The sequence below is a fragment of the Sus scrofa genome, chromosome 8, assembly GCF_054392235.1.
Source record: "Sus scrofa isolate SSC_HxYL_T2T_F1_AM1 chromosome 8, Sscrofa_HxYL_maternal_Yorkshire_Landrace_v2.0, whole genome shotgun sequence".
In the NCBI taxonomy this organism is placed as follows: Eukaryota; Metazoa; Chordata; class Mammalia; order Artiodactyla; family Suidae; genus Sus; species Sus scrofa.
In genome coordinates, this window is record NC_139390.1 from 137,649,870 (window position 1) to 137,794,048 (window position 144,179).

The 144,179-nt window shown below is 41.3% G+C and overlaps 2 protein-coding genes and 1 long non-coding RNA gene across 10 annotated transcripts; all 3 read right to left on the minus strand.

Annotated features, from left to right (window-relative positions):
- Positions 1 to 23,084: 23,084 nt before the first annotated feature.
- LOC106504772 (uncharacterized) lies at positions 23,085 to 51,903 on the minus strand. Of its 2 annotated transcripts, XR_014813425.1 has the most exons (7): positions 51,837 to 51,903; positions 51,144 to 51,248; positions 48,939 to 48,998; positions 45,219 to 45,337; positions 28,185 to 28,417; positions 24,337 to 25,717; positions 23,085 to 23,394 (listed from the first exon to the last, which is right to left on the minus strand). It is a non-coding gene; the product is annotated as an uncharacterized LOC106504772 (long non-coding RNA). The 2 variants fall into 2 exon arrangements; XR_001298539.3 differs by lacking the exons at positions 45,219 to 45,337; positions 48,939 to 48,998; positions 51,144 to 51,248; positions 51,837 to 51,903 and adding an exon at positions 31,949 to 35,562 and having other exon boundaries at positions 28,185 to 28,529.
- Positions 51,904 to 59,548: 7,645 nt separating this feature from the next.
- DMP1 (dentin matrix acidic phosphoprotein 1) lies at positions 59,549 to 91,034 on the minus strand. 5 transcript variants are annotated; one of them, XM_084971055.1, is made up of 9 exons: positions 90,900 to 91,034; positions 87,720 to 87,891; positions 87,330 to 87,528; positions 74,077 to 74,240; positions 68,277 to 68,351; positions 67,754 to 67,801; positions 64,954 to 64,986; positions 64,717 to 64,764; positions 59,549 to 62,055 (listed from the first exon to the last, which is right to left on the minus strand). In XM_084971055.1, exons 5-9 carry the CDS (start codon positions 68,328 to 68,330, stop codon positions 60,706 to 60,708), a joined length of 1,533 nt encoding a protein of 510 aa, XP_084827181.1. In that variant the 5' UTR covers positions 68,331 to 68,351; positions 74,077 to 74,240; positions 87,330 to 87,528; positions 87,720 to 87,891; positions 90,900 to 91,034; the 3' UTR covers positions 59,549 to 60,705.
- Positions 91,035 to 92,626: 1,592 nt separating this feature from the next.
- Positions 92,627 to 112,638, minus strand: DSPP (dentin sialophosphoprotein). Of its 3 annotated transcripts, XM_021100403.2 has the most exons (6): positions 112,412 to 112,638; positions 102,440 to 102,545; positions 99,365 to 99,445; positions 98,239 to 98,325; positions 97,094 to 98,104; positions 94,419 to 96,425 (listed from the first exon to the last, which is right to left on the minus strand). In XM_021100403.2, the coding sequence occupies exons 3-6, from the start codon at positions 99,413 to 99,415 to the stop codon at positions 94,503 to 94,505; spliced, it is 3,072 nt and encodes a 1,023-aa protein (XP_020956062.1). In that variant the 5' UTR covers positions 99,416 to 99,445; positions 102,440 to 102,545; positions 112,412 to 112,638; the 3' UTR covers positions 94,419 to 94,502. The 3 variants fall into 3 exon arrangements, with proteins under 3 accessions (NP_001431620.1, XP_020956062.1, XP_020956065.1); NM_001444691.1 differs by lacking the exon at positions 112,412 to 112,638 and having other exon boundaries at positions 92,627 to 96,425; positions 102,440 to 102,519; XM_021100406.2 differs by lacking the exon at positions 112,412 to 112,638 and having other exon boundaries at positions 99,365 to 99,440; positions 102,440 to 102,544.
- Between the last annotated feature and the right edge of the window lie 31,541 nt (positions 112,639 to 144,179).

A 144,179-nucleotide genomic window follows, 5' to 3' on the forward strand; every position in this document is an offset into this window, starting at 1 on the left:
TGATCCCTGGCTCAGCGCGGTGGGTTAAGGATCTGGTGTTTCTGTAGCTGCTGGCATAGGTCACAACTGTGGCTTGGATCTGATCCCTGGCCAGAGGAACTCCAAATGCTGTGGGGGTAGCCAAAACAAGAAGGAAAAAAAAAAAGAAAGTATTGTTTATTTTTTAGGTATAAAGACATCATTATTAGGTTTTAAAAGGAATTCTCATCTTTGAGAAGTTCAATCTAAAATATTTATGGATGAATCAGATATCTTGGGGTGGGAAAAAAAAGTTGAAACAAAGTTGGCCATAAACTGACAATCATCAAATTGGTGGTAAGTTGATGGAGATTCATGATATTGTGCTTTTCACTTTTGCACATGTTTGAAATGGTCTACATGTAATTTTAATTTTTTAATGGAAATGATTGAACTCAGTGATCTCTAAGACTCTTCCCCTTTCTAATATTCTGTAATCTCTTATTTTTAGTAAGTTATTTTAGCCTAATATATCCTTTTTAACAGCCCTCTAGCGAATCTAAATTTATTAGATTAATTCATGCATGCTTATTGGAACAGTCTTTCTAAGAAGCAGTACTAGAGAAAAAAAATCACAGATCCTTACTGCTTTTTAAAAATAATCAGGGCTTTCCCAACAACACTTTTTTGTTGCAATTTCATTATCGTAATGGTCTTTATGCAAACAGGTTGCTATGAATCGATTCTCTTAGACGGCGTAGGAACACACGTTCATCTCATCAATGCCAAAGCCAAGTTGCATATGTGATGAGTCATATCTGGACACACCCCACACTCATTGTGATGCATCCTTCCTTCTTACCTGCCACATTTACCCTCTTGTGGAATCCCATGAACACCACCTTCACGGTTGAAGTCCAACCTTCTTCCTCTTTTTTTCGTTGCCCCTGCCTTTGTTCAAGTCCCTGTTACTTCTTGCCAGGTTATAGTAGCAATATTCTAACTGTAGGCATGTGGCCTATTTTCCCTTCCCCCAAATTCTGTGACCCCAGGATTTAGAATCAAAGATTGAGGTGAGGTCCTGGTGTGGTCTCTTGCTAGCTTTTCACCTTGGGTGAGACTTTCTCAGCCTAAAAAGTCTACCCCCAACTTCCCTTTCCAATTTCATTTATTATTTCTTGCCTGCTAGAATATATTTCAAGATGCTCTATATATAGACTTTTTGTGTGTGTGTCTTTTTTGTCTTTTTAGGGCTCCACGTATGGAGGTTCCCAGGCTAGGGGTCGAATCAGAGCTGTTGCTGCCAGCCTACACCAGAGCCACAGCAATGCCAGATCCGAGCCACATCTTCGACCTACACCACAGCTCACAGCAACACCAGATCCTTAACCCATTGAGTGAGGCCAGGGATCGAACCTGCAATCTCAAGGTTCCTAGCTGGATTTGTTTCCACTGCGCCACCACGGGAACTCCATATATACAGACTTTTGAATAGCCGATTCTAAGAGGTAGATAAATACTCTTAAAACATATTTTCATGTGAAGTCTCTTTGCAGGTCTTAATTGAAATCTTAATAAGCTACAGTTTTGGGAGTAAATAACAAAACAACTTCTTCCCTATCAGAAAAATGCTAAAAATCCTAGCTACACCAACCTTCTATTTATTACTAAAGCCTTCTACTGTCTCTTCCATAGCTTCCTTATCCATTCTTCTGCTCTGAAACCAAAAGGTTGAATGTAGTTTGGGTACCAGCCCTCACGTCTATAGCGTTCTTCTCCTGAGCCATCTCACCATCAGCCTGGTTGCTCTTTGATGCTTCATCACTGCCCATTTCTACGCAGGCGCAGGTGTCATACCCCTTTAACCCTTCAATTTCCAGCACGCATTGAGCCTTGCATCCAAGTGTACTTGTTCAACCTTGGCCTCGTTTTCCTCTCAATAACTCTCCGGGTCTAGGACTTCCTATACGCCATCAATTGCTGTTGCTTAGTGAGTTCTTGTAAGCCTGGGTGGCGGGGGTCACAAGAGACAGGGTTGTGTTTTTTTTTTCCTTAGAGTTTATAATTCAGTCAAGATCTCTCTCCCCAGTTCCCTCCCAGACCCCCCCTCGTTTATGTGAAAGTCAAGAAATGCTTCTTGTAACCTGCCCAATTTCCCAGCAAAACTCTCATGCATTCCATAGTCAGAAAACACAAATACCAAATGTGTACCTAATATAAATTCCTATTTGAGACCCATCCTGTTCTCTTCCTATAATATTGTGCCCTCGTGTGGGAGCGGTGGTGGTGACATGTGTGTCCATGTCATCTGTTTTTTATTGTGAGCTTCTAGGCGGCAAGGACTGTATCCATTTCAGTTGCTATATACAGAGTCAGGAAAACCACATCTGTGGTTATTTACGCGAGACTGGACGTTCTCCATTCTGACATCCGCTGGACATTAATGAGATGGATCAATTGATTCCTGGCTCCCTGTAAAAGAGAAGGCCAAGGTTAGCACACAGCACTATAGCCGACAGTAGCCGAAGGCAGAGGACGTCTAGACTGTTCTCTGTGATGTGGTTCTTTGTCGCCAAAGGAAAGGTTCTGAATCTGTTTCCTTCCAAATCTTCTTTTTTCAAGATTTAGGAGAAGGGATGAAGGTTAAATCTGATGGGACCTCTCGACAGCCTTCCCAGGTACCTTCTCTAATTTACCGTCTACGTCTCCCTATTGGCTCTCTTTCATTGGAATTTAATTTTCGAGACTTTTTCATTGAAAAAAAAGAAAGAAAGAAAGAAAGAAAACCGTTTTTCATCCATACACATTCCCACCCAGCTACTCACATATTTCTCTCTTCCTCGTCACAGTCAAGTTTCTTGAGAGTTGTTGCCACTTAGTGACCTGGTTTCTTCACCTTCGACTTGTTTCTCAGCCCCCATGACTCTTGGCCCCCATGACTCTGTAGGTGTGCGCTTCTCACTCACTTTCCTGGCTACTGCAGTTTCCTCCTCTTTCAAAAGTCATAGGACCTCTCTGCCACAGGCAGGGTAATGCCTTCTCTGGTTAACTCTTCTTTCTGCCTGCTATTTTTTTTTTCCTTGTCTTTTTGTCTCTTCTAGGGCTGCACTTGCAGCATATGGAGGTTCCCAGGCTAGGGGTTGAATCAGAGCTGCACCTGCCAGCCTACACCACAGCCACAGCAACGTGGGATCCGAGCCTCGTCTGAAACCTACGCCATAGCTCACGGCAATGCCGGATCCTCAACCCACTGAGCGAGGCCAGGGAGCGAACCCACAACCTCACAGTTCCTAGTCGGATTCGTCTCTATTGCACCACGATGGGAATTCCAGATCTCGTTTTTTATTTAATGATTTTCTTTAACCCTCTTTGTGTTTTCGGCTAGAAACAAATTTTTAGTTACCAAAGAACAGGTTTCATGCTCTTACATTACATTGTGAAAAATCCGAGTGTTTCCTTTGTGATGTTAAAATGCTTAATGTTTTATCAAATCAGCACATTCTTTAGTGAAGAACTGAGAAATGTTCTCAGAAATCATCATCTCAAGGATTGCACAATTGACAAACACAGCCCTTTCGTTACCAGCTGGGGTTCTATTTTTGGTGTGCCTTAGGCTTTCCATGGCCTCGGACCTTCTGCAATGACCTGCAATAATGACAGTTTGTGATTCCGCAAAAAACAAATCACTGCCAGTCTTTAGTTGTGGTCTTGTATAATTTTGTACGATATGGCTCATTCCATTGCATCAACCGTAAAGATTACAACACTCGCTGGACATCCAAGGCCAGCTGGGCACTTAGTGGACATTTATTGGGATTTACTTGGGTATTTTCTGCTTGTCCAGTGTGGGTTCCTAGGGATCCTTCTGGCCTAGTGCCTAGCAAGCTTCTCCCTTTTGGAAGAATAATCTCTCTACATATACACCTCATTCTGTAGCTGAATTTTCCCCCCATCTGGGGTTTCATCTAAATCCTTTGCCCTGAAATTTTTTAGGTTTAGGGTTTATTTTATCTTTTTCTTTTGATATTTTCTAGTTAAATCATTGTTTTTCTCTATTCCCAAAACCTCTCTGTATTGCTGTCATGGTGCTAGAAAGAATTTACCAGATATTAAGTGACTGACTGACTGAATGACTGATTTTCTTATATGTGATCCTGTTGCTAAGGATGAAATCTTTCTATTATACCAGAATTTGAGCTAAGGATATATAAGTTCTTTCCTCCTCTTCATCCCATGCACTACCCTAAAGAATAAATTAGCAGTTATTTAGATTCAAAATTTAAATGCATACGAAATGCATATCTTCGAAAGATTTCAAGCTCAACATGGTTGTTTTCCAGGCAGAGCTACCTGCAGAAGCAAAGGATAAGATGACATGTCTCTTCTCAATTTTTTTTTTTGTATGGCTGCACCTGTGGCATACAGAAGTTCCCAGGCTAGGAGCTAAGTTGGAGCTACAGCCGCTGGCCTTAGGCCACAGCCACAGCAATGCCACATCTGAGTCATGTCTGTGACCTATACCACAGCTCACAGCAACATCAGATTCTGAACTCACTGAGTGAGGCCAGGGATTGAACTTGCATCCTCATGGCTACTAGTCAGGTTCATTGTCACTGAGCCACCAGGAACTCTCTCCTCAATTTTTAAACTCTAAAAATATTGGCCAACGGGGACCTGCTGCATAGTACAAAGACCTCCACTCAATATTCTGTGATGATATACATGGCAAAAGAAAGTGAAAGAGAAGGAATGTGTGTATATAAATAACTGAATCACTTTGGTGTATGGCAGACCATATCACAACCTGGTAAATCCACCATACTTCAGTAAAACTTTTAAAAAATGAAAAAAGTTGATAAAATTAAAAAAATGAAATCTAAAAAAATCAAATGTATGGTAATATCAGAGGGAATAAAGTGATAAGTTAAATAGTAATAGGCCAAGTCACAAATAAACTAACTCAGACTAAGCAAAAATGTGAACAATTTTGGAAAATATGGTCTTTGGTCACTGTCATCACCATGGCCATCAAAAATGTTGAAATGCCTGACGTCTGGCAAAGTCTTTCTTTTGGAGAAAAAAATCTCTGTATGTACACAACGTGGGGATTTGGCATTTTTTGGATAGAACGATCTAAAAACCTAGAAGTAGTTATTCCTTGATGGGACTAAAAAGTTAAATAACAGCCCAAACAGGCCAGATTCAATACCCCTAATAGCAAAGAGGCAAGAGTGAGTAGAGGCCTGAGATGGTAGACCAGAGAGCCCACGAAAATTCAAGTTTTGTGATCTAATTCTACCAAGGTAGAACGCTTTTAAAATACATGGGGCCTTCTTATGTTCCTTTCAATCTGATGAGCTGGCATCCGGGGATAATGTCCTCCCTTGGTCTTGTGGCTTTGATGCCTGGGGAGGGGGGTCGAGGGGTTTGCCTGCAATTTCAGGCGGATTCAAAACCAGAGTCAAGTCCTCCTTGTAATTATGTTTTCCTGTAATAGCTCATGAGCTCCCGCTCCACGCTGAAGTTCATGCTTTATTAAGGTAGATGGGCAGAGTCTTTGCTTCTGCTGGTGTTACTACATCAGACAGCCGCCACCCAGGAGAGACCAGAATTGGTCTCCGTGGTGGAAGCAGCGGTGGCCACCAGGAGAGACAGATGAGCCCTATGGAATTCGATATTTTAAATGCGGTGGTAGACTCCATTCAGGACCGGGGAGGGGGGTTTCGCAAAAGAATAGATTTCTTGAGAACCGGCAAATCTAAAGGACTGCAGAGAAGGAAGCAAATGAGGCACTGGATTTGCCAAGGGACCACTGTCCAGCTCAGGAACCTGTGGCAAAGTTACAAGTGTAGCAGCAGCCATGACTAAGGTAGCAGGTGTGGGGGTGGGAAGTGGGTCAGAGAGAGCGGCAGAAAAAGATGGATCTCATAGAGAAACTAAACACTTTGTAAGAAAGGCACAGAAAATACAGGACTTGGCAAAGGTCTTCCATGACACTGCTGGGAGAATTTTTTTTTTTTTTTGCTTCATTTTTTTCCCTAAAATAAAATTACTATTTCAAGAGAGAGTTGGATTAATACAATCTAGCCATTTGTCCCAAAATTTGAAAAACGATTATAATTTTCTAATACATACTCTTGCTAAGCAATACTATTCCATACAGCAAAAGGCTATATAGAATTATCTTCTTAATGGCGGCAAGATACCTGCTGAGTTGGAGATTGTCAGCCTCTTAATTTCAGTTTTTTCATGAGGTTCAAACTATGTCTATGAGTCAGTAGTAATAGAAGCCAGTTTTCTCTCTTTTTCTCTCTCTCCCTCCTTTTTTTTTTTTTTTTTTTTTTTTTTGTCTTTTTGGGGCCACACCCGCAGCATATGGAAGTTCCCAGGCTTCGGGTCCAGTCGGAGCTGTAGCTGCTGGCCTCTTCCCCAGCCACAGCAAGGCTGGATCCAAGCCCCGTCTACAACCTATACCACAGCTCACAGGGACGCCAGAACCTTAACCCACTGAGCAAAGCCAGGGATTGAACCTGCAACTTCATGGTTCCTAGTCAGATTCGTTAACCACTGAGCCACGACGGGAACGCCACAAACTTGTTTTTTTAAAAAATCAAAGTATAAATACATATAGTAAACCTCATAGACCTTAAAAGCACAGTTCATTAAGTTTTGATGTCCGTTTATACCCAAATCAATGCAAAGAGCATTTCCTGTGCTCCCCAATTCCCTCATATTCTTTCTTTTCTTTTTTTTTTTTTTAGGGCAGCAGGCGCAGCATATGGACATTCCCAGACAAGGAGTTGAATCGGAGCTGCAGGTGCCAGCCACAGCCACAGCAATGCAGGATCTGAGCTGTGTCTGTGACCTACACTGCAGCATACAGCAAGGCTGGATCTGTATGTAACCCACTGAGCAAGGCCAGGGATAGAACCTGCATCCCACGGATACTAGTTTGGGTTTGTTTCCTCTGAGCCACAGTGGGAACTCCCTCCTCATATTCTTTTCTGGGCTATTCCCTCTGTCTGCCTGAGGTAACTACTGTTCTGACTTTCATGCCATAGATTTTGCCATCTCACGAAGTTCTGAAAAATGGAATTGTACACTGACTTCTTTCATTGAGTCAATGCCTTTGACATCCATTCATTTTGATCATGTATCAGTAGTTGATCGTTTTTATTGATAAAGAGTATCCTGTTACATATAAACCACAACTCAATTATTCATATTCCTGTTGATGGACATTTGGTTGGTTTCCAACTTCTGCTGTCATGAGGAAAGTTACAGTAAACATTGGCGTACCCATATTTTTATGGACATATGACATGTTTACTCTTAAATTTAAGCTCTAAGGAAGTTAGAGCATTAAGACTTAAACTTTAATTAAGTAGCTACCTTGAGTAAAACCAGAGTATGAAGGATATGGACAAGGGCCAGGACAATGCATTTAGTAGCGTCTGTAACCACGGGACCCCACAACACACCAAGGCTTCCACACCGAGCTACTCTCTCATCAGCTCTGAGCACTTCAGCCCGTCTGTGTTGGGAGTGGTCATAATAATAAGTAGATAAGGAGTTCCTGTTGCCGTGAAGCAGAAAAAAACCTGACGGTATCCGTGAGGACGCAGGTTCCATCCCTGCCCTCACTCAGTGGGTTAAGGATCTGGCATTGCCATGAGCTGTGGTGTAGGTTACCGATGTGGTGTAGGCTCGGATCCCACATAGCTGTGGCTATAGTGTAGGCTGGCAGCTGTAGCTCTGATTTGATCTCTAGCCTGGGAACTTGCATATGACATGGGTGCAACCCTAAAAAGCAAAAAAAAAAAAAAAAAAAAAGATTAAGTCGATAGACATCAGAGTTGTAGAGTGAAAAGACATAATTAGAGACAGACCTACCTGGGTTAAGTTCTGTATCAGTAACTTAAGACAGATGAATTGACCACTCAGAACCTCAATCATTCTCCACTATAATGTAAAATCATTCTCAATGTGATAGGTATAAAAATGAAATGAGGAGTTCCAGTCGTGGCGCAGTGGCTAACGAGTCCGACTAGGAACCATGAGGTTCCAGGTTTGATCCCTGGCCTTGCTCAGTGGGTTAAGGACCCAGCACTGCCGTGAGCTGTGGTGTAGATCACAGATGGGGCTCAGATCCAGCGTTGTTGTGGCTGTGGTGTAGGCCGGTGGCTACAGCTCCAATTAGACTCCTAGCCTGGGAACCTCCATATGCTGTGAGTGCAGCCCTAGAAAAGACAAAAAAAAAAAAAAAAAAAAAAAAAGAAATGAGATGTATTATTTAAGGTCACAGCAAATTTAATTTGTATAAACTATAATCAGAGATAGCTAAATTTATGTATCAGAATGAGACAAAGTCTATTGAGGTTGTAATTTGAGTACTAGCTCATATCCTATAGATAGCGGGGTGATTGAAATTTTTAAAAAATTTTGTAGGATGTTAACTAGGCTTATTGTGGTGAACATTTCACAATTTACATTGATGTCAAATCATTATGTTGTACACCTGAAACTGTATAATGTATGTCAATTATACCTCAATTAAAAAAAAAGAAAAAGTTTTAAGTAGGTGATTCTATGGTTGAGTTTACATAAGGCAAATTGACGCAACAAATGACACATATACTGATGGATAAACCCCCTAACATTAGTGAGTTAGTAACATTTCATTTGGGGATCCTTCTCTTAAATTTTGCAAATTGTTCAATGTTGATGTTCTCTATCATTGAAACTGATTTCAAAGGGGCGTCTGTTAATGAAATGAGACTTTACATATTTCACCTTTGAAAATGTCTTTTCAGACAGATAGTTCCAGCCACATACTGATATCCGTCCATAAGCAGGCGATTTTAGTTGGACCTATTCATCACTTGGAAGGCATTTATAGAATTCTATTGGATTTATCTCTTGGTATTTGTCTTTTAGCCTGTTATTACATTGCAAATTAATTATTTTCAATTGAAGTTAAATGGAAGCTCCCCAATTTCAGTAATTAAATGAATTTTTTGTTGTTAAATAAATGTTGACATATGAAAATTTCCTTCATATGTCCATGGAGTTCCAAAAAATGCTACTAGGAGTACAGTTTGAGTTTGAAAAATATATCTGCCACAGATTTTTGTGAGAATGGAGATCTCACTGCTTCTTTGAACATTTGACAGCCTGGGAAATGTGTAAAGCATTGCAGGTGTAACCAAGAATTATTGGTTCCTATTGCAATGATTATTTCATAATGCCCACAAATATCAAATCATTGTGCAGTACATCTGAAACTCACATAATGTTGTATATCAACTGTATTTCTTTTTTCTTTTTTTCTGTCTTTTAGGGCCACACTCGCGGCATATGGAAGTTCCCAGGCCAGGGGCCAAATTGGAGCTGCAGTTGCTGGCCTACACCACAGCACAGCAACACCAGATCTGAGCCATGTCTTCAACCTACACTACAGCTCACGGCAACGCTGGATCCTTAATCCACTGAGCGAGGCCAGGGATCAAACCTGCATCCTCATGGATCCTAGTTGGGTTTGTTACCCCTGAGCCATGATGGGAACGCCTGTATTTCAATTTTAAAAATTATTGGTCCCTAATAAATTAACATTTGCATTTACTTTGGTGGCCAAATCTTACTAATAATTGAAATCTTGTATTAAATATAGTAAAACCCAACACTATTTGCAAATTAATATGTTTCATTATTTTTATCTATGACCCAATTTACTGAATGCCTCTATGAAATATTTTCTCTTGTATATTATTTGTCATACAATTCTTTACTATTTTTATAGTTCAGTGGAATGTATTACCTTTTCCATTGTTTTCCTGATTCTAGTACCTTTTTCTTTCAGCCTCCGTTAACTCTCAGGTTCGGCTTTTCTATTAGGGATTTTGGAAACCAAAATGGACTAGAGCACATCAGTGTTGTCCTTCAAAATATCGTGTCACCAATTTTTACTATATTGTCACTTTTAAATAATGTCAGAAAAAATATCAAATTTTGTAGTTATTGACCTAAGCATTCATCTTCATTTGAATTAAAGTTCATTTTAGCTTCTCCTAGCCTCAGTTTGCCTATTTTATTTATTTATTTATTTATTGTTTTTTTGTCTTTTTAGGGCTGCACCAGCGGCATAGGGAAGTTCCCAGGCTAGGGGTCGAATCAGAGCTGTAGCTGCTGGCCTGAGCCAGAGCCACAGCAACGCCAGATCCAAGCTGTACCTGAGACCTACACCACAGCTCACGGCAACGCCAGATCCTTAACCCACTGAGGGAAGCCAGGGATCAAACCGGCAACCTCATGGTTCCTAGTCGGATGTTGGGTTCATTTCCACTGCGCTGCAACAGGAACTCCCAGTTCCCATATTTTTAATATGAGGATCATGACACCTGTTTTAAAGTCCTTATAAGCAATAACACCCTTTAAGGAGTGTCTGCTATTGTGGATTTTCAATGCATTTCATTTCTTAGATCTCAAATTACTTAAATGTAACATTAAATATTCCTTTAATAAGTCTTGAATACATAGATTCCTTTTATCTCGAAGCATCTCAAAAAATTTTGTTGTTCGTGTCAGTTCACTTTCATCATACTCCAGGAAAATAGCAGTATAGTTTTCTGAATTGCATTGCATGAATTTAAAGAATCCTTGAAATATAAGAGTTCCCATGGGGTAACAAACCCACTAGCATCCACAAGGATGTGTGTTTGATCCCTGGCCTCGCTCAGTGGGTTAAGGATCCGGTGTTGCTGGGAGCTCTGGTGTAGGTCGCAGATACGGCTTGATCTGGCATTGCTGTGGCTGAGGTGCAGGCCAGCAGCTGCAGCTTTGACTGGATCCCTAGCCTGGGAGCTTCCATATGCCACAGGTGTGGCCCTAAAAGGACAAAAATAAAAATAAAAATAAAAAAATAAAGTATCCCTAAAATATGTATATATATGTGTGGGTGTATCTAAACATATCATGTTGTACATATATTTAAAAGTCTTTCCTCTACTGTTTTATTATATCTATAAATACTTTGCCTTTTCACTAATTAAACATTGTAGTGAGAAAATTAGGGAGGAAAACGAAAGGAAAATATCAGCAACCATTCCTTGAGGGATATCATTCCCGGACCATAGCAAAAGAACCAAAGGGTTTGTGAACCACTGTAGCTTGAAACCAACCATTAGCAAACCAATGCTTTTCAAATGCAGAGGCTCACGGGGAACACGCTCGGGACCTAAGCTGCCTTTTCCAAGGATCTCAAGAGCAACACCCCATGCAGAAATGTTTTCTTTGGTTGCATCTTGTTAACTTATGAACCACAAAGTTTTGTGCTTAAACTGTGGTTTAAATTTTAAGCAGAAAGCTGTAAATGAGTAGCTTAGTGTCTTAAAACCATATATTTAGCCAGATGAAGGTGTGGCCCCATGATGTTTCTCTTCAGATGCCCGAGCTTTGAAGAGCAAAGGGTCAGATCACTTTCAGGCATTTCTTGCATGTATGTTGAGGCTTCTTTCCTCTTATTTTCCCCCCAAATATTATTTTCATAGCGTGCTGAAATGGGTGTCACTTTTTAACATTTGCCACGTTTGAATGTGAAGACCGTGGTGATGGTTTTAATAACTCAGGAGCCTTCAGCGTGTTTCCAGCCTGGAAAGCTTCTAAAGAGAAACCACAGTTCCAGAAATAAGCAAAGCAAACAAAATGGAAAACTAATGCGATGTCCTTTAGATGGCAGGTAGTAAGGTTACTGGTAAAACAATGTTTGGCTCTGCAAATATATTTTCGCCTGCCTTTAAGCTGTAAATATAATCAGATATTTCGGCTCATCTTTATTTTGAAACCCTCCGAATGTCAATGCCAGGTCAGAAGGGGAGAAGGAACGAGCGTCCTGGAGAGCTGGAAGACCTCGCCTGCCCGCCTCCTGTTCTGGTCTCAGGAGTGCCTCACTCTGTTGACCCATTCTCCTTGTCCTCCTTTGAATTTTGGAGGAAAAAAGGGCCAGTATTTCCTTCATTTGGGCTCCCCCCTGTCTCACTTCCTATCCTTTCTGAGAGTCCAAAGACTCTAGAGCTCCTTGCTGTAACCAGCTTTCTGAATTTTAATAAAGAGTGAGGTATTTGTTCATTTGTTTATTCATGCAAAGCAAGTCTAGAGATCATCTACTATGAATATGTGATCAAAGAGGTTGAGGCTAGACATTCGAGGACCTCAAAAGAAATGAAGGATAACTCTCTGGAACTTGCGGTCCGGTGAGAAAATGATAAAAAGAAAAGTTACATGACAACGCACATGCATACGTTAGTGGAGAAAGCGATGGCCAGTGGCAACCATCTGGTCCAGCGGGGTGGACTGGGGCACGGTCAGTAGGGCAGATGCAGAAACCAATGTGTCTGGAAGGTAGGTCCCTATTTTGGGAAGCATCGTTTGTTTTCAAGAAACAATCTCTCTCACGCTACCTCAAAAAGAGAGCTATAGAGCAACACAGCAAACCTCCAAGTGGTCGCGCCTCTCTGGTCAGTTCTGCAAAATTCTTGGTTTCTGCTCTTCTTTAACCTCAGCTTGGACACACCTTGCTGGCCGAGCACCCAACTCCAATCCCAGCACTGGAAATGTGCTAACATAGACTCAAGAGTTGTAACGACACCAGTCTATGACGTTGTGTTACTTTCACCAGAAGTATTCAAACCCAGATGTAGGGACGGAGAAGCCAGATAGTCCAAGTGGATGTAGGATGGCAGGATATAGGATGACTCTGATGAAGGCAAAAGGAATAATGGACATCACAAGTACGGAAAGAAAGAATTTTAACTACTGAATTCAAAACTATATTAGAGGAGTTTCCGTTTTAGATCAGTGGGTTAAGGACCCAACATTGTCTCTGTGAGGATGTGGGTTTGATCCCTGGCCTTGCTCAGTGGGTTCAGGATCCAATGTTGCTGTGGTGTTAGCCACGCCTATGGCTCCAATTTGACCCCTGGCCAGGGAATTTCCACATGCTGCAGGTGTGGCTCTAAAAAGAAAAAAGAAACTGTATTAGAAAGTAGAAAGAAACAAAAACATTAGGAAAAAGGAAAGTTCAGGGACCTGGACTGGAGATATTGGATCAATAAATGGTATTTAGTTTTCCACTTGCACTAGATTTCCCTTTAGGATTAATTTATACGAGTGACTTTTTCTTGCTGAGAGAGTTACTGTAGTAAGTTGACGAGTAACAAAGAATTTTCCGGGGAAATCCTCTACATCTGAGACAATGGAGTCCAGCAGGAGGTAGGACGTGTCACGAGGGCGGTTGTAGTGCCTGTGTGGGAGTAGAGGGTTTATTTTAAGTTAAGGCAGTGGTGGGAGGGGATGCTGTCCCCTTGGCTTGGAGGTGAGTACCTCTGAAGGTACTATTCTGAGAGCAAATGGTCCTTTATCCTGGGCTGCTGGTTTGAGAATGGTGAGCTAAGGACATTGCCTTTTAGTCTAGTGGGTAGAAAAGAGCTTGTGAATTCACGTGTGGACTCCAGTCTCGCATTGGATAAACGGAGGTGTCTGTTAAACTGGAATATGTCAATTCTGTGTATACATTTCTACAGCTGCAGCAGGGCGTTTATACCCTAGTGCGGCAGGAATGTGGTCACTTCGAGCAAGCGTCCTTGGCCATGGATATGTGCGTGAACCCTCTCTCTCTCTCTTTCATACACACACACACACACACACACACACACACACACACACACACACACCCTCTGAGGTCTGTCCTTATTCCCAGAGGGATGGTCTTTCTGGATGTGTGATCAGCAGGAATGCCAGGACATAAATCCTGAATTATAAGACTCAAAGGCCAGGGAAGCTGCTTCCGGGTTTAGGACCGTTTGATGTGGCTTTTCAGACAAGAAGAGTGAGGAGTTTATATCCCCGAAGGACCCAGACTCCTGGAATACCGAGGACCTACCAGCTGAATACATAAATGTTGCAGACATGGTTGCATCTCTTTTAGGGACTAGCCCACAGTTTGTGCCAATGGTGAGCCATATCTTTGGAAGATTGAAAACCCTGAGTTTCAAAGGTAAACTAGAAAAATATAATTAAAGTAGGTGATCTCACTCTGTCCTCACGTGTTTAGAATAAGCTTCCAGGTGGCTGGGACTTGAGCTAAGCTTGGGAATAGCACGGAGAATGTATTTGTCTGCAACATTTTTCATGCCTTTTTAAAACTGAAGAGAGGCTTACTCTACGCAGAACTAACGATTTAAAATTTTGCAATTCGGTAGCATTTCGTGTATTCACAATATTGCGCAACCACCACCTTTATGCAGTTCCAATACATTTTCATCACCACGGATGGAAACCCGACACTATTAAGCACTTCATGGCCTTTCTGCCGTCATACTATGTCCACCTTCTTAAAGATGCTCCCGTTTTGTAGAAACTGAAACCTGCTTATGCTGGAACTGAAAAAAGGGTCAGGAAGAGGAAATGAGGCAGGAGCAAGGCTGGGGCTGGGACCAGGAGCTGGGATTGAACCTACGTCCTCATGGATGCTAGTCAGATTTGTCTCCACTGAGCCACTACGGGAACTCCGAGGAAAATCATATTTTAAAAAGAGAATATATATATATATATATATATATATATATATATATGACTGAGTCACATTGCTGTACAGCAGAAATTGGCACAACATTGTAAATCCACTATATTTTAATTAAAAATACAAAAAAGATTTTGATGGGAACCTCTTTCAGTATCTATTTCTAATGTCACTAGATCATGGTAACCAAATATAAGCTATGAAATCCTTAAGTCTTTGGGCTTTAAAATTTTCTTTGTAACTAAGCACACAGTGGACTTTTGTCAGTGCTCCATAGACAAATAGAACAATGTACCTCTCTGCTAGCAGATACTCCATTTCTCCAGGTCTTTGTTTAATGTTTTTGGCCATAGCAACCAACCTATTCCAGAGAAGGGTATTAAAGTCTTTAACTATAATCATATTTGACCATGTTTCCCTTGTTTTCTAATACTTCGAATTGATATATTTGCTTTCTATATTGCTTTCTAAATAGCATCTTTCTTCTCCAACTAAGCCGAACAAGTTGAGAACTAAAAGTTAGTGGGTGGTATATACACAACTGGCTCCCTCATTTGAGGGCTCAGTGCAAAATGAAACTATGAACCTCCTTCAATAATCATGAAGAATTTCAAGACAGGGACAACGGAGCCCTAAACCAAGTCCGGAGACTTCTAAGCACAAGGCCCTTGTAAGCGTGGACCCCTGTGCACCTGCCCAGGTAGGAAGACATGAAGCCCGCCTTGGGTGTATGGACATCTAGGTTCCTGTTTGGTTACTAATGGCGATGACATAGGAGACTGCGTGAGAGTTAAATGGGCCTGCTGACTCAGATGTGCCTTACTGATGACTGATACCTATTTTCCTGCCAATGGTCCAACTTTGCAAATGTTCAAAAAGTTCATCATTTACAAATTTGGTAGCACATAAAACTATGTTAAGTGATGACATATAGATAATTATGCGTCATAAAAGAAAGTTCTAAGTAATGTCATTAAGTCTTTTCTCACCTGCTTTTTTTCTTATGGCCACACTCACAGCCTATGGAAGTTCCCTGGGGCCAGGGATGAAATCTGAACCACAGCTGTGGTCTACACAGAAGCTGCAGCAACACGGATCCTTTAACACACTGCACAGGGCCAGGGGTTCAGATCCATGCCTCCTGCAGTCAGATGCTTCACCCACTGCACCATAGTGGGAACTCCTTCTCTCATTTACTTTTTTGCTTTTTCTCCTTTCTCTTATCTTTTGCAAAAAGATTTGCTGCTGAGTCATAGAAGCTGTATGTGCTGGGAGGTGATCTTGCCTTCCTTCTGCACATGCTGTGATTGGCACAGGCAGACACTAGCCACGAGCATTTATCCCACAGCAAGCAGGGCTGGCCTTCAACCCTGTAGTACAGAGGCCACCCCAGGAATGAGAAGGAGGCTTGTCCTTCCCTTCATGGCAATTTCTTTCTTGGCTTTTCTTCTGAGAAGACACAAGGGAAGGACACAATTAGTGTCAACAACGATGTGCTGTGTTTATTTTTCATGGGGTGGACTCCCAACTTCTGAGACCAGTTCTGAGGTCAGTACTCTAGGGGCCACCCAATGGGTTCTTTCTTTCTGGTCTTTGTTGTCCTGGAGGAGTGAAAGCTAAAAAAGAAGGATCACGACATGCTAGACACATGGCAAGTTCCAAAGAGTAAAATACAGCTGTGTGAGACACCAATTGCTCACATGAATTGCAGTTCCTCACACCGAATCAACGGTTGGTAGCAGCTATGCTGTGCATGGGTTCAGACATAGATTCAAATTCAGAGATTTGCAGAATTTACTTAGATATTCTGGCATTGTTAAGGGATGTGTGCGCCAACAAATCAGGGGAAAAGGAGAGAATTATGGATTCTGCCAACAATTTTTAGCCAGTGGATAGGAAAACATTTACATATCTTAAGAGCAAAGTAATTACAAACTTCGGCTAAGGGCATAGCCCCTGACTGAGGATTACAGACTAACTTTGCTTGCAAATTGGGAATAGGAGTTCTCACTGTGGCTCAGTGGGTTAAGAACCTCACTAGTATCCGGGATGCAGGTTTGATCCCTGGCCTCGCTCAGTGGGTTAAGGATCTGGCGTTGCTGTGAGCTGTGGTGTAGGTCAAAGATGTGGCTTGGATCCCCAGTTGCTGTGGCTGTGGTATCGGCCTGCAGCTGCAGCTCTGATTCAGCCCCTAGCCTGGGAACTTCCATGTGCTGTAGGTGAGGCCCTAAAAAAGAAATTGGGGAATAAAATAATGCAAATCTTAGAATAAGTCTATACCCCACTTTTCCTTTATGTTTGCAGTCATTGATAAAACAACTAAAAAGCGGTTCACTGTGTCCCTTCCGTGTCTTAAACAAGGATCTAGTGGAATCCTGATTGGTACTTAAAACACAGACTATATATCAGCCTGCTGAGATAGAAGCCCACCGATGCTTTCATAGGAAAAAACATTTCAAATTAGTTGGAGTGTCATAATTGTTTTCTTAGTACATGAATTCTAAAACTTGGAAAATTTAATATTAAGTATAGAAATTATAAAGACAAACATATTATTCAAGTTTTGAGTTGAAGAATTAGAATATTTGGCATTCTAGATGTTTATCGAATTGAAGAGACTTTTCTCAACCAAAAGCCAGCTTTCTAATTTAATATAAAAAAAAAATTTTTGGTAGTTAATCAGCAGTACCTTGTATTTGCTTTCTATTTCATTGATTTATGTGCTTATCTTTATTATTTCCTTCTTTCTGTATTCTTTAGATTTAATATTATATTCATTTTCCTTTTTCTTTCCATTTATTTATTTTTATTTTTTTGGCTGCCCCTGTGGCATGTGGAAGTTCCTACGCCAGGGATCAAACCTAAGCCGCAGCAGTAAACCAGACCACAGCAGTGACAACACTGAATCCTTAACTCTCTGAGCCATCAGGGAACTCCCATTTTCCACTTTCTTGAGTGAATAATTAGATAATTAATTTTCAGCCTTTCTTGTTTTCTATCATATATACTTAAGGCTACACATTTTTCTCTAAGCACAGCTTTTGCTGTATCTCATAAGTTTAAATAAATAGTATTTTCACTATTTTGCAGTTAACATTTTTTTTCTGATTTATTATATTTTTTATTGATTGATGCATTATTTAGAAGTATATTGCTTAATTTTCAAACATACGGATATTTAAAATTTTTTGTTATATCTAGTTAATTTCTACCATGATCAGAAATTGTATTCTGATTTCAATCATTTGAAATTTGTTAAGAATTGCTGCTTCATGTCCCAAATTTGGTTGCTTTAATAAATAATCCATGTGTACTTGATAAACTCATGTCTTTTAGAATTATTGGGTATAATGCTTTATATGTAGGTCAGTTAGGCCAAGTTTGTTTAACATGCTACTCAAATATTCTCAATTATATTTTGTTGTTGTTGTTTTCTATTTCTTCTATCAGGTACTGAGAGAATGGGGTTAAAAATTTCCTACTAAGGAGTTCCTATTGTGACTCAGCAGGTTAAGAACTCGACATAGGGGAGTTCCCGTCGTGGCTCAGTGGTTAACGAATCCGACTAGGAACCATGGGGTTGCGGTTCGATCTTTGGGCCTTGCTCAGTGGGTTAAAGATCCCGCATTGCCGTGAGCCGTGGTGTAGGTCACAGATGTGGCTTGGATCTGGCGTTGCTGTGGCTGTGGTGTAGGCTGGCAGCTCCTAGCCTGGGAACCTCCATGTGCCGAGGGAGCAGCCCTAGAAAAGGCAGAAAGACCAAAAAAAAAAAAAAAAAAGAACCCGACCTAGTCTCCTTGGTGATATTGGTTTGATCCATGGCCTCACTCAGGGGGTTAAGGATCCGGCGTTGCTGAAAGCTGCAGCACAGGTCACAGATGTGACTCAGATCTGACGTTGCTATGGCTGTGGTGTAGGCCAGCAGCTGCAGCTCTGCTTTGACTCCGAGTCTAGGAACTTCCATATGCTGTAAGTGCAGCCATAAAAAGAAAAAGAAAAAAAAATCCTGCTGATAAAATGAATTCATTTATATCTAAGTACTGTCATTTTAAAATTTGTAGTATTTCAAGTTCAGTCACTAGGTCCAAACTTTTAACTACAGTTTAATTATTTTTAAGGTGTCATGTCCCTTCCTAATTTAGATTAGAGAAATGACATTATATTGACTTATGGCTTAGGCCAGTAGCCGTCCTTTAAAAGCTGTTTGGATGTTAGGAAAAATTTTTAGAAAAATCGCTCAAAAATATTTGAAGCGAGCAATGTAAATGCCATAAGAATGCAAAGATTCAAATTCTAAGTTAATTAAGAATCTGAATATCTTCTTTTCACTAACTGTTAGTGACATTTTGTAAATTTGTCCTCACTGGTATAGAATTCCTTCACAAAATCAAATAATTAAGAACATGCTACTTATATAATGAAAAAATAATGTATATAGGTACACCTGAGTCACTTTGCTGTACAGCAGAAATTGGCACAGCATTGTAAATCAACTATACTTTAATTTAAAAAGATATAGAGGAAAACAAGTACTATGCAACTTAGCATCTCTTTCTAGTTCTCAGAAAAAATTTATAGAATACTAGAATATCAGTTTCCACCCACTTTATACTAAAGTTCGTTTATTTTGGAAAGAAAGAGTACAGAGCGTCTTGTATACATTTTGTGCCCGCCTTTAATTAAGCAAATTCATTTTGCTGTACTAGCGCATAGTGACATGGGAAGTCAAAGCATTATCCACTGAAGTTTAGCATCAGAACATTGACTGGTGAGCTAAAGGCTTCCAAAGAAGCTAGGTTATATTCTAAGACCTATATTATTCTCTTAACCTTATTCCCTTAGATGTCTTCATTAGGTACCCATATAAGTAATTACAATTTCTTTAATTTAGTTTCTCATTGTTAACAACCAATTAAATCCCAAGCTCTGAAGTGTAACTTCACCACAGATACTTCCCTAAGTGTAAAATACGCATGTGCTTAACTATACTTTTTCTTTTCTTTTCTTTTTTTTTTTTTTTGCTCTGCTTTTTAGGGTCACATCTGTGGCTTATGGAAGTTTCCAGGCTGGGGGGTCAAAGCGGAAATAAATCTGATTAGGAACCATGAGGTTGCAGGTTTGATCCCTGACCTCGCTCAGTGGGTTAAGGATCTGATGTTGCCATGAGGTATGGTGTAGGTTGCAGACGTGGCTCCGATCCCACGTGGTTGTGGCTGTGGTCGCTCCAATTTGACCCCTAGCCTAGGAACCTTCATATGCCTCGGGTGTGGCCCTAAAAAGATGGAAAAATAAAAGATTTAGGAGGGAAAATGATCAGGACTTGAAATATCAAGTTGGACTAAGGAGATGAAATTTATGAACTGATGAAAGAGTGGACCTTATGATTCCGACTTGGATTCTTAGGTGGCTGGCAATGCTACCCACTGGGAGAGCATGAGCACAGGAGTAAGAGGATGGCAAGCTGCATCCGATGTGACTGCGGGACATCCAAGTGAAGTCCTGTGGATTTGGAAGTCGGCATCTCGTTTGAGAGTGAGCTCACCTGCGTGTGGGTGGTCACCCATGAGACCAGATTCCTGAGAGAGCACAGCGTGTGAAAAATGTGATTCACCAAAAATGTAATTCCTCAAAATTCTCTGAGGAAACTTCAGTATGTAATACGTTGGTCAGGTAAGGGAAACCCATAAAGAGAAGGGAAAAAAACCCCAAATATTCTTTTTGGAATATCAGGACATCCTCAAAAGAAACACAATTCAGGAGTTTCCGCTGTGGCGAAACGGGATTGGCAGTGTCTCTGCAGCTCCGGGCCACGGGTTCAGTCTCTGACCCCGCATAGTGAGTTAAGGCTCTGGTGCTGCCGCAGATGAGGTGTAGGTTGCAGCTCGGATCTGATGCCTGGCCTGGGAATTCCATGTGCTCTGGGTCAGTCAAAAAAAGAAAAGAAGTAAAATGATTTAAAACTTTCTATGTAAGTCTGACTCAAAAGCCACATAAACCTGAATTTGAAGGAGGTCACGGGACAAAGGTGTAAGTTTTAACAATATCCACAGCTCACTATAGTCTGTCTGCCAGCCAGCTGTACCATGACCATTTGGGAAGCTTGCTTCTTATACTTTTTTACTTTTTTTTAATTTGGCTGTGGGGAAGCTCTGGGGCCAGGGATGGAACCCATGCCACAGCAGTGACAATGCCAGATCCTTCTCCTGATGAGCCACCAGGAAACTCCTCTGGGAAGCTTTTTAAAGACAAACATTCCAAGACCCTGGCCTGGGCTTTCTGATTTAGGGGGTGTTTCTTGAGATTCAGGACTCAACGTCTTTAAAAGCCTCCTCAATCTAACATTCCACCAGCTTTGGAAACTTATTCTTCCTAACACCTTCACCCTTCACCACCCCAGGTTGCATAGTTTAGGGTTTTTTTCTTACAGAAGAAAATAAGGTTTCAGTGTATTAACGTGGAGATACATGGCTGAAGACAGACAGTACCTTCCTGGTTGTCACGAACTTTTGTGACTAAGAGAAACATATAATTGCCAAGCACAGAAACACCTGGAAATGAAAGAGGTGGTTATTATAAAAATAAGCACCTGTAGACAGTATTTATTTTTTTTGAAAAAATAATGGTTTAGAGGAAAAATCTGAGCTATAATAAAATTAATTATTGTTCTTCAAGCCATCCTAAAGGAGGGTTTCCAATGAAAGGATTCAATGTCACCCTTCAGCTATGCATGGCTGCCAGGGAGCGAACTGCTGGGGCTGCTCTTGGACCTGCATTGTGTGACAATCCAGGGAGTTCCAAATAGGTTCACCCATCCAGGAAGCCTCAGGACACTGGTGTTCCTCAAGACATAACTAGGTGGGAGTTCCCATCGTGGCTCAGCAGTCATCAAATCTGACTAGCATCCATGAGGACGTGGGTTCGATCCCTGGCCTTGCTCAGTGGGTTAAAGATCTGGTGTTGCGTGAGCTGTGGTGCAGGTCACAGACACAACTTGGATCTGGCATTGCTGCTGTGGCTGTGGTGTAGGCCGGCAGCTGCAGCCCCAATTCAACCCCTAGCCTGGGAACTTCCATATGTAGTGGGTGTGGCCCTAAAAAGCCAAAAAAAAAAAAAAAGAAAGATCTTACTAGGTGGGCCACAAAGTAATTATTATTCGCCATATAATATTTATTTTTTTAAGTGAACCTTTTAAAAATTATTTATTTGTTTATTTATTTGCTTTTTAGAGCTGCACCCGCAGCGTATGGAGGTTCCCAGGTTAGGGGTCAAATCAGAGCCACAGCTACCGGCCTATGTCACAGCCACAGCAACACCAGATCCAAGCCACATCAATGACCTATACCACAGCTGGTGGCAATGCCAGATCCTTAACCCACTGAGCAAGGCCAGGAATCCAACCCACAACCTCATGGTTCCCAGTCCAGTTGGTTTCCGCTGGGCCATGATCATATCATTTTTAAAACTGCTGTTTACACGATCCTGTTTTGGAGTTTCACAGTGAATATTCGCCTACTACAGGCCCTGAATAGTCCTACCATCAAGAGCCCTTTTAATTTTATTTATTCCATTGGTTCCCAAGTTTATTTGACTTTTTATATAAAGCTTGACTTTTGATATAAAGCAATGTTATGGCAAATTTGATTATTCCAATGAGATCAAGAAAAAGTAAATTGGTGATTATCAATGAGCAAAGATGAGCAAAGCCTTAGGATAATTTTGAATACCACTTGATTGTTAATCTTGATAATACACAGTGAAGATAGACTATGTAAGCACATTACTAACAAAAATGACAATTCAAAGGCAATTGAATATAAGGCAATTTAAGGCAATCTATTAACTTTAAGTCTTACAGCTATATTCAGCTTTTTAAAATTATTGGAATAATTTAAAATACTGTTACCTACTCATGAATGTAATTCTTAGGGGCTCAGATTCAATCACTGGCCGAGACCTTCCATATGCTGTGGGCGCGGCCATAAATACAAAACAAAACGAAACTCCAGACACAAATGCAACTGGACTGCAGAAACAAAGAAGCCCGGAACTCACTGTTAAAATTCTCTCTCTCTCTTTTCTCTCCATCTCTGTAGGTAGCCTCATCAATCTTAACCTCATCCAGCTCTGTTTCCCAATCTCCACACACTCACACACACACACACACACACGCCAGTGACAGCTTTGAGTTTTACAAAAGTTATAGGTCCAATCACCTCTCTTTTACTTTTGCAGCTGCTGAGGAAGAGACAGGCCCAGGTAGGGTCACACGACCTTCAAGAAACCAATCAGCTATGACCACGAATCACAGTGTGGGAATGGGATGGTAACCCGGTGAATGGAAAGAGGAAGGTAGGAGGTGATTCTTGGAAACGAAATGCTGAGCAGACAAAGTAATGTGTACCCAGATGTTGCGCTGTTGCCATGACGTCGTAGCCGGGGTCAGGAGAACAGGCAGAGGAATCTTACGTAGATTCAGCCTCCATTTAAGTGGTGCTTTCAACAGTGGTGTAACTTGTTAACAGGTATTTAGAATAGTGGTAGCAGGCAGACATGGTAACTCACAGATATTTATTTAATGAATTGAAAAATAAACAAGTCAAGGTCTCTATCAATTCAGTAGCAGAAATTAATTTTAAAGCATTCTAATTAGGTGTACTAAAAAAACGACTTAGTTGTCAGACGCAGGAGGGATCGTGAGAATTTGCTCAGAATTTCATTCAACCCAGAAACTGCAGATTTGGTTTGGATGCCAACATGTGGGAATTCAGTTGGGAAACTGGCATAGGCATTGCTTGTCATATCCATGGAATGCGATGTACCTGTTGTCTTCTTGCTCCGTCCGGCTCAGTCTTAACACATCCCTGCAAAGGAGGATCGCGCTCAGGACTGACACAGCTGTTGTTTCTCTAAGAAAATTAGGGAATTTATAGATTTCATAAGATGTATTAAGAACCTGGAGTTCCCACTGTGGCTTAGTGCGTTAAAGACCCAATGTGGTCTCTGTGAGGATGCAGGTTTGATCCCTGGCCTGGCTCAGTGGGTTAAGGATTGCCGTGAGCTGTGGTGTAGGTGGCAGATGCAGCTGGGATCCCAAGTTGCTGTGGCTGAGGTGTGGGCCGGCAGCTACAGCTCCGATTCAACCCCTAGCCTGGGAACTTCCATATGCCGTGGGTGCGGCCCTAAAAAGACAAAACAAAACAAAGCAAAACAGGATAGTTTTGAAATATCTCGCCTGTTAGGACACTTGGTTAAGGGAACTGATTCTCAGCATAGATGGTGACTTCAGGAATTCTCCTGTATGTAGCTCTTCAAAGTGAAACTGCTGCTCAATCAGACTAGAATTCAGCTGGAGCTCTGGGACCTAGCGCCCAGCTTGGCTCGACGGTCCTTTTACCTGATGGTACAGTGACACTGTCTATGGGATTACCTGCCATTAAGGAGAGACCTTTTAAAAGGAAAGAGGAGAGGATAAATTCTACATCATTGTTCCTCAACTCTTTAATTATTTACTTTTGGAAAAAAAATATTCTCCAATGTGCAGAGAAGTTGCAAGAATGGTGCAAGAAAGACTTTTATCCTGAACCATTTGATAGTAAGTTGCCCCAATGCCCCACCACCCCGAAATACTTGGGTGTATGATTGCTACCAGCAGGGATGCTCTGTGTAACCCCAACATGCCTTTAACATGAGGAAATCAACACTGACATTTCATGCCCTCTACCTCCCCAGACTCCTTTCAAGTTTTCCAATCATCCCGATAATGTTGTTTATGGGAAAAGGTAGGCAGTCCAGAATCACCTTACCCTTTGTTGGTCTCGCTCTTCAGATATCTTCAGTCTAGACCAGTTCTTCAGTCTTTCCTTGACTGTCACGACCTTGACACTTTTAAAAGTTCACAGAGCAGGTTACACACTGCAGAAGGCCGTTCAAGTGGAGCTCGCCTGATATTCCTTCGGCATTAGTGTCGGTTCATGCTTCCCTGGCAGTGCTACCCCGGAAGTGATGCTCCGTTCTCACGGGGTCTACCAGGCAGGACGTGGTTTAACTTGTCTCATGACTGGTCATGTTAACTTTGACCACTAGATTCACTGGAAAGGTCCTCTTTTCCCCTTGGAAGCTAATAAGCATTTTGTAAGAAGGTATGTCGAAACCATAGAAATACGACACCCCTCCACAAAATTTCAGTGCACTCATTTATTCATTTATAGCCATAGATTCATTTTCTTTTTTGGCTTCTCGGGGTAGGTCAGTTATCAGCATTCTGCAGCAGAACCATCTGCTCATCACCCAGGAATCCTCTGCTTCCCATACGCGGCAAGGCCACGCTCTCCTGGGCGTTCTCAGGAGCCTGCCCTGGCTCAGGGAGAGCCAGAAGAACTGGGGAGTTTATGTTCCCGAGGGCAGGTCTCCATCAATGAAGGATGGAAGTCCACAGATCCATGCCCCGGCCTCCACGATCTGAGATTGAACAACTCAGGACTCAGAGCCTCAGGACTCAGAGCCACTGAGCCCAGTTACCTGCATCAGTACGTTGCCCAATAATACACCCTTTATTGCTGGCTCTCTTCCCTTCTTGTCTAAATTTCCCACCTTCCAAGAACCTCTGCTTCCTGCTGTCAGCTTCCAAGAAGCTACTTGCACTCAAATCCTTCTCTCAAGATCTGCCTCTGGGGCACTCATCCTAAGATTCCTGCCATTCCCACATGAGGAAAACTTTAAAGAAATTCTTTTCCATATTTGCAACAAATGTGTGATCTGACTGGTTATTATTCAGTGGTCCTTTCCAGACTTTGCTTTTCTCTATCTAAAGGAAGGGGGTCCTTCCTCGGGATACCAATCTCCCCACCGAAGTGTGAAGTCAAAGAGATGGACAGGATGAGTCACTTATCTTCAAATGTTCCCTGAGTCTTTTCAGCCTTAGGAAACAAGGCCAACCTATGTTCAAAAAGCGCTGTTGAAAGTTTGCCGAAACAAGGTGCGTCCATGTCATCTGGCCAATCAGCTCCTTGAAGTTGAGGTTTATGTCATTGCTTTCTTGTTCTTTTGCATTTCCATGGTGTCGTATCCTGGGATCTGACCAAAGCATCTGTTTCCCATCCTCCACAGTGTCCTTCTACCGGGAATTGCCATTTTTACTTCATAAAAGCAAATGCATACGGTGCATGGCATTTCTTGAAGACAGGGCTGAAAATAATAATAATGTACTTGTACTTACTATTCTTAACCCCTCCAAAAAAACCACTCAGTACAAACAACTGCTAGACCAGCTCTGTCTGGGAAGAGCAGATTTAGAAAGAAGGGAGGCACTATAGACAGTACCACATATGAGAAAGAAAATATAACGTTTCAGCCTGATACACTGCGGGATGCTGCAGGACGCTGACTCACTTTGCAACTATTGTCCATCCTGGAATGTAGAAAATAACCGAAATCGTCTTTTATGCAATGAATTCAGCTCAAAAAATGACTCCTGACCCTGCCTTGCTACAGGACTAAATGTCGCCAATGTTATTATCTGTATTGGACACTCTGCGTAATTACTTTTCCAAAGGAGCAGACCAAATGATTTCCCAAGTAGAGAAAACTGTCTGTACACACAGTATTCTCCTGTCCAAGCAGCAGGGATAGTTGGACAAACGAAAGGAAGCAAGTCATATTGATGACATTTTAAGAATAAACACACAGTTCCTCCCTAAAAAAGAATGTATTTGCAAATAGCACAACCTGCTAAATCTTGCTGGTCTCGAGGATAGATCCAAACATCCCTCCAAGGGAACTCCGAGTTTTCACAAAGAAAGATTCCATAATTATAAATAAATGGCCCAAACATCTCTATAATTATTGCTACTTTTAAAGTATTACTTGCGTGGAAATCCATTTTATCTAAAGCATATTTTACAACTGATCAATAGTAAGGAATTTAGTCCAAGAAAGGCATGTTTTCCCTTTAGGTAGAAAACGTTATATAAACACACCTCCCCTTCTGCAGTGTGGAATCATTTTTCCCCAGTTCTACCTCTCATCAGAGCCATTGGAGGCTGACATATAAGATCATGGATCAGCAAATGACCTCTAGGCCATCCACCTCTCTGCGAAATCTAGAATTAAAGGACCCTTCCCACTCAAACCAAAGTGCCTTCCACAAAGAAGCTGGTTGGAGGGAACTAACACCCAAATCTTTTCTTTCAACTCCTAGTTTTTGGCCTCAAGAAGATGTACTTAGTTCCAAGGACAGAGTCCAGGGAGAAAAGGGAAGAGGCCCTTTTGATTTGTTTGTTTTATGGTCTTTGAATAGCCTGGAAACTTCTACAGACATTTGCTGAGGAGCTCAAAGTGTGAATCATTGGTTTTCCTGGACTTGATGGTCCGGGACAAACTGCCAGTTCTGATGATGTGTCTTTGTGAAAACATCCTCTCCCACTGATATCTTCTTTCATAGCATTAAAAGTGAGTGTGTGGAATGATTGAATCAAATCTCTTAAAGAAAAGAAAAGCATAAGGATGGCTTTTTAAGATAACATAGTCAGAATGGCTAACATCAAAAAGAACACAAGTAACATAGGTTGGGGAGGAGGTGGAAGAAAGGCAGCATTTGTACACTGTTGGTGGGAATATAAATTGTTGCATCCACTGTGGAAAATAGTACAGTGGTTTCTCAAAAAACTAAAGATAGAACCACCATAAGACCCAGCAATTCCACTCTTGGGTAGATACCCTAAAGAGACAAAACACAAATTTGAAAAGATGCATGCACTTTGAGGTTCATAGCAGCCTTGTTTACAATTACCAAGCTATGGAAGAAACCTAAACATCCATCAGGCGATGAATGGATAAAGAAGATGAGGTACATACATATAGTGAAACACTACTCAGCCATAAAAAAGAATGAAATTTTGCCATTTGCAACAACTCGGATGGACTTGAGGACATTGTGCCAAGTGAAGTAAGTCAGACAGAGAAAGACAAATATTGCAGGACATCAGGTATAGGTGTAATCTAAAAACAAAAACAAACAAAAAAAACCCCTAGTGAATAAAACAAAAAAGAAGCAGACACAGATTAGAAAACAAACTAGTGGTTACCAGTGGGGGGCAACAGGGTGGGGAATGGGAGGTACTAACTATCGGGTATAGGATAGGCCCAAGAATGCATTGTATAACATGGGGAATATAGGCCATATTTTGTAATAACTATAAATGGAAAGTGACTTTTCAAAATTGTATAAATTGGGCTCCAATTTGAGTACTCGTTACGTACGACTGTCCCCAAATCCATTTGTGGACAAAGGATCTTTGAGACTTGAAGCCTGTTACTCATTGCTCCACAAGAAGGCTTTTCGGAATTAAGGCGAAGATCCCATTAGAGGTAATGAGGTTGTGATGACAGAGAACTCACAGCAGCAACGTTTTATCGAGTGCCCATCGCGTATTAGCAACCAGGCTAAGTGTCAAATAAGAATTACTGTGCTAAATCCCAATGAAAATGCGTGTGCTAAAAGAAACAATGGGGACTGAGATTTGGGTTTTTTCACAGGGATCCTCTTGGAAGAAAATGTATCTGGGCCTCAGGAAAGCCAGTCACTGGGAACACAGTGCAAGTCAGAAGAGGGAGTTCCGAGGCAGTGAAAAGGCATGCAGATTCCAGGGCTTACCTGACAATCGAGTCCAGGATACAGCAGTTAAAAGGTCATGTCAGATCTGATCCAGGCAGGTCTCTGTACCTGGAACTCCAGTCCTGCAGACAGCGAAGAGCAACGTCCAGGCAGCAGGCACCACTCAAAGCCAGACAGATGGTGGCGCTGTGATTCTTAGCAGAAGCCTTTCATGACAGCAGAAAGCATTATACAGCCTTCTTGGGGAAGGAATCTGGCAAGGGTTAGGCAATCTATAAGGAACCGTATCGTGAATTAGGGCAAGAATGACAAAATTTCCTTCTTTCATACAATTTCTTTTCTTTTCTTTTCTTTTTTTTTTTTTTTGCATTTTTAGGGCTGAACCTGCAGCATATGGAATTTCCCAGGCTAGGGGTCCAATCAGAGCTGTAGCTGCCAGCCTACACCACAGCTCACAGCAACACCAGATCCTTAACCCACTGAGCAGGGCCAGGAATTAAACCCGATTGCTCATGTATACTAGTTGAGTTCGTTTCCGCTGAGCCACAATGGGAACTCCTCATACAATGTCTGAGCAAGCAAATGGTTGTCTAAGTCATGATCAATTAGTGATGTCTGCCATGAGCACTAGGGGAAGAAGGAGAAACAGACCAGTTATGACTCTCGGGTTCAATAGATGAATCAGGGCTGACTTGAAGCAAAAAGAAGAGGGACCATTATTAAGGGACCCTTTAGGGGATACAGGAAAGGAAAGAAGTTGACTTGGGACCCATCAGTCCAGCTGAGAACTGACCAGAGGGAATGTGCCTGTGGCAATTACGTGCACCTTCATTCATTCCCCAGTCTGTGGTTTTCTTAAGAATTGACTGGAATGTTCCAGTACCCCAGCTTCCTATGTTTCTGCCAAATAAAGACTTAGAGTTTGGTGCCCCATGTTTCCAATTTGCTGTTTATAAAGATCCATGAGTTTCTCAGAGAAAAAAAAAATATTCAGTATGTGCTCTCAGAAAATAATGATATTGAAAAAACATTGATAGAGGCAGACAAAAAGAAGTTAAAACCACTAATTTTTATTATTTTGTCACAAAATTTGGTGGTGCTATTGTTTTGAAACACATCAAAAGAATTTTGTATTTTGCTAAGGGCTCTCTTTGAGAGCTATATTTACATTTCAATATATTTATATTTATCTATTTAAATAAGAAAACACAACTGCCAGCAAAAAAGACGAAAGCATTTCAAAAGCCAGCATATAGTGAACGATTCTTTTTTCTAGTGAGAAACAGGGAGGTGGGTATTTGAAGATTTTTTTTTTTCTCCTTGAAACCACATTCCTGTGGCATTACTCAAATTAAATCCTGCAGTCATTGAAAGTGGAAAGAGAAAATGACTATATTAAAACCAAACAGAAGATGAATCTGGAGCTTTTTATTACATTTTTCTAGGCCTGTAACTTCCCAACCTGTTCTGTTTGTGAAAATAGACAAATATAACTCTCCACAAGAAGAAACATGCTGTCAGTCTCATAAGCCCTGTTTCTTAAAGCAGACTTTGTTTTGAGACACCCAGAGTAAGGTGACTATATGTAGAAATGCCTATTTGAAAATCTTTGTTCTATTTGTGTGGTAACCTCCCAGCTTCTGTCTTACTGGAGGAGAGAGAAAGCTAAGCCACCTATGAAACATTTTTCAAACATGCTTTTTGAGAAAAGAAAGTCATGTCCAAAAAGAAAGCAGTATAGTTTGAAGGACTGCATAGCTTTTTTCCTTGTGCCTTTTTCTCCCTAAAAGAAACTAGATTATTTTTTCCTAGCTTCATTGAAATATAATTGACACATAACATCATGTAAGTTTAGGGTGTATGTACAATGTGATGATTTGACATGTGCATATACGTTGTAAAATGTTTATCAAATTAGGTTAGATAAACATTCTCCACTTCACATAGTTATTTTATTGTAATTATGGATGGTGAGAATATTAAAGCTCTATTGTCTTAGAAACTTTCAAGCATACAATAAAGTATGGTTAAATATATGTCACTATCTACAAAGTGAACCTACAAATAGAAGGTAACGAAGATGTAAAAGCAAAGCAAGATTTCTTTCTTTGTCTTCTGTGCATGCAAATACAGAGAGTTCATTTTTTTTTCTCCCTTCGTGCATTTATGCATTCATTTAAAAAGCATTTTTAGGAGTTCCCACTGTGGCTCGGCAGGTTAAGAACATGATATAGTCTCCATGAGGAGGCAAGTTCAATCCTTGGCCTCACTTGGTGAGTTAAGGATCCAGCGTTGCCACGAGCTGCAGTATAGGTTCGCAGATGCTGTTCAGACCCGGTGTTGCTGTGACTGAGGCGTAGGCCTGTAGATGCAGCTCCAATTTGAGTTCTCGCCCGGGAACTTCCATATGCTGCAGGTGCAACTGTAAGGGGAAAAAAAAATAGCATTTTTAGTGGGTTGAATTGTGTCCCCTCCCACAAAAGATAGGTCCACCCAGAACTTAGGAATGTAGACTTATTTGGAAAAAAGGTCTTTGCAGATGTGGTTAAGCTAAGGATCTTGAGAAGAGATCATCCTGGATTACCTGGGTGGGTCCCAAATCCAATGACAAGGTCCTTTTAAAAGACAGAAGAGAGGAGACACTCTCAGAGAAGAGCAGCCATGTGAAGATGGAGGCAGAGATTGGGGTTATGGAGACACAAACCAAGGAACTCCAGGAGGCACTAGAAGCTCGAAGAAACAAACTAGGATTCTCCCCTAGAGCCTTCAGAAGCAGTGCCTTGAGTTCAGAGTTCCAGCCTCCAAAACAGTGAGAGAATAAATTTCTGTCATTGTCCCCAGCTCATGGTAATTTGTCAGCAGAAATCTAACACAGCATCTCTGAGCACATTTCTTGTGCCATGTATATTGTTAGGCAAGTATCCATCTGTGAATAAGATGTCATCTTGCCCTGCAGAAATCACAACCTGGAGCATGAAACAGACATTTAACAATGTGGGGTTTGGGGTTTGGTTTGGTTTTTGGGGGGTTTTTTTGTTTTGTTTTGTTTTTTCCTTTTTAGGGCCACACCCGTGGCTTATGGAAGTTCCCAGGCTAGGGGTCGAATTGGAGCTGCAGCTGCCAGCCTACGCCACAGCCACAGCCACAGCCACAGCCAAATGGATCCAGACCTACATCACAGCTTAGGGCAACGCCAGATCCTTAACCTACTGAGTGAGGCCAGGGATCAATCTGGCATCCTCATGGATACTAGTCAGGTTTGTTACCACTGAACCATGATGGGAACTCCAACAATGTGTGTTCTAAGTGAAGTCTAGACCAAAGGTCGGGGGCTCAGTTACTGAGAGCCTTCCACTGCCCATGAGCACACCACAGAGGCTTGGTACCCAACAATTACCCCAAGGTTCCAGGGAGGCTTAGGGAACCTGCCTAGAGAAAACAGCATTTTAGCCAGTCTTGAAGAACTCATGGTGAAAGGTTGGAAAGCAGGCTGTAGAGGAGATACCAAACTGAAGGAATGGAAAGTATGAAAGGCACAAAAATGTGTCAAGGAGAGAGGTGTCCACTTGGCACAGACGAGTCTGCAAATGCATTTGTTGGATCTGAATTGCAAGAGGCATGTGCCCTGCTGAGGAGTTATGGTAGTGAGTGAAGGCAGATTAGGATGTTTTGGGGGGTGGGGGGGTGAGGGAAGGCGAAGCAAGAAGACAGTGGAGAATTATAATCAGTGAAAGGACAGGATCAGAGTTGATTTTAGAAAAATAACCCTAGAGGAGTTTTTTTTCTTCTTCTTAGAGACATACCTGAAGCATATGGAAATTCCCAGGCTAGGGGTCAAATCAGACCTGTAGCTGCTGGCCTATACCACAGCCACAGCAACTTGGGATTTGAGCCACACCTGTGGTCTATACCCCAGCTTGCAGCATGGCCGGATCCCTAACCCACTGAGCAAGGCCAGGAATCGAACCCACATCCTCATGGATACTAGTCGGGCTCTTAACCCACTGAGCCACAATGAGAACTCCTCTGCGGGATTTTTATTTCAATTATTAATTCACGTTTTTACCCATAAGTATCCCTTTTCTCATTCCCCATCAGGTAGTCGTAGGTTCACATCTTCCTTGCCTTGAGGAAGGTTTGAGGCTTCTGTTTTCAAAAGCTTAAATCCATTGAGACGATGGGGTTTGAGGAGGGTGCCTCTTAGAGAAGGAGAAAGAAAGAGATAGAAGAGAGATTTTTCCTAGGCTGAAAAGCAGTTTCGCTCCCAGATTGGAGACCAGATGAGGCTGAGGGTTTGAAAGCAGTGTAGACCAAATGGCCATATGTTACACCTGAGATGCTGGGCTCTGGGTTCGGGGCTCCAGCTTCACTGGATACTGTGAGCCAGGAGAGGCAAGGCGCAGCACAGCAAAACATCAGACTGAAGGCTCCCCACCTGCTGGGGCATCAGTTTCTGCAGAAACCTGTGTGGTCTCATCACTGACAACTGGAGGGGTACCCAAGCTTTGGCTCTCGGCACAAACCCCGTCAGGGAAGTGCATGCTAAAAATGAGTGAGGTCGAATTTTCCACAAATGCAACCAAATGGAGTCTTGGCATCTAATTCAAATAAAGACTAAAATGAAATATTATACTGAGTCTCTGGACAAAGATTTATAGCCCTTAATCAGCAAGAGTGTTATGGGGGAGATTACTAACTGTATCTAATATCTCCCCTTCTCCTTTTTCTTAGAGTAATAGAACTCCAGAGTGTAGCTAGGTTCACAGGCACCCAGAATCAAGTCCAGTGAGCCCTGCAGTGGGCACCTGACTAAGCTCTGGGGTTTGAGGCATGTGTGCTGCTTCCTGAGCACACCTTTAAAAGGGCAGGGGTGTTATCTTCCCTCCCCACAAATTAGAGTCAGGGAAGACATCTCAGATGATGCTGACAGCGATAATCCAAAGGGTTGTAGACATACAAGAAGGACTCCGGACCTCTGGCAACTTTGCAGAATGGAGTTCCCGCACGAGCCGGGAATTTACATGAAATAAACTTCTGTCTTGTAGACCACTGTTGTTCAGACCCTAATCGAATAAGGTGAACCTCCATTCTTACTAACACCCGTGGGGAAGAGGAATTGGAACAGGGAGCGATCACTGGTGGGGAAACGGTAGTGAGCGGAGTTGACGGCGGTGTGGGAGGGAGAAGAGAGCTGGACTGAAGACCAGCTCCACAGGACGTGGTGATCAGTTATCCGCAGAGGGCAAAAAAGAGAAAGAACATGTGATGGTAGTTTCCACATGAGATTGGTATTAATGGTGATAATGTCTATTGAGACAGAAAATAATTGAGGAGTAAGGCTCAGGAAGAAGAGGCATAAAATAGTAAGACAAAACAAGAAGCTATTGGGCCCAACAGGGACGTCTATGTTCTGCTGGTTCCCTTCTTACCAATGAAGAAAGTTACTGGAAGCGACAGCACATTGTAGTAACAGTAATAGGGTCTGTCACTGACAACTTATTCAATATTCAGTGAGTGTTTCCATGCAGTTTCCTCGGTTTTCAGATAGCCTCTGCCATAGACGGCAGTGACTGTCACGATTTTGCTCAATTATTGAGTTTCCACAATGCTCTCAGGGTAAGGTCAAAGTAAGCCATCTATGAGCTTGAGCACAATCAGGATACTATAATGATAGATACATGTTATTACACAATTGTTGAACTCACAGAATGTGCCACACAAACAATAAACCCAAATGTAAACTTTATAATAATGATGTATCAATGTTGGTTCATCAACTGCAACAGATGTGCCACTGTGATGCAGGATATTGATGGTGGGGAGGCTGCTTGTGTGGCAGGAAGAGGGGATGAAGGGAACTCTTATTAACTTAAAATTGCTCTAAAAAATAAAGTCTATTAATTTTTAAAAAACACATGTGTGGGCTTTTTTGACAAATAATAAACAGCCCTGATCTTCCTTTCTATTCCAGTTTAAGGAAATCAAATTATTTTCCTTTAAAAGAAAATCAAATGCAGGAGTTTCAGTTTCCCTATTCTCCAATATTTGCAGGTATATATAAAGATAGTTTTGTTGTGAGCCACACAGGAAGAATCGGGAGCTTGGGCTTATCAGACACAACTTAGAATAGATTTACAAGGAGATCCTGCTGAATAGCATTGAGAACTATGTCTAGATACTCATGTTGCAACAGAAGAAAGGGTGGGGGGAAAAATGTAATTGTAATGTATACATGTAAGGATAACCTGACCCCCTTGCTGTACAGTGGGAAAATAAAAAAATATATTAAAAAAAAGATAGTTTTGGACGATTATGCACATCTGTTCGGCATTTCAAAGGTAGTGAGCCCATACAGATTGCTGTATTTTCCTTTGTGGAAAGTAAATAAACATTTTTTTATTGAAAGAACAACCGTGGTTATATAAGTTTATTTAGGAGTAGAATAATCAAGCCAGCATGGTCTTTAAGAGTTTGGCTCCAGAGTTCTCACCTTGTCGATTCCTGGCTTTATCAACCATCAGATATGGTTCTTGGGCAAGTTTTTGTTACATCCTAAATTTTATTTTATCTCTAAAGTGGAGTTAATAGGAATACCCATGCTTCATTGATTTATTGGCAAGACAGTGAGAAAATGTATGTAAAGCACCTAGTATAAGGTGTGGCACAAAAAACGACTCAATAAATTCATGTTTCGTGATTGTAGGATATTTTCCAGTCACCAAATAACTAATGTCTTAGAGGACAGTCAATCATTTACTGAGCAAGAACAGAACTGAGTCCTGAAAACCCTGACTTCCAACACTAGCCATGATTGAAGGAACAGGTATTGGACTTAATCTCCTATGATTAACAACTACGACATGGGGCGAAAACTACAACAACCAAAAAACAAAACCAAAAACAACACGTGAAGCATCTCTTCCCGGGCTTTAGTTAACAGGCAGCTCAGGGCTGAGATCTTTGAGAGACACGAAGCTCCAGTGAACACCAAGTTCACTCTGATTTACTGAGGGCAATTTCCAACCTGGGGCCCAAGGAAACTGAGCCTGAACAGGGAGCAGCAGGCTTGCTTGTCCATATAACACAGAGATTGAAGTTTGGGACCGCCAAAGCAGCTGGAATTTGCATCTCAGGGCACCAGAAATAAGGGAGCTTCGCAGAGAAGGCCCCAGGAGTCTCCATGGTTGTCCTTTTGAGTCTTTGACTGGGTGCTTGTGGGTACATGGGGTCCAACTCAGAGAGGTCTAGGAAGGACGGTAAGCCCAGAGAATGGAAACCCCAGAGAAGGATGTGGGAGACAAGGGAGGGAATGCCAACAAGCCATGGCTGAGACCCCAGGAGAGTCATGGTTTAGGAAGAGGACCTCTCCAGCCCTAGCGTTAGGGCTGCTCTGGCTCCACCCTAACACAGCTTCGCCCTCAGGAAAAATGTGCTGAGCTGCCAGTAAACTAATTCTCTACCAGAATAACACCCACCATGCTTTACAGGAAGACAAATCCACAATCTCTACAGTATAGCACTCCATTGTCCAGCAAGAAAATTTAAAACTTACGAGGCGTATGAAGAATCAGAAGAGTATGACAAAAATAGGAGGGAAAGAAGGCAGTAGAAACAGACCCAGAGGTGAGACATGTGGGAATTAACAGACAAGCCTTCAGGAAACTATTATTAAAAATAGCCAAAAATCTAAAGACAAAGATAAATGAGTGAACGCATGTGGGATCTCAGTAAATAATGGAAACTAAAAGAGAGCCTGGAAAGCAAAGGAAAATTGCAATACAAGAATTAACCAAAATGTAAAGATTTTTGCTGAATTTGGCTTAATAGCAGTTTGGATACTACAAAAGAAAAGATTTTGAAGATAGCAGATAGAAACGATGCAAACTGAAACACATACAACAAAGATTGCACCACCCCCCCAAAAGAAAGGTGCTTCAGTGACGCGTGGAGTAATATCAAGTCGTCTAACATCTGTGGAGTAGAAGTCCCGGAAGAGAAGAGAGCTTTTGTCAGGGGGAAAAAAATAATGTTAAAGAAATAATAGTAAAAGAAATCTCCAAATTTAATAAAAAATAAAAACCACAGAGAACATTGTCTATCACCAAATAACTAATGTCCCCGAGGACATCTATTCCTGTCCTCAGCAAGAACTGAACGTTTTTAAAAAATTAATCACATTTTATTGAACCCAGTATAATATCATTTCAACATATGATCCGTTTAAAAATCATTTTATTAAAGTGTGATTGATTTACAATATTGGCTCAATTTCTGCTGTGTGGCAAAGCGACCCAGTCATGCATATCCATACATTCTTTTTCTCATATTATCTTCCATCATGAAGAACTGAATATTTTCAAACTTAGTTTTAAGAATTCCAACTTCTCATTCTGGTTATGATGGAGGAATAAACCACAAACAGGATAAACACAAAGAAAACCACATCTAGGCATATTGTACTGCAATTGCTTTAAACCAAATTAAAAATAAAATTTTCAAAACATTCAGAAGAAAAAGATGTATTACCTACAGGACAGCAACAATAGAATAACCAATACTTTTTCATCAGAAATAATACAAGCCTAAAAAGAAATATACATCAAAATGTAAAAAAAATAAAATAAACATTCATGTACAAACAAAAAAAAAAAAAAAGAAAAGAAATAATACAAGCCTGAAAACAATGGAAATGGCAGTTTTCAAATACAAAATAAGAAAGAAATTAGGAATTTAGACATTAAGCAAAAATTTTCATCAAAACTTAAATCCAATGAAGATATTTACAGATAACCAAAGTGATAAATTGCACTACAGGATGTTGAATAAACTTACTCAGGTTAAAGGAAAATTATGCCAGACTGAAACTCAAGTCTACATGGGTGAATAAAGAATACCAAAACTTTTTCTGCTTTCTTAATTTCGTTAAAAAGAAATGAATTCTTTGAAACATGAGTAATACTGTGTTGTGGAATTTGTAACGTGTAGAAGCAATATATATGACAAATAGCACAAAGAAGAGAAAAGGGAAATGGAAAAGTATATTTATATATGTTTTTTATGTCATATGTGAAATGTTATACTGTCAATTCGAGGTGCACTGTCCTAGGTCAAGGATGTCTATTGTAATCCCTAAAGGAACCATTAAAGAAATAAAACAGTGAGACCACAGGTCAAAAGGGGAGATAAAAGTGGAAGAAATAATGAAAAAGTAAGAAATGATGAAAAAGAAGGGAGGACAGAATGGCTATCATTAATAAGTCTGCAAATAACAAATGCTAGAGAGGGTGTGGATAAAAGGGAACCCTCCTTCACTCTTGGTGGGAATGTAAATGAATACAACAACTATAGAAAACAGTATGAGGTTCCTCAGGAAACTAAATATAGAATTACCATATAATCCAGCAATCCCACTCCTACACATATATCTGGATAAAACTTTCATTCAAAAAGATACATGCACCCCCATGTTCATTGCATCACTATTCACAATAGCTTAGACATGGAAACAACCTAAATGTCCACCAACAGACGAATGGATTAAGAAAATGTGGTATATATACACAATGGAATACTACTCTACCATAAAAAAGAACAAAATAATGCCATTTGCAGCAACGTGGATGCAACTAGATTCTCGCACTAGGTGAGGTAAGTCAGAAAGAGAAAGACAAAACCATATGATATCATTTATATGTGGAATCCAAAATATGGCACAGATGAAACTGCTACAGAACAGAATCATACACACGGACATGGAGAACAGACTTGTAGTTGCGGGGAGACTTGTAGTTGTGGGATGGACTGGCAGTGCAGGGTTAGTAGATGCAAACTATTACATTTAGAATGGGGAAGCAATGGGGTCCTGCTGTATAGCACAGGGAACTATAGCCAATCACTTGTGATAGAACGTGATAGAAGATAATATGAGAAAAAGAATGTGTATATATATGAGGTTACTTTGCTATACAGCAGAAATTGGCATAACATTGTAAATGAACTATACTTTAATAAAATTTTTTAAAAGACAGGAAAAGAGAGGAGAAAAAGAGAAAAGATAGATGAGGAAATAGAAAACAAACAAATACTAAAATGGTAGACTTAACTCTAACTGTATAAATCGTTTTATTAAATGTAGAGGCACTAGACAACCAGTTAAAAACCAGAGAAGCAAGATCCAACTATATGCTGTCCACAAGGGCATCTCTTCAAATAGAAAGTCATAGGTTGAAAGTAAAAGGATGGAAAAAAGATATACCATGAAACGCCACGCATAAGAAGGCTGGAAAGGCTATATTAATATCGGACAAAGTGTACCATTTATAATTGCATCAAAAATAATAAAATGCTTGGGAGTAAATTTAACCAAGGAGGTGAAAGACCTATACACTTAAAACCAGAAGACACTGGTAAAAAAGGCAAGACAGACACAAATGGAAGATACTCTGTGCTCATGGATTGAAAGAATTAATAGTTAAAATATCCATACTACTTAAAGTAATATACAGATTCAAGGAGATTTCTATCAAAGTCCCTATGGCATTTTTCACAAAAATAGAACAAAGAATCCTTTTGTGGTTTGTATGGAACTGCAAAAGACCCCACATAGCCAAAGCAATCCTGAGAAAGAAAAGCAAAGCCAGAGGCATCATACTTCCTAATTTCAAACTGTGTTATAAAGATATAGCAATCAAAACCATATAGTTTTGGGATAAAAACAGGCACATAGACCAGCGGAATAGAACAAAGAGCCTAGAAATAAACCCATGCATATACGAGCAAGTAATTTTTGGGCAAGAGCAACAAGAACACATGATGGGGAAAGGACAGTCTCTTCAATAAATCGTGCTGGAAAACCTGGATATTTACACTAGTCACAAAAATTAACTCAAAATGGATTAAAAACTTACATGTAAGACCTGAAACAATAAAACTCCTGGAAGAAATGAGTAGTCTCCTTGACCTCAGTCTTAGCAATGACATCCTGGATAAGACCTCAAAAGCAACAGCAACAAAAGCTAAAATAAACAAGTAGGACTATGTGAAACTAGAGAGCCTCTGAACAGCAAAGGTCAATAAATTAAAAGGACAACGTACAGAATGAGATGAGATATTTTAACCATATCTCTGATAAGGGGTTAATATCCAAAACATACATAAAACTTACACAGCTCAACAGCAAAGTGAGAATAAGTTTGCCAGAGTTTTTATTCTACATTGTTTTATGTTCAGTATTTTTATATTATGCCTGGGTAGGATAACTTCAATGTTTTATGTAATGTCACAAATATTGAAGCATTGGATGCTAAAACAAAACGCAATTCTTGAATTTCCCAATTGATCTATCCTTTCACAGCCATCACCTCATTTGGTTATAGGTGTAAAGCAGTCTTTATAAAGCAGAGGTACAAAGCGGAAAAATATGAAAGAGGAGTTCAGCTTCTCTGCATCTGCCTGAGACTCCTGGCTACCCCAGACATACATTTTCTCTTTCATCTTTTCCAAATTAATCTTCCTCTCCACCTCATCAAAATGTATCAGTCAAGGTTAAAGGGAAGCAGCATGGGTCTATATTTAGATGAGAGACTTAAAGAGGTACTTGCAATAAGCTATTATAACTACTATTGTTACAAGTGGTTTTGTTGGATTACAGAGGGAGTCCTTGAAGTGTTTTCCAAACATAAATCAACTTCAAAACATGTTTTTCCCCCAACTAGTATATCTCGACTCCCTTAAACACAGGAGAATGTGAAACCTTCAAGTTGCTTTATATTCATTTATGCTCGTCAAAAAAAATTTTTTTTTCAAGTAATGACTTATAGGCAAATGTTCTTCTGAGCCTTCCCCCTGAAGGAAATGCAAGGTTAAAAAGGGCAATGGTGAGTGGACTTTTTAATTTAGAGGTGTATCTTGATCAAATCTCATTTTAAAATATATTTTCCCTAGAGCTCCAGGCCTTTCTCCCACCTCTGCATTCTGTATCACCTTTATTGATTATATTAATCGGCCACTAGAGCAGATTTTTAACAAAAACATTTTAATAGACATTGCTGAGAATACAAACACGTTTAGAAATTTGAGAGTGTGCCTAAAATATGACCCACATCATAGTTGTATGTAAAGCGTGTATAATATGTTTATTGGACGTTTTTGCCTTAGCAAAGCGTGTATAATATGTTTATTGGACGTTTTTGCCTTAGCAAAGCATTTCAGGCCGTCACAGTCCCCATTTCTTTTCACCTGGACATAGAAGAGAGCTGAGTTGCCCATAAGGGACGGTCTTCACGTCATCCTTGCCACTAACCATCTGGTTTTGGCCAAAGGGAAGGACCCTACCAGGAGGTCAGATGGTGAGAGGACAAAGAGGTCAGGGCACCCCTCCGCCCCCTCCCGCCCTGCCCAGCTGTGGTTTGGACAGTGGCTGCCAAAACCCATCAGACAGCCTCTCCTCCCAAACTCAGTCTCTTCCCAGGCTTGGCAACGTTATTTCGTCCTCTTGACCCCTCAGATACATGGGTGCTGACAACTTCTCATTGTTGCAAAACCCCAGCAGCCTCCCCCTCTCTGGTTGTATTTTCTCCCTGCCCACACCTCTTCAGTGGCCTCTTTTTAAGGTGCCATCTCTTTCCTCCTTGAACGCTGACTGACAGTGATCACTACTGAGCAGGACCCCAGGAAACAGACCTTCAGTGTAGATTCTGGGTTGGTTGCCATGAGCCCCAGGTAATCTCCTTCCCCGGTGGAAATATGCCCTGGTTAAGCTGTAGCATGCAAAGGCAGTCTGTGAATTCACATTGTCACCTACAGGAGCATGAGGTAGAGTCCAAGCAGAGACCAAGGCTTGGACACTTATTGCTGTTGCTTCAATGATAATGGCAAACCTATGGGGATGACAGAGCTCCTTCTAACTGCCTTGGGAATCCTTAAACAGAGATAAACCCTAAAACATCCAAATCAAGGTCTGGGGAAATCAAAATGCCTCTATGATGTCCTTAAAGAAAATCTGTCTCACTTAGCCGTAAGAAAGACATAGCTAAGGATCTTATCCAAGACCTGATGGTATAGATGGCAGAGTTTGGAAAACCAGGTAAATAAGCCTTATCAAGCTACACTAAGGTCAAGGCTTTGGTTGGGAGAAAATGGAACTCTGACACAGTACGGGGAGTATTTGGGCAGGAACGGGCCATGCCGAGAACGCTAAAACCATAATTCTCTCAGAATCTTCCTTGCCAACTAAATCAGCTCTTCACGTTCTCTGAGAGAAGAGAATTTCCCTACACGAAATCATTTCAAAAACTTCTTTGAAATTCTTTTCTTTTCCTTCAAGATGTGGTACTGATTCTTCTTAGGATCCACCCCGCACCCCTTTGCTTCCAGGTCCATGGGAGATCCCAGCCTAATCTGGAGAGAGGTCTGCTCCAGGAGGAGACAGCCTGGGCACTGAAGACACTGCAGGGTCTTACTAATTCGTAGTGATGATTCTGGAGACTATGCATGGATGTGGAGTGGGATGGACGAGGAATCTGGGGTTGGTAGATGCAAACTATTACATTTAGAATGGGTGAGCAATAAGGTCCTGCTGTATAGCATAGGGAACTATATCCAAACTCTTGAAACAGAACATGATGGAAGACAGTATGAGAAAAAGAATGTGTGTGTGTGTGTGTGTGTGTGTGTGTGTGTGTGTGTGTGTGTGTGTGTGTGTGTGTGACTGGGTCATTTTTCTGTACAGCAGAAATTGGCATAACACTGCAAATCAACTATACTTTTAAAAATACCAAGGAGAATGAACTGTACATTGGATTGGGCCAAACCAACGGGGTGCACATCCCTGTGACTTGACTTAAGGTGTTGCTTCAAGCACTTGGAAATGGTGCCAAGAATTCATCGAATCGTTAAGTGAGGCCTCGACTCCGTGGTAACTTACAGCCGATACAGCTGAGAAATTCTGGCACCCCATAGAGAAAGGAGAGCAAGGCTTCCGGATGTGGACTTTGGGAAGCCTTTTACGTTTAATCTGCTCACCCACTCCCTAACGCCACCCTCCAGAGCGACTGGTGGACGCTTCTTCCTCAAGACATTCATTTGTGACAACAGCTGCTGAAAAACAGGTTCTGGCGTGCTCCTAGAACTAGAGGTTGGAATGCCTTAGCCTGGCACGGCAAGCCACTCTGTAAACGGAGCTTCCCATCATAAACTGATGTCATCTGTTTCATAAATCACAAAGGCGAGTTTGGATATTATCTTTCTATTATTACCTGGAAATGGTGTGTGAGGCCAGGTGTAAGCAAGTTCATAAAGAACAAAGAAATTACACAGGCAGATGGTGGCTCATTAGGCTCTGGTGACAAAATTCTCTTCCTTGGAAACTATAAACCTTAGAGTGACAAATACGTTCCACTATTGCTAATCCCTGGATACCTCAGCATTCCTAGGGGGCCGTTAGCCCTGCCCATATCTCTGTAGGTAATCCCTGCACTATGTTTTTGTTCAGTTAAAACTCTTTTGAGTAAACTAGCTATTTGCTACCTGCTGGAACCCACACTGATTCACTGTGCAAAATAGATACTCAGGAGTTCCCATCACGGCTTAGCAGAAATGAATCTGACTAGCATCCATGAGGACACAGGTTCGATCCCTGGCCTCGCTTGGAGGGGTAAAGATACAGCATTGCCTATGTTGCTGTGGCTGTGGTGTAGGCTGGCAGCTGTAGCTCCGATTAGACCCCTTGCCTGGGAACCTCCATATGCCATGGGTGTGGCCCTAAAAAAAAGACCAAAAAAAAAAAAAAAACCTTAAAAAAATACATACCCACACGTGAGCATACACACACACACACACACACACGCTATCCCCATCATCCCAGGATTATGCCAAGAGGAGAAAAGAAACCCGAGTGAGTCAAGAGAAACAGTGTGCTGTTGTGGAAAGGACATGATCTCTGTAATTACATAACCTGTAATGTAATAACAAAAGCCATTATTCTTTGGTTGATGGGTTAAAGAAAGTAAATTCCTTTCCCCTTTGAACCTCCATTTCTTTTTTAATTTTTTTAAAATTATACTTGATTTACAGTGTTCCGTCAATTTCTGCTGTACAGCAAAGTGACCCAGTCATACTTTTCTCATATTATCTTCTACCATGTTCCCAAATCCCAGGAGACTGGATATAGTTCCCTATGCTGTACTGAAACTCAACTTCTGAATCTTTTATAAAGAAACTAATGACTCTCTGATTAACTGTGATGATTGAATTAAAACTGTAATGACACGTAAAGCATCTAAAATACTCCATGTACAATCAATGCTATTTCATTACTTGTAGAAGTAGAGGAGCATTTATCCAGGCATATAAATACTGGAAGCATCCAAACTGTACAGCATTTTTGTCAAAGCATTTGCTTGAAGAGCATTCATGTCTTTAACCATCACAACAGTCTAGTAACTGAATAACAGGTTGCTATGGTACATCTCCATGGTAACAGTAACTTTCTACCAGACGGCAAAGGGCCATCCAGTGTTACAATCCACACGGCTGGGTGGAAATCACAGTGGGTGAACCCAGTGACACCTTGGTGACTTCACTGTACAGTGTGACTTGTGAGAGAGTGTATAGAGAACGTGGCCTTACTTGACATGCTTTACCAAGACATTTTATGATCATTCTTCTTGAAGGTACAATATCAAATTTCTGGGAATAATTCATTGAGAATAGTTTGGGTCCTTGACACTCCAGACAAACAAATTTCTACTCCACAAGCTTTGCAACTGCAGGCTGCTGATAAAATGTATACTTACCTGGAAGTCTGTAAGGGATTATTTTTCCCCTAAAAGAACCATGATGCCCAGTGAGATAATTGTGGTTTTTTTTTTTTTTTTTTTTTTTTTTTTTTTTTTTTTTGTCTTTTGTCTTTTTGTTGTTGTTGTTGTTGCTATCTCTTGGGCCGCTCCCGCGGCATATGGAGGTTCCCAGTCTAGGGGTTGAATCGGAGCTGTAGCCACCGGCCTACGCCAGAGCCACAGCAACACAAGATCCGAGCCGCATCTGCAACCTACACCACAGCTCACGGCAACACCGGATCCTTAACCCACTGAGCAAGGTCAGGGATTGAACCCGCGACCTCATGGTTCCTAGTCGGATTCGTTAACCACTGCGCCACGACGGGAACTCCGATAATTGTGTTTTTATTTAATTTAGTTTAGCCCTGTCTTGTTACTGTAAGAGGAATTGCAACAGCTTACAAAAATACACAAATGGGAAAAAACTAAATAGATGAGCAAATCTGAGTGAAGGGGAAATAAGGATAGGAAAATAAAATACAGCTAACGGAAAGTTAGCACATAAAAAATTCATCATAAATTATTATACACTTATTAAAGTTGGACCACAAGTATGTCTCTAAACTTTCTGGTAGCTGAAAAGGAGGAAAAACATTATTGGTTACAGGATTAACAGAGTAGATGAGTTTCAAATAAATCAGCTACCCAAGAGAGACTGCATTTCCCAGTAATACAAATCTCGAGCAATTTCTCTATGGATCAACATAAAGGGGACCACGGGAGGTTATATCCTTTACAACACTATCTACAATAAATATAATAGTGCGTGTCATCTCAGATAACCATTTCATGTAACTTTCTTAAATGCACTCAGTAGAAGTTATTCTATGAGGGTCAAACAGTCTAATCAAAGTTTATAGGGTACTTGAGAAGAGAATAAAAGTAGAATACTTAGGAAAAAATTTATGAACTACTGACCAATTGTTAAGAATTAGTGGCGAATTCAAGTTGATAGTCTTATGATCTAACCTAATAACTTGGAAGGTAGAGATTTAATGTTGCTGAACGAAAGACAGCTCCATATAATTTGATCATCAATTAAGTGGGGGAAGATAGGTTTACCCATATCCAAGAAAGTTAAGAGACCACCTGAGACCCATGCTGGCCAACTGACCATTCTACTTTATAAGAGTTCGACTGAGGATTTACAAGAACAATGATTTAACATAAGAAATCCTGTGATTAAACAACTGCTAAAATATTTGGTTGCTCTTTTCCATTTATTTCCAGTTTATACCTTTTAATAAGCCTTCTGAGTAGAGACTGAACTGGCATATTAGGTTTCCAAAGTATGCGGTGTTTCTTTTCTTCTTTCTTTCCTCCGACATTAATTGAGCTGCTATTATAGATCAGGCACTGTGTTGAGTAGTGGAGACATAATGGTAAGGAAGACATTATTATTGCACTAAAAGCCCAGAAGGATGGACAGAAGTTCCACTAGAGTTTATAGGAGTAAACAGAAAGAACCCTTCAGCTCTCCTTGAAAAAGAAATTCAGGAACACTTCACACAAGAAGAGATGACTAAGATGAATTTTGAAAGATGGGTGAGGGTTTGCTGAGGGACAAGGAGGAGGAAGCGTGCATCAAGTACAGAAAACATCCCCCGGAAAAGCACAAAGTGAGGAACAGTGATTCGAGTGCAGAGCATAGCTTATAGAAAGGCTCAAAATTGAGACATGTGGCAAATCTGGGCAACAGTAGGCAATTTAGCAAAAACGATGTACAAGGGAGTGGAAGGCAGAGGCTTTGTAGGCCATGCAAGTTGAGCCATTCAAAGATGTTTAAGTAAGAAAACACTGCCGTCAGACTTGGCTTTTAGAAGGACCTCTCTGGCAGGGGCTGGGAGGCCAGTGCACAAGAAAGAGTTTGACCACTGCATAGTTTGAACATCATTGCAATGGTGGTGTGACATATTATATAATATTGAGAGTATAAAACTGGTGTGACTATGTGATCAATAAGGTTTGATAGGGTGTGGTAAGAAAAAAAATGTCATTGAGAATAGTCTCCAGGTTTCCAGCTTGGACTACTGTGTGAAGGATGATGTTATCCACAAAGATAAGAGAAAATAAAGAAAAGCAAGTCTCTCTTTTTTTTTTTTCTTTTCCTTTTTATGGCTGCACTTGTGGCATATGGAGGTTCCCAGGCTAGGGGTCGAACTGGAGCCACAGCTGCCAGCCACAGCCACAGCCACAGCAACGAGGGATCCGAGCTGCGCCTGTGACCTACACCACAGCTTATGGCAACACTGGATCCTTAACCCACTGAGCAAGGTCAGGGATGGAACCCTCATCCTCATGGATCCTAGTTGGGTTCATTAGCTACTAAGCCACAAAGGGAACTCCAGAAAAGTGAGTCTTAATCAATGTGTTCAGGTTTGGGTTTATTGTGGATGAAATGCTTGCAGAAGATCCAAGAAATATGGAGTGTCTTATAGGACACAAGAGAAATAGCAAGGCTGAAGAGATCTAATGATAGCTGAAGTACAAGTGTGTGGATAAGACAGTGAAAAAAGAGTACACAGAATCAAGGATAACACTGGGGCACACCCATATTTTAGAGGAATAAGAACCCATAAGAGAAACCAGTGAGGACTGGTTAGGCAAGAAGAGAACCAGTTACTAAAAGGGGGAAATATCATAAAAGAGGAAAAGGTCTGTAGCTTTAAGTGACAGGTAATAAAATGAAAAATACAATGGGTCCATTGGCTTTGGAAATTAGATTTTTGGTGACCATGTTTAATACCATGCATTCAAAATCCATTTAATGAACACCTTACCACCTGAGATACTCTCTTAGGAGCTAGGAGCATAGCAATGAGGAAAGCAAAGTCCTTTTCATCTGAAGCTTACACTCTAAGCAGTACACAGATGTATTAGCTGAGTAAAAAGAAAAATTTGATGTAACCTAGAAGGTAAAAAATAAAATAGGGTAAAAAAGTAGGGATGACAGGAGGACACAGAAAAGGATAGTCTGGTTAGGTCTCCTTGAGGAGGTGACACTTAAGAAGACACTTGAAAGAAATGAGGTTGTGAGCCAGGAAGACCTCTGGGGAAGGGCATTTCGGCCAGAGGAATAGCTTGTAGAATGGCTCCAAACATGCCTGGCATCCTTGAGAAGTAACGAGGAAGCCAGCAAGGCTGGAGTAACAGGAGTGGAGAGAAAGCACTGGGAGATGAAGGCAAATGTTCAGGTCTTCTAAGAACTCGCACGCTCCTGTAAGGACTTTGACTTGACACAAAACGGCGGCCTGCTGGAGGGTTTCGAGAAAAGGAATGGCGTGATCTGATTCTTGTTTAAGTGTTTTCTCTGGCTGCTGTGAGAAAAGACTTAGGGTGAGGGAGCAGACGCAGGAGCGAGGGAAGGAAGGAAGGACGGTAGTTAGGAAGCCAAGCCAATCATCCAGGTCAGGGTGCTTGCTGGTCTTCAGCCTGGTGGCAGAGTGGTGAGGAGTGAGCGGCTTCTAGATATTTTCTCAAGATGATGCCAACAGGATTTTCTGTTGGGTCAGAAGACGGTTTGGAAGAAAGAGAGGAGCCAACATTTTTGGCCTGAGGAACTGGAACCAAGGAGAACCCATCAACTGAGGTGGGGAGAAGGTGGGTAGAACAAGTTCGGGAGGGGCAGAAATCAGGAGTTCAGGTCTGATAGGCGGTTATCTGTCCAAGTGGAGGTGGAGAATAGGCAGTCGGGTGTACAAATATAGATCCAGAGGACAGATCGGGACTAGAGCTGTAAATGCAAAAGCCATGGTCACATCCGTGGTATGTAAAGCCATGAGACAAGCTCATCAAGCGAGTGAGTGAGGAGGTGGAGGCGAGGAAGGCTGAGCCCTGGACCTCCAAAGTTAGAGGCTGAGGGGAAGAGGAGGAGCCAACAAAAGCACCTGGAGAAAGTGGTCATGAGGTAGGAAAAAAAAAAAATGAGTGTGGTATCCTTCCAATCAAGTGAGGAAAATGTAGCAAGAGGGAGCGGGTGATGGGCCCTGTCAAACGCCACCTTCAAGTTCAGCAGGCTGAGGAAAGAGAACTGACGGCTGGGTTTCATGACGTCACCAGTGCCTTCGACAAGAGCTTTCAGTGTCAGGGGCAGTACCCTGTTGAGGGCGAGTTTAAGAGAGAATTTTGCAATAGGGAGCAGTTTTGTTGCAAAGAGGAGCAAAGAAACGATTCGTTGGCAGAGTGCATAGACGTAGGAGACTAATTTGCTGTTGTTAAAGATGGGAGATGCACACGGATCAGACTGTCGTGGGTTGAAGAGTGAATGGAAGTTGACAAAAGTGAGGACAGAGAAAATAATGATGGTTTCAAAAAGCTTGGGTATAAAGGGATGGGGTAATGGGGCACGAGCCAAGGGGTTACTCAGGGTAGAGGAAAAGTCTACGTGAGATGTTTTAAAACATGCATGTGTCTGTGCTCAGAGGAAAGAGCCAAGGAAGACGGGGACGGGGAGAGGTGTGGGAATGTGGTTCCCGAGAAGCTGGAAGGGATAGGGCGCAGGCAGAGGGCTGAGACCTGGACAAATCATGGGGAGACTGAATCAGAGGGGTGATGAAAAGAATAAAGATGGGCGTAGGTAAAAGTGCTTGTAGATGAGTGAGTGATGACGGAGAGTTTGCTGGATGGTTTCTATTTTCTTTGCAGAGTAGAAGCAGACGTCATCTCATAAGAGTGAGGGGAGGGGGCAGAGGTGTGGGATGGAAAGAGAGACAAAGGCGTAAAATTTGGAGTGTTTGTTCCATGCTCTCTATTGCCTGCTGAATACAGCTTGCTTTTCCCTACCTAAGCACACAAATGTATACACCTATGGGCACAAAAATACAAATATGCAACTTTCTCCCTAAACATGATTTTTCAAATAGCCTTTTAAAATTGTAACCTCCTTTATTCCTAGTGGTTAGGTAGCATGTGCTAGGTGTAGGGCAGAATTCTAAGATTCTGCCCCACTGAACCTTACCTTCTGATATTCATGGCCTCCTATGATCCTCTCCCTGGAGTGTGAACTGGAACAAGTAGCCTGCTTTCAACAAACAGATGACAGCAAAAGTCACGGGAATATGACTTCTGAGATTAAGATATAAAGACTGTGACGTGTTCACTCTTTCCTGCTCGCTCTCTCTGATGGAAACCAACTGCCAGTCTATGAACTGCCCTCTGGAGAAGCCCACATGGCAAGGAACTGAGGGTGACTTCCAGCCAACAGCCAGTGAGGAGCCCAGGCTCCCAAGTGCAAAAACCTGCGAGGGATTGAAAACTACCAACACCCACATGAAACAGACGGCGCTTGAAACAGATCCTTCCCTGGCTGAGACTTGAGACAATCACGCCATGCCTTTAAGGGTAAGTAGCCAGTGAGAGCCCCCAGATAGAGGTCCCAGGTAAGCCGAGCCAAGGGTCATGACCCATAGAAACGGTTAGATGATACCTAGTCTGTTGTAAATCACTACATTCGGGGGGTTCCTTGACAATGGATAACTAAGACACTCAGAGATTTCAAAGTTCTGCTTCTAAAATCTAGAGACACCTTCAAGTAATTAAAAATTACCCCTGCCCTCCCAAGTATTTACTATGGCAACAACAAAATAAGTACACTGCATAGAATGGGCTGGGGTAGGGCGGAAAGGAGAAGAGATTCAAGGAAAAGCCAGGGAACAGAGGGAGGTGTAAATCAGTAATCTCACCTCCGAACGAACCCTCCCCAACGTGCTAGGGACTTCGTGCTTATTGAAGGACGGGCTGAATGAGGAACCCCTGCCAGATATCAGCCGAGATTTTACAAGGTACATACTGTTCGATCTTGCAGACTGTGAAACAGGAAATTGTGATGGAGAGGCAAGGCAATTGCTCAAGGCAGCTCGGTGCCCTTCTGGTGGAATAGAGCATTGGACTAAGTTCCTCAAAACGTACTGCCTTTGCTCTGCTGACCTACGAGATTTCTCAGTGCAGCAGGGACAACTCATCTGTTTTTTTGAACTTCGGGAGAATATATGGAACATGATGGGGTGTCTACACATCCTGTCCTGTTATGATCCTTTTCTATCTCTCACTGGTTGTCTGTATCAGTAACGTAAGTCATGTTTCTTAAATAAATTGAAATAAATACAAAGGGTCGAGAGAAGTGACTAGTTCAGTGGAACCAAATTGGACTTGAACCAAGAACTCAGTTAGGTCCTGCACACTGTCTGTATTTATACAAGGAAAAAGGTAGAATGTTTGGACTGAATCCTGACTTCATTATATTTTCAATATTTAAAGGGACCACATTAGTATCTCCTACGAGTGTCAGATATCTTTATGATTCAGGTTGTGGTTTGTGAATTTAGGCACAGGGAAAATTGCATGTCAGAAATAGAACCAATCCTCCTAGAAAGAAAATTGCTTCTTAGGATCTTTTTTAGGTTCTGAGATTCACTATGTGCTTCTGCCAAGAGAAGGAAGCCAGTTTGGAGCTAGCTCTCGGAAAATGAAGTTTCAAAATGTAAAGCAATTCACTGAGGTATTAACTTGAGGTTGTAAAATCTAAATTAAAACCTTTCCTGTGCCAAGGGGGAGGGGGAGGTGCCAAGGGGGAGGGAGAGGGAGTGGGGTGGTTGGGGAGCTTGGGGTTAATAGGTACAAACTACTGCCTTTGAATGGATTAGCAATGAGATCCTGCTGTGTAGCACTGGAAACTGTCTAGTCACTTATGATGGAGCCTGATAATGTGTGAAAATAGAATGTGTCCATGCATGTATAACTGGGTCACCATGCTGTGCAGAGGAAAAAAAAATTGTATTGGGGAAACAACTATTAAAAAAAAAAAAAAAAACACCTTTCCTGACCTGTATTCTCAACTGCCACAAAGATCCTAGTGGACTTTCCATGCCCATTCAAATGGACCTACATCATCAAGTCAACCCATCATACTCATCATCTTCCTCCATAGCCCCAACTCCTCTGTTTTTTCCATTTTGATTTATTGTACTTGGAGGTGTTGGATGCTTTCTTTCACCTTCTATCTCATTATCTCCGTGTCCTACGGGTTATTTCCCCCAAAGCTTCCTTATCTATGCCCCCGTGTCATTCATTCTTCCCACAATGTTATCCTGACACTCTGTCCCATTTCCTGTGCCTGGGCCTCATTATGTAGCGCTAGACACACCCTCATCTTCCAGAAACTGACCTGTTTCTCCTGGCTGCATGGTTAGGGCACATCAACTTCATTCAGCCTCATCCTGTTCCATGGGGTACAGGTGATTGGTCCAAACAACACTTGTCAAATCTTTCCCTGGGACGAAAAGTTAATTACTATGGTGGAAGAAGATGGAGGGTTAGGCCGTGCGCCTCCCCCATGCGCTAAAGAACAAGAGTGCACCCATCTTCACAGAAGGAGAGAGAGAATCAGATACACAGGTAGGAGCAGAGACAAAAGTCAGAGGCAAAAGTCTAGTCGTAGCCACCTTCCTAGTTTTGTTGCTCCTTAGGTCTACTGAATTCCAATTCTCTGCTTTTCTTGTGGTGAATTCCTTTTTGATTTCATCAACAATTTAAAAGGTCCTAATTTAAATTGTGGGAATCTCCTAATTGCTCTCCTTGCTTCCTGTCTTTTCCTGTTCTTATCTATCCCGCATGCCACTGACAGATGCTACATGGGCATTGGCAAGTGAAGTCTCTTAATTTTCAGATTTAGATTTTTTTCAATAATCAAAGGGAACCCATGTGCAGTTGCAGAAGAGATGACATGGGGGAGAGTTAAGTTTTTTCAAAGCTAATTGCAGTGTAAAAATAGTCTGGACAGTTATGAGTGCTGAGCAGGGGACTGCATCTCTCTGATGCCCGAGCTGCCTGCATGTCAGTCCAAGGTTAATCCATCCACCTGTGCTCTGCATTCCAGACTCTTCCGGCTTCTCTGGGACCACAACAGCGAGCAACACTGCCACCTGCTGGGAGTTAGAGAAGGTACAAGGCTGGATTACCCAAATATTCTTCAATGTCAGGACTTGAAGATGTATTAAAGAAGCTTGCTCTTAAAAAAAAAAAAAAAGTAGGAGCTCGTTGGTGGCACAGTGGGTTAAGGATCTGGCATCACTGCAGTGGCTTGAGTTGTGGCTGTGGTGTGAGTTTGATTCCTGGTCCAGGAAAAAAATACATAAACGATAATTCTTATCTTTTAAGTCATAACACTATTAAATTATAACTCTTACAGTTGAACTCTGTAAAGCAGAGGAGTTGCTCTTCTCTTTGAGTAATTTGCATTTTTACTCTAGTTGGTGCCATTAAATTATCAACGTGAAATCAAGCAATTACAGCTTAGCTGAAAGTGTGTTGCAGTAGAGGGAGGTTAAAAAGATACATAATTCTCCATTCAAACTGAATGAACAGTACATGTAGTTAAATTAGAAAGCCTCCTGCCAGAGGGAAACATTTTTCATTCCTGCTCTTGTTAACGAGTGATCTTTTCTTGACTGAATTTAGAGTAGATCATCAATCTAAGGTTACTAAGTAGCAAAAGATATTTGCATAAAGGCTTTCTTTGCTTTATTTCAAACAGTAAAAGGAAAAAAGAAGAAAGATATGATAATTTGAAATTGTAAAACATAACAAATACACATTAAGTGACAAAACGAAATTCACTGTAATTGCAACTATGGAAAAGATATGTGTGCTTACAGAGTGGTGGCCAGAGAGTCCACCTCTATGTCGCTGATGAAACTTCATGTTAAATCATGTTGAGGTGACCTTCTCGAGTGTGGGCAACACTTACATTTTCTCTATAGATCCCCTGCTCTGTATCAGGCTCTGACCCTCATGACCCTAGTTTTGGTCAGAGTTCAAAGCATCCTGTCTCATTCTCCTGTATAGGACTTTCCCTGGGTCTCTGACCTTGTGTGGACCAGATTTCACTTTTTGCCATAATAGACTTGTGACCCCTCCCCCTTTCCTTCCTGTTTGAAAAGTCAGGAAGGTATGGTCCCCTCCCAGAAAGAAAATATTAACATTACCCCTTCAAGCACACACACAATTTCTTTTTTTTTTCTTTTTTTTTTTTTTTTTGTCTTTTTGCTATTTCTTGGGCCGCTCCCGAGGCATATGGAGGTTCCCAGGCTAGGGGTCGAATCGGAGCTATAGCCACTGGCCTACGCCAGAGCCACAGCAACGCGTGATCCAAGCCGCGTCTGCAACCTACACCACAGCTCATGGCAACGCCGGATCAATAACCCACTGAGCAAGGGCAGGGACTGAACCTGCAACCTCATGGTTGCTAGTCGGATTCGTTAACCACTGCGCCACAACAGGAACTCCCACACACACAATTTCTAAAGGACAGTGCAAACACTTCTTTACTTTGATGCTCAAGACATTTATCAACCTGTATGGAATCCGACTCCCATGGGCACACGGGGGGCTCTTCTCTCTGGTCTCCATGCCCTGTCTTTCTCCTCTCCTTTTACCCTCTCCATTATTTCAATCCTTTCTCATCCCTTGGGGTCACTTGACTTCTTCAAGTTTTCCCCTGAGCAAAGCTGGAACAGAGAAGAGTGGAGCGAGTAATTCCTATCTACCAAGTCTTGAATAAGGCAAGTTAAAGGACAGTGCACTTTGAGGTCCATCCTCAGAGGGGAACATCTATTGGACAAACAAAGCATTCTCTTAACTAATATTTTCACCTTTTTAAAGCAAAGCAAAGTGTGCCTTTTTTCCACCTCTGTAAACTCCCTGTTTATTGCATAGCTTGGTACTGACTGCGGAGGGGAGACAAGAAGAGGGTGTGGAAACACCCACCCCAGGAAGCAGATGAGACAGCTTTGAAATTCTGCTTGGGGTGGGGGTGGATGTGGGCCCAACAAAAATGTTCCAGACAGACTTCCTGCACCGTCCCTTTCTGCTGGGTCCCTTCTTCCCCATGGGGGACTTCCAGACAATCTGCTAGACGTACAATTCATAAAGAATGGCTTGTGCTACATCAAAGGATGGTAACGGCCTCTTTCCTATCAGTTACACAATAAGGTCTCTAACCAAACACTATATTTATATTCAGTTGCTTAAAATAATAGCTATGATCTGTGCCAGAAAGGGAAGGCCAGGCTGTTTTGTGGGTCTGCCCACGAGACCTAGAGTCTGTAGATGTTTCTTCTGCTGTAATCGCTCCCATTTGTTGTGTTATGGTGCAAGGACAGAGGGAAACCATTCATGAGCTTAAGTGAGATGTGTTTTGATGACAGTTCAGACGCTGATAGAAAGCCAATGAAAGTAAAACTCAGAAATAATATATTCTGACCTTGGGGGTAGGCCATCTACCCAAGAGCAAAAATAGCCTGACTTTTTTTCTGATGACTGATTATGCCTTAACTAGTCACTGTCCGGGGGATGATGAGAGCTAAATGCTGCAGTCCCTCAAATGTTGGGCTTTGCTGTGTGTTGGCAGAGGGGGCAGACAAAGCTGTGTGTAACTGACACCAGAATTCAACACATTGTATTAAATTGGTTAGTGTTTTACTTCCAACATTAGACCTATATATGTTTGGGACCCAAGAATGGCCAAAAGTTTTCAGAACTAACTATGCTATCATAGCAGTAGTTCTCAATGGAATTATCCAGGACTTAAAAAAAAAAAATACCGGTGCTGAATCCTAAGTGCAGACCAATTAAATCAGATTCTCTGGGATGGAGGCTGGGCAAAGATTTTTCAAAAAAAAAACATGAAAAAAACTCCCCAGTTGATGTGGGCCATGGCTGAGAACAGTGCTGTTAGATAGTTTACAGTGGAATAAATGCAAGTTTACAGCTTTACCTCATTTCACTATATTCATTCATAACCAGATTTGCAAACTGCACTCGAATAATCAATGTGTCAGCTCAAATTCTGACCAATAATTTTAAACCTTGATGAAGAAATTTACTAGGCGTTCCTGTTGTGGCTCAGCAGTTTAAGAACCTGACTAGTATCCACGAGGACACGGGTTTGATCCCTGGCCTCACTCAGTGTGTTAAAGGATCCAGTGTTGCCTTAAGGTGTGGTGTAGGTCACAGCGTGGCTCAGATCTGGCATTTCTGTGGCTGTGGCTGTGGCGAAGGCCGGCAGCTGTAGCTCTGATTTGACCCCTAGACAAGGGAACTTCCATATGCTTCGGGTGCAGCCTTTAAAAAAAAAAAAAAAAAAGATACAGGCATTGTTAATGCTGTGGCTCAGGTCACTGCTGTGGCATGGGTTTGATCCCTGGTCTGGAAACTTTCACATGTTCTCATTAAATATATATGTGTGTGTGTGTGTGTGTGTGTGTGTGCATATATATATATATACGTGTGTGTATATACATATATATATAAATATATATACAAATATTATATCAATGAATTAGCAAATAATTTTACGGGGCTTATAGATACCTTCCCCCATGAAGCATCAATGGCTTGACTATCCCTCCATCTCCCACAGAAGCCTGAGAAAGAATAAAATCACTAATCCCTCTCTCTGGGAGCCACCAGTGGAATTCCTGGAGTTTGGGCCCAAGGACAACACCTAGCATAGGGCCTAGAGCATGGCAATGCTCACTAGTGTGGGTTCCCTTGTTTTCAAGGCCCCCCGCCCTCTGTAAGAGGCGCTTGGTGCCCGATGCCTCCCCTTGCTCTTAGTGCTACTCTTCCCATCTTCACCATCATGGTCACAACCAGACCACTGGTCATTCCTGTGACAGTGGTGCTGCTCCTGCTTTTGCCATGGACATGGATTCTTCCTATCAATGGGCCGTCTTTCAATGTTTTTGCTCCCCTGGCATCGGAACCTCCTTCTTACATGTGGTACATATATCACTTCCTTATATGTTTAGGTGAGGGACACAATTCACCTTGTGATATAGAAGATGAAAATGCAAGATATTTTCTTTCTAGGGCCCCTTGTAACTAGTGCATGGGTGCTTAGTATAGGCCCTGACAGCTTTATGCATCTACCACAAACTTTGAATGAGAACTGGTGATACAGTGAAGCAGGGCCGTGGAGAATGGTCTTTGGCAGCAGTGCCAGCTGGAATCAGCAGTACCAGTGCTATTGTAATACCAATGTTACTGGCATCATCTAGAGTTATTACCAGTGGGATCAGCAGTACAAGCCACAGTGTCTAGTGCTTTGTGGCTGAATCAGTGGCTTGCAGGCTGAATGAGTTCTGCTCTGCATCAAGCCATGCTTACTAAAGACTTCAGCATAAGCTTTCCCTGCTTGGGCATCAATGTTGCTAGCTTCTCCAACATCACTGTGGTATCTCTTCTTACAAAACCCTCAATAGCAATCTTCACTGTGTTATATTTCTCCATGGGGAACTTTGAGGGAAGTAAGAACGTATTTCTCCACTAAAAGGGGCTCTTTCAAAACAACAAATCTGGGAAAAGAAGCCATTAAGAAAATGACAGAGGCTCCTGGGTTCTTTACACATGGAGAACAAGCAGAGAACATAGCATTTCCTGTGCTTAATATATTTCAAGCCGATAAGGCCATATTCATACATTCATGAATGCTATTCCACTGCCTAAAGCTTTCAGTGGCTCATCATCAAACTGATATGGAATCAGGCTCTGTCATTTTTTTTTTATTTTAAACTAAAATAATCAAATTTTCTGTGCTTCATTTCCTCTCCTTTATGTTTTATGTACTTTTAAAGGGGTAGAGAGTTTGTAATATCTATCTTAAAGATATTTGTGATAAGTCTGATACAGAATACAGGAAATCCTGATGCTAGGAAGGCACTCTGTAAAAATAAAGTTTATTCTCCTTATCTGGCAACCCAGAGGGATTCACCTTACATCCAACCCACCTTCCCAATCTCTTATCATATGATGGCCCTTCCCTCTTCTCTTCCAAATGCTTTGGTGATACCAGGTTTTTTAAATCATAGCTTAACATGCCACAAACGAGTCTATGCATTTACTTCTCTGTTCCCTCTGCTTGGAATGGGCTTCTCCCCTGCTTTCTTTTTTTTAGATTTTTATTTTTCTCTATTCTAGCTGATTTGGTTTCTTATTCGCTCTCCAAGGTCGACGAGGTTGTCCCAGTCCTTCCTCCTCTCCCTAAACACATTGCTTACTCCCTCCCCTGTGAGCCCACAGAACTCTCATTAGAAGCCTATCACTGCTTTAACCGTCTATCCCCGTGAGTCCGCTTTTGATTCTGCCATAGATGATGAGCTTTTTAAGGGCAGAAATCACATTGCATTCATCCTTATATATCCCTGATGCCCGGATCCTAAGATATGCTCCATAAATGTTTGAAGGAGTCAATAGATAAGTAAGAGTGAGAAACCACCAAACTGCATTTAACTGGGGACCACAGAACTAAGAGGAGTAAAATGAGATTGCTGTTAAGGAACAAAATTTTAAGGTCTATGAATACGCAAACATCTCCCAGAGAAGACAGAATGGCTCCCCTTCTATGCAAAGAAAGTATGAGCCACTTGTAGAAAAGGAGATTAGCCATAATAAGCTTAGAAAAATAAGGGTCCCTGAGGCAGGAATTGATGTGGCTCTTTTGAGTACTTTCCAGGAAAGAGGGAATCTGGTTTTCTAGTGTTTGAGTGCCAAGTGTAAGATTTCCCAGGGAGCGTTATAGGTTGATCATCTTATTTTAGCCCAATACTGTGAAGCATTCATGCCCCACAGCTGCTTCTGTTTTCTTTTATGGTCACCTTATAGCCTTTCACTTCTTATTCTACACATTATACATTAAACATTGGTTTCTGACTATGATTTGGCTTCCCAAGGGGACCCATCCACGGCAGACTTCGATGGGGAACTCCCTGACAAAACTTCTACATCTTCAAAGCTAAAGGCCAAGTCCAGCCAGCTGTCCTTTGAACAGTATTTCTAGACCACTTTCAACTGTAAGATGGGCCAGTGTCCACCCCAAGTCCCACACAATGAGTGGATGGAAACTTAAAAGAAAACTCTCCTAATCTGCTGGATTTCTATCATGACTTTAGCTGAAACCCTTATCATTTTACTCCCTTCTGGAGGTCCCGTGAATTAACTTGGTAAAGGGGTTACACAACCTTGGAACACTGGTCAGCTGAACATCTAATTTCCTGAGTCTGAGTTCTCTAAGCTTTTAACAGAGCCTGTTAGGGAGCCTCAGAAAGGTGGGTATATGTAAGGATACAAGCGGCACTTAAGAAGAGAGGATGTCACAGGGGCCCAAGAAGAGACAGGAGGAGAGTCAAGACCCAAGTGGTGGGCCAGAGGAGTACAATTTTGCTCCTCAGCATCAGGAGCTCCGTCATTTCCTGCTTTCTGCTCCACTGCAAATGATCTTAAGCTCTCTCCCTATTTCCGCCTTGAATTTTCCCTTCTATTTCTGCTCAGACCACTTTCTCACATCTCTCTCCCGAAACATCCCAATTTCCAGAGAGGGAAAATCAGATTGGACCTCAAGCCACCACCGTTCATGCTCAGGCAGAGCAGAGTCTTTGTGACACGCCTCCTCTGAGGCTGCTGGCTGACACCCCGGGGTCGGGCACTCCCCCCACACTATCTACAGGGGCGAGGCGGGGCACCTGAGGGCTTGTTAGAACCTCTTCGCCTGAGTCTCAGGCACCCGAGAGGTCTGCGCATGGGCAGTTATCCTCAGAAGCAGCTGGGAATTGCTGGGAACCTGTAGGTTAATAAAGCCAGAAAACAAATCCACAGAGTCAGAAAACCCACATGTAGGTATGTGCAGATGGGCTCTTCAGAATCTTCTGGAATCCTTTCTAAAAGACTGAACTTGTGATTTCATTCCAGATCTGCAGAATAAAATCTCAAGGGGGAGGATTAGGAAAAATATATATATTTTATCTCCCCAGGTGGTCACAGCTTCGACATTGTGAGGGGACAGAGCTATGTTGGAATGAGAGGCTCAGGTCGAAGTCTCGTGAGTCTCTCTCTAAATGAACTTGTAGGGAATTCTGAGCTACTCCAGCGACAGTGTGCGAAAGAAAACACATTTGAAAAGTGGAAGGGCTTTTCACTTCAAAAAGCTTAGGGGCGGTAGTTTCCTTCAAAGCAGTAAAACACAAAGAAGGTGTATTCATGTAGCTCCCAGAGTTTACACAAATGACAGTGTGAGACCAGCAGAGAACTCAGGTTAAACCCAAACACCAGGAAATTTTGGCACAACTTAATACAAAAGCTGAGAGTTTTCTTCCCTTTTTACCTTATCTGTAACAGGTTTATTGAGTAAAAGATCATAAGTAACATACAAAATAATTTTATCACAATGCTACCTGAATTATAAATACAATTAAAATTTCAAGGCATTCCTGTCGTGGCTCAGCAGCAGAGAACCCGACTAGTATCCATGAGGATGCGGGTTCGATTCCTGGCCTTGCTCAGTGGGTTAAGGATCCAGCATTGCTGTGATCTGTGGCATTGGTCACAGATGTGGCTCAGATCTGGCACTGCTGTGGCTGTGGTGTAGGCTGGCAGCTGTAGCTCTGATTGAACCCCTAGCCTGGGAACTTCCACATGCTGCAGATGCAGCCCTAAAAAGCCAAAAAAAAAAAAAAAAAAAAAAGAAGAAGAAGAAGAGGAAGATGAAGAAAAGAAAAAAAGAAAAAATTCAGGAAATTATTTAAGAAAATCTTCTGTTTAATGGGAGGAAAGTTAATACACTATTTTGCAATGTTTTAAAGGAAGAGTTGTTTAATATAAATATATCCTAATAATCAACATCACTATAAAAATAAGCACATATGTCCTCTGGATATTATTATCTTTATTACAAAACAAATATTTTATGTTGAGGTAACATTTCAAAGGGTATTTGACAAAAATCAACTGAATTCTATACACACACTTTTGCTACATGCAACACAGGCAAAGGACTCAGAGAATAGGTTTTCTGGCATTGCACATAGACGGATTCTAGAAAAAAATTAGGCTGAACGCTGTCTATTTACAGAGGAACTTCCTTTTCCACCCTTCCCCACCCAGTCCTCCACATCTCACCAGTGGTCTGGGAGTCAGTGTTCGTGGGAGTTCCGCAAAAATATTGACAATGATAAATTAGTTGGAAAAAAGTTCTGCTAATCCAACACACCTCACTGTGCCATGAATTCAAAGTGCTTTCGCAAACTACATATTTATTCATATAGGACTTTTTATGGCTTATGCTGAGAATGAATAAGACTGTCTTGCCCTAAATGGAAAAATTCAATGCAATGCTCCGGCTCCAGTAGCTCTTCCGCTGCGAAGCCCCCCTCTGATCCTCCAAGGCCAAGGTGGTCCCTCCTCTGTCCTCCCATGTGTTTCGGTCACACCTGTGGGGTAGCATTCACCTCCCTGGATTGTACTAATCCTGTTCCCATCATCTGTGTCCCTCTTTAGCTCTTTAGCTTTATTTATCCCTCCATAAGCTCCTCGGGAGCAAGAAACAAGTCTTGAACTTCCTTATGTTCCCAGAACTGAGCAGTGCCTGGTACGAAACAGAACCTCAGTAACTGTTGGTTAAGGACTTAGGAACTATTTCAGCTGTGAAGCCATAATACACAGCTCGCCTTGCTTCTAGTCTCACCATGTGTATTCTAGTGAAATTCCCCATTACTTAACCTCTGTGGTTTGGTGACGCTCTAGAAACAAGTATGATGTCCAGCGTTTCTATTCAGGAAGAAGTAGCCTCTGATTTTCCTTCTGATAAAAACATCAGTAAATTCCAGTTGCAATGGCTTCCCTACTCTCCGACCCTCAAGACGCCTGTGGGTGAGGGCCACTCGGGAAGGCGGAGCCTAGTAGCCGTCCTGGCAGTCATTGTCATCCTGATCCCCCATGGGTCTGTTGTGATAAGCGTCGACTGTTAATTTTCTGCTCTCTATCTCCGTGGCTTTTGCCTGGCCCTCCTCCTCGCTGCTGGACGTGCTCTCGGTGGAGTTGCTCTCTTTTGATTTGCTGCTGTCTTGGGAATCACTGGCATCGTCTTCCTCAGATGGGCTGTCCTGCTCAGACTGGCTTTCCTGGCTCTGGGTCTCTGCTGAGGGGCTGTGGGCCTGGAGGCCCTCCTCCTGGCTGGAGCTGTTCTCCTCTTCCGTGGACTCTGGGCTTTCCTCCGAGGACAGGAGGCTCTCTTTGGATTCGGCGTCTGCCGGATCCTCTCTGGATTGGCTCTCTGAATTGGAGGGTTTGTCCAAGCTCTCCTCACTGGAGTCACTCTCTTCCAGATCTTCTTTAGAGTGACTGGTGATGTTATCTGGGTTGTCACCCCGGGGCTCACCCACTCCCTCTTCCTGAGATTCGCTGCTGTTTTCTTGAGAAGGCAGGTCAACCTCCTGGCTAGACTCACTGCTGAGGTCTTGAACATGTTGACCTTCTTCTGGGGATTCATTCTCCTCGCTCTCCTGCTGAGACTCCCTCCTGCGGTGTTCCCAGGACTGGCTGAGGTGAGCTTCTGCGGAGTCACTCTTGACTTCCATCATATTTTCATCTTCAAGCTCACCTCTGCCACCTTCCTCAGAAATGCGAGACTTTCTGAAGAATTTCCTACTGGCATACCCCACTGATCGGCTTTCACCTGAATCCTGAGTGCTTGCTTTCTCCTCATCTTTCCCTTTGGATTCTTTTGACTTGAGGTTGACAGTGCTTATTCTGGAGTTGCTTCCCTCACTCCTGAAGGTGCCTGGGTCATCATTCTGCATCCCTTCATCGTCAAACTCAGAGCCATCCCCGTGGCTACCTTCCCCCTCACTGCCGCCCCCCACCCAGGGCTCCTCACTCTCGCTGTCTGCAGTGGAGTCACCTCCCTCAGGCCTGCTGTCCACCTCATCCTCGTTGTCCAGGCCCCTGCTCTCACTGGTGGTATCTTGGGCACTGACTTCCCCTTGGGGGGCACTGTCTTCCCTGGATTGTGTGGTGTCAGCAGAGTCCTCACCGCTTCTGAGTCTGGAGTTGCTCTCTTCAGGTCCTGGGCCACTGTCATCATCGCCCAAGGTGTCATCTCCACTCTCGTCTTCATCATCATCTTTATCTTCACCTTCTTTTCCTCCACTCACAGCAAGCCCACCAGCTGGTCTGTGACTATACTGATGACCATCAAGGCCCATGTGCTCTTCGGATTCAGTGCTGTCACTGGGGTCTTCATGTGCCTGGAGTTTGGGGTTAACAGACATGGTCAGTGCTCTAGAAACAGCTGCAGAAGGCACTACCTAAGGCCCATCTAGGCTCTTTTTGCTTTCTTCTTCCTGTCTCCCTCATCTAAGCCATGGTCAATTTATGGTTCAAAAGTATCTCAGCCAGGAGTTCCTTTGGTGACACAGCAGAAATGAATCCGACTGGTATCCCTGAGGATGTGGGTTCGAACCCTGCCCTTGCTCAGTGGGTCGGGGGTCCAGCGTTGCTGTGAGCTGAGGTGTAGGTTGAAGGCATGGCTCAGATCCTTCGTTGCTGTGGCTGTAGCGTAGGCCAGCACTATCGCTCCAACTGGACCTCTAGCCTGGGAACCTCCATATGTTGTGGGTACGGCCCTAAGAGAAGAAAAAAATATATTATATACATCATATATATATATATATACACACACACACACACATATATCACACGTGATATATATATATACACACATATATCACACGTGATATATATATATACACACATATATCACACATGATATATATATATATATACATATATGTGTGTATATATATATATATCTCTCTCACACACACACATATATATCGACCAGACATTTAAAAGAAAGGACGAGAAGGTGAGAGTCAAGTCATTCCATTTTACATAGGTCACTCAATACCGCTGATTTTCTCAAAAAGTTTTATAGAAACCAGGAGTTCCCACTGTGGTTTAATGATATAGCTCGTCTCTGTGGTGTTGCTGGTTTGCCAGGCACTGTAGGTTAAGGATCTGGTGTTGTTGCAACTGCAGATGTGACTTGGATTCAATCCCTGACCCGGGAACTTCCATAGACCACAAGCGTCGCCAAAAAGTTTTATAGAAATCACGTTTATGAAACTCAAATCACCTTCTAAGTTTGATTCCTTAAAGGAAACTTTCAGAACTTTTTGTAAATTAAAGAATTGGTTTATAACACTCACTCATCAAGTTGTTTGGCTTAAAACTGAGCTTTTTAAAATATTCAAAATGACTCAAATATTTTTTTTCTAATCGACTCTGAGAAAAAAATGTATGAGTTCAGGTGGATGAAACCTTTAGCTAGAATGAAAGTATAACATCGTATGAGGTGTAAACTGCACGGAAACCACGTTTCTACCTCATTTGCAAGGCAGTGTTGCCTGTAGAACAGCTGAGTGTAACCGCCAAGGCAGCTTAGTTCTAAGTGGGAGCTCAGAGAGCTGATCCCCAAAGTAAAGCAATTGGATGCTCTACTCAGAGAAGGGAGGGCAGTGAGTCCTCATTCATCACCCCATTCATCAGGCTCTGGAAAAATCTGCTCTGGCTACAAACCTTTTAACAGAACATTGTTGCCATTTATTGACTCTTTCCCCACATGTCCCTACTCATCACTGTCTGAATTTCCCATGGAGCGGACAAGGTCAGGACACCTGTTCCCATCCCTAGGATTTACTCTGATCCTCTGGACCCGAGTGTCTCGTTAGCGCTGCACACCTCCAGAGGCACGGATGGCACCCTTCCCAAGCTCTCGCCTCACCTGAGAGCTCCGAGAACACCCCTGTGAAAGGGCATTTCCCGATTCCGTGTAATCAACATGGACAAAGTGTTCCTCTGGCAAAGCTTCAGTAAACGGTGCTAAAACACCGAGTAACCTATCTTCCGATTCCGATTAGGTGTAAAATGCAACAGGGGTCAGATTTTCAGGGAGAACCTGCTTTCTGGGACGTCTGGAGCCCCACAGGGTTCAGTTGGGCCCAGATGCCAGGACAGCTACAAAAGCAGTGACACTCAGTCTTCGAAAAATGAAACGAAGGTGGAGGAAGAGAAGGGAAGGAGAAGAAGAAAAAGGAGGAGGAGGGGAAGAGTGGGACGGGGAGGATGAAGAGAGGAAAGACGGAAGCCAGCCAGCTTCTCATTAAAAGGATATAAGCTGTCAGGTTGGCTGTCTCCCAGGGCCACGGGTGAGACTATTTGAAAGAAGTCATTACTAAAGCAACTGTGCTTTAAAGCAGTGAGGTCCTACTGCACAGCACAGGAGACTACACCCCGTCTCTTGGGGTGGAATACGATGGAAGAGAGCGTGAGAAAAAGAATATACATATATGATGACTGGGTCACCACGGTGTACAGCAGAAATTGACACGACACCGTAAATCAACTATTCTCTACTAAAAATAAATGAATAAAGGTTCCCCAGGGCTCACCTATTCTCTCCTCCAAAAGGATCTTGGGCAGGGACGAGGTCTCCAAGCCCAGCAGGTATTTCACATTAACTAGGACACTTCGCTCTGCCTGGTCTGCACTGCTCCATTGTCAAAGCAACATTTGAGATTTATGAGTGAGCTATTACCTGTCTAACAGCATCTATGACTCTGTGTGTGTGTGTGTGTGTGTGTGTGTGTGTGTGTTCTTTTTAACTAGAGGAACATTTAGGGCCACGATGTCTATAGTCTGGCCCCAGAGGTAAATATGGAATGAACAGCATGTCCATCTAAATTCTCCCACTCATGTTTCCCTTCTTATTGTACAAGACTATTTAGCCAGCATAAGCAAAGGTTAGAAAATGTTATACTTAGACCTGTTGCCGGGGAATCTAATCTAGCATCACTTCCTTCCATTCCTCAGTAGCCTGGAGAGTTCCGAAAGGTCGGCTTAATTACCTGTTCCTCTGAGCTAAGTTTACTTTCTTCTGATGACTCACTGCTCTCCTAAAAAGAAAAAAAAAATACTGTTTATTTTAATGTTAGTAATTCCTGAGGAAAGGGAAAAAAAAAATGTGACATACATCAATCACTTGTGGTTTGGATGTACTACTTTCTAAATGGCCTAAGAGGCTGAGAAGTGTGTCAAAGTTATTTCGTGACATGTTTATGACAACATATAAATAAGGTAGTTACCAAAGGTGGTGCTGGTGTCTGAGCCAACTGACCCTGTGAAAAGGAAGGAAAAAGAAGTTACTCCTTCATGGATTGATCATGTCATCGCAAATATTTAGAATAAGTTTAGGGGGTTTTTTGTTTGTTTGTTTGTTTGTTTTTTAGTTTGTTGATATGTTTTATATTTACATGAGTGATGATGGTATTTTTTTATCATTTATTTATATATATATTTTTTTCTACTGTACAGCATGGTGACCCAAATCTCTAAAATATACAAACAACTGATACAACTCAACAGCAAAAAAGCCAACAACCCAACTGAAAAATGGGCAAAGGACCTGAAGAAACATTTCTCCAAGGACGATATACAGATGGCCAACGAACACTTGAAACACTGCTCAACATCACTGATTATTAGAGAAATGCAAATCAATACTACCATGAGATACCGCCTCACACCAGTCAGAATGGCCATCATTAATAAGTCCACAGATAATGGTATTTTTTAATAAACAGCTAAAAAAATGAAGGTGAGATGACCAATCGCCTGTAAAGATCTTGTGATATTAAAAAACCTAGAAGGTTTTTGTATTTCCAATACCTAGAGAAAAAAATACTTTCTTTGAAGAAAAATATACAATCTAGAGGAAATGTATAATAGGAAAAACAGCATTAGAATTCATAAAACCCAGATTTAAGTCTCACTTGGCCACTTGGATTGGGTTTTAGCCCTAAAAACTGTCTTGATGTTAGCACTGAAATTCATGTGTTCCAGGAAACACTTAAGTCTAGGAGACTGTGACGGTTGGTCACTCTGTGTGAATTCAGACAATTCACTTCACCTATCTGATGTCAGTTTTCATATTCATACATTAAGAATATCGGCAACCAATTTGCAGCACATGGATGGACCTAGAGGTTTATCATACTAAGTGAAGTAAGTCAGACAGAGAAAGACAAATACTATATGAGATTATTAATACTTGGAATCTAATTTTAGAAAGATACAAAAGAACTTATTCACAAAAGAGAAACAGATGCAAAAAATTTGAAACCAGACTTCTGGTTACCAAAGGGGAAACATGGGGGGTGGGGGGATAAATTAGGAGATTGGGATTAACATATACACACTACAACGCATAAAATAGGTAAGTAACAAGGACCTGCTGTATAGCACAGGGAAATCTACTCAACACCCTGTAATAACCTATGTGGAAAGAGAATCTAGAAAGAAATGGATATGTACATACGTACAACTGACTCACTTTGCCCCTGAAACTAACACAACATTATAAGTCTACTATACTCGAATAAAATTTAACAAACAAGCCTAGTACCAAAAGGCAAATGAACCACTAGAATCACCTACCTATAATTTCTTTTTTTTTTCTTTTTTTGTCTTTTCTAGGACTGCTCCCGCGGCATATGGAGGTTCCCAGGCTAGGGGTCTAATTGGAGCTATAGCCACCAGCCATAGCCACAGCCACAGCAACGCGGGATCCGAGCCGCGTCTGTGACCTACACCACAGCTCATGACAACGCAGGATCCTTAACCCACTGAGCAAGGCCAGGGATCGAACCCGAAACCTCATGGTTCCTAGTCGGGTTCGTTAACCCCAGCGCCACGACGGGAACTCCACCTACCTATGATTTCTTAAGTGAGATAACTAAATGTCTTTTTTGTATTTAAAGAATATTGGCAATCACTGTGCTTATTTCACATGGCTGCTGTGAGGATGAAACTGGCTAATGCCTACAGAAGCATCTTGAGAACAATTCAATAGGATATAAGCTAAATAAATGACCAATTTTGAGAACACCTACTTAATAAAATTCAGTAGTAGACAAAACTGAATTGCAAAAGCCATTAAACCTTTCCCGAGTCACAGAAGATCACCAAAATAACGAATGCTAACTCAGAAGCTTAATTAGTCCTTGTTCTGATTTATTTAATCTTATAAGATTTCTTCAATTTTATAAGAACTCTAAGAATTGCTGCACCATCTCTGGTGCCCTCTCCCCATTTACTCTCTCCCTGCCGCCTGAGCATGACAAAATCCCCTAGTCCCATGGATCAAAGCCACTGAGGGGTGGGCATGAAGACCCACGGTACAAAGTAGAACAGAGAGGAGCTGCTGGCAGCAGGTTGTCAACAAGCCTCTCAGCAATGCTGGGCTGGGGTGTCTCCTCGAGGAAGGAGCTAGTGTCACTTTAGGTCTCTGCCCTGCGGCACTTCAGCAGGCACCATGGCAGACCCTCCTCCAGACTGGACACAGTTCCCTGGGCTGTACAGTAGGATCTTATTGTCTACCCATTCTAGACGTAATAGTTTGCATTGACTAGCCCCAAACTCCCCATCCCTCCCACTCCAACCCCCTTCCCCAATGGCAGCCGCAGGTCTGTCCTCCATGTCTGTGAGTCCATTTCTGTTTTGCAGATAGGTTCATTCATTCCGCCATATTTTCGATATCACATATAAGTGACATCTAGTCCTAATCTTTCAAGGGCAATCTTGGTTCACTGTCATCTTTCCCCTTGTGCTATTATATGGACTCATCACAAAAACAAAGAAAAATAAAGGAAAAACAAAGGAAAAAATGCTTCCTCACCAAATCATACTATTAAGTTGGCATTGAAGCAGTACCTGAACTCCATTTTCTTATAGGAACTAGACATCACATCCCTTACTACCTGCAGCTAAGGTTACTGATGTGTTCATGAAATCATTAGTAGTTTCAACATTTGCAGTGAAGCCAGTGTAGTTATAGTAATAGCATATGAAAATACAAATATTTCAAAAAATCTTATTTCTACTTACCTTCCGTTCTTCAGAGCTCTTGGATTCAGTATTTTGATACCTGGCTACCTAGAAAATTTAGTACACATGGTTAGCCCACAGAAATTTCCCAGGCAGCAGCTATTAACACTTAACATCCTTAGAAGTGGTAGCCGTCACGTTTAGCACTCGTCAGCATCACCCGGAGGCCTTGATAAACCACAGTTTGCTGTGCCCCATCCCTAGAGAGTCTGGTTCTGTAGGTCTGAGGTTGGACCTAAGAATTTACATTTCTAACAAGCTCTTAGTTGATGCCGATGCTACCGGTCTGGGGATGAAGGGACAACTACTCATGAGGAAGAAAAATGAGCGTTATAGCTCTATGAATGGCAACTGAACAGAATAAGGAATAACTAGGATGATATTTTCAAGAAAAGCATGTCCTAAGAGGCTACTGTTTTCATCTGACTGGAATATTCACAGCCACTTTGGCTCCTAGCCAATGAAAACCGTGGCGGGTTAGGTAGGAATAGTTCTTTTCATCTCTCCCCACCCTGATACTTACTGGGAGAGCACAGGACAACCCCCACAGGAGCATCAGCAGGATGCTGGTCTTCATAGCTGGATACGTCACCTCTACCTGTGGGGAAAGGCAGAAGATGCTTTCCATGCTAAAGAAACATAGGAGCTTCAACTTTTTAACCCTTCTTTTCTACTAAAAAAAATAAACTCATCCAAAAGTCCGTCAACTGATGAATGGATAAATAAATTGTACCGTATCCATACAATGGAATATTATTCAGCCATAAAAAAGAGTGGAGTACTGACACATGCTGTAAAGTAGAGTAACTTTGAAAACATTATAGTGGGTGAGAGAAGCAAGATACAAAAGACCACATATTGCATGATTCACTTATTTGAAAAGTCCAAAATAGGCAAATCTATAAAGGCTGGCAGAGATGAGGGGCTGGGGTGACAGCTAAGGGGTGAATTTTGGAGGTAATGAAAATATTCTAAAATTAATTTTGGTGAAGGTTGTACAGCTGTGAATATATTGAAAACCACTGGATGCTATACGTCAAAAGGGTGATGTATACCTCAATAAAGCTGTTTTTAAGAAACCTTACTCCTAACAGGTAAATTGAAAACTTTTCAATGATGAGCTGTATAAACACTTCTTTATTACGCATAAACTGGTAAATGGAGGAAAAGTAAAGAAAACTGAATAGAGAAATTTCTGACCATTCACTTTTTTTTTTCTTTTTAGGGCCACACCAGTGGCATATGGAAGTTCCCAGTCTAGGGGTCGAATTGGAGCTGCAGCTGAATGTCTACACCACAACCGCAGGCCTACGCCACAGCCACAGCAAAGTGGGATCCGAGCCGTGTCTGCAACCTCTTCTGCAGCTTGAGGCAACACTGGATTCTTAACCCACTGAGCAAGGCCAGGGTCAAACCCACATCCTCACAGAGACAATGTCAGCTCCTTAACCTGCTGAGCCACAATGGGGATTCCTGACTTTTATAATAATTATGCAGCCTGGGGTGGCAGAACAAACTGGCAAATATCTTTCCACCAAAAAACTACGTTTATTGATACAATTGACAGGTGGTGCGCATTTGTTTTCACACAGACACACACAGACGTACACACAACAGCTTCTCAATCACGTTTATAACCTCATAATAATGTCTAGAGAAAATAGATTGCTTTTGCTTTTTTTTTTTCTTCATCTGCAGGAGATGCATCATGGCAGGCTTCATATTACAGCTCCAGAAAGCACTTAATATCTACTCTGCTACTCTTGGTCATACATTATACATGATCAGGTTAAATTCTTTTAAGTGTCATTCACAGTAGTGAGGGAGCCAGGCAAGATGAGAGGTTTGGGATGCACTTGTGAATCACACAGAAATAAACCTGCCAGATCAAACTGTATTTTCCTTGAGGGTGGCTTCATTTCACACTTCAAGAGCTGGTGGTTTGGAAAACAATTTGCTCTATATCTAAAAATAGATGTCCTAGATTCTAATGTAAAAAGTTACTGAAATGACTTAAAAGGAATATAATTTGCCCCCCACTTGTGAGCCCTGGAGCTGCCCTAACAGACTTGTCACATGGACTTTCCTACACTGTGGGGAAGGCCCTACAGGCTGATTCCAGACTTCACTTTTGATGATCTGCGTCTTTAATAAATGTTAAATACACACTAAGCTGGTGACAAACGATCAAAGTCAGAGATTCCCTGTACATTAGGCTGTATATCAGCACCACCTGGGGAGATTTAAAGCCATGCACGCAGTCCACCACAGAGTAAGAAACCAGTTCACTGGGGGTGGGAGCAGGCATGGGTTTGTCTTTAAGGTATTCCAATGATTTTAACCTGCGATCTAAGAAATAAAACACCTTGCTCAATCATGTCTGAATACACTGAATAATGTCTGAAATACCGGGCCCAAGAAGTCATCTAGTCTTATTTTTTATTTAATTTATTTAAGAAACCATAAGTTCCCATCGTGGCTCAGTGGAAACGAATCTGACTAGCATCCATGAGGACACAGGTTCAATCCCTGGCCTCGCTCAGTGGGTTAAGGATCCAGCGTTGCCTTGAGCTGTGGTGTAGGTCACAGATGCGGCTCAGATCCCAAGTTGCTGTGGCTGTGGTGTAGGCTGGCAGCTGCAGCTCTGATTGGACCCCTAGCCTGGGAACCTCCATATGCCATGGGTGTGGCCCTAAAAAAAAAAAAAAAAAGAAAGCAGGAAAACAACATAAATCTCAAGATAAGGAGAATTGGGATCTTCCTCATTCCTACCTTCAAGCAGCTCAAATGGTCCCACAGAGTCTCCTGCTTTCTCTTGAGCATTACTGCTCGTCGACACAGCTGTTCTTAGTTCGTGCTATTTTCTTTATTCTAATTCAGCCTACTTCATATCAGCCCTTGTGCTTTGAAATAATTTTTATCTTTTTCAAATCCTTTGCCTATTATCAACAGAGAAACCATACGAAAATGTTCAACTGCCCCTAAAACACCCTAATTCAGTCGATATCACTTCTGAAGGAAACCAGAATATCTCATCCCCAGACGTGCCCCTTTGACGCAGAAATGGTTTTGAGGAAGAGCAGGTGCAAGAAGGGTGTGCCGAGCCTCCCTTTTCTTCCTGGAAGCGGGAGATAAATCCTGTGGGAAGACGCCCTCCCTGTACCTGAAGGGAAGACGGCCTCATCGCCAGTGACGGAGAATCAAGGCTGAAGGAAAGCTGTGCTAACAGTTCTTGTGAAACAAACTGGGCCTTCCTGGTCCCTTCTCCACCGTTTACTGCCCCCACCCCCCCAGCGCCCCCCCCACCCCCCCCGGTCTTATCAATTCTTCACAAAGGTATGGTTTCTTTGTCTAAATGGTGTAAAAGCTTCCCTTTCTGGTCACTTCTTCAAATCCTCATTCTCTTAGGAAGGCACCCACATACATGCGACAATTTTAATAAACGTTGTATGCTTTCCTCTTGTTATTTTTTATCAAACTATAGTTGATTTACAATGTTATGCTTTACTTTTTATCTTATTATTTTTTAAATTTTTTCTCTTGTTAATCTCTTATGTCAGTTTAATTCCGAGGCCCAGTCAGAGACCCTAAGAGGGTAGAGGAAAATTTTTCCTCCCTACTCTTCCCTTTAGTTCCCATAATCAAAATATTTTTCTAAGCTCTTAGGTTCATTTCCTAAGGAAAGTTTCGCCCAAATATGACACTCTCAAAATAACTGTGTGCCCATGGTTTTGGCTTCACAGGTCAAATGATAATTAGGTGGCTCACCACTCTAACTTTCACAGGGAAATCTGAATACTATGATAATCATGTGCTCTGTAAACCAGCGAATATTCCAGCCTTGATAAAAAGCTAACAGATATTGAGTTCTCCTCCTATGTTTTCTTTCGCTTCTCTCTAATACAAACGACCAAAAAAAATTGAGGATATACTCTACAGCAATGTATGTCATGTGTTTTATGGAGAAAATATTCAGTCTCTCAGGGATGGAATATTACAAAATCTAAGGAAGATGTCATAACCTGCTCATGCTTCTAGAAATACCATTTAGCACCTTGATTCAAGGTCACGATTTTCCAAACTGAAGTCTGATAAACAAAAATAAAATGCACCCTGGGGTCCTGAGTTACCTTCCCTAGAATGTAGTATTCATTTAAGCATTTAAGAAAGTCAGATCTTAAATTATTAGGTTTTCAATTAGCATTTTTGATGCTAATTGAAAATAATTCTACTTTGGCTAAGTGTTTTAGCCTACACCACAAAAAGAGTGGAAGCAGACAGGCAGATAATGTCCGCTTAATAATAAGCAGATAGCCTTATTCTGAGTAATACATTAGCAAAGTAGCTACGATCCTGAAAGATGAGTCCAGAACCCTTAGTTCTTCAGTGATTGATAAATGTCATTTCTACACCATACCTGTTGTCATTCTGCAGTGAGAGCCTGTAACAAAAGCAAATCAACAACTGCAATTGGAGTTCCACCCGTTTGTAAGGTAGTGTGTGCATCAGAGGCTTTCAACCTTTAGGAAGTGCTTTCGTGTAGCAGAAAAGATCTGGAGAAGGGAACTGCATTCCCGCCTCTCTGGCCGCCCTCAAGTGTGGCCAGAATTTCTCTGTGCTCCCAAGTAAGGAAACTTGTTCTGCAATTTCCTCCAAGTTAACATGCACTTGTTAAGTATATACCTTCTTTCATGTAAACTAAAGTGAAAGAGATAGACTAAAGAAATAACTAAAAACTTGAAAAATCATAGGCTCAATTTGCCATGCTTAAGTTGCATATTTTGGACTTAATGTTGTCATTCTTCATAACACTAACGAACAATTATCTCCATTTAATAGCAGTCCATAAATACCTATGGGTGCTGGAGTATATAGCACTAGGTAATAATGATAATAAGCTGGTTGTACAGAAGTAAAATTGCCCACTAACCACAACTTCCTTTAGCTAGAACTTGTTTCATGATGACTTTCTGAAAATCAAGTAGAATTGGACCAGGAAAAGAATTCTACCAGAAGTTCAGAAAAGCAAACACGAGTCAATGAACATTTCCACTAATTCCAATTACTGAGGTCAGCTACAATCGGTCCCATGTTAAACGCTTTGGACCGTAGTAAAGTAACTCCTAGGCGTCCTAAAGTTAAACATAGATGTGAAAGGCTCCTCAGCATCTGAAGCACACTGCTCCACATCGCCACTTTGGGGCTGGTAAGTGGACTAGTACCTATTAGAAAACGGTTGGTTTGTTTACATATTTTCATCAACCAGAGCAAAGGAGCATGGTCTACGTGGACCCCAGTTACACACAAAATATTGGTCGCCAGAAGTTCTAGCTCCTGAAGAAGACAAGTTGCTTGAAGTGTTGCTATTACACGTGGGATCTTCTAGATGTCACACACAAAGCAGTGCCTGACCACAGCTCCCGCTGTTTGCTGTGGAAGACACACTTCTGATATAGACGAAGAAGTGGAATAAATGCAGCAAAGAAAAATAGAGGTGGACAGGAGCATATATACTCCTAAGACTGCCACCCTAGGAACGGTTTCCAAACGACAGTTATAGTCAACATTTATTGAATTCTGATGGTATGCAGGGCATCGTGCTGACACAGATGCCCAGCTAAACCACAGAAAAGCTGTATAATTATCACACCCTTGGTTTATTTCAGTGGTCTTAGCATCTCCTTTCAGCTACTCAGTTCATAATGGATATTACTGGATTCTGTCTAGATGAATAGCATTAAATGACTTTCAATTTAAAAGGCTACATTTTGGAGTTCCTTGCTGGTGCAGCAGATGAAGTATCCTGCATTGCCACTGCTGTGGCACAGGTTTGATCCCTGGCCTGGGAGCTTCCGCATGCCACCAGTGCAGCCAGAAAGAAAATAAAAAGACTATGTTTTGAAAATCCTGCCACTCTAGTTTAGATTTTTTAATAATGTCATGTAGGCCATGAAAAAACTATATCCATAAAACCTAAATGTAAAAGATTTTTTTGTTTTGCTAATTAAAGCAAAACTTCAAAATGACCTTCCATCTGCCTCCTATTTAGTAAACTTTCTCTTTCAGATGCACCATGCAGAGATCTAATTAACATATTACTGAGCAGAGCACCTGGCTCTACTGAAGTCACATGTCATTTTAATATCATTACTGACTGTGGCATAAACCACAGGCACAAAATGGAATCATTTTTTTACCCCAGGCACATTTCTCCTCATCTTGCCCTGCGTGGCATAATGCCTCTCAACATGTATACAATTAATATTTTCCAAACCACACAGCAGAAGTCATTAAAAAAAAATTAAACAATGAAAATGTCTTACCCTCTTCAGTTCAAAAAGACTTTCCCCCAAAAGTCTCCACAATCAGGCTGAGGTTCTCACAGAGGAAATCTGTGACAATGAAGCCACTCTCGTGTGGATGTTGTGAACACTTCTCTGATGGTGCAGGAATTTAAACTCTGCTTCAGCTCCTCAGAGCCAATCAGCTGCAGACGGGGGGTAACTGACATCACAAGGTGTGACCGGGACTCCAGGACACCCACACTTCCTCCAGCTTGCAGAAGCAGATTTTCCCTAAAAAGCTCTTGTGGTTCCCAAATGACTAGACTAGTTTCCATTAAATTGAAGATCTTCCTAAAGCTTTATTTTGGTTTCTAAATATATGTCATTCACATCCATGTAGGCCTATGAGCATTATAAACAATGACAAGGTCTTCCACCCACTGGCAGATCCCAGCAGACATAAGGATGAGGAGAGGAGAGTCAGGAAGTGGGTAGTAAGTTTCCTGTTAATGTACATTTCCAGGTTGTACCTGAAGAACCTACTGAAATGCTAGATTGGTCTAGGTTGTTGGTGTTGAGAAGATGGGCTTTTACTCTTTGCTCTTTTCATCTTTTAACACCCTCCACTCCTCATTTCCTTCCTCTCATCTCCCGGCCCCCATCTACATACAAAGGGTCCAAAATTCTTCTTCTTTTTTAGGGTTGCATTTATGGCATATGGAAGTTTGCAGGCTAGGGGTCAAATCAGAGCTGTAGCTGCTGGCCACACCTACAGCCACAGCAACTGCCGGATACTGAATCCACTGAGCAAGGCCAGGGGTCGAACACACATCCTCATGGATACTAGTCAGGTTTGTTACCACTAAGCCACAATGGAAATTCCCAAATTCTTACTAATCTAACAAAGTATCCCCTTGCAGAATTAATTATGTGGTGATTGGAAACATTAAGGCACTACCCTAAGTAACTTTCATTTTACAGCGAAAACAATTTAAATCCTTGGACCTCCCTGGTGGCTCCATGGGCTTAGGATCTGGCACTGTCACTGCTGTGGCTCAGGTCACTGCAGCAGTGTGGCTTGGATCCCTGGTCCAGGAAATTCTGCATGCCACAAATGCAGCAAAAAAAAAAAAAAAAAAAAAAAAAAAAAAGGAAGGAAAGAAAGAAAGAAAGAAAGAAAAAGAAAGAAAGAAAGGAAGGAAGAAAGAAAGGGAAAGGAAAGCAAAGGAAAGAATTTAAAACCAACATTTCATTACTCCCTGCTAGTGCTTGCCACATTTGGTTTTTAATGCTAGTGAAATTAGAATTGGATTAAGATAAATCCACAAATAACAAGTGCTGGAGGGGCTGTGGAGAAAAGGGAACCCTCCTGCACTGTTGGTGGGAATGTCAACTGGTACAGCCACTATGGAGAACAGTTTGGAGATACCTTAGAAATCTATACATAGAACTTCCATATGACCCCGCAATCCCACTCTTGGGCATCTATCCGGACAAAACTCTACTATCCGGACAAAACTCTACTTAAAAGAGACACATGCACCCGCATGTTCATTGCAGCACTATTCACAATAGCCAGGACATGGAAACAACCCAAATGTCCATCGACAGATGATTGGATTCGGAAGAGGTGGTATATATACACAATGGAATACTACTCAGCCATAAAAAAGAATGACATCATGCCATTTGCAGCAACATGGATGGAGCTAGAGAATCTCATCCTGAGAGAAATGAGCCAGAAAGACAAAGACAAATACCATATGCTATCACTTATAACTGGAATCTAATATCCAGCACAAATGAACATCTCCTCAGAAAAGAAAATCATGGACTTGGAGAAGAGACTTGTGGCTGCCTGATGGGAGGGGGGGGGAGTGGGAGGGATCGGGAGCTTGGACTTATCAGACACAACTTAGAATAGATTTACAAGGAGATCCTGCTGAGTAGCATTGAGAACTTTGTCTAGATACTCATGTTGCAACAGAAGAAAGGCTGGGGGAAAATGTAATTGTAATGTATACATGTAAGGATAACCTGACCCCCTTGCTGTACACTGGGAAAAAAAAAAAAAAAAAAAAAAAAAGAATTGGATTAAGAGAAAAACTGGTTGGGTAGCATCCAGAGAAACCAGTTCCCAAGTGACTTTCTGCCATCCCTGTAACCTTCATGAGATGAATAAAATGGTATTGATCAGGACTCTTCCGGGAGTATCCTGCAGGTTGTGTGGGGAGGTGGAAATGAGGTGGGCATCTCCCAAGGAGCATGCTCAAGCAACAGTAGAAAGATCACTGAACAAACATTTAAAGAGTATTTAACTTCCCCAAGAGTGGGGATGTTCGCTTGGTTTACTGGTGTACATTGTCCTAATATCTAGGTTCCTGCATCATAATAAACACTCAATAGACCCTTTTATAAATGGCTGAATGAACTCGTTTAAAAGGGCCCAATTAGGGGAGTTCCTATTATGGCTCAGTGGTTAACGAATCCGACTAGGAACCATGAGGTTGCAGGTTCGATCCCTGGCCTTGTTCAGTGGGTTGAGGATCCGGCGTTGCTGTGAGCTGTGGTGTAGGTCGCAGACATGGCTCTGATCTGGCATTGCTGTGGCTGTGGCATAGGCCGGTGGCTACAGCTCCAGTTGGACCCCTAGCCTGGGAACCTCCATATGCCACGAGAGCAGCCCTAGAAAAAGGCAAAAAGACAAAAAAATAAAAAAATAAATTAAAATAAATAAATAAATAAAAGGGTCCAATTATTGGCTTGCCTGTAGTACCCACATGATTGAGTCTTTTTTTGAAAGTATTATGATTGTTGGAAATTTTTTTTGGTCTTTTTTTTAAAGGCCATATCCATGGCATATGGAAGTTCCCAGGCTAGGGGTCCAATCAGAGCTGGAGCTGCCAGCCTACGCCACAGCCACAGCAACAAGGGATCTGAGCCACATCTGTGACCTACACTGCAGCTCACAGCAACACCAGATCCTTAACCCACTGAGCAAGGCCAGGGATCAAACCTGAGTCCTCATGGGTACTGGTCGGGTTTGTTAACCACTGAGTCATGATGGGAACTCCCTGATTGGTGGAAATTTTAGTTGATGCTCCTACCTACCTGGTTCTGGAGAATTGGGGTACACAATGTTATCCAGGAAACTATCAAACTATCTAACTACCAATTTCATGGATTTTTAACTTTTTCACTGTGAACTCATGCAATGAGGTTGGGGCTAGAAAATGAAGAGGGGAGAGTTTATTAAAAGACCACAGTTCACAAGTGGAAGCTATAAATTCCCTATGTTCTGTTCTCGTTCTGAATTACACTCCCTGGTGGTTTCATAGGTCTTGACTGAGGTCTGCCCTAGGAGAAACTTATAATCTTATGTCAGAGCGGATTCTGGGAAGATTTTGGCAAGGGGTGTTACAGGACATTGTTTTAGAATCTCTCCAAATCCCCACATAAAAACAGACAGAGCAACGAGATAACAGAACTGAAAACCATGGATGACATGTACAACAAAACTAAATATTTTGGTCCTATTTCTGCATTAAAAACCACTTCCACACTTTGTATCTTAAAAAAACAAAACAAAACAAAACAAAAACACACAACTCTTTTACAATCTGGTGTAGCTAGGGCTGCAGTCACCTAGGGACTCAACTGGAACATAATATTCAAAACCGCTCTCAGATGGTTGTTGTCTGGGAGTTGGAACTGTTAGTCTGAGCACTTTAGCTCCCCTTTCCATGGCCTCTCCTGGTGATGTGACTCTTTCGCATGGTGGCTAGGTCCAAGAGCTGCTCCAAATGGTGCTTTCTTCACATTCTATTGGCCAAATCAATCACAGGGCCATCCCAGATCCAGGAGAAATAGTCGCTACCTTTTGTGAGGAGCAGAGTGAATGAACAGGGAGCAGAGGAAATGCCAAGGCCATTTTGGAGATGGGTGACCACACGACATGACAGGTTATAGCCGCAAACTCCACACAAAGTGCCTGAGGACAAACTACCAACGTCCACAATTCCAGTATCATCTGTGCAGGACCACGCAGAAGGAAACAACAGGCTATCTGATGGATACGAGAACAGGAAACCCCAACAGAGTCAATAATTACTGTTGGTAGATGCCAATGGTATATAATAAAATCTGAAGGATCTGGAGCAGTCTAGCCCGTAAGAATTCTCAAAGCAGCCACCATGGCTGCCTTCCAGGAGAGACCCGCATTACAGGAGAAACCACTTGGACTGGCATATAAACTGCACAAAATAGGTAAAGCAGAGAAGGCATAAATAAATGTGGGAGAGGAGAATGCATACAGCAAGTCTTAGAATATAAGCTGCTATATTTTTTAACAGAATGTAAAAAAAACAGAAGAAGATGAAAACTACCCTGAGCTCTGCTTCTTTATAGAAGTTCAGGAAAATCAATTTCATATAAAAAAAATAATAAAAAGCTATGGAGTTTAGATAAGAGCAGAAAACAAACAAACTTATAGACAATGAAAGCATACTGAGAATATATCAAAACCAAAATATTTTAAAAATAGCAAATAAAGAAAATAAATTAAGAAAATGGCACAATAGCTGAAAGACAACATAAATAAAATTAGAATAACTCAGATACGAAGTATTAGAAGCCAGGGAAAAAAGTGAAACAAAAGAAAAAATTTGAAAATGAAGACTAAACTAAAAGGAACAAACAAGGAAATAAACACAATGGGTAATTTCTTGAGAGAACTAGAAGGCAAAAAAAGAGGAAAATGTTTTACATTGAAAAGAAATAAAGAAAGAAAACATTTGGTAACAAGTAACATATTGAAGATAAGCAAGAAGATCTGAATTACAGATAACAGGAGCTCTGAAGAGGCCTTGATCAAAAGTGAGAGAACAGCAGAAATACTAAAAAATATGGTAATAAACTAATAGTAATGTCTATAATTCAAGAAAATTTCTCTGAGTTAAAAAAAGATTGAAAATCCATATTTAAAAATCACACCACGTATCTAAAAATATCAGCCCAGAATGACCAGCACCAGGACATATTCTAATAAAATTATAGGACTTTAGAGGAAAAGTCTTTGAGACTTCTGGGCAAAAACAGCAAGTGACTTACAAAGGGAAAGAATAGATTGTCATAAGATCCTTTGACAGCAATGCTTTAAGCTAGAAGAAAATGAAATACATATAGAAGACACTCAATATAAGAAAATGGGTACCAAGAATTTTATAGTAAGCAAAACTGATTTTCAAGTATAAGTTTTCAAACAAACTGGTGTTATCAACATGCAAGAACCTGAAACTTTTTCTGGAGAATCTACTAGAGAATGAGCTTCAGACTACCAAAATGACTAGAGAGATATCATAAGAACAGGTAGCAAGCATTAAACATATAACTACTTACAGAAATTAAATTATCATACTAAGTGAGGTAAGTCAGACAAAAACAAATATCATATGAAATCACTGATATGTGGAATCTAATAAAATTGATACAAAAGAATGTATATATGTACATTTACAAATGATTCACTTTCCTGTACACCTGAAACTAACATGATATTGTAAATCAACTATATTCCAATAAAATCTATTAAAAATTTAAAAACTCTAAAAGAGCAAGTATAGTATGTAATGATTACATACTCGGCATAGATATAGTACAACTTTTTAAAAGGTGGGGAGGTTAAAGAACACATGCAAAGATAATTTCAAATTTCCTCAATAATTATGCTAGTACATGGCTGGTTAGCTCAGTTGGTTAGAGTGTGCTGCTAATAGTAATTATACTGGTGATAATAATAATAGTATTCTGAAAATATGGCTGGTGTAATGTGGGATAAAGTAAATTAGTAATTATAAATCGTTCAGTTTCTTTCTATCAATGTGCCCTTGAGAATCAGAATTTTCAATATGCAAGAAAAGAGACACAGGTTTGATTTAGAAGAGGAGAGATAAGAAATCCTGTAATCCTGGGAGTTCCCGTCGTGGCGCAGTGGTTAACAAATCCGACTAGGAACCATGAGGTTGCGGGTTCGGTCCCTGCCCTTGCTCAGTGGGTTAACGATCCGGCGTTGCCGTGAGCTGTGGTGTAGGTTGCAGACGCGGCTCGGATCCCGCATTGCTGTGGCTCTGGCGTAGGCCAGTGGCTACAGCTCCGATTTGACCCCTAGCCTGGGGACCTCCATATGCCACGGGAGCGGCCCAAAGAAATAGCAAAAAGACCAAAAAAAAAAAAAATCCTGTAATCCTGAATTTAAATGGAAAGCATTAAGGTTTACTCAGGAGTTATGAACACACACACACCCTACATGTATATCTTAGCTCTGTCCTCATAGACACCAAAACAATTACAAACACAATATTAGTGTCCTTAACACCCAAATTGTAGCCTAGCACCTGGGCCTCTTGGGGAATTAGTTGATTCCCAGTCTTTGGCAAGAAACGTACAAGATGAGTCTAGAACATCTTGTTATACCAGATTATAAGAAAACTATCAGACTGTTAGGATGCTGTCAGAGGTACTCAGCGACCAAGATGAGTAGCCCCCACCAGCCAGAGATGGAACAATGAAATTTTTAAAACAGACAGGAATTGGAGTTCCCATTGACATTGCCACAGCTGTAGTGTAGGTCATAGCTTTGGCTTGGATTCGATCCCTGGCCTGGGAACTTCCATATGCCACAGGTGCAGCAGCAGCAGCAGCAGAAGAAGAAAAAAGACAGTAATGGCAACAAATAATTTTAAATCTGTTTATAATAATATTCCAAAAATAAAACACTAACTGGTCACCGTAGGATGGTGAGAGGGAGCCAATTCATTATGTAGAAAGTTTGTAAATAAATGAAAAGAATAAGGTATTTGTTCAGCCCTATGTGAACTGAATCGAATTACAGATGAAAAGAAGCATATCTTTATAAAAGTTATCAAATTGAAAGGAAATGATAAAAGCCCCCATTGGCAGCCCTCAATGAATTCGTCAACCTAGCCTTGCATATCAATGGCTCACAAGATGAGAAACGGTCAACCTAGGTGCTTCCTGATGAAAGAACACAACATCACATAGAGTCTGCCAAGTGGATCAGATCCAAGGGGATCCAACCTTGGGATCCAGCTGCCAACTTGTAGGAAACACAGACAACAAAGGAATATTTTGAACTGCATCATGTATATAATCAATAAAATTTAGATTGTGGGAAGCTCTATAAATACCTCAGGTTCTTCAACAGATAAATTATTAGGAAAAGAAAGGGAAGAAATGGATATGTAACTTAACTGATTTTGAGAATTAAAATACATGGCAGTCTTTTTAAATAGACACAGGCCTAGATTATAGTGTCAGGCTTGCACCCTTGACTGATGAAATTATGAAAACCAAGGAAGCGGTTTTTGTAAAATTCAGGATTACTTTTTGGGAGGTGAAGAGTGTTGAGCAGGGGTGGAGCACATGGGGGGTTTCTGGGGTGACTGGAGACACGCTATTTCTTGACCCGGACAGTGCTTACAAGAGGATTCACTTTATAATAATTCATTTAACCTACGGACTCATTCTGCAGAGTTTACCATATCTGCAGTTATTTTTATAATAAAAGTTTTAAATTTTTTCAACTGTCACACATCAAATATGTTTACATCCATAAGTTTATGCATTTACAATGATACCGAAGCAAAAAATACATTTATAAAACCCTTATGCCCAACACTGAAGGATGCTGAAGAAAAAACTCATTGTTTTAAAATTTTACATAAAGGAAAGTGATTAAGCATTTATCCTGTCTTTCATTTATGAATTATACCCCTGGGTAACAGCTTAGGAGGGTTCTCTTTAAAGACATGAGTATAGGAGATCCCCTCGTGGCTCAGCGGGGCCAGTACCCATGAGGACGTGGATCTGATCCCTGGCCTCGCTCAGTGGGTTAAGAATCCAGCATTGCCGCGTGGTGTAGGTCGCAGACTTGGCTCAGATCCCACATTGCTGTGGCTGTGGTGTAGGCTGACAGCTACAGATCCAATTCGACCCCTAGCCTAGGAACCTCCATATGCTGCAGGTGTGGCCCTAAGAAACTTTAAAAATAAATAAATGACATGAATGTAGAAAGAATGACAATTAGAATATCATCATTTTATTTTTTTCTTTTTTGCTTTTTAGGGCCACATCTGGGGCATATGGAGGTTCCCAGGCTAGGGGTTGAATCGAAGCTCTAGCTGCTGGCCTAGACCAGAGCCACAGCAACGTGGGATCTGAGCCAAGTCTGCAACCTACACCACAGCTCACAGCAACGCCAGATCCTTAACCCACTGAGCAAGGCCAGGGATCCAACCAGCAACCTCATGGTTACCAGTCGGATTCGTTTCCACTGTGCCATGACGGGAACTCCCCTCATCATTTTATAAACCAAAATCAAAACACAAGCTCAGTCAGTAGACTCCAGACCGGGAAAATGTATAGGACAAACAACCCAGTTCTTTCAGCAAATAAACTGCAAGTAAGAGAGCAAGGAAGAGAAAGAAACTTATAGATTGAAGTAGACCTGGCAACAGCTAATAGTATGTGAATTTTATTTGTATTTTCATCCCCCAAAACAAGTTGATAAATGAGTTATGAAACAATTGAATATGTTCAACCCTGACTTCAAATTTAATGCTTTTTAAGAATTATACTTATTATTATTAGCATGATAATGGCATTATAGTATTTATCTAAGAGTCCTTAACTTTAAGAGATTGAAATGCTATGATGTCTGGAATTTGCTTCAAAAAAATGAGAGAGGGTAAGTGGGTAGGAAAACAGATGAAACCAGTTTTGACATAAGTTGATCACTGCTGAAGCTAGGTATGAATAATACTGGTTTATTATACTATTTTCTCTAATTTTGTATATTTCAAAATTTTCCATAATGAAAAGTTATGGATAAGAATTGTATCTGATACTTAATCAGGCCTTCAGTACCCATAGAATTATCAAATGTTATACTGTATAGAAAATATTCGTATTTCATTATATCAATATGAATTCAGGGTTCTTCACAATTAAGGATAATTTTATAAAAATTGCAAAACCATAATCATTAAAAGCTTTGTTTAAGAATTAAAAGTAGAGGCTATACTACTTAAGTATATGAAATTCAGATGGAGTGATTCATTTTTATTGCATATGAATTGTATTCATTAAAATGCAAACTCAACATGATAATGAGTATTCAATAACATGCATTGATTAAAAGACTACTCGCATTCCATTGTGATAATGTGTGATGCAGCCATATCTGAAGGCAAAGGGGAGAGATGCAGTCCTGAGCTGGGCGGGGGCATCCCAGAGAAAACTCTACATTGTAGAATGAAGAGCACACATGTTTGGTGGTCAGCCAGATTTTCTGCTTGCCTGCCAGAGCCGCTGTACTTAAGAACGTGTTAAAAAGATTTAAAGAAAAAGAAACTCGCCAATCAGCAGATCCAGCTCAAAGAAAGCTGAGTTGCTCTTATTGGTACGTTGCACTGATGGTCTCATTTAACGCTTAGGTCAGCCCTGTGGGATAGGTACCATCTCGATTCAAAATTATAAATGAAGAAACTGGAAGTTATGTAGCTGGCACAAGGTCACACAGCCGGCAAATGACAGAGCAGGGATTCTAGAATTTATACTCTTGAAGTTGCCCATCTCCAGGAGACACACGCAAGCTCCTGGAATGGTCTCCTTAGTACCCTTCTCACTTGGCTCATGCCAGGGAGAAGCCATGCCCTCATTATGTGCCTTCGTGTCGTGAACAGGAAGTGGCGGTAACACAGGTGTCCCGCAGTCCTCTCCAGGGAAGTCTCCTTTCCTCTCCTCCACTCTCTCCCTTTAAAGGCTGGGAGTAGGTGAGCTGCAGCACGTTTCACCGTCTCCGGGTCTGCCCTGCACACATGACCTCTCCCCTCAAGTTTCTCGGACATTAGGGACTCTTACCTCGGGCCCTATTTCAAGGTTTTCAGGCTTCGCCACCTCGTTTAACAGTCTCTTGTATTTTCTGTTCTCACCACTCGACGGGAAACCTCCCTGGGGGCAGTCCCCGCAAGAGCCTGCTGTGTGGGGCGCGGTGGTGAGCATGGATGGAGACAGAGGGTGTACGAGCCCTAACCCGCGCCTGGAGGAGCAAGCTTTCCGGAGCAGCATGTCCAACAGAACTTCCCGGGATCATGGAAATGTTTTATATTTGGATGGTTCAGTGTGGTGGCCAGTAACCTTTTGTCATTGAGTCTTTTAAAAAAAATGATCATAGTTGATTTACAATGTTCTGTCGATTTCTGCTGTACAAGTGACCCAGTCATACATACATACACATTCTTTTTCTCATATTGTCTTCCATCATGTTCTATCATAAGTGATTAGATAGAGTTCCCGCTGCTCTACAGCAGGACCTCATTGCTTATCTATTTTAAGTGTAATAGTTTGCATCTACTAACCCTAAACTCCCAGTCCATCCCACTCCCTCCCCCTCCCTCTTGACAACCACGAGTCATGTATGTGAGTCTGTTTCTGTTCTGTAGATAGGTTCATCTGTGCCATATTTTAGAATCCACTGTCATTGAGTCTTCAAATGTGGCTAGGGGAACTGTGGAACTGGGTGTTTAATTTTGTAACTAATTTAAACTTGAATGGCCACACAAAGCTAGTGATTACCATATGGGGCAGCACAGATTTAGAGTGAAAGTTGGCAATTCTCTCAATCTCTGTGATAAGAGCATTATTGATCTAGGTATACACAGGATGCCACAGGAGCACAGAAGAGAAGCATTTAGCTCAGCCTGGCACAGAAAAAAGTAGGACCAAAGAAGCCGATCAATGGTCAGACAGGATGCTAAGTGAACGCAAATGTGTAACCCAGCAATTCTGTTCCCAAGTATCCACCCATGAGAAATGTACACTTGTGTGCACCACAAGACACAGACAAAAGTGTTCCGAATAGCGTTTTTCACAAGAGCCAAAAAATGGAAATAAACAATGTTCAACAAATTGTCATACATTTTATATAATAGAAAATGTACACCCATGAAAGTGAAAAAAACCCCAAAATTTTAGCAACATACATAATGAAAAACAATGTTGAGCTAAAGAATATAAACATCAAAGATACCATATTGTATGACATACAGAGAGAGAGAGAGTTCAAAAAGTAGCAAAACTAAATGATGGTATTTTAGTATGCATGTTTAGGCGGTAAAAGCAAAAAGCAAAGAAGCAAAAAAGAAAAGCAAGGACGTGATTACAGAATCAGGCTGAGTTGCCTCAGGAGCAGGGAGGGCCTGGAGGTGGGGGAAGGACAAGGAGGGGCTCCTGGGGGGCTCAGAGCACTGTTTCCTAACTGGGATGGCGGGTACACACGCGTTTGCTTCGTAAGGCTGTTAAAATTGTGCATTTGTTCTATGCCTCTAGGAGAGTGCTATATTTCATAATAAAAAGTCTTTAAGATGCATACTGCTTTTAGAACATTAATACTCAATAGGATCTTTAAGAACAGTTCTGTGTAGAACGGACAAGCAATGAGGTCCTACTGCACAGCACAAGGAACTATATCCAATCACTTGTGCTAGAACATAATGGAAGATAATATGAGAAAAAGAATGCATATTTATATATGTATGACTGGGTCACTTTGCTGTACAGCAGGAATGGATAAAACATTGCAAATCAATTATGCTTTAATAAAAATTTTTTTAAAAAAAGCAGCTCTGTGAGCTCATCATGTAATTTCACCATTGTAATCTTCAGTAAACACGTGCTTGTAATTTTTTTATATCAGAATTTTTGAGTTTTTAAGAACATTTCTTTCTCTTCTCCACAGTGGTAGTTAAATTAATTCTTTGCTTTGAGGCTTGGTAATGAATTAAAAATTTTTTTTTAATTCTCCTGTTTGTGAGACCATTTGAAAATTTCATCTGGCTATTTGGAGACAAATTAGGAATTTACAATCCCACAACGTGGTGATTTGAAAAAGGTTGCTATATCAGTCTGCCCCAGAAACTGGTTCCTTTCGAATCTGGAGCCCTCAGGATGTTCTTATCTTGGAGAAAATTGCTAGTAGACTAAGAATGAATAACACTGAGGGCATCATGTCCCTCATTTTCTTTGCCAACCTTAAATAATGCTTCGAATAGATTACAGGCATCAGTTCTCCAAGTTTTCCTTCTTGGACTTCCTTTCTACACCCTCCATGTGCCAACACAAGGATTCCAAAAGAGACAACTCTTAATTTGTGGAAGGAAAAAGATTGGTTTGGAAAAAGAGTAACGCAATCTGAAGGTCTTTTAAGATGCATCTCGTACAGCAGAAACTGGCACAACATTGTAAATCAACTATAATTTTTAAAAAACAAATTTTTAAAAGACGCCTTTACTGTCCGTGACAGACTAGCGGCAATCCTAACAGAGATGTGTGCAAACCTTCGTGGACATGTCTGATGAGATCAAAGGAGTGATGGCGTCAAAACGTCTCAGATTCTATGAAACGCCAGGCAGGGACTGTCATATCTGGACACAAACATACACGGTGGAGCATACTTCCTCCCTAATGCTTTATTCTTACCTTTACCAGTGGCTCTTTCATTTGCTGAAAAGGTGTGTCATTTTTGGCAAACCAGATTATGGATAATTACATTTCTCTAAGAACAATGTTTACATACAAAAAAATTACCAAATGCAGCATCAACATGTTAAAGGATAATAGGAGAGTGATAAAACGGGATTTCTGACTTGTCAATTGCCTCAGCTGTATTTCGCCACTCGGGGGTATCTGAATTTGATGACCGGGAGCATAAAATCACCATCAACACTTTGACAAGACTGATTATTACACAGACGGGCAACATGCCGCTTAGCTATGCATGAAGTTTCATGTGAAATTTTCCTGTCTTCAGTCCTTGGCTTGATCTATATGTTTAAGAATCCACATGAATCAAATTAGAGATGTCTCGGAGTTCCCGTCGTGGCGCAGCGCAAATGACTCCAACTAGGAACCATGAGGTTTCGGGTTTGATCCCTGGCCTCGCTCAGTGGGTTAAGGATTCGGCATTGCTGTGAGCTGTGGTGTAGGTCACAGGCGCGGCTCGGATCCCGCATTGCTGTGGCTCTGGCTCTGGCTGGTGGCTACAGCTCCGATTGGACCCTAGCCTGGGAATCTCCATAAGCCGCAGGCGTGGTCTAGGCCATTTGTAGTCCCGCCTGCATTGGGTGGTTTTAGTTTTCCACTGACCTTAATCACAAGGCATCATAATTCTAAGAGGCACCCTAACAGATTTCCTGTATTCCCGACATTCTCCTTACCTCCACTGCGGAAGAGCAGTTCAGTCTCCCCTTGGTAGTCATGATCAGTCACCCCAGCTGACACTATAACTCTCCTTTTCACCTGACATTTCAGAGGCACCAGGAGCTCCGAGTAGTCAGGTGGCAGTATTAACTTTCAATTCAATGGAATCCTTGTTGAGTCTCCTGATGGAAGCATTTCTCCCTCTGGAACTAAGACCTATGGATCAGCGAAGCATAAAGTCACAGAAACAAGAAGCAAAAACTTTGCTAGTAGGTCACTAGAGGTAATAGTCAGTGGTGCCACTCCCATTTCCACCCCTTGGTCACTAGATTCATGAATCCTGGCTGTCACAGAAAGAGCACCATATAGCGGACACTGATTTAGAGCCTTACCTGAGAGAACCTTACCAGAGCCCTGAAAAGTACTGCCGCCTAGCTGGCCTTGTCACTGAGTCTTCAAAAGGCCATTCTACCATTTTATTGAGCCAGCTACTTTAGGATGGTGGAGAACATGGTAAGACCGGTAAGTTCCATGAGCATGAGTCCACTGTGGCACTTCTTTTGCTGTGGTTTGAGTCCCCTAATCAGAAGAACCCATGGAACATCGTATCGGTGAACAAGGTACTCTGTAAATTGTGGGTGGTCTTGACATAAGCACTGTATGCAGAGAGGGCAAATTATAATCAGAGTGGCTATTCCTGTAACAGCAAAACACTGCCCCTTCCGTGAGGGAAGTAGTTCAGTTAATCAACCTGCACTAGGTCACCCTGGGGAATGATGCCATATGGGGACTCAGTGTTAATATCTGTTGCTGGAAGACTGGGTACTCAATGGTGGCCATGGCCAGTTGGCCTTGGCGCGAGGGGGTCCGTGTTGCTGAGCCCGTGTGTAACCTCCACCCCTGCCATCATGGCCACTTTGCTTATGAGCTCATTGGGCAATGACTCGAGGGCTGGGAAAAGAGGCTGACTGGTATCCACAGAATGTGTCATCCTAGCCTATTGATTATCATCAGCCTCCTCTGCTGACATCACCCTTTGGTGAGCATTCACGTAGGACACAAATATCTTCATGGCGTTGCCCACTCAGAGGGATCTATCAACATACTTCAATTTTCTAGTCATGTTCCTGCCAAGTCCCTGATCATCCAGCCAAGCCATGGCCGCAGCCTAGGAATCAGGATGTAGTTGCATGCCTGTCTTTCTCTCCTCCAAAGCAAAACAACCAAGGGCACTGCCCAAAGTCCTGCCCACTGGGAGGGCTTGTTTTCTCCACTATCCTTAAGGGATATCCCACTAAGAGGCTGTAGTGCTGCAACTGTTCGCTTTGGGGTGGTGCCTGAATGTTCCATAGAACCATCAGTAAACCAGGCCTGCGTCTTCTCCTCCTCTGTCAGCTGGTCATAGGGAATGTCCCCTGAGGTCATATGCACAGGCTGGGAAGGAGGAGGTGGTATAGCATGAGCAAGGACCATGGGCTTTTGGGCCACTTCTTCATGCAACTTACTTGTGCCTTCTGGGATCAAGCCCAATCATGTAAACACCACTGCCATTTGATGAAGGAGTGTTGCTTATGCATGCCTAACTTTATAGCTTTGTGAGTCAGAGAACACCCCCACACTTGTCTGGAGGGTCTAAGGCATTGTGATACAGAGAGTCAGTCTCAATTTACAACCCAGGTGCAGGGTTGTAATACAATAGTGCACATCAATCTTAACTTTGCACTTTCCAAGGACACAGGAGCCTGGGTCTACTTCATAGTCCAAGCCTGATGTCCACCCCTTCAGCCACAGTCCAGCTTGGCTTTGAGACTTTCAAATGCTGCTTCATTTAAATATATTACCCTTTCCCCAAATCCTATAATAGTTCTACATTTTCCTTGGCTAAGATTCCTGAGATTGCTCTGGTGAGTGGTCTCCTTCCTTAAAATGGGTTGGGAAGCTTGATAGTATCAGACAATAGGTTTGCTCCTAGTCTTCTCTTTTTTTTTAATTTTATGATTTTATTTTTTCCATTATAGTTGATTTACAGTGTTCTGTACAGCAGAGTAACCCAGATATATAGATGTGTGTGTGTGTGTGTGTGTGTGTGTGTGTGTGTGTGTGTGTGTGTGTATTTTATCTTTTTTTCACATTATCCTCCATCATGTTCCATCACAAGTGACTGGATATTGTTCCCTGTGCTATACAGCAGGATCTCATTGATTACCCACTCCAAATGCAACAGTTTGCATCTATCAGGCTGGGACCATTCTAATCAGTATAGATATTAGAATGAGATGAGGAAGTTACACAGAAGCCAGTTAGAGCAAAGGGGATTGTCCCTTGGAGACAAGGTAAGAATCCACTAACAGAAATCATGATATGAGGGTAAGACACAAGAAGTAAAGGTGCTTTGATGCCAAGCCTAAGTGTTGGTCTGGTACAGCCTGAGAATTTTCGGCCTTGAGTTCAGAGCTGTCTGAAGATAGGGAGATGGAGTTAGGATAGCAAGGAATATTCATTGGCTTCAACCGAGAAAAGTACTAGGGAGGCAGGAACTATGACCCCGCTGGTTGTGAGCAGGCAAAAGAGCCAGGGATGTAAGTGCAAGAGCAGCAGCCTCTGACTTAGGGAGTTGATGGGGCCTCACCCTGGGAGATGGCCTGGGAATGAAATTCTGTGAAGGACAAAGTGCTTCCTCCCCCACGGGCACTTCACCTCTTTGAAGGGAAAATGCTAGGGAGGAAAAGAAGGAAAGAATAAAGGGAGGACGGGTATAGCTGGTGGCAAAGCCCAAAATAACGGACTTGGGAGTCAGGGAAGCACCTGATGATACAGCCGTGTACATGCAGGTTTCATGCGCGAATTGGGACCGTGCAAACCGACGGAAAACACACTGAGCCCGACGCACGGGGAATCTTAGGGCTTTATACCATTTTCTGAGCTGCATGAGTGCCCCATAGGAATTGACTCATTTTCCTCTTTCTTTCTTTCTTATTTTCTTATTTTTCTTTTAGCATATGAACCCAAGAGCCCTGCTCAGAGGGAGAGGTCGGGAACCCTGAGTTGCTGGCTCGTTTCAATCTCTAGAGGATTTGTCTGCAAGCAGCAGTGGATGGATCACTGTGAGAACACGATAATATTTTCATCTGTGACTGAATATTCTAGTCTGTTTCTGCTCCTTTTAGGGAGAGGAAAATTGTTCCTGGTTATTTTGGTCTGAAGTCTTTCAGAACTTCCATTACAAACCATAAAGCAAGTCCGACTTCTGAGAAATTCCATTGCAATTAATAATTTTAAATGTATATTTACATGGTGAGGTATGGAATCTCTCTACTCTCTAAAGGTCATCTTTTTATATTCTATTTTTAAAAATAAGTTTATGACGAAAAGAACCTGACTACATTTCCTGATTTGTGATATGAGCAAGTATGGAGGGACTACCTGGGTCAGGTGGGAAGGAGAAGATGAGCTGTGAGAGCCAGTTTTAAGGTTATGTATCCAGTCATATGAAGAGTAACCCAGGCAACCAAAAGGAAGCCTTGCTATCCCAGCAAATTCTCCAGCACCATCATGACAGCCTCTTGTTCAAAAGATGGCAACGTTACCTCAGCTCTTTTCCTGCAGCACAGAAAGCCATGGCCACCATCACTCTCCCCGCACACGTCTAGAGATACGTCACTATTTCTTTGCTTTGTTTTGTTTAAACCACCGCCTCATAAGTGGGAAAGGAACTTCGAGATCTATAAGGAGAAAAGTGAATGTGAAAAGTCAACATAAACTGATTACTACAGTCGTAATGTTTATAATGCTTTTCTAAACCAACGGCTTTTGCATCTTTTTTTACTGCAACCAGTGGTATACACAGTCTTAGACGTATTGGTGTATGTAGGAATATACAGATAAATAGCATCAAGTTTCACAAAACGTTACACTCAATGCACTCAGGAGTCTTCTCTTTTATTCTTTCATTTTACCAAATGCTGGTCGTGAGTCACTGCACTGATATCATAACCTACTATAGAGTGGCAAAAAAATAATGCTTTCATGGTCAGTCTTAGCAGATAGTTCACTAACCTTTATTCCAAAATATTAGCTAAAAGCAATTTTGTTCTCTAATGTCAGACTTTTTATGTACAAAGGCTCTACTCTTTTTTTTTGGGGGGGGGGGAGATTTTTAGGGCCACATGGAAGTTCCCAGGGGTCAAATCGGAGCTATAGCTGCTGGCCTACACCACAGCCACAGCAACAGGGGATCGGAGCCACATCTCCAACCTCCACCACAGCTCACAGCAACGCCAGATCCTTAACCCACTGAGCAAGGCCAGGGATCGAACCCGCATACTCATGGATACTAGTTGGATTCATTATTGCTGAGCCACAATGGTAATTCCCAAAGGATCTACTCTTGAGTCTTTTTTTCTTTTTCTTTTCTTTTTTTTTTTTTGCTTTTTAGGGCCATACCCATGGCACATGGAGGTTCCCAGGCTAGAGCTGTAGCCACTGGCCTACCCCACAGCCACAGCAATGCCAGATTTGAGCTGCTCACAGCAGTGCTGGATCCCCAACCCACTAAATGAGGTCAGGGACCGAACCCATATCCTCATGGATAATAGTTGGATTCGTTTCCATTGAGCCACAGTGGGAACTCCCTGAGACACTCTTTTGGAGGGTTTCCTTCATGTTTGCCTTGAAGGTCCAGAGGTCAATGCGGATGTGATTCCTCGTCCTTCGCCGTTTCTGACGTCAGCCCCAGAGGCTGAACATCTCCTCCACCCCAGAAACACTCTCCAAGGGAAATCTTTATAAGAACTGGCTGGAAATTTATCCAGCTTGACTCAGGTGGCACCTGGGGAGACTCTCATTGGACTAGAAATGGCTTAGAAAGTGGCACAAAAATAGGGACAGATTAAACACCTCAGGCATTTCATAAAATGATATACGACACAGTCGTGAAAAAAGAATGTCAGTCTGTGTGTAATGAACCAATATTCAAGGTCTAGTCTTAGGTTAAAAAGAGTAAATTAAGTACGCAATGTATAATAAACTTCCATGTGTCTTTAAAACACTGTCTTACATGTGCATAGACTATTTCTGGAAAGTTCCATAAGATATTAGTAATAGGATTAGTGATTGCTTTTGGCAAAGAGAACTAGAGGCCTGGGAGTCTAGGGTGATGGAGATTTCATATTTTGGTATAACTTTTCATAGCATTTGAAATTCTCATTTTGCGTATATACACACATTACTTTTTCAATTAAATGTAGCAAATTTTTTAAAAATATAATGGAGGAAGGAAGCACTTGCAAAATCATTAAGATGAAGGGAGTCTTCCTTGAAAAAGTCATATAAACAGATGTTTATTATAGCACCAAAATTATCTCTCTAATTTACATGTCATATAATTTACAAAGAGTTTCACATCCATTGCCTGACATAGTGCTCACGACAACCTTTTGAAATAGGGGGACAGTTCCTAGAAGCCACAGTTTATAAATGGGAAAATGAAAACAAAAAACCCTGAAGCCTAAAGGAGTTAAAAATCTAGAGCATATATAATTACTGAAAGATTAAAGAAAGAAATTTGGAGTCATTTATGTGATTGTGATATATAGATTGTGTTTATATTATTATGAGCCACCAAGTAGTTTATAAAAAGAAGTATTTTTAAAGCCTTTAGAAATAGTACTTGCAATATTGGTCTCTTGCATAAAGGAAGAAGGAGGCAAAAAAAAGAAGCCTACTGAAACTCTTTGTGTAAAATATGCCTAATATTAGAACATAAATTGTCATAAATGACTGGTTGAAAATAAACAGTAAAAATGTTTCATTCATGGGGAGTTCCCATCGTGGTGCAGCGGAAACGAATCTGACTAGGAACCATGAGGTTACAGGTTCAATCCCTGACCTCTCTTAGGGAGTTAAGGATCCAGTGTTGTACTAAGCCGTGGTGTAGGTCACAGACGCAGCTCAGATCTGGTGTTGTGGTGGCTGTGGCATAGGCTTGCAGCTATAGCTCTGATTCGACCCCTCTGGCCTGGGAACCTCCATATGCTGCAGGTGTGGCCCTAGAAAGACAAAAACAAAACAAAACAAACAAACAAAAAACTTCACCATATAGAATTTTACCTTTAAATTAGAACAAATCTAAGATAATTACCTAAGTGAAAAAAGAGAGAAATTATAAATCATCACTGCTAAATGTTGACTAATACCCCAGAAGTTGATAGCCACTGTCACTGTATCTCCCAGAGTCCCCAGACAAGTCAGATTTACACCTCCTGTCCCTGAGTAACTATTCATGACACCCCTTTCACTCTCAAGGGTATCCTAGTTTGGGTGATACATTTTATCCCCATTCTATTAAATATTACACTCCAGGCTCACACACTTTTAAGACCCTCACGTTCTAAGGTTAGGACTTCATCTCAGAAAGAAGAACTACCGTCATTCAGGCAAAAATCTGAAGAACCCATGTTCAGATTTTAGCTGCATATATGACTCAAATAAAAAAAGAGTAGTTTGTAAATCATTACCCACCAGCAACTGTTGGCTTTATTAAAGAGATTCATAGTGAGAAGGGAGCCTCAGAATTTCCATAATTTGTAATTACTCTATTCACTAATTACAAGGATTATTCCCATGGTCCATGTAGTTAAATCATTGCTGTGACTTTTTTCCTGTTAGAGGTGTATTTCTTCCTTAGAACAAGCAAATGAATCGTAGCCAAGCTGGAGATAATGGTAACAGCATCCTTTACTCAGCAGGTAAGCAGACCATCTATTCATAATAGGTAATTACTGAAAGATTAAGGCAGTGCCATAGGTTGTTTATAAGACAGTTTTACTTGCTACCTTCTCTAAAGCACTTGGCATTAAAATCGAAGTTACTTAGTAGAGGATTACTTGAGGTTTTCTGTGTAAAGTATTAAAGAATATTTTATTTGTTCTTCTGTGTTTACATTTACACTTTTAAAGAAATCCTTTTAGAATATATTTAACATGCACGTACACAGTCAGATTCTCCCTCTGAGGGTGTTGAGACTTGGTTCTGAATCTGACAATTTGACTATCTCCGTGTATCTGTGAATGTGTGGTTGTGTATGTGTCTTCTCTTTGCTTCTCTCCTTTCTTTACATCCTGGATCTTTATTTCCTATTAATTACCCACCAGACTTTTCACAAAAGGAGCCTTGTGAGTTTTTCCTTAGTTCTAATCATCACTGGTTGAGTGATTGCTGTCACTGCCTTCACTGTCACTGCTACTGTCGCTATCACTTCCATTGTTGTCGCCATTACCAGCCTTGCTCTTGCTGTCACCTTCATCGCTACTGTCAGATGCACTGTCACTGCTGTCACTACTGTCACTGCTGTCACTACTGTCACTGCTGTCACTGCTGTCATTACTGTCACTGTCACTGCTGTCACTACTGTCACTGCCATCGCTGCTGTCACTGTCACTGCTATCACTACTGTTACTGTCGTCACTACTGTCACTATCACTGCTGTCACTGCTGTCATTGTCGCTGCTGTCACTACTGTCACTGCTATCACTACTGTCGCTGCTGTCACTGCTGTCACTACTGTCTGATTTGCTGTCACTGCTGTCACTGTCACTGCTGTCACTGCTGTCACTGCTGTCACTACTGTCACTGTCTGATTTGCTGTCACTGCTGTCACTACTGTCTGATTTGCTGTCGCTGTCACTGCTATCACTGCTATCACTACTGTCTGATTTGCTGTCACTGCTGTCACTGCTGTCGCTGCTATCACTGCTGTCACTGCTATCACTGCTGTCACTGTCTGATTTGCTGTCGCTGCTGTCGCTGCTGTCACTGCTGTCACTACTGTCTGATTTGCTGTCACTGCTGTCACTACTGTCTGATTTGCTGTCACTGCTGTCGCTGCTATCACTGCTGTCACTGCTATCACTGCTATTACTACTGTCTGATTTGCTGTCATTGCTGTCGCTGCTATCACTGCTGTCACTACTGTCCGATTTGCTGTCACTGCTGTCACTACTGTCTGATTTGCTGTCACTGCTGTCGCTGCTATCACTGCTGTCGCTGCTATCACTGCTGTCACTACTGTCCGATTTGCTGTCACTGCTATCACTGCTGTCACTACTGTCTGATTTGCTGTCACTGCTGTCGCTGCTGTCACTGCTGTCACTACTGTCTGACTTGCTATCACTGCTGTCACTGCTGTCGCTGCTGTCTGATTTGCTCTCACTGCTATCGCTGCTGTCACTGCTGTCTGATTTGCTGTCACTACTATCACTGCTGTCACTACTGTCACTGCTGTCGCTGCTGTCACTGCTGTCGCTGCTGTCTGATTTGCTGTCACTGCTGTCTGATTTGCTGTCACTGCTGTCACTACTGTCGCTGCTGTCACTGCTGTCACTACTGTCACTGCTATCACTGCTGTCACTGCTGTCTGATTTGCTGTCACTGCTGTCACTACTGTCGCTGCTGTCACTGCTGTCACTACTGTCACTGCTTTCACTACTATCTGATTTGCTGTCACTGCTGTCACTACTCTCACTACTGTCATTGCTCTCACTGCTGTCGCTGCTGTCGCTGCTGTCGCTCTCACTGCTCTCACTGCTCTGGCTGCTCTCTGATTCAGCTTTGCTGCTGCCTGATTTGCCACTGTCATCGCTCCCATTGTCACCATTGCCATCACTGTCACTATCATTCGCATCTGATGTGTTATCCTCCTCAGCTTCTTCTTTGGAGTCACTGTCATTGCCATTATCATCTGATTCATCAGAGTTATAAGAAGTATCTCCTCGGCTACTGTGGTTATTATCACCTTCAGAATTGGCATCATCACTGCCATTAGACTCCTCACTGCTGTTGGGATCATCTCCTTGCATGGATTTACCATCAAACTCATAACTGTCGTATCCTTCACTGTTACTGTCGCTATGTGTTTTGCTGGGTCCAGGCTTATTTCCGGGTTCTGATTTGGGGCCAGGTCTTTGCATGATGTCAGCCTCGCCTTGTGTCTTGACACTTCCTTTGCCCACAATCATTCCATGTTGGCCTTTACTCTCTCTGTCTTCACTGACTTTCCCAGCCTCTTTGGTGATATTGCTTCTGTTGCCACTGCGGGGAGCTGCAATTTCTATTCCCTATGGAAAGATGGAGAAAAGATGATTAATTAGTGAATGTTATGCTACAAAATCGCATTGGTCTGAGGAAGACTGACTGGAGAAAGTGGCTAGAGAACAGGAGTTCAGCTTCCAGTACTTGAGAAACATCTGTCTGTGAAAATGTGCTTTATTCAATACTTGAAAGTACTCTGGTGTTTAGATTATAGACAATCCCACTCATGTTTGTACCTAGTAGCAACTTTTGTAAAGGTGCATGGTGTGTAAATTATTTATGTAAGACTCTAAAAGAACTGTAACCAAGTTTTCAGAAGTGTGTGCTTTGTAAAATTGTTCTACATCAAAGTCTAGTAAGGACTCCAGCTTCCCCACTAAACATTCAAGTAATTTAGGTGCAAAAACACATGACCATGGAGTTCCCATTGTAGCACAACGGGATCGGCGTTGTCTCTGCAGTGCCAGGACACCTGTTTGATCCCTGGCCAGGCACAGTGGGTTCAAGGATCCAACTGCACAAAACTGCAGTTCAGATCTGATCCCTGGCCCAGGAATTTCATATGTTGCGCGGCGGCCAAAAAAGAAAAAACAAATACGTTGACTGTTTGTCATGATTTATTTTCATGCTACCACCAGGGAAGGAAGGGGAGAATTTAAACCGCTTTTGAAAGAAATCAGCTTCATAAACTAACCTTATCTTGGCTCTTCCCAATAGCAAGGGGCTCTGATATTGCAGTGACTCCATTTGCCACAGCTTTGGTTTCTCTCTGATTGGGTTTCTGGGTGTCCTCTATCCTTTGGCTACGGCTTTCTCCTGGAATATTGTCAGAATCTTCCTCACTCTTGGAGGTGTTGTCTCCGTCAGTGGCATGGGCAGCTTCTTTGTGCCCAGGGCCCTCATCTTCACTACTAATTGAATTTTGACCTAAGCTATGGTCGTCGTCCTCCTCCTCCGCCTCCTCCTCTCCATGACTCGGATTCTCCTGGCCCTTGCTGGTATCAGCAGTCCTCTCTCCATTCCCCGTTTCTTCACCTTCATCGTCCCCAGAGCCCTTGTCTTCCTCTTCATCTGCTCCATTCCCACTGGGACTGCCATCAGAATTATCCAGGCCAGCAAATTCTCTATTGCCAGCTCCACTTCCCCCAGATGTTACCCCTGTCTCTTCATTCCCATTTATCTCACCTTCTCCTGGAGGTGTTGTTTCACTTACATCTCCCCCATTTCTACAGAAATTCCCATTTATTTCATCTTCATGACCTATACTGTTATTGCTTCCAGCTACTTGATATCTATCTTCCGGGACCACAGTGGCATTCTCACTCTGACTTGCATTTCCAACATCCTCGTTTTTTGAATTCTTATCAGTAACCCCATTAACATGGCTCCCATTTGCTGTGCCAGTGTTGTCAAGAATGCTGACTTGCCCTCTGAGGCCATTTGCGGGGCTGCTGTCCCCTCGTCCATGGAGCCCATCGTGGCCATATGGTTCTGGTTGTCCTGCGTCCCCATTCGGATCCTCCGTGTTCTCTTCTTTGTTTGCTAACATGGGACGTGCAGAAGAACTGTTCCCTCCCACGTCTGCCCACTCAGAGCCATTTCTCTCTCCTTTGTAACCATCTTTGGTATCCTGCTGCCTTCCTATGTCATGGTCATGCATGGGGATGCCACTTCCTTTGGTGGTATCATTGGCATTTAACTCATCCTGGAAAAGAGAAACAATTCAAAACAAATTGTGGACATCAGCTTAAAGGAAGGCAAACTGAAAAGATGAGCATCAATTGCTTGTAAGTTCACGGAATCTAAAAACAGCTTAGAAACGCATTATACATCCTATACCTGTACTGGCGCTTTCGATTTTGCTAGAAGATTTAAGTTCACACTTTTGTCAATGGCATGCCTCTCCAATGGCTTGATTTGAGGAACCTACAAAAGTGAAAATACTGGATTTGAAGATATTCTTATTGCACGTGTGCACACGCACACACACACACACCTTTCCCTAAATGAAGAAAAACAGATATAACATGAAGGCCAAACTATGATCTATTTGGGCAGAAAAGAGAAGTGTCTTCTTAGAGTGCTTATGAGAATTTAGACATGGCACACAGATATTGTTCATAACAGTTACCAATTTTATTGAAGTATTAACCAGACCACTTACCTCAACTGTAAAAAGGGAAGAGTCTTTTATAAAAACGAGGAGAGAACCTTGGTGTTTCTTGCGATAGCTCCACACCCACTTAAGTATATACTCCTGGCCCAAACCCAAGAGAACAGCAGGTCTGACCAGAGCCAGGACAGAAGCGAAGGTAAGTACTTCGTAGAAGTGCTATGCTACTTTTTCAGGAGCACAATGGAAACAGTTGAGAGATTTCTTAACCAAATAAATACCAAAGTGCTTGGTATTATGAAAACACACCAAAATATTAACCATAGCAGCTGGCTAATACAATTACAAATGCTTTGATTTTCCTAATTTTTCTTTGTGGGTGTTTATCTGTATATTAATTTTCCACAGGGAGCATATAGGAAAAAAACTCTCTGAATGAAACATTGGTTTTTCCCTTTGTTGAAAAAAAAATGATTTATTTCCTATTTTTCTTTCCTGAAAACTTCTTAATCAATACTGGCTTCATTGCTATTAGAATGAAATTCATAGGACATGAGGAAAGATGGACAGTCTCCATGGCTCCTGAACATTAAATGTAAATTAATCTGAATGAACTTTAAAAGTCATAATCCTTCCAACAAGCCAAGAGTTTCAATGGGAAAAATGGGAGCATGACTTGGAGTGCATATTTGGTTTTGTTGAGACTCCCAAATATATCTTGTCAAGTCTTTCATGCAAATCTAAAAGTTTAGGCTCCACTGATCTGAAAGGCTTCCAGGAAGTCATATCAAATAGTGTTAGCTTAAAAGAGAGAGCAAAGTAAGAAGGTTTTTTTGAGGAAGGCATACTTACTGGAATGGCCCATGCTATTGCCCAAATGCAAAAATATATAATTATCTTCATTTTCTTTAGGAATATTAATCAGCGGCTGTTCTGGCAGAAAAAAAAAAAAGAATAGCACAAAATTACTTAGAAAGCAAAAGATGATAGCCCTACAATGTATTACTTTGATCCGTAAGCATTTGCCATTTTCCTAGGTGAGGAGCACACATCCAGCAGGAGAAGAAGCTGCCCAGACTTAATGTTCCTGAACACACCTGGAGCGTTCACAGAGACGAACAAGGCACCACCAAGCTCAGCATGGATGGAGCTACCTAGACCCTGGCTGCCTTTGCCATTAAAGGGGTACAGCCAGGTGCTGACAGAAGCCATAACTATAACCTTCTGCTTCTACTGTGCTGACGGCAATAACATCTCTTCGGAATAGTTTTAAGCAAGTATCAGCTAATTCTATTAAGATCGTGCTTAAAAGATGAAGCTCTTTTCATCCCCATTCCAAATCCATACAGTCGGACTTTACTAGACTGTAAGGGAAGGAAATTTCCAGCATGAAGACGCCCAGGTCGGTGGAAAGAATGTGGGGTTTGGATTCAGAGACCTCCTGGGTTCCAATTCTGCCTTTGCTACTTGATGTGTGAGCTTAAAGAATTTAAGGAGTTCTATTAAGCATTCGAGTCCTCCGTCTGGAGTAATTAATAATACCCACACTTTGGGATTATCTCAATTATCTTAGCAGAAGAAATTTCTCTGAGAGGTCTTTTCTGACTCCACGTTAAAGGGCAGGTGGTGTCTCTCTCTCTCCTCATCACACCCGGCAGCTTCTGCACGTCACGCTGGTAGCACTGCCCTGTTTCCACGGTTTAACAACAGCCTGGTTAAGTGTACGTCCCCCCACCAACCCCACTGAGAGCTCCTGAGGTCCAAAGGCTTGGTGATCACTGCCTTTCAAAACATGACACAGAAAAAGACTTTTGGGGAATGTTGTTGATGAATAAATACTTAGGAGTATAAGCAACGGGTTGCGCTTTTCCGGGTATTCAGCAATCTCTTAACACATGACAGTGATTATTATGTGGGAGTTTTAAACCCATGATCCTGCATTCCTGTTAGAGCGCACAGTCAGACATGTATACGCATTTTGATACATCGGAAGAGACAGACATGGAGTTCATGAGACTCAAAATTTTAAATTGCTATTTTCTACAAGTTGGATTTCTTGACGTAATGATGCTCTTACTACAGGAAAGAAGGGAGAATTTTACTTTTATTTCATGTACTCCCCCTGGGTTTATACTTTATAATGCAGGATGTCATAAGACAGCCTCGATTGAATTTAATGTTGACAGTGGAAGCCTAATAAAACCTCAGCGGCTATCAACTGTCTTTGAAGTACTGGCATTTTTCACAGGAGAGAGGATCCAGTTCCAGAGCTACTGAGAGGAAAAAAATGTGCTTACTCGTATAGCTGTTCAGCAGAAAGCCAAAGGTAGCTAGTCCGCCTTCAAAAATGCTATAGATTTTAAGCAGAGCTGAGGTGACGCCAGGACAGTAGAAGGCAGAGTCCTGGGGCACACACGTCGACGTGCAGCTGTTTGGTGAGCAGAGGCTGGGCTGTACTTTGCCGTCCCAACCTAATTATTAGATAGACCCTGCCGAGGGCCAGTCTACACTCTGGTTTGGAGGGAACGGGGTGTCCTGGAAAGGTACCTACAGTGAAGGCCAGGGTTTTGTGCAGCCCATTTCTAAACTGCAACACAGCAATGTGGCCGCGATAGCCTTCCTTCAGCTCCACTCAGAAGGGCCGCACTACACACAGTGCTGCTCGCCCTGTAGCCCCGGGTTAGAAGACGCTTGAAAGATGACTATAGAAAGGGCCTCGATTTTGTCAGCCTGAAAGCAGAAATGTGTGAACCCCCTTCAGATGATTTCGTGAAACCATCTGAGATTTTACTTAGTTCATTGGAACGAAATGAGATTTTACGTAGTTAATTTGAATAGGTTAATAAAACCTTGAAAAACAAAATTAAAGTCCTGTTTCAAAAGCTCAAGGTAAATATTTTAAATCTGAGTTACCCGATTGTTTCTCAAAACTGATCAAAACAACCAGATAATTATCGTTTTCACTTCAGTTTGCCAATATCAAACATGGTTTTTAGTAACATGTCTTTTATTTTCCAAATGTATCATTATGCCATATAAGACAGAAGAGGTATGTGAAAGAAATCAGAGTCTCTAGATATCCTAAATAGAAATATTTTAATCTAGTTTTAAACCCCTAATGTCAACTGGCAAAATAACAATAATAATATTTTTTTGGCCAAAGATTGCTTTTTCAGAGACCAAAAAATTAATGTAGACTGAGATTCATTCTTTGATTCAACAGACATTTGAAGGACTAATGTGGGCCAGATACTGAGCCCTGGGAACAGATATGAGCCCCACCTTCGTGGAGCTTATCAATAAGTAGACTAGCCAGACTCTGAAATAAGTGTAACGTAATGTGGTAAATCAAGCTCCCAAACCCATGTTTATTTCTTAATAGAGTCAGTGTTTACATGTTACTATTTGAAAGAGAAAGAGACTGTTTCTTTCCTTTTTCATTAAATCCTATCAAATCTTGCATTGCAAAGGTTAGGCTAAAAAAAAAAAAATGGCTTTAACTAGATTCAAGGTCCTTAAAGATGGTTTTTCTGGATAAAAAAATAACAGTAATGGAGCTTTAGAGAATTTTGCATAAAATATTCTAATCACTCATTCTGCTGTTAATAGATTAGATATAACATATGTGCTTCATCTTACATATACTTTTTTGACTGTTAGCAACTGAGATTTTAACATACTAGCTGTGAAAACAAATTTTATTCTTCAGTGATGCAATATTTTGCTAAGTGGAATTACCATCCCTTATCACATAACTTTCCATTATCTTTTAATACACAGCCTTGATTTGACAAGTCAAAAGGGAAGGAAAAACGTCTAATCACAAGGGTTATTCATTTCTTAAAATCACGTTGGCTTCTTCTCTGAAAGTGAATTTCATTCTAAAGGAATCAGTTGGTTCTGAGTAAAGAGAATGTTTCATCTTACCTTAAAAGCCTTCAAAGGGACTTTGAAAATCCAGGATTTTCTTATCTTTCTCTTTGAAGACTGAGAGTGGCACCCTGTCCTGGACTTTTGCGTGACAATTTTGTACCTGCCGAAATTTAAAGTCAGTTTGATAATTTTCTCAACCAATCACTGTTTAGGATCCTTGATATGGGGTTATAAAGTGTCACCGTGTCTATGAAGCACATAATAACGTCCCCCACTTCCTTCACTTGCTGATATGTATTTGCTCACTGAACCATTCGGTTCCAAAGGGACTAGACTTACTTTCACTTAATTAAATAGCTCCTGAGAGGCTGTTTTGCATCTTAAATATAGAGAATCAGTGTAACGTATCTAAAAAGAGCCACTTAAACTCTGTCACCCTGACATTTCTTGTCTTTCTAAGGTTGGCAATCTAAGAAAACTCTAGGTTTCTCTAGTAAATATGCTGCCTACTTAGGACCCCTATCATTCCTGAGGTAGGTATTAAAGTTTCTGTGCTATAATTCAAGAAACTGTCCACATGCAACAGCCTTAACGTTGCCTAAGGGGTCTTTAACAATCTAGAAATAGTAACTGCCATGAAATCTCTCTGACCTACATAAACAGTAATGCGAAGTTTAAAAATGTATCGATTTCGTATTCACACTAAATTGTTAAACTAGATATTCAAAATACCAAAACTTATTGTAAGGTAGCTGGATGTGCAAAAGTGCATACAGACAACAGATGTAGCTCTCAATCATCTCTATTACTTGTGCTGGCTGTGAAAGGTAAAATAGAAAACCAGACTGTAATTCCAGCAGAAGTTTTGGTACCCGAACTCACTGGACATACACTACAATGCAGGTAATCCCTAGGCCAGTTTTCCAATCCATGAGGTCAAAACCTTGACAGTTTGGTGAAGCTAACGTGGAAACAGTATGGAGATTCCTCAAAACCCTAAAAACAGAACTGCCACATGATCCGGCAATGCCACTCCTGGGCATCTATCCAGAGAAAGCCGTAATTTGAAAAGATGCAGGTACCCCTATGTTCATCACAGCACTATTTACAATGGTCAAGGCATGGAAACAACCTACATGTCCACTGACACAGGAATGGATAAAGAAGAGGTGGTACATACACGCAATGGAATATTAATCCGCCATAAAAAGAATGAAATAATGACATTTGCAGCAACATAGGTGGACCGAGAGATGATCATACTAAGTGAAGTAAATCAGAAAAAAACAAATACATACAAGATCACTTATAGGTGGAATCTCAAATACCACAATCTATGAAACGGAAACAGACTCATGGACATAGAGAACAGACTTGTGGCTGCCAAGGGGGTAGGGTGTGGGAAGGAAGGATTGGGAATTTGGGACTATTGTATACAGGATGGATAAACAACAAGATCCTACTGCATAGCACAGGGAACTATATTCAATATCCTGTGATAAGCCGTCATGGAAAGAATATACATATACACACATATATGTATAACTGAGTCACTTTGCTGTACAGAAATTAACATAACATTGTAAATCAACTATACTTCGATAAAATTTAAAAAGAAAATTTGACAGTCCAAAGTTCTGTACTTGTTCAGAATTGTCAGGAATATTTCGATTTTTTTAATGTCATGACATCACAGGGTGTGAATCAAGGAAGTAACTGCTACCCAAGAGTGGTAACTCCGGGAGTTATATAGAGGACTAATATTGGGGAAGCAGTGAGACTGACAGGGAGAGGAGGGGTGGAAAGAGGATTTGCCTGGAAGCTGCGTTTTCATAGCAAGCACTCCGTTTTTATTTAAATGGCACGTTCATGTGGGTGACTTAAAGGGCCTAACCAAATTGGAAGGAGTCTTAAGTCACTCCTGGGAGCAACACAACACATCACTCCCATACACATACTAGTGGCGGTTATGAACTGAACCTGCCTTCTGTTTCCTTTCATTTCAGTTAGCATGAATGTTCTGATCTTTTGCTAATTTTTCCCAGATTTCAGCAGAGGGTTGTAGAGTCACACCCTCAGCCTTTTTTCTAGATCTTTCTCTCCCGCCAGTGAATCTCTTAATTTTAACATCTTTTGCCATTTGGATAGGCAGAGATCTTTCAATATCATCAGGCCTTGGCTCCTTTCTCCTTCACAGTTCTTCTTGCAGTGAGTTTCTCTCCTCTTGCATTTTATTATAAATAGCTAGAAGAGGCCAAGCAGCATCTTCAACACTTGGCTCAAAAACTCCTGGGCTATATATCCAAGTTCATTGCTTACAAGTTCTGCTTTCCACATAACTGCAGAACACAATTCTGCTAAGCTTTCTGCCATGAGGATAACAAAAGTCCTTGTTCCTCCAAATTCCGACAATGCTTTTCTCACATCCTTCTGAGACCTCACTAGCAGCTTCTTTAACATCTATTTTTGTATTCTCAGTTTTCTAGGCTCTACCCACTGCCTAATTCCAAACATTTTAAGGATTTTTTATGGCAGCACCCCACTTCCATGTACCAAAATCTGTATTGCCTAACAATTTGCCAAGGATACCTTGGCTTTTAGAGGGCTCATTTGGCTAGGTTAGCCTCATCCAAATAACCTCTTTATCTCTGATTAGTAAACTCAGTCACACCTGCCAAATCCCTTCTGCCATATAATAGGACATAATCATGGAAATGAAATTTCATCACACTTACTTGTTCTTTCCACACTCAAAGGAGAGAGGATTAATCAAAGGAGAGGGTCATTGGGGGGGGTCATCTTAAAATTCTGCCTACCACACATTTTAGGCTACAAAGAAAGGAAATAGATCAATAGTTTCATAACCTAGGGGGAGGGGAGGGGGTGGAGGAAAGGGATTTTAAATGGTCATGAGGAAATTCTGTAGGTACTTTTCATTGTCTTAATTGTGATTATCTCATGGGTATGTGCATATGTCGAAACATCAAAATGTACACTTTATATATGTACACTTTATTGAGTATCAATTATACCTCAGTGATGCTATTAGGGGAAAAAGTAATGATCATATTTCAAATTCCATAAATTGAGAAGTTAAAACTATGGTTTTAATAAGGGCTCCCAAAAGGGAAACACAAACTTCAATTTATTGTGGAAAAAATTAACTAAAATTTAAGATCTGGACTCAGAAGTCCACATCAATTTATTAACTAAACACATTACCTATAAACCCTTAATTAGAATTATTCTTCTGTTCCTAAGGAAAGAGTTTGGGATGGAACTATTAATCTAGAGGTTACTCTGTTACCATGACTTTGAACTATCTGTCTTCCTGTTTTCTTAAATTTGGATAAACAGTAGCTGAGCCAAATGTCAAAACTAAGGCAAGAATAGCAATAGCAGTATAGGCACAGAGAAAATGTTCCAACTTGAATTATTTTAAGCTGACCCAAACTAGTTCACAAACCAGCAGAAGGCACATGAGTAGGTGTTCTGTGTGTCAGCAGATGTACGTCTCTGCTGGACATCTTTGATTGGCAAAAATCTTCAATTCAACTGCCCAATGGAATTAATGCAGTACAATTAAGAAAACAGATGTAATATTAATTTTTTATTTTTATTTATTTATTTTTTTTGTCTTTTGTCTTTTCAGGGCCACACCCGCGGCATATGGAGGTTCCCAGGCTAGGGGTCGAATCAGAGCTGTTGCTGCCAGCCTACACCACAGCCACAGGAACACCAGATCCGAGCTGCATCTGTGACCTACACCACACTCATGGCAACGCTGGATCCTTAACCCACTGAGCGAGGCCAGGGATCAAACCTGCAACCTCATGGTTCCTAGTCAGATTCGTTGCTGCTGCACCAAGATGGGAACTCCTAATATTAATTTTTTTAAAACAACCATAGTCTTTTAAAATGTGGTAACTATTGCTGCTGGATTCCTATTCCATTTCTACCAATGCTCTGATTGGCATAATGTTCTATGAAATATCTTATTTAAAGAAGACATTATAACGGAACCTCAAGTTGCAGACATGTCTGTTGGCCAGTCTGAGATTCCACTGGCTTAATATGACTGAGACACAACAACTTCCAGATCACATAATCTTTTCTTCTTATTAAAAAAAAAATCATTTCAATTTTTCTTCTTTCATGGGCATAAGTTTCACTTTCTCCAGACCTGTGCTCAGGTACTGAGAGCTAGTAGAGAGTAATGATATAGATCTGAAGCTTTGAAGTCAGATATATCTGGATCAAACCTCTGGCTTTTCCTATGTGACCATGGAAAAGTTACCTTATTTTTCTAAGATTCAGTTTCTTCATCTGTAAAATTAGGTTATAATAATAGCTAACACTCATCGAGCACTTGTAACAAGATATACCCCATACCCGGAGCCATCTAAGCCCATTATGTCATGTAGTCTTTAAATGATCGCACAAAATAAGACTGTTTATCTCCATCATAGGGATGAAGAAAGTGGGTCCTAAGGTAGCACAATCAATAAGAGAGAGAATTCAGATTTGAACCCCCAAATTCTGACTTCAGAACCTAGCTCGTAGCCACTGCACTAAATTAATCACCTCCTTCATAAGTACACAGTGAAGGTAACATATGGAAAACTGCTCACCGCTCAGGATACACATGACTCTTAACAGGGGAAGTTATTATGAATTTCATGGTTCTTTGCCAAGTCCTTCCCTTGTCACTGCCCAAACTTTCCTAGGGTTATTGAAAAAGTGGTGTCTTTTTCATAATAAATAAATGAATAAAATAAATTTTAAAACTTGACAGTTATTCTATGTAATACTCTAATTATTTATTTTTCTTGTCCTGTATGCTGAACCTCCTAACAGGCATGCCTGGTTCCAGTCTCTGTGCCCTGCTTCCAAATCTCTCACCCGATGCCAGTATGATCTTTCTGATACAAATAGAATCATGTCTCTATTTGACTCAAACTTTTCAGTGGCCCTTTAATCTGGTTTGAGACTTCTCAAACCATCCAGCTTCACCTTGGGCCACTCCCGTTTGAGAACCCTTGAGATGCTGGAAGATCACAGAGAAGCAGGGCCAAAGATGTGGTTGGGATCGTGTTGCCAGCCGGCTTGAATACATAGGACATGCCCTGTATATAAATGCCTTTTCCTGTTTCCTGTATTGACTTCGTCAGGGCTATCTCAAGGTCCTATATTCGGCTTTTCTCAATCACAAAAAGCTGTTGCCATTTTTCCACCGTAGTAATTGGTGCTTAAATCTATTAAATGGCAACACTACCTGAAAGTCCTTCCTCCACACATCTGTATAACCTAAGATGCTCTCTCCTGCAGGTTTGGCTGAGGGGAAAACCAAAATAGGGAGCTTAGAATTAAAACACATGTTTTTTCACACATAAAAGACGGTTCTTTGGCCAAAGATCCAAGTGATGAACAAGCAACCACCATTATTTAGTGACAGATTAATTCTCATGCTCTGAAAATCAGCCAATCAGCCTCACTCTTGTAACTGTGCTTCCAAAAGTTAGCAAATGAATGACAGCCCAAGCTACCAAACATTGGCCAGTCAGTGACAACCACATGTTTCTAGACAACAGCCAATCAATAAGGGCCTCATTCTAGTGGTTATTAGCATGTGCGCAAGCCAACCAATCATGGAACTCTCATTTCTGAAAGACTGTCCATCCGTGAAAGCCAAGGTTCCCAAAACATTAATTCAGTAATACTATGCCTTATAAATACAGCTCATTCTTGTAAGCAGAGGGGAAGTTCATAATCTTACATCAGATACTGAGTACTATTTATTGTTCACAAATTTGCAATTCTCTCAACAGTTCAACCTCTGTTTACAGCTAGTTATGAGTTCTGATTTGTGAAAGACAAACACATCGTCACTACTATGATTTTATCAAACTTAATTTTTTCATTTCTTGTTGTGATTGCTCTTTAATTTGTGTATATTTGAGTTCCTGAATGCCAAAACACAGGTCAGTGAACATTTATTAAATAAAGAAAAAATCCTTGGGAAATTCTCTGTGCAGTTCCCATTTGCTGACTTGATGTTTTTAAAAATGATGGAAAGGCAGGTACAAATCAGCATAAAATAATAACTAAACATAAGAAATACATCATTTCCTCAACTACTGCCAAAGATGTGATAAAATAATACATTTTTGTAAGACATTCAGATGAGAAAGATAAAATAATCACAGCAGAAATTGTAACAGCTTTCCATTATGAATTATCATCAGCCTTCAGCTCAAATAACTGTTAGAATGTGCTGCTACCAGAAGTATTTTCTGATCCCAAAATTACAAGTAAGTTATTAGGATGAAATCAACTACAATAATAAAAAATGTAATAGTTCCATTCACTGTCACAGAGCTTATGGAAGACCTAATGCCTTATCATTTTACAACATAGCTATGGATGCAACTTACCATAATGTGGAAAACATGTTCCCTTTGCTGTACAATACCTTTCTCGTGAAAAAGTGTTAATTATACAGCTATTATGAGTAAAATCTGTTCCAGATGAGACTTCAGAGTGATTCTATTATTGTGGTAAGAGTTAATGAGAAAAATTGTACTGCTTTTGGTGGCAATAATAGGAATACAAATTTTGGTAGATTTTTGCAAGAAAGTGCAGACAATGTTTATTCAATGTTGAAGCAAACATGAATGGAAGGTGTTAGCTCTCCTGGTACAGTCTGCAAAATGCTGCTCAAACAGCATCTAATGTCCTTTCTATTGACACTGAAGTCATTGTCATGAAATTTTTCTCCTACTTCAGCATTTATATTGTTAAAAATGAGGGAGTTCCCGTCGTGGCACAGTGGTTAACGAATCCGACTAGGAACCATGAGGTTGCAGGTTCGGTCCCTGCCCTTGCTCAGTGGTTAACGATCTGGCGTTGCTGTGAGCTGTGGTGTAGTTTGCAGACGAGGCTCGGATCCCTCATTGCTGTGGCTCTGGCATAGGCCAGTGGCTACAGCTCCGATTCAACCCCTAGCCTGGGAACCTCCATGTGCCGCGGGAGCGGCCCAAAGAAATAACAAAAAGACAAAAAAAAAAAAAAAAAAGAGTAATTAAAATCTTTTTGAGAACTACTAGAAAGTGAAATTAAGAAAACAATCCCACATACAACTGCATCAGAAAGAATAAAATACCTAGGAAAAAATTTAAGCATGGAGATGAAAGAGCTGTACCCTGAAAACTATGAGACATTAATTAAAGAAATTTAAAAAGACATAAATAAATGGAATAATATTCTTTGATAATGGATTGGAAGAATTAACATTGTCAAAATGTCTATACTGCCCAGAGCAATCTATAGATTCAATGCAACACCTATCAAATTTCTAATAGCATTTTTCACAGAAATTGAACAAACAATCATAAAATTTGTATGGCACAAAAAAATCTCTGAATAGATAAAGCAATCCTGAGAAAGAAGAACAAAGCTAGAGTCATCACACTTTCCGATTTCAAACTATGCTACAAAACTACAGTAATCAAAACAGTCTGCTGCTGGCATAAAAACAGACATGTAGATCAATGTAACAGAGAGAGAGAGCGCGCCCAGAAATAAACACATACACATAAGGTCAATTAACTTACAACAAAGAAACCAAAAATATACAGTGGGTAAAGGACAGTCTCTTCAACTGATAACTGAACACCGTAATTGAATAGACACATGAAAAAGAATGAAACTGGACCACTGCCTTATATAATATGCAAAAATTAACTCAAAATGGACTGAAGACTTGAATATAAGACCTGAAACCATTAAACTCCTAGAAGAAAACACATGTGGTCAATTCCTTGACATCAGTCTTGGTAATGATTTTTTTAAATCTAACAACAAAAATAAAGGTAAGAAAAGTAAAAATAAACAAGTGAAACTAAATCAAACTGAAAAACTTCTATACGGCAACAATCTGAAAAGGCAACTACTAAATGGGAGAAAATGTTTTCAAATCATATATCTTTTAGGGGGTTAATATTGAAAATATGTAAAGAACTCATACAACTCAATAGCAAAAAAGTAAAAATAAAAATCTGATTTTGAAATGGGAGGAAGATCTAAACAGACATTTCCCCAAGGAAGATACATGAATATCCAATAGGTACATGAGAATATGCTCAATATCGCTCATCACCAGAAAACTGCAAATCAAAATCACATGAGATGTCACTTCACACCTGTTAGAATGCTTCTTATCAAAAAGACAAGAAATAACAAGTGTTGGCAAAGATGTGGAGAAAAGGGAACACTTGTGTGCTATTGGTGAAAATGTAAATTGGTACAACCACTATGGAAAACAGTATGGAGGTTCCTCAAAAAGTTAAAAATAAAACTATCATGTGATACAACAATTACATTTCTGGGTATTTATTTGAAGAAACGTTAATTCGGAAAATGTAAGCATTCCTATGTTTATTGCAGCATTATTTATCTAAGATATAGAAGCAACCTACATGTCATTGATGGATTAATGGATAAAGGAAATTAAATTAATATATATATACAAACACATTGAAATATTTTTCAGCCATAAAAAGGAAAAAAATTTTGGAGTTCCTGTTGTGGCATAATGGGATTGGCAGCATCTCTGGAGCACAGGGATACAGGTTCGATCCCTGGCCCAGCACAGTGGGTTAAGGATCTGGCACTGCCACAGCTGAAGCATAAGTCACAACTGTGGGTCCATATGATCCCTGGCCCAGGAACTCTGTATGCTGCTCAGCAGCCAAAAAAGAAAAGGAAAAAAAAAAAAGGAAATTCTGTCATTTAGGATGACATGGGTGGACCTTAAAGGCCCTGTGCTAAGTGAAGTAAGTCAGAAAAAGACAAATACCATATGATCTCATTTATATGTGGAATTGTAAAGAAGCAACAACAGAAACAAATGAACAAAACTGAGCTCATAGATACAAACAGAGAATGATGGTTTGCCAGAGGTGAAGAGTGGGAGGTAGGCAAAAACAGTGAAGGGAGTCAAAAGGCACAAACTTCTAGTTATAAAATAAAGTCATTGGGATGCAATGTTCAGCGTATATAGTTAATAACACCATATTACATATTTGAAAGTTGCTAAGGGAATAGATTTAAATAGACTTAATTTTTTTTCATTTTGAAAAATTTGCACAATGATATTCATTGCTGTTTGTTGTATCAGCTGAAAAAAAGAAACAGGAGTTCCCGTCGGGGCGCAGTGGTTAACGAATCTGACTAGGAACCATGAGGTTGCGGGTTCGATCCCTGGCCTTGCTCAGTGGGTTAAGGACCTGGCGTTGCCGTGAGCTGTGGTGTAGGTCGCAGACGTGGCTCGGATCCCACGTTGCTGTGGCTCTGGCGTAGGCCGGCAGCTATAGCTCCGATTCGACCCCTAGCCTGGGAACCTCCATATGCTTCGGGAGCAGTCCTAGAAAAGGCAAAAAGACTAAAATAAAATAAAATAAGTTTAAAAAAAATGTTATATGAATGAAATCATACAGCACATAGTCTTTTGAGTCTGACTTCTTTCACCTAGCTTGCATTTGAGATTCATCCACACTGTTGCAGATATCAGCAGTTCCTTTTTATTGTACAAATATTTTGCCTAATTTTGTATTGGGCTATTATGTATGTGACATTGCTCCAAAAATAAATAAATAAATAAAGCATTGGTAAGTTTTTTTAAAAGGATTTTTGCAATATTGTTGGCATTCAGCATCTTCAATTTTCTTGCATCCAGAACACACTGGCTCTCTTGAACAGTCATTTAAGAATAGTATCAGTTTATCTGAAGCACTTAAATCAAATTTTAATTCTGAAGAAAAGGATCCCCAAATTTTGGTTGACTTTTAAAATCAAGCAAATCATCTCTTTAGTAACAGGAATATGCAAATTGAAAGAAGAGCAATGTTACTGAAGTGTTCCAACCTTTAAAGAACATCATGGAATTTGTGTCAAAGAAAGAATCACAGAAAAATTTATTCCTTTAAGGGTCAAGACTAGTCTTAAAAGAGATAATGTATTACTTACAAAAAGGAAAAGAAATTCTGACTTGAAATGGATACTTATTATGGCATTTTCACGATTATCCCTGCAGAGTTTGATCTTTTTTTATAGAGACAATTCCGAATACTCTTTCAGCAGGCGAACAAAGGGATCTTCACATGCGGTGCTGAAGAAACAAACGAATGCTGACAACAGTGCTCATGTCCGTGGATAGCATTTTAAAAAATCACTGATCAAGATGAAATATAATCCTGAAGAAAGGAAAAGGAGAGCACGCCTTGAAAGATGGTATTACGTGCTTCAATAAACCACACTTGAAGACTGAGTCTTAGAGTTTGAACAAGTACACATACTGGTCCATAATATTAATACTAAGTGTGTTTCTCCATTAATGACCGGTGGACAAGGAAAGAGACCAAAAAATTTAATGTGACCACTATAGGAGCTATGTCACGATCTAGATTAAACATAGACTACAACTGCAAGAAAAGATTTTATAAGTAAATCCTGCAAAATAAATAACTCTAAACAACCTAAAGGAAATATACTTTTTAAAAGAAGCATGTACTTCGGAGGGAGAGAAGAATTGTGAGGGTGGGAGTAACACATACATACTACTGTATGAAATAGGGGATTGATGAGAACCTACTGTAGAGCACAGGAAAATCTACTCAATAGTTTGTAATAACCTACATGGGAAAAAGACTGGATATATTAGATGTATGATTGATTCACTTTGCTGTACACCTGAAACGAATACAACCTTGTAAATCCAATAAAATTAAATTAAAAAATAAAAATAAGCTCTAGGCAAAAAATTAAAAATTAGTATGTACTTTAGATATTTTTATAACTTATTCCAGATGAACAACAAACACTTTACTATAAAGTATGTCCCATGCAATATTTTTCTTTTATCTTAATGTACATAAGCATAGGTAGGTAATTAGAAACCACTTAAGGTTAACTGGGCATTCTGTGTTTTTATTTGCCAAACCCGGCCTGACCCTAGACTGGATTCTATCAGCAGATATAAAGCTGCCCTCCAGGTGATCATTTTGTGATTTTTTTTCTTTGCAGGAGAGACAATTAGCTGTCTAAAGGGAGTCAGTGGTTTCACACTCTGGTCCAAGCACCTGTTAGACTCAGTGGGCGGCAGAGGATCCCCAGTTTCTCACCCCACTGCCTCCCAGACCTATTCTGTGGAGAAAAACAAACTAGGACCAGACTGTAAAAGAGTTTAGACAGAGCTGCCACGACTGAACCTTCTCTGAATCTTGCTAAGAGAACTCTCCTAAGACCAACTGTACACCTTTGGCTACCAATCATTTAGTCAGTAGATTTGTAGAGAAAGGCATTGGGTTGGATTCCACGAAAGACACAGGTAATTTGCCATCAAGGAAACCCCATTCCTTGAACCATCAGTGGCATACCTGTTAATGACTGATTATATCGCAGAATTTACAGGTCTTACCTAAAGTATATTTTAATTTTATTTACATATTATTTATATATAAACTTTGTACATATATTTATTGATATAAATATTTTTTATAAATCTTTCTGTTTTTAATTGAGGCAATCTCTCAGTTTCTAACAGCTTTGATAGTCAATCCCGATCATTCAAAGGTTCCATATTTGCTAATTCACCAACTTGCTACCATGTACTTATAACTCCCAAATCAATATTTACAGTCATTGCATGGTCAATCAAAGAATGTGCATGCACAGAGCAGAAAAAAAAACTGTCTAGGAATTCTCTTGTGGCACAGTGGGTTAAGGATCCGGCGGCATTGTCACTGCGGCCCTTGATCAGATCAAGTGGGTTCAATCCCTGGTCCAGGAACTTCCACGTGCTGCAGGCATGACCAAAAAAAAAAAAAAAAAAAAAAAAAATTGAGTTGCCTTATATGCAAGTTCCTAGCTGAGGTCAATCAAGATAACATAGCCTTATTGTTTCAACTCTCTTACCATAAACACATGCTTTTTTTGGTCTATCTAGTGCCACATTTTTATAACTTGTTCTCTTTTTTGGGTGATTTTGCTGTTTAAAATGGCTCCCAAGCATAGTGCTACCTAATGTTCCCTAGTGCAAGAAAGGCTATAAAGTGTCATATGGAGAAAACCACATGCTAGATGAGCTTCATTAAGGCACAAGTAATAGTGCTACTGGCCGTGAGTTCAATGTCAGTGAATAAGCAATATATATTTATAAATAAGGTGTCTTTAAACAGAAACACACAAAAAACAACGTTATATATTGATCAGTGGATGAAAAGGTTGTAACCAGAGCCTCATAGGAATGTAACCCCATATGTCCCCTACAAGCAATGGCTCAGTATTTGCTAACTGACCCTTTCAGGCAGCTAAATAGAACACAACTACCTTGATAAGAAAAACTGTGTGTGTGTTAAATTAGAAACAACTTTCATGAAATATAATACTTACCCTTCCTACATGTGACACACTTTGATAGCCTTCCTTATCATCATCGTCATCATCATCTTTTTAGGGCCGTACCTGCAGCATATGGAAGTTCCAGGCTAGGGGTCAGATCAGAGCTGCAGCTGCCAGCCTACACCACAGCCACAGAAACACTGGATCGGAGCCACGTGTGCAACCTGCACCGCAGCTCACAGCAATACCGGATCCTTAACCCACTGAGCGAGGCCAGGGGTTGAACCCGCGTCCTCATGGATACTAGTCGGGATCGTCACCACTGGGCCACGACGGGAACTCCAATCTTCCGTATTTTTTAACTTGAATTGATTTATATCCCGAGAATAGGTCATAGTGGACAGTTGGAAAACACTGCTCCAGCACACACAGAAGAAAACAGTTTTTCTCAGATTAGTAAAATCAACATTCAAGCTTATGGGAAAGATATCAGGCCAACTTAAATGATTGTATTCTTAAGAAATTTGAAGAGAAGTGGCAATATCTTCTTAGGTTTTCATTATTTCTCATCCTTTTGGATGCCATGTTAGTTTCTATTGTCCCACTGATGATGCAGCAGCTGCTGAGAGTAAGAACCATGGACACCATTTCTTTCCGAGATTTGAGGAAATTCATAATTTTCCGTTGATGAAGCAATAAAGAAAAGGTTGGTTTGTGATCAGGTTTGAGGTATAGGGCCAGAAACTTTTCGTAGATGAAAAAGCAGGTAGTTATTCCTTGCATGCTAAACAAGACTAACTTTTTTCTACTTTTCAGCAAACCTTTGTTTGGAAGAGTCCTGTGTGGGCTATTGGTATGAAGGGGCAATGGCAACATTGCCGGGCTTTGTTCTGCTGGGTTTTTGGTCCCATCAAGAATGCAGTTTAAATTAGCCTGTTCTGCTCTAGTGAAGGAAGAATTTCCATCATGATTACTAATTACTTGTTAATAACATAGCAGTACCTTAGCCAGGAGAAGAAACACTATGCTGCCAAAATAAATCAGCCCCAATTCGCAGGGGCTTAGTACAATAGAGACGTGTTGTTGCTTCTGTCGCAATTCTGAGTAGCTCTCCTGTAGATAGTGACTCAAGCTGTGTCCATCTCATGGTTCTACCATCTTGCAGTTTCAAAGTCACCCTGAAATTGCCTAGCTGAAGATGGGGAGGAGAAGAAAAAGAGCACGAAAAGCTATGCTAGGAATTTTAGGAATCAGGCCTGGAAATGGTTCTTTACTTTTGTCCACTGTCCATTGGCCAGGACCCAGTCACAGGGCCAAACCGGCTTCGGGGGAAGCTGGGAAATGTGGAGGAGCCCTGGGACCCGAAAGTGCACAGATGGTCTCTGCAGAGAAGGTGCTCCAGCCTCCGCGCTGGCCCTCACACTGGTGTGGGGACCTGAATCCTAGTGGATTAGATGTGGCTGGGGACCCTTTTAGACAGCTCGGCAGCCCCGTTGTTGAACTCTACATCCACAGTTGCTATGAAGAAATATCATCGTTATCATCTTGATAAAAACATCTGAGGTCCTCCCTCACACTTTTCAAGACGGGACTACGAAGGAGGCAAGCCCCACAATGTGGATTACTCCCCACATACATGTTATAGTCCCTTTAATTAGCATTTTTCACATGGTGGTTCCTAGATAACTTGAATCTGAATCACCTTGCTTCAAGCTGCTAAATCTAAATTTATTTAAAATATAGATTTTAGAGACCACCACCTCCCACCTACTGAATCAGGATTTATCTTGGCAGAGCTCAGAAATCTGCATTTTGATGCTTTTTAGATTATTCTTGTGTGCACTAGTATTTGAGAACCACTGCCAACACGAAAACTGAAATATCTTCCACTTGAAAGCGAAGTCTGCCTGTGATTACAAAATAAGCTCAGATCTAAGAGCTAATTTCAATCTTCTTTTCTAAATGAGAAAAGCCAAGGAAAGAAAATCCTAGGATTTAAACTGTCATGATGTTGGCTGAAACAGATGATCAAGGCCAGAAAAGGAAGAAGGCAGGACAGGCTTATCTTAGACACCAAAACTCCTCAAAACAGTAATTTTGATGTGTGTGTGTGTGTGTGTAAATGTAAATCCCATCTCGACAACTTCCCTCCCATTACATTTTCTAATTCAATCTTTCCCTGCCCTTTGTCGATTCAATCTGCATATGGTCTTGGGCGGCTGTGGGGTGAGAATGCAGAACCCTAACCACCTAATGTAGGTCCCCAGAACTTGTCCCTTTGGAGAAAGAATTCTGCAAAGAGACTGAGGGTAGTGAGGCAAATAAGGGTTTATTAAGAGAGAAGAGAGAGATGATAGGTGTGGAGAAAGCTTAGGCAGGCTGGGGGGGGGGGAGGGGGATATGAAGACGGAGAGACAGACAGACAGAAAGAGCAAGAGAGGAGGAGAGCAACGCCAGCTTTGGAGGTCCTTTAAATCACTTGCATGGGGACACTCCTTCTGAGCTCCCTCTGGCCAATCACCTTGCATGGTCGGCCTTGAGTCCACATTTGGCCTGACTCAGGGCCCCTCCCTCTGTGTGCACATCTTTTACCTAGGATGGATTCCAGCACAAGGGTTTATGGGAAGTCGACAGGGTGCATCTCTTTGCTCCGACCCCTGGGGAACCTCTCCGCACATGTGTCGTTCTGGAGGTCTCCTTGACATCAAAAAATGAGAAATAGGTGGTCTCTGTTTTTATCCAAGCAGGACGCAGTTCCTCCTTGCTCCTGCCATAATCAAGTATCTGTCTACAGGGGACAGATTCCAGCTGCTCAGCCCGGGACCCATCTACCTCCTGACTCATGCCGAGGCAGATGGCAAGCGCCAAGCTCACACCTTCTAAGCGCCTACGGAACAAAAGCCACCTGCCTACCTAGCCTCTCTGCTAATATGAGAGGATGTGATAACATCCTCATCGCAGGGCTGCTCTGAGGCTTCAACAAGATAATGTGTGCGGTGTGTTTAACTCAGGTCCTGACACCCGGAAGGCGAAATCAATGCCAGCAATTGTCAAAATCTAAACAACCATTTGACAGACCTATGGCATCCCTGGGCTCTAAAAGGAATCCCACAGGCAGCAGGAAATTGAAGGCCTTGATACATCATTACCCAAGGAAGGATTGTGAATGGGTGATATAGGTGTCCCCAATGGGGACGCCGTGGCATCCACCAGGAAATGAGTTAGGAATGCCGGGCCACCCAAGCACACCCTGTCCTGTGGAGCAGTGCCAGGGTAAATGATACAGCCAACTCCACCACTACTACCACCCAACACACCCACTCAAAGATTTTAAGCCAAATGGAAATCAGTGGATAACTTGCCTACATTTGCCTCTTATAGACATGGCCTTGGAGTCTCCTCAAACAACAAACCACCCATCAGTTCAGAAAATGACAGGGTTCAATTTGAATGGGTCTATCTGCCCCCTCACAGGGATGTGGTCAGGAAGAAGGAGAGAGAGAGAAGGGTGGGGGGGAATACTGAGTGCCTAAAACTACAGGAGGAACCGTACTGTGAGGCTTTGCATGAGCTTTTATGAATTTAAATGAGCAAGGGCTAGGACAGCCTGCCCTTTAATGTGGGGATGGAAGAGGTGAGCAGAGCTGACATCAGGACTGTAGCCTGGCATGGGAATGAAAGATTCTTCCAGGACGTTAATGGAATGGTCGCAGGAAAGGAAAAATAGCATGCTGTGTTTTTCAAACTATAGGTGACAACCCCCATTAATGGATCATACTATCAATTTTAGCGTATTTTTAATGAAAGACTAGAACAGGGCATCGTCCATAGGAAGGATAATCATAAAAACTGTTTCTGTTTGTATGTGTATTTGGGTTATGAGAAATAAAATATTGCCTACCATATCAGCAAACAAAGGAGGTCATTAGTCATCAGTGATTGCAGCCACCTCCTAGGGCGAGCTAGTGAGCCCTGAGAGTACTCAGGAAGGGAGCAAAGAATACCCGCCATCTAGGAGGCAACAGATTGCAGCCACTCCCGACACTGAGCCCTGGGGAAACTCGGGAGGTGAAAAAACAGGACACTGGCCCCAGACAGCTGAGAGGCACATCAAAGGCATGATTTCAGTGAGCCCAGACTCTTGCATCTTTCCATATACAGAAGAGCACCCAATTCCTTAATTTGAGATATCTAGTTTTCTTTCATTAATGGTAATCTTGGAGTTCCCATCATGCTTCTGTGGAAACGAATCTGACTAGCATCCATGAGGATGCAGGTTCGATCCCTGGCATTGCTCAGTGGGTTAAGGATCCAGCATTACCATGAGCTGTGGTGTAGGGCCCAGATGCGGCTCAGATCTGCTGTTGCTGTGGCTGAAGCATAGGACAGCGGCTATAGCGCCAATTGGACCCCTAGCCTGGGAACCTCCATATGCCTCAGGTATGGCCCTAAAAAGACCAAAAAAAAAAAAACAAAAAAACAAAAAAAACATTAATCTTTTGTTCCTACTACCTGCCCTTTTTGCAAAACTCCCATGTATCCTAGCTCTCTGCCCCCATCACCTCCCCAGACTGGTTGTTCGGAGCCAGCTGAAATGCTGCCTCCTGGGCTATAGTCCTCATTTTGCCCCAAATAAAACTTAACTCAAAACTCTCATGTTGTGCATTTTTTACATCAACAATTTCAATGAAACATTTATTTTTTATAATGGATTATATTGCAGAAAGTTTTAAAACATTAAAACTTTAAAGTGTAGCAGAAAACTAACTGCTCTAGATTCACAGGAGATGGAATCCACGCTCCACCAACTTGCTAATTTTATGACTTGTGTTGTAGCTTCAGTTTCCTCAGCTGTAAAATAGGAATAATACCTACAAGAATTCTTGGGAAGTAAAATGGGATCATGTCTATAAACTTCTTTAGTGTCTGCAGCAGTCACCTAACAAATGTCAGTTTCCTTCCTCTTTCCATTTAAGGTAGTATGTGTACAAATATATTCAGGCACCACAGCAACAGTCATTTAATTTCCCTTGGTCTCTATGTCTTCATTCTGAAGTAAAAGAGCTGAACTGCATAAACTAGTGCCTTGCCTACTCTACAGTTGTCTGATTTAATTAAAAAGGTCCTTCTATTATCACATTAGAGAAATTCTCTCTGAAATTATTGCAAACCCCAAGTGACAAATAGATTTTTTAATTAACCTTTTTGTTTTGAAGGAACTGTAGATTCACATGCAGTTGTAAGGAGTAAAAGAGGGAAATCCTGTGTACCTATGATAATAAGACATAGGAGTTCCCTGGCAGCTCAGTGAGTTAAGGACCCATTGTTGTTACTGCTGGGGCATAGGTTCAATCTCTGGCCCTGGGAATTTCCACATGTTCTGGCCAAACAAAGAAAAGGAAATAATATAGTCTTTTTTTTTTTTTTTTTTTTTTTGCTTTTTAGGGCCGCGCCTGTGGTGTATAGAAGTTCCCAGGCGGGTCCAATCAGAGCTGTAGCTGCCAGCCTACACCACACTGAATGGCACTGTTAACACTGGCCGCATCTTCGACCTACACCACGCTTCGCGGCAACGCCAGATCCTTAACCCACTGAGTGAGGCCAGGAATCGAACCCGCATTCTTATGGGGTCCTAGTTGGGTTCGTTAACCTCTGAGCTACAAAGGGAACTCCAGTATCTGGTCTTTGTCCCCAGTTCCTGGCACGCAGCTCCTCAAACCTTTGGAATCTCCCCGTGATTTGGATGTCTTTCCTATGCTAATGAGATGGGAGGGGGCTAGGAGCTCCTGACAGCTTCAGAACAGATGCTGGTCACCCGAAAGACAAAGGCAGGCTTACCAGGCCAGTCAGCCGTGCCCCTGACATCAAGAGAGGGGAGAGGGCTGAAGGTTGAATTAATCAGCAATAGCTAATGATTTAATCCATCATTCCCCCATAATGGAACGTCCATAAATACCTCAATGACAGGGATTGGAGAGGTTCCAGGTTAGTGACAAAATGGAGGTGCTGGGAGGGTGGTGCTCCCAGAAAGGGCTTCCTTCACCCCTCCTTCCCATATCTGGCCCTGTGCTTGTGTGTCTTCCATTGACTGTTTCTAAGTTCTATCCTTTATAATAAACCAGTTAGTAGGGTGCCTTCCTATGCTCTGTGAACAGTGTTAGCAAATTCTCGAACTTGAGGAGGGCGTCGTGGGAACCCCTGATTTAAAGGTGGCCAGCCAGCTGGGACTTATGATTGGTTTCTGAAGGGAGGGGCAATCTTATGAAGCTGAGCCCTCAACGGGCAGGAGCTGATTCTTACTTCGGGAAGATGTGTCAGAACTGAAATGAGCTGCTGGACATCCGGCTGGTGTAGGAGAATTGGTTAGCATAGGGAAAAGCCCCATGTATTTGGTGTTGGATATTTTATGCAAAAAAAAAAAAAAAAAAAAAAAAAAAAAGGCTCTGGAGTACCCTTCACCCAGTTTTCCCCAAGGGCAATATCTTACAAAACTGTAACACAGTATCTCAACCAGGAGGTGGAGTTTGATACGACCCTGGATCTTATTCTGTTTTCGGTTTCTCTATAGGTGCCAATGTGGTTGATTGGTAAAGCCTAGAGTGCAAGCTCAGGGGCTGCCTTGAGTCCTGATTTAGAGGAAGCACATGTTTCTCCCAGTTAGCAACGTTGGAGGACTGAGAGACGTCCCTACGATTGAGAGATAGATGACATGGCGGCTACAAATGTGAATTAAATTAAACTTTTAGAGCTGGTGCTTAGTGGAGTATAATTTCTCTGTGTTTATATAAGTGTTCTAACATAGCAAGATTCAGAGAAAGGGTAAAACATTATCCCTTCAACAGGAAATTACAGGAGCAGTTCCAGTGTATTTTTAGGTTGATAATCTACTTTCAGCAGAGAGAGCAAGGCTTTATAAAATCAACCATAAATTTACCCTTTGGGCATCTTTGCATAATTGAACACTTTTTATGTCGAGTGCCTCAATTACTGCTTTAAGTTACATGACAAAGGCAACCTTAAAGGGGAATATGTATTTGTTACATTTTTTCCTACCAACTCTGCACAAAATCATAAGATTAATCAACTTAACTGAAAGATGAACAAGAGAATTTGTACAGAACAATCTATTTTTTTCTCAAAAGTCTGTTTAAATTAGACTTATGAGGTAAGAGGTTATGGGAAAGAGCTGCTGTCAGGGAGTGTAAATCTGATTATTGGGCTTTCTCACATCAAATAGACTGAAGAGCTGCTTTAGAATGTCTGTGATTGATTGCTAAGAAAGGCGGTTTTATATAATGGAAATGGAGCATGGCTTTGGTTATTTTTGTCTTTCGGCTCAGCAGTTGGCTATCTTAAGTTAAAAGAACTATCCATATAAGGCACTTAGTACAGTGTCTGGCATATAAGAAGTATGAGACAAATGTTAGCTGCTGCGACGGTGGTGATGACGGCCATTCGATTAGCTTCTAAATGCGGGTAAACTGCATCACCTTCTGAACCTCAGTCAACACACTTGCCGAAGTGAGGTGGGGTGAATGATAACAGTGCCTTATATGCCTTCTTCACAAGTTACCCTAAGAGTTAAGCAAGATTATATTTTTGAAAATACTTTGTAAACAGCAAAGAAGTGCAGATGTTTCCGTTATTATTACTGACATTAGGTTTATCCCCCTTTCTCTATAGAAAAGGTAATTATACATAAAATGTCCTGGCACCAAACGCTACTACGGGTCACGTGTTAGTCCTGCCGAGTGAAAGCCCACGGTAGTGTTTTGCAATCTGCTGGCTCTAAGCTCCTTTCTCCAGCCCCCACCTCCTGCCGCTACTTCTTCTTCTACCACCTTCTGAGCATTTGTGAAATGCCCACCGCTGCTAGGACTGTTGCCCTCCTCTGCTCTGGTGTTGGAGTGGCAACAGGAGCGACTGGCAGAGAGAATAAATGTGGGCACCCAATCAGTGGACAGGGAAATTACAGCAAATTGACATGCACACATGCAGAGTGTTCAGGAGAAACTGTATTATACCAAAGAGCATTGCAAAGTAAACTATTTCAATCTAAAATGAAAATGCTACTGAAGTTAGACAACATAAATCAATTTCTCAGTGATGCATTTTGTCGAGGAAAGTATTATTTCCCAGGAGCTAAGCTAATTCTTGAAACTTTTCTCTCCAGAGTACCCTCTCACTGAGGTCAGAGGATGCATTCTCTGCAGGAGAGAGCAGGGGCAAGGATCAGCCCCTTACAAGAGAAAGATGCTTAGATTTGGTAGGCCAGTCTTCCCTTGGAGCACTGCCAAAGTGCCCAGTCACAAGGGACATTTACCATCCTGTCTGGTTTGTCAGGGCTATAATTATGTCTGTATTTTGTCTAAATAGGCTGCCATGTTTGACGGGAAAGGAAGCTATACCATAGTCCTCTTCAAAGGTTAAAAATATATGATCATTAATGTCACCCATATGTCCAAGTTGTGCATCAGGAAAAGGACGGATTCATTCCTCAGAAAGGTTGATGCTGTTTTTAGCCTGGCTCTATTTCATCAGTCTCTAAAATCATGTCAGAGGAGGCAAAGAGTAGAAGGACACAAGACCACAGTGCGAACCTCGACTTAATCAGCACACTACAAAACCACATTTCTAAAATGATCCTGATGTGCACCAATGCTGGCAAATCAAAAAAGGAGAACAGGCACTAAAAAAGAGCAGAAGAGAATGTTCTTTATAAATAATTTTTTAAACTTTAAATTTGAATTACAGGTTTTAATGACAAAAACAGCCTTCATGTAAAAAGAATACTTTAATAAAAAATTTAAAAATTTTTAAAAAGAAAAACTACTCTGTAGTACACTGAAATAAGTCACTTTCAAGATGAGACCGTTAAAACAGAATTTTGACAGACATTATCCAATGTACAAGTGAACAATGCCAGGAGACCCTACCCCCTAGCTCAATTCATTCAGCTACTTGAGATACATTTTGTAAAAAATTCAAGCTGGCCTCATGAAAAAGTAGAAAAGGAAATTAGGGAAGCAATCCCGTTTACCATCGCATCCAAAAGAATAAAATACCTAGGAGTAAACCTACCTAAAGAAACAAAAGACCTGTACTCTGAAAACTACAAGACACTGATGAAAGAAATCAAAGATGACACAAACAGATGGAAAGATATACCATGCTCGTGGATTGGAAGAGTTAATATTATCAAAATGACTATACTACCCAAGGCAATCTACAGATTCAATGCAATCCCTATCAAATTACCAAGGACATTTTTCACAGAACTCGAACAAAATATTTTAAAGTTTGTTTGGAAGTACAAAAGACCCAGAATAGCCAAAGACATCCTGAAAAAGAAAAATGGAGCTGGAGGAATCAGGCTCCTGGACTTCAGACTATACTACAAAGCAACAGTCATCAAAACTGCATGGTACTGGCACAAAGACAGAAATATAGATCAGTGGAACAGGATAGAAAGCCCAGAATTAAACCCATGCACTTACAGCCAACTCATCTATGACAAAGGAGGCAAGACTATACAATGGATAAAGGACAGCTTGTTCAACAAGTGGTGCTGGGAAAACTGGACAGCCACATGGAAAAGAATGAAATTAGAACACTCCCTAACCCCATACACAAAAATAAACTCAAAATGGATTAAAGACTTAGATATAATGCCAGACACTATCAAACTCCTAGAGGAAAGCATAGGCCAAACCCTCTCTGACATAAACGACAGCAACATCTTCTCAGATCTACCTATCAGAGTATTGACAATAAAAAGAAAAATAAACAAATGGGACCTACTCAAACTTCAAAGTTTCTGCACAGCAAAGGAAACCCTAAAGAACACAAAAAGACAACCCACAGAATGGGAGAAAATCTTTGCAAGTGAACTGACTGACAAGGGATTCATCTCTAAAATTTATAAACACCTTCTGCAGCTCCATACCAAAAAAACAAACAACCCCATCAAAAAATGGGCAGAAGATCTAAACAGACAGTTCTCCAAAGAAGACATACAGATGGCTGAGAAACACATGAAAAGATGTTTAACATCACTCATTATTAGAGAAATGCAGATCAAAACCACGATGAGGTACCACCTTACACCAGCCAGAATGGCCATCATCAAAAAGTCTACAAACAATAAGTGCTTGAGAGGGTGTGGAGAAAAAGGAACCCTATTACAATGCTGGTGGGATTGTAAATGGGTGCAACCACTGTGGAAAGCAGTATGGAGATGCCTCAGAAAACTACACATAGAACTACCATTTGATCCAGCAATCCCACTCCTGGGCATCTATCCAGAGAAAATCACGACCCACAAAGACACATGTACTCCAATGTTCATTGCAGCACTATTTATAATAGCCAAGACATGGAAACAACTTAAATGTCCATCGACAGAGGAAAGGATCCAGAAGATGTGGTACCTATACACAATGGAATAGTACTCAGCCATTAAAAAGAACGAAATACCAGCATTTTTTGCAACATGGATGGACTTAGAAACTATCATGCTAAGTGAAGTCAGCCATACAATGAGACACCAACATCCAATGCTTTCACTGACATGTGGAATCTGAAAAAAGGACAGACGGAACTTCTTTGCAGAACAGATGCTGACTCACAGACAGTGAAAAACTTATGGTCTCCGGAGGAGACAGTTTGGGGGGTTGGGGGATGTGCCTGGGCTATGGGATGGAAATCCTGTGAAATTAGATTGTTATGATCATTATACAACTACAGATGTGATAAATTCATTTGCATAATAAACACACACACACATACATACACACACACACACACACACCCCAAAAAAAAAAAAAAAAAATTCAAGCTGGCCTTTATTCAAAGGCTCTTCTCCCCAGACTCTGAGCCACTGTCTCTTTCAGGGATGAGGTAGACAACTAATGAAGTTATCTTTCAGACCCTCTCTTGTGGATTTGTCACATTGGTACACGGGACCCTGCAGCTCCATCAAGTTCTTATCTAGACTCTTAGGCCCACCCACAGGCTCTCCTCTGAGAAAAGAGGCTTTTTGCTATGTCTGCTAGCACAGTCAAGAAAACTGTCCAGATTCTCAATTTTCTTAAGAATCTTTTTTTTTAAAATCTTTGCTCCCTCTTACTTGATTACTAAAGGATATAGTTCTTTCATCAGTGATACTCATCAGCTATACTTCAAACCCTAAACACAAGCCTTGATTTAGAAATAAATGTGACCAGGAACTTGCTAAATGTCTGGTTGAGGAAGTGACATTGAGAAAGTCCATCAATCATGTTAAATTTCCAGGCCTCTGAGTTGTTTTATCCTTATATAAACTGGAGAAAGTAATCCCACCTCAACTAATAATAATAGCTAGACTTTATTCAGAACTTACGTGCCAAGCACTAAGAGCTTTACATGAGCTAAATGGGTTAACAGTCCCATGAGGTGATTTTTATTTTTATCTCAATCTCACAATGAGGAAACTGAGGTGCAGGGAGAGTGAGTGCCTTGTCCAGGACCTGATCTAGTGAGTAATGGAAGAATGGGTCAGAAAAACCAAGAGATTCAGTCACAGCTTGATCTAAAGAAGTTTATGAAGGCACTTTTGTTTCTCTAATTTTCTGGCTCCATTTGATTTTTCTATCTTTGTTTTTTTTCTTTCTTTTATCAACTACTTCCAATATCTTGATTATATGTATTTTTATATGCTCCCTCCATTCTTTCTCCTGAATCAAGGCAGTTCATAAATAAAATACTAATTAGGACTTTTATTCAAAATATTATCTATGACTAACCATAATCATTATCAACAATATGAAATATATATTTGTACATAATATTCTGAACTCAAGTTGAAAAATATCAAAATTTAGTCCATGGAAATTGAATGAGATTTGGCCACATTGGTGCCATGTAAAACTAAACGTAAAGTGATTAAGAGAAATTTAAAAGGTGATGTCTTGCCCCTCCCCCTTGTCATTCCCATCATGGAGAAGTCAGAAAGGTTGCTGAAGATGTCAGGGCAGCCCAGGGTTTGTGGCATCCATGGGTTGTGGCCCAGGGTTTGAGGCACAGGGCAGCAGGTTTATTGGCCAAGAGACATGGGACAATGGCGGGTAGGAAGGCTGAGGCAGCAGTAGAAGGAAATTTAGTTGGGAATTGGTTATTTTGAGCAAACGAGTAAATATATTGGGGAAAATAAGATCCAAGTTTCTTAGTGCCAGGAAATGTATTTAACATAGAAAGGGGGAAGACTAGAAAGAACTCTGAGATATCAAATCAGAACCAGAGGTAACAGTGTGTGAATTCATTGTTTTATTACATGTATAAATATTCAGATAAAATATCTGAATACAGAATATATTCATATATACTCAATATCTGAATACAGAATATATTCATATATACTCAATATCTGAATACAGAATATATTCAAATATATTCAGATAGAAATAGTTACAGGTGCCTATGTGTGGATTCATATTCATGCTTATAAATCCTAGTTCTGTCTACTAAGAAAACCCAGAAGCAAAGATTACCCAGTAGCAATGAACAGACCAAGCACCCAGATCTTGGTTTCTAAATACCAGTCTCTTCTAAAGGAATCAGAGCTTCTTGGAGAAATACTGAGGTAAATATAATACAGGATAAGTCTGAAATATCTTTTAATATCAGAAAGGATATAAATATTCAAAGAATGGAGGGGACATATTAAAGAGGCACAGGAGCCAGCTTGAAGGGGCTCCTACTGGTCAAAATGGAGACAATTTCAGCATCAAAAAAAAAAAAAAAACAGATTACAACCCATAATAAAATAGGAATCCATGAGTCCATACGAATATAAAGAAAGGAATAAGTAAATAAATGGGATAGAAGAGAAGTTTTTTCTTGCAAAGTGTCAACAATTAAATGTAAAGAACAGAGACTAGCCGTTTTGTAACCATCACAGAAAAGATTGATTGCGATAGAGTCTATCAATGGATCCTGAAACCAGTGGGCAAAAATTGAATGAGGCATGGGATACCGGCACAATATCAGAATAACTCCCTATTTTATACCCCAAATACGAACCAACTGCCAAGGGGGAAATGGAGACTTTAAGGTGGAGAAAGCCAGTAGGGAGAACACGCCAAGTGGTCAAGGTTAAGGCCCCCAGAGGTAGGATGGGTGAACGCAGTGTCTTCCTGATACGAGGCACTAAGGAGGGCACCGCGTCCTTTCATGGTACCCCCGCTGACAACCTGTGGCCTGGGTCTGGTCATAGGAACACATGAAGATCATCCTACGGGAATCTAAGGCTCCTGCTATTTAAAACTGTCCAGAACAAGAAAGGCACATAAAGAGTGGAAATTGTTCCGAACTGAAAGTGTCTTAACAGACAAGACAGCAAAATGCAACTCATTTTCCTGGATCAAATCCTGAATCAAAAAGAGAGAGAGAGACTTGGCAAAGTTGGAAGGGGGGTTTTGGTTTAGACAGGTGTGTTGCACCAATGTTAACAGTTTATTTGGAAAGCTGTGAGTTGTTATTATGTGTGTCATTAGATTTATGCCAATACTCACTGGAATGTCTGGGGGCAATGGACATCATTTCTGCAATTTATTCTCCAAAGGTTTGAAAAACAAATTAATGATAATGGACTGTGGGTGATGTAGCACCTGCAGTGAAATATTAACCTTTGAGGAATCTGGGTGGAAGGGATGTAGCAGTTCTTTTATCTGTTATAGCAATTCTCCTTTAAGTTGGGAATGATTTCACAATAAGCTATTTAAATTTTTAAAAGTAAGTATCTTCTCACTCCTGGGCATCTATTCAGAGAAAACCATGACTCGAAAAGATACATGCACTCCAATGTTCATTGCAGCACTATATACAATAGCCAAGCCATGGAAACACTCTAAGTGCCCATCAACAGAGCAGTGGATAAAGAATATGCGGTACATATACACAATGGAATATTACTCGGCCATTAAAAGGAAAGAAATAATGGCATTCGCAGCAACGTGGATGGACCTAGAAATGATAATGCTAAGTGAAGTCAGTCAGACAGTGAGACACCAACATCATATGCTATCACTTACGTGTGGAATCTAAAAAAAGGACACAATAAACTTCTTTGCAGAACAGATACTGACTCACATACTCTGAAAAATTCATGGTTTCCAAAAGAGACATGTTGGGTTTGGGGGTATGTGCTGGTGGTTTGGGATGGAAATGCTATAAAATTGGGTTGTGATGATCATTGCACAATTATAAATGTAATAAAATTCAGTGAATAATAAAAAAATGCATTTCACCTCTTAACTTTTCCAATTTTTTAATGTACTACTAGGAAACGTAAAATTACATATGTGGCTTGTTTTAATAAATATAAATATAAATAAAAAATAAAAGTAAGTATCTTCACTGTATTGATAGAATCTTCAGACAATTTAAAGAAAAGCAAAAAAACTCATAGGGTTACAGTGCCACGCACACTATTTTAACAACTGTTTTTTTCCTGAAGTGATCAGTGGTACAAGGACACTACCTCCCTGCCACAGAAAGGAACGGGCAGGTTAGGTTTAGCTTTGTGTGTTTATCTCTTGACATCAGCCTCTACGTTTGAGTCAAATAGCGTGTCTAGCTTTGAAAGGCAATGCAAAAATCATAATTATCTGTCTATGAAAACAGTGTTTCTCTATGAAAATACTATTTTTATAGGAAGCAGTTTGTATGATGCCATCCTAAAACATCTAAACCAGTGGCACAGAACACAAAAAAGACCCTTTTACAACAAGTCATTCTGGAGTTTAGACATAACACGTGAAGCCACTGTTAAAATGCACAATACCAACCTGCTGTTTCTGCGGACACTGATAGCTTTTCTTATACACACTGGCCTCATTACATGATGTCTGTTCCTCTTTATTTGCTTAAAGTGTTGCAAGGGTTGAACTACACTTTGTCAAGTTTTAGTCATTCATTCGTTTATTTACTCATTCATTTACTCAATTAGTGAATTGTTAATTTGTTCACAGCAACTCAGAAAGCTCCTTGGGACTTGCAAAAAAAGCCACAAAAAACATTAATCTTGCCTGTGAGCCCTGTAAACTCATTCATAGGCTTGCCTCAAAACCTGCCAGAAATGTGTACCTCATGGATTTGGGCTGGGGAGAAAGACCATTGATATGCAATACGTTGGACTTCGAGGTTTGCAAGTGACTGGAGACCTCCTGGAATCTGGATGTATGTGAAGCATGAGTGCTTAAAAAAAAGAATTCCTGAACTAGTCTTTTCTAATAGTAGCGAAAGAATTTTTATTTTCAGATATTTTATTTCATTTCAGAATCGCATAAGTTAAGGTTGAGAGTGGAACTAAAACTATATCAGCTTCATAGGGCAACATGCTGCTTTTTAAAATGGAGAAGAATCAAGCACAGTAGTGTTCCACCACCTTCGATGCCTCCCTACCCCTCCAATTCCCTCTCCACCCACCTAGCCAATGATGCACCTGCAATGGAGCAGAAGAGAAAATCTGATGACATTTGGTACCTCACTCTGCTAGGCTGGCAAGATGCTGGAGGTCTGTGGGACCTCATGTATTTGGAAAACAAGTAAAATGAGAAGGAGAGATCCTCAAGGGTGATAAGCAAAATTGTGGCCCCAGGACCTTTGCCCCCGTAGTACAGCCATGAATATGTTACCTTACATGGCAAAAGGGACTCTGCAGGTGTAATTATGGTCATGAGTCAGTGGACCTTAAAATCGGGAGATTATCTAAGTCGACCTGGGTGGGCCCAAGGTAACCACTGGAGCCCTTAAAAGCAGAAGTGGAAGGCAGAGGGGTTCGAAGCCTGAGAAGCACTGGATGTGCCATTGCTGGTTTAAAGTTGGAGGAAGCCACACATCAAGGAAATGGGAACCAGAATCCTACAGCTGCAAGGAACTGAATTTTGTCAACAATCTGAATGAGCGTGGAAGTGAAGTTTTCCCCAGAGCCTCCAGAAAAGCATGCCTCTCCACCGACATCTTGATTATGGCTTGTAACACACTAGTGTAGAATCCAGCCACACTCATAGAACTTCGAGACAATTTATAAGCCGCTAAAGTTGTAATAATTTGTTAAACTATCACGGAAAACGAATACATTGGGTGTTCAGGTCTTCATCTTAGGTGGTAGAAGTTAAGGAAATAGTGAGACTCCAGCCATAAAACCATGAAAATATCCTAATCCTACTGCGGAACAGTTTATCAGAATCAAGAGACGATGGTGAGGTAGAGAAAATCCCATTGTTCACGGATGTGCTTCTCTTCCTGGGCGTTGACACCGCACACCGTTCCCGGCTGTTCATGTATCAAGGGCGGAACCATGGGACTGAGTTCTGGTCAAAGCAGCGTGAGCAGAGGCGACAAGTGCATGTCTAACCCAGCCATAACTGCCTCAGGCCGTCTGTCCACCCCTGTTGAAAGCAACAGCAGGGCCAGAAGTAGAGGACTGACCTAAGGCGGCAAACTTTATATTTTACTCTGTATTGTCACAATAGTTTGAATACACGAAATGAACAGGAAAGATTACTTAAAGACGACCATCTTTCTCAAGAGAGAATAGTTGACAACGTCACAGGGTATGTAAACATCACCCTGTCTTTCTCTTTTTCATTTCAGGTTACATTTTTGAAACCTTTGTCACGGACAACACGAACTTGAAGACAAGCACTGGGAACCGCTCTCCTTGCCACTTAAGGTTTGTGGACAGGAGAGCTCCTGGATGCTTCACCAGGGTCAGATTCCCATGGTGGCAATAAAGCTGAAACATTAGTGTCCTAATCAGTGTCCTAATGAACCCTGGAAGAGCCCCAGAAATATATTCACATGTCATATGATTTGGTGAAATCTGCAAAAGTCAGCTATTTTAACCACAGTTAGTGAGGACCCAGGCTCTTTCTTCTCTGACCTCCCCGCATGTTGACTGGTGTGGCCACAGGCACTTTTGGAGTCTAGTTAACGTGAAAGACGAAATGGGGAAACCTTCAGTTTGAGTGGAATGTGGCCCATGTAGGTGGTTCACTGTCATTTCTGTGTCTCGTGAAGTTACTGCTAGCTCTCCCAGGGTAGAAACGGCTTCCTGGCATACCCCCACCGCCCACTGTGCCAACTCAGCTGGCCTGGTGAGGCTGCAAGGGTACAGCCAGTTTAAGAAATGGACCTCTCCGATTGCAGTCAGCCCGGAAGCATGTGGGTTGTCAATGAGAAGCACGGTTTGAACATATGGAGACAGAAGTCAGTCTGCAAAAATGCTTCTAACATCGGACAAGCAAAATGGCAACGGAGGACTCAGATCTCATCTCTACCTCGTCAAAGTAGACAGACATTCTCTCCTGCCAAAGTTATGTATACACTCAATGATGCAGCATACACAATTATAAAAATAGCATACTTTTTTTCTAAATGGAAACAGCATGCTAAAGTTCAACTGCAATTTGGCAAGAAGTTTAAGTGAGAAATTACAAACTGCTGATGTGATTTTTATATTAAGCTAGCTTCTTTCCTAACAAATTGATTTAATACATAACTAAGAAAAGTTAAAATAAGTAATGAAATTTAAAACAAACAACTAAAAAAGTTAAAAGCTTACTGCTTTAAAAAAGCTGTAAAAGTGAGAATGAAATAAATTGAAATTAATGTAGAGAAGGAAAGTGTAAAATCTTTTTCAGATCATACCAAAAGCAGTAATTAATTAAAAGGGAGTGATAAATTTCAAGAAGAAATAATTAGTAGATGTTTAGATTGATTAAAAATCTAAGTAATAAGGAAAGATGAATTATTAGAGAATATTTCAGATTTTCTTTTTGCTTGCTTGACATCTACAAAGATATAGCAATAAATCAATGTAATGAGAACATAGACACCAAGCCGGTTAATGTGTCACCAATTCAGAGTATTTGCAATCAGTCGCTGCACAGGAAAATTTTTAATGAACTGATCTTTGTGTTCATAAATGAAAGAAATTAATAGATGTTTTTCCAGATTTGACAATGCTAGAGGTTGAATTACGTCCCTTTAAAATTCATGTTGAGAGTTCCTGCTGTGGCTCCGTGATAAAGAACCCGACTAGTATCCATGAGGACTCGGGTTCAATCCCTGGCCCTGCTTCATGGGTTAAGGATCCATTGTTGCTGTGAGCTGTGGTGTAGGCCGGCAGCTGTAGCTCCGATTCGACCTCTAGCCTGGGAACTTCCATATGCCATGGGTACGGTGCTAAAAAGAAAAAAAAAAAAATCATGTTGAAGTCCTAACCCCCAGTACTGCAGAATATGACTATTTGGAGACAGGGCCTTTAAAGAGGTAATTAAGTTAAAGCGGGGTCATTGGGGTGAGCCCTAATCCAGTTTGACTGGTGCCCTAATTAGAAGAGGAGATTAGGACACAGACAATGAAGACTGAGGGGCCGCCTTGTGAGGACACAGCAAGAAGGCAGCCATCTGTGAGCCAAGGAGAGACATCTCAGGAGAAACCAAACCTGCCCGCATCTTAATCTTGGACCTCCAGCCTCCAGAACTGAGAGAAAATAAATAAATAAATTTCCATTGTGTAAGCCAACCCTTCCGTGATATTTCGTTACAGCAGCCCTGGAAAACTAACATAAACAGAAATCTGAAAATTTCATATGGCATTTCCAGTAATAAGTTGTGAAGCTGGAAGAAGCATTTCTCAACTATAATCAACGAAAAGTAAATGTCAGAGTTCCCTTGCAGTGCGTCAGCTTAACTATCCAGCACTGTCGCTGCAGCGATCCAGGTCGCTGCTGTGGCATGGGTTTGACCCCTGGCCTGGGAACTTTCAAATGGCCTGGATGCAGGGGGAAAAAAACCAAAACCAAAACCAAACCAAAACAAAACTGTCAATCAACTATGCTAAAGGAAAGATCAAATACTTGTTCGCGCTAAACATACGTCAAATAATCCGAATCTAATAAATGTAAAATGGAAAGCAGTAAAGAGCCAAGCAAGGCAGTTAATTAACACAAATATTTTCATGGATTTTTTTTAATGCTTGTGAGATTTGTCAGCTTTTTAAAATTTGTGATTCGTTGTGCTTAATTTTCTCATTCTACAAAAAATTACTTTCTTACCTACTTCTGTGTTCTTTTTCCTAAAAAGAACTCAAAAGTTGTATAAGGTTCAGGCTCCAGAAAACCTAGATCCACCCCTCGCTTCGTGTATTTCACTTCTCAGTAACCAATGAGCCCTTTCTTGTCGCTTTCCCAACCCAGCTGCCTCCTACGCCCGTCAAGTGAAAAGCTTCACTCCCTAGGTATGGATGACGTGGTCCTACAGGAGACCTGGACAGCTGTCCTTCTGACATGTCCCAGAGGTAGTTCCGATGTTCCGCCCAGGCACCCTCGTGATGCCAGTGTTGCCACATCTGGGGCACTTGCTTTCCAAAGGGTGAGGCATCATTCGTTATGGGTTGTGACATCAATTTAGTGGGTCCAAACCAGCATTGTGTTAATAGGATGGAATAGGTTAGCCTGGACCACAAGGTTAATTACTTCTGTCAAGCTTCTGTTCCGCTGTGCTGCCCCTGGGGACCCAATTCTTAATGCTGTGGTCACTAGAAGTTTTAGCATCTTTGTGTTTTAACTAATTGCAAACAGCCTATCCTGTTTGTATCTTAAGAACGACCTTATTACAGAATTTGAGGGGAACACGACATAACAGAGAAATTATGAGTTTCCCAAACTATTTTTTTCCTCAGATGTTGCAATTGTGAGTGGTGTGTGTGTGTTTTCAAATCCTGGAAACACGAAAATAGACGTCCAAAGAGGAAAGGAAACTTGAGATTAAAAAAATACATATTGTTTTACCATGGAAAGTAGGGGGGAAAGGAAATAGGAGTTTGGAAACGTCTCCCTCCATGCAAAGCAAAAGTTTCTATCTGTGTCCTGGAGAAGGACGTAATGACCGCAGACGAAAGAACATGGCAGGAAAGCAAACGATGGGACACTTGCAGGGCACAGAGACCGAGTTCTTTCTACTCAAAATAACATGCTGAAGTTATGCTGTCTGGCAAAGCTCACTCAGGTTTGTAATGTGCTTATACCTGGATGTCTTTGTTTCCTGGAGCCCCTAAAAATAAAAGGATATATTCTATGTGGCATTTAGAATTACTCATCAACTCACCCTGGACTATTTTCCCAAAGGAACTGATGCCTTTTCATTTGGGAAGCAAAGAATCATCTTTTGTTCCAACAGTTCATGAGCTGATAATCATAAACTCGGAAGACCTTGAAAATTTAAGGTAGTGAGGTTTTTTTAGGCAGTTTAACAAGAAACTTTAAAATGATGAGTCAATAAGCACTTTTACAGGTCTCTGTGAGAAAAAGTATTTTCTATGACCTAGTTTCATTACTGTTGGGTGATGTTAGAACATGACTGTTCATTGCCTTGGTATTTACTGGAGATAGCATTGCAGATGAATTAAAGCCACGGGCTCAGGAGTCAGATTGCTTTGGTGACAATCCAGCACTGATTTATTGGTTCCATAAGCCTGTGCCATGGCTTCCCCATTTGTAAATGGGGATGCTAGTGAATATAACTCATGGAGATATTGTGAAGAGTCAATGAAATAACGCATCCATACAGAAAGCTTAAAATAGTTCCTGACATGTAGTACGCATTCCATAAAGTTAATTTTAAACACAAACACAGAAAGAAAAAAAAAGGACTTTTATGCTAATTCAAGACTCATCTGACTGTTTTGCCCAGTCCCAGTAGACGGGAACTAAACAATGTCAGGAGAGACAGAGCCATGATTAAAGAAGACACACTAGGAGTTGCCACCATGGCACAGTGGGTTAAGAATCTGACTGCAGTGGCTCGGGTTCTGTGGAGGTATAGGTTCAATCCCTGGCCCGGTACAATGGGTTAAAGGATGCAGTAGGTCACAGCTGCAGCTCAGATTCAACCCCTGGCCCAGGAACTGCCATATGCCACAGGAGTGCCATCAAAAAAAAAAAAAAAAAAAAAAATGACACGATTCTCAAGTTGAGCCACTGAGGATCCTGGTATTTCACTTAAGAATACTATTTGCCAACAAATGTTCTGCTAGGCTTTTTCAAATTAAATATGTTATCAATAACTTTATTTATTACTTTGTTAAAATTTTATGACCTGAGATTGTTGCCACTGCCCACGAGTCCATGTACATTCTAACCTTGGGCTACTTCTCTTCACGCAAAGTGAGGGAGCAGGGACACGACCGAAAGCCCTACCTCCTTGAGGGGATTTCCCTTATCACCGTCTTTAAGGACTATCCCTCAAACATGTACGACAGCAGACATCTCTCATTAAAATAAATTTCATAGGAATTTCCCATTGTGGCTCAGTGGTAACAAGCCTGACTAGTATCCATAAGGAGACGGGTTCCATCCCTGGCCTGGCTCAGTGGTTAAGGATCTGGCATTGCCATGAGCTTTGGTGTAGGGTGCTGATGTGGCTCAGATCCCACATTGCTGTGGCTGTGGTGCAGGCTGGCAGCTGCAGCTCCAACTCGATCCCTGGCCTGGGAACTTCCATATGCTGCAGGTATGGCCCTAAAAAGCAAAAAAAAAAATAAATAAATAAAAATAAAAAATTCCACATTAAACTAAAAACTTCTATATATGGAAAGATATATTTACGAAAGTGAAAAAATGGAGACAGAGTATTTGCAACATCTTGGCAAAGAACTGATAGCAAGAATATGTAAGGGCCATCTACAACCTAATAAGAAGACCACAATGAGATACAATTTTAAACCCAATCCATTAGTAAATTTAAGAATCTAATGTCATCAACTATTAGATAGATTGTGGATTAATAGACTAAATTGGACTTTGCTGATGGTTCAGCCTCACTCAACAATAAATTGCGGACATTGCTGAAAATCATTTGGAATAGCTCTAATTCATTATTTTTAACAGCTGCATAGTACTCCATTGCATTCCAAGGCTTTTCTGCTATGGCCTCCTTTCACAATACAACACCCTATTAAATTCCTCCTGTGGCAGGAAAATGGGACAAGCAGCCAAGAGCGGTAGATGGTGAGGACACCCAAAAAGAGCCTGTGTCAGGAGCCCCTCCCCCCTGTCAAACAACAGCTTGCTCTCTGCCTGCTCCCATGTCACGGGTTTTAGATCTAAATTTAACAGCTCAGAGAAGAATTGAGTTTCTTCAGCTGCTAGGTTTGATTCTGGGAATTGAGTTATATATTTTACAACCATTTGAGGCCAGGAGTTAACAAAGCCACCGTTCTCACAAACGAATGATGAAAACAGAGAAACTCTTTGAAGAACTTTTCAGGAGACTTGGCCGTGAAACTAGGTAGTGCTGAAAAAGCTACAAAACCATTCTCAGAGTCACTGGAAGTAGACGCAGGTCAAAAGCAAGTATCCAAATTCTGGTGGGAAGCTCACGAAGGTCCTTTTGGAGATCTCTGTGAATGCATATGTTTTTCTTATTGCTGAGCCTCAGATGGATTTAGGAAGGAGAAATGGAGACGGTGAAAGAGGCATGCTTGACTACCTTCCAGGTGTCCACAGAAAAGCAGCGGCTGCTGCAGGATGCCCTTACATGGCATTTGTTTCCTGTTGTCCCCAAGTGAAGTCCGCCAGGCCACACTAGGGCAAGTGGTACTTGCCATTTCCTGGAAGACAACCACAGGCCCACTCTATAATTACTCAGAGGCCCTGTCTTAGTGCCACAGCAGTAATCAGGCATCGGTCACCGGAAGAAAAGACGGATTGGGTTCTGGGTTGTGTTGGGCTTGGAGGGTGAAGGGTCCAAACCGCCCCTGGTCCGGTCCTACCAGGAAAGCTCTGCCCCCACAGATGCTGCAAGAAACATCTACGTGAAGCGGGTGACGACCACCTCAAGCTCTCTGCTGGCCAGAATATTCGAGGGGAGGCAAAATTTCATGGACGCAAACAAATATTTCTTGGATGTTTAGAGATGCAGTTTATATTGGCAACAAATCCTACATTAGGTTAAGCTAAATAGTGTTGCAGCGGTCTTGTCTTACCTAACTGGACCTCAGACAGAAAAATCACTGCTCTACCAGCAAACTGCTAGTTTTAACCGACTTCTAGGAAGAATCCGCCAACAGTTTTATTTCCCCACAATGCAACAAGCAGCATATCAGCTATGGTTAACATCGGCATCTGTAATTTCATAACAAACCGGTTCTGATACCATGTCTGAAATATGGGGCTATTTGTAATCACTTCCCTTGGAAGTTGTAGCCCTTTGTTACTATAAAAAAATCATCCAGTTGCCTTCTAAAGCACACCTAATTTTCTTGACTAAAAACTAATTTTGCATAATTTGATTTTTATTGTCTCAAGAAATTTCTGTAACCTTTTAGAAGTGGTTTTCGAACTTTATCCTAGAAAGTTTCTCCTCATAAAAAATCTTCCCACAACAACAACAACAAAAAATCTTCCCAGGATAAAGCAGAACTGTTCTGATTAAAGTACGTTCTCCGCTCCTTGCATTACTCCCTACAAAATAAAATAAATAGATAACAAATATTTGGAGTTCCCGTCATGGCTCAGTGGAAACAAATCCGACTAGTATCCATGAGGATTCGGGTTTGATCCCCGGCCCCGCTCAGTGGGTTAAGGATCCGGCGTTGCCGTGAGCTGTGGTGTAGGTCACAGACTCAGCCCGGATCCCTCATTCCTGTGCCTGTGGTGTAGGCCAGCAGCTATAGCTTTGATTCACCCCCTAGGCTGGGAACTTCCATATGCCTCAGGTGCGGCCCTAAAAAGCAAAAAACAAACAAAAACAAATCTTTATTGTTGGTGAGTTAATGTAATTATTTGTAAGCTTTTTATCTTCACAAGAAGTTGCTAAAACAGTATAGAGAGGACCTATGGACCTTTCACCTGGCTTCCCCCAAAAGTAACATCTTCTGTAACTACAGCCCATTATCAAAACCAGGAGTGCTGGCTTTTTTTCCTTTTACGGCTACACCTGTGGCACATGGAAGTTCCTGGGCTAGAGGTCCAATCCAAGCTGCAGCCAAGACAGTACCCCAATCGAAGCCGCATCTGTGACTTCTGCTGAACCTTGTAGCAATGCCAGACCCTTAACACAGCGAGCGAGGCCAGGGATCCAACCCACATCCTCACAGACACTATGTCGAACTCTTTACCTTCTGAGCCACAGTGGGAACTCCAAGACCAGGAATGCTATTAACTAGGCTATAGACTTGCCTCAAATTTCACTAGTATTCACACATACCCACTGTTTTGTGTGGCTCCACAGAATTCACTCACACGTGTACCTTCCGTCACCACGAAACTCCCACGACAGCAATTACAGTCACGGCCTTTCTCCATCCCCAGCCCTCACTAACTCCTAGCAACCAGCGGTCTGCTCTCCACTGATCTGACCCCTATCATTTTACTGTTTCAGGAATGACACAGTACGTAACCTTTTGAGATTCACCTTTTCCAGTTAGCGTAATGCCTTGAGATCTATCCAGGTTGGTGTGTGTACCAATAAGTCATTCCTTTGGATTTCAGAGTAGTAGCAGTCCATTGGATAGATTTACCTCGGCTTCTTTATCCATTTACCTTTTGAAGGACATTTGAGTTATTTCCAGTTAGGATGACTGCAATTAAAGCTGCTAAAGAACTTGTGTACAGGTTTTTGTGTGAACCTAAGTTTTCCTTCCTCTAGGATAAATGCCCAAGAGTGCAAGTTTGTGTGGTAAGTTTATGCTTAATTTTCTAGGAAACTGGAAAACAAACTGCTTTCCAGAGTAATTGCCCCCTTTTGCCTTTCCATCAGCAACATATAAAAAGATCCAATTTCTCTACATTCTCATCAGCATTTCATTTTATCGGTATTTTCCACCAGGCTAATTGGTGTGTGGTAATAATATATTTTTAAGATTTAATATGACGTTTTCTTCCTTTGCACCTCCAACTTAAAATTGAGAACTGTTTAAGTAATCAAGAATAGTGCTTTCCAAACATAAAATTAGCATAAAAATACATGTGATGATAGGAAACCCAAGATAGCTATTTCAGACCAAAGCTCAATGGATTATGTTTCCTGGTCCCAGCTTTAAAGCTTTAGAAACTTTATATTACTCACTGACCTAAAGAGGCATTGAGCTATGCCACATAGAACTCCTAAGAGACATATGTGCAGGCTAGAATATCAAGAAAAACAAAATCAGGCAAACTTTGCATATTTCCTCTGGCAGGACGTAGATGTTCTCACGGGTATTTTATAAAGCTATGCTAGTCTGATAAAAGGTTCCCTTCACCTTAGATATCCCCCAGTGAATCACAATCACATTCTGTAAGATGAAATCATCCTTCGGCCGTGACCATCTAAAGAAATCCCCTTCCTCAGCACGGTCACTAACCGTTCAGATTTAATACCGCAACACGAACCTGTTTGTTTCAACTTCCATTACCATACTAATTACCAAGTGTAGTAACTAATTTTCATTAATTCTATTTCAAAATGTTGACTTTTGGAGTTCCCATAGTGGCGCAGAGGAAACGAATCCAACTAGGAACCATGAGGTTGCGGGTTCGATCCCTGCCCTTGCTCAGTGGGTTAAGGATCCGGCATTGCTGTGAGCTGCGGTGTAGGTTGCAGACATGGCTGGGATCTGGCTTTGCTGTGGCTGTGGTGTAGGGTCCGACTGGACCCCTAGCCTGGGAACCTCCATATGCAGCGGGTATGGCCCTAAAAAGACAAAAAAATATATATATTGACTTCTAAGGATGCTTTGGACTCACTTTCATGAAGCCATAAATTACCTCTAAACTTGTAAATAACCAATCTTAGCATGTAGTTTTTTTAGATTGTTTATATATAAAAACAGTACATGCTCATAGTAAACAATTCAATGCAAATCCTGAGCTTGTCATTTCCTTATATGATTGTATTGACCTTTTGCTGGCATTTTAATATAGCTTTTTTTATCCTAAATTTTAATGTCTATTATGCTTTGGTGTCTACATCACTCTATCCATGAACTGATTATATTAAAACCCTAAACATAAGTTAACGTGAATAATCAGATTGTTTGAATTCTAACCATACAAAATAGTATCTAATCGCAAACTCAAAAGAGCTCTGATAATTGATAATATTCCAAATATAACTGTAAGCTACTTCTGATGACTAAAGCAAGGCTTTCATCACAGTGCAAAGTATGAGAAAAAGACTTGGAAACTGCTTTAAAGTTCAAAATTTAATGTAGTCTCTTAAATTTAAATTTATCTACCAGAAAGGCTGATTATTTCCTTTCTGAAAATGTCTTCATTATATTCAAACTTATTTGAATTGTCTTCCTTTATGATTGAGTGCTTGAGTAGAGTGCCATTTTTATTGAGTTAATTTAGCTGTATTTGTTACAGGCTAAGACATGCCAAAGTCTAGTAGCTAATGCATTGCTGTTTCACATGTAAAAGTTCATATATAGATCCTCCAAGGTTGATAGGGTATCTCTGCCATCTTCATTATGAACTTCCTATCTCTGGGTCTAAAAAGGCTGCTCTGGCACACTCCATCACAACTACATCCCAGTTAGTAAGGAGAAAGAAAGGAAAAGAAATATGCATTACACTTCTTTTAAGGGCGTAACATGTAACCGGCACACACCACTTCTGTTACCGTTCCATTGTCAAGAACTTGGTCATAAGGACATGGCTAGCTTCAAGGGAAACTGGGAAATAGAGTCTCCAGATGAAAGGCAGGGTGCCCAGACATGACCCAGGAGCTTTAACAGTAAAGAAGGAGGGACAAAATAGATATCGGTAGACAACTCCCAATCCCTCTTGCAATGACTAGTTATTCCTCAGTTACAACCAACTTGCCTCCCTTTCATTATTTTCAGTATGTCACCAAGTCCAAGTGCAAATGAAACGAAGAGGAAAACAGGGACTTTTGCCCTCAAAGATGCTATTCGAATGATAACCCAGGGAATTCCAATGCTGCTTCTGGAGTAAAGAACCTGAAGTGCATCCTCTTCTTCTAAGACCTTGATAATATTCACTAATTTCTACTGATAAGTAAGTGATTGCACTTCAGGGATAAACAAAGGAACATGGATAGGGAGGTGCAGGAAAAGGTTTTTAAAAACTGTACCCAGGAGTCTCTTTAAGTGTAAAGTTCACGGAGTTATTTTCAACCCTCTCGTATTGCCTAGTAACACAGTAGTAGACGCAGAAGCAGCAGTGGCTGCAGTAATAGTGGTAGTAAAAACTGCAGTGTTAAATGAGAGTAATGGAGGATGCCTTTCGCTGCACACTTGCTAAACATCAGGTCTCTCCTAAGTTATCTGCCTTCACCATTTTGTTGAGTCCTCATAACTTTCCTTTGCCCTAAGTAATTTGCTTCTTGAAAAGGAAGCGGAACCAAACTAACACGAAGCATCTTGCCCTAAGTTGCACAGCAAGTAAGTAATAAAGCCTGAATTTTAATAAGGCTGCCAGACTACCTATGTTAACAGCATGCTTAAGAGACAGCCTTTATTAAAGCACTGTGCTAGATACCTTCCGTGTTTATTAGCTCATTTTATCCTCACATAATCCCGCAGTAGTATTCACAGATGGGAAAACTGAGGGGTTTTAAAAACAATTAGTTAACTTTCCTTAAGTCACACAGCTCTTAAATAAAGCAGTTTGATTCCTGCCCTCCAAACTAATACAGAGCTGGGGCTCAGAGCTGTGCTCCCTGGCAGCAGCCCCACACTAGGACAGAACACAACTACAAATGGGACTGTGTTGTCTTCTAATGACCCTTCCATTCTGCCTTCTAATTCAGCCAGAGCACACTGGGCTATCAAACAGCCTCCCAAGGGGAACAGGTGGGTTTGTCACACTGCATTTGTTTTGTCTGATGAGTCATCTTTGTCTTGTGTCTGGTAAAGATGAAGTTGTTTTGTCTCTGTGCCCCTGAGAGGTATTTAAGGTTATGTCCAGAGATATCTTGAGTTCGTCATCTTTGTCTGACTATAAAAAGAAAACCAGATGGCATGCTGCAGGTATGGGCAGGAAGGCTGCGTGTACAGGGGTGGAACGTACGAGGGGTCAAGTGAGTGACGGGAGGGTCCTTCGCCACCCGCTGCACTTTCCTCCCTTTCTCTCCTCCCCCGTCACACACACACATTCCTCAAGTCCACGGGAAACAGGTGCCTAGCAGCACCTATATCTGAGCCGTTTCCTGCCCCTCGGATGCCGGTCCACAAGGTCGGTCCTGGGGAAAAGGACAAAGCGCGATACCCATCACCACGCTCCCCCAGCTCGGTCTTCCTTCTGTCCTTGTTTTGAAGGCAGCACCAACTCTTGACGGTCACAAATTCCTCACTAAAGCCCCTGCCCCAGCTGCACCTCTGCCCCTGCCCCTGTTAACCCACCCGTTGTTTTATTCATCAAATGTGTATGGAATGGCTACTGGGAGCCAGCACTCATCTAGACTCCTGAGATATGTTAGTGAGCCAAACAGACACAAATCCCTGCCCCTGAGAAGCTTATGTTCCAGCAGAGGCAGACAGAAAATGAACACTTTGCATCGTAAATGAGTAAATTATTTAATTTGTTACAAGATCGTTACTATTATATAAAAAAGGAAAGAAGTCAACCGGGGAAGAGGAAGGAATCAAGAGAGCTAAGGGGCGAAGGCAAAGGTGTGGTTTATGATATTAAATCAATGTCAAACAGCAGGGAGAAGAAACCGCAGCAAGGGCTTGAGGTTGTCAGAGAATGAGCCAAGCGGATCGGAATAGAAAAGAACATTCCAGGCATGAGAAAGAGCAAATATAAAGGCCCTGGGCCAGAGTGTGTCAGGGTTTGAGGAGAGGCAAGGAGGCCAGTTTTCCAGGAGCAGAGTGAGCGGGCGAGGGGGGAGCAGCGAGAGCAGGGCCATCAGAGCCTCTGGACCTTGGGTGAAGGGTGAGACCCCCAGGAAATGCTTGAGCAGCAAAAGATAATTAACGAAATAAGCAGAGAATTAAGGGAGAAGGAACTCGAGGTTGGAGCAAAGCTATCCTCGGGAAGAGAAAGAAGCCAGGGAGGCCAGGGACAAGGACAGAGATGCTCTGGAACAGGACAGTCACAGAGAGACCAAGAAGAGCAAATCTGCCCGCTGTGGAGTTCTTAGGTGGATTTCTGCACCCTGTGTCCCATGCCCTTCTTTCTACGGTCCCACAAGGGGACAGCTGCAGAGAGGTTTTAAGCTTCCCCAAATTATTTTATTTATTTATTTATTTAGAGTTTTGGCCATTTCTAGGGCCGCTCCCACGGCATATGGAGGTTCCCAGGCTAGGGATCTAATCGCTGTAGCCGCTGGCCTACACCCACAGCAAGCAGGATCCAAGCTGCGTCTGCAACCTACACCACAGCTCCCAGCAACGC

What these genes read in the sequence shown, in the direction of transcription:
- DSPP (NM_001444691.1), bottom strand. Translation starts at nt 99,415, where the DNA reads ATGAAGATAATTATATATTTTTGCATTTGGGCAATAGCATGGGCCATT. An exon ending in CAATAGCATGGGCCATTCCA is followed by an intron (nt 98,326 to 99,364) that starts GTAAGTATGCCT and finishes TCACTTTTGTAG; the next exon opens with GTTCCTCAAATCAAGCCATT. An exon ending in AATCGAAAGCGCCAGTACAG is followed by an intron (nt 98,105 to 98,238) that starts GTATAGGATGTA and finishes TCTCTTTTCCAG; the next exon opens with GATGAGTTAAATGCCAATGA.
- DMP1 (XM_005667010.4), bottom strand. Translation starts at nt 87,371, where the DNA reads ATGACTACCAAGGGGAGACTGAACTGCTCTTCCGCAGTGGAG. An exon ending in AGAGCTCTGAAGAACGGAAG is followed by an intron (nt 64,987 to 67,753) that starts GTAAGTAGAAAT and finishes TCCTTTTCACAG; the next exon opens with GGTCAGTTGGCTCAGACACC. An exon ending in AGACACCAGCACCACCTTTG is followed by an intron (nt 64,765 to 64,953) that starts GTAACTACCTTA and finishes TTTTCTTTTTAG; the next exon opens with GAGAGCAGTGAGTCATCAGA.